General features: G+C 38.3%; 7 protein-coding genes and 1 long non-coding RNA gene across 17 annotated transcripts; 4 read left to right on the top strand and 4 right to left on the bottom strand.

Moving 5' to 3' along the window:
* Positions 1 to 12025: 12025 nt before the first annotated feature.
* On the bottom strand, positions 12026 to 24258 carry LOC103429377 (uncharacterized). 3 transcript variants are annotated; one of them, XM_008367530.4, is made up of 9 exons: positions 24067 to 24258; positions 23935 to 23971; positions 22087 to 22214; positions 21934 to 21991; positions 21699 to 21833; positions 21022 to 21624; positions 20797 to 20940; positions 20594 to 20725; positions 12026 to 13216 (listed from the first exon to the last, which is right to left on the bottom strand). In XM_008367530.4, the coding sequence occupies exons 2-9, from the start codon at positions 23956 to 23958 to the stop codon at positions 12590 to 12592; spliced, it is 1851 nt and encodes a 616-aa protein (XP_008365752.3). In that variant the 5' UTR covers positions 23959 to 23971; positions 24067 to 24258; the 3' UTR covers positions 12026 to 12589. The 3 variants fall into 3 exon arrangements, with proteins under 3 accessions (XP_008365752.3, XP_070660685.1, XP_070660686.1); XM_070804585.1 differs by lacking the exon at positions 12026 to 13216 and adding an exon at positions 19964 to 20033 and having other exon boundaries at positions 24067 to 24246; XM_070804584.1 differs by lacking the exon at positions 23935 to 23971 and having other exon boundaries at positions 24067 to 24254.
* A 3219-nt stretch (positions 24259 to 27477) lies between these two features.
* LOC103444341 (putative E3 ubiquitin-protein ligase SINA-like 6) lies at positions 27478 to 32835 on the bottom strand. The gene is made up of 2 exons (XM_029108574.2): positions 32116 to 32835; positions 27478 to 28619 (listed from the first exon to the last, which is right to left on the bottom strand). The coding sequence occupies exons 1-2, from the start codon at positions 32755 to 32757 to the stop codon at positions 27933 to 27935; spliced, it is 1329 nt and encodes a 442-aa protein (XP_028964407.2). The 5' UTR covers positions 32758 to 32835; the 3' UTR covers positions 27478 to 27932.
* An 18681-nt stretch (positions 32836 to 51516) lies between these two features.
* LOC103444165 (10 kDa chaperonin, mitochondrial-like) lies at positions 51517 to 54442 on the top strand. The gene is made up of 3 exons (XM_008383085.4): positions 51517 to 52065; positions 52767 to 52906; positions 54195 to 54442. Exons 1-3 carry the CDS (start codon positions 51961 to 51963, stop codon positions 54241 to 54243), a joined length of 294 nt encoding a protein of 97 aa, XP_008381307.1. The 5' UTR covers positions 51517 to 51960; the 3' UTR covers positions 54244 to 54442.
* A 555-nt stretch (positions 54443 to 54997) lies between these two features.
* On the bottom strand, positions 54998 to 58369 carry LOC103444164 (uncharacterized). The gene is made up of 5 exons (XM_008383084.4): positions 58266 to 58369; positions 58016 to 58149; positions 57304 to 57674; positions 56497 to 56539; positions 54998 to 56069 (listed from the first exon to the last, which is right to left on the bottom strand). Exons 2-5 carry the CDS (start codon positions 58146 to 58148, stop codon positions 55357 to 55359), a joined length of 1260 nt encoding a protein of 419 aa, XP_008381306.3. The 5' UTR covers position 58149; positions 58266 to 58369; the 3' UTR covers positions 54998 to 55356.
* A 1575-nt stretch (positions 58370 to 59944) lies between these two features.
* LOC103444163 (uncharacterized) lies at positions 59945 to 62485 on the top strand. Its single transcript, XM_008383081.4, has 2 exons — positions 59945 to 60292; positions 62063 to 62485. Exons 1-2 carry the CDS (start codon positions 60070 to 60072, stop codon positions 62215 to 62217), a joined length of 378 nt encoding a protein of 125 aa, XP_008381303.3. The 5' UTR covers positions 59945 to 60069; the 3' UTR covers positions 62218 to 62485.
* Positions 62486 to 75660: 13175 nt separating this feature from the next.
* On the top strand, positions 75661 to 80580 carry LOC103421890 (uncharacterized). 7 transcript variants are annotated; one of them, XM_070804568.1, is made up of 10 exons: positions 75997 to 76280; positions 76396 to 76472; positions 76735 to 76774; positions 77252 to 77501; positions 78797 to 78868; positions 78980 to 79047; positions 79158 to 79311; positions 79693 to 79773; positions 79867 to 79956; positions 80076 to 80580. In XM_070804568.1, exons 4-10 carry the CDS (start codon positions 77253 to 77255, stop codon positions 80151 to 80153), a joined length of 792 nt encoding a protein of 263 aa, XP_070660669.1. In that variant the 5' UTR covers positions 75997 to 76280; positions 76396 to 76472; positions 76735 to 76774; position 77252; the 3' UTR covers positions 80154 to 80580. The 7 variants fall into 7 exon arrangements, with proteins under 7 accessions (XP_008358156.3, XP_070660671.1, XP_008358159.3 ...); XM_070804567.1 differs by having other exon boundaries at positions 76735 to 76780; XM_008359934.4 differs by lacking the exons at positions 75997 to 76280; positions 76396 to 76472 and adding an exon at positions 75661 to 75945 and having other exon boundaries at positions 76735 to 76780.
* Positions 80581 to 82492: 1912 nt separating this feature from the next.
* On the bottom strand, positions 82493 to 85730 carry LOC103411743 (eukaryotic translation initiation factor 5-like). Of its 2 annotated transcripts, none has more exons than XM_017325880.3 (2): positions 85581 to 85730; positions 82493 to 84451 (listed from the first exon to the last, which is right to left on the bottom strand). In XM_017325880.3, exon 2 carries the CDS (start codon positions 84089 to 84091, stop codon positions 82775 to 82777), a length of 1317 nt encoding a protein of 438 aa, XP_017181369.3. In that variant the 5' UTR covers positions 84092 to 84451; positions 85581 to 85730; the 3' UTR covers positions 82493 to 82774. The 2 variants fall into 2 exon arrangements, with proteins under 2 accessions (XP_017181369.3, XP_028964404.2); XM_029108571.2 differs by having other exon boundaries at positions 82493 to 84422; positions 85581 to 85707.
* Positions 85731 to 99529: 13799 nt separating this feature from the next.
* LOC103444161 (uncharacterized) lies at positions 99530 to 101551 on the top strand. Its single transcript, XR_003776333.2, has 2 exons — positions 99530 to 99669; positions 101255 to 101551. It is a non-coding gene; the product is annotated as an uncharacterized lncRNA (long non-coding RNA).
* Positions 101552 to 123977: the final 22426 nt, after the last annotated feature.

Raw genomic sequence — 123977 nt, 5'->3', positions numbered from 1 at the left:
CTCGTAGACTCTATGGTCCAAGAAAATTATATCACTGGCTGTTCGATTTTAATTTAACAGTAGGTGGTCATTAATTTTTGTTGTTGTATTTTTTTCTCTGCCTTTGATCCGAACAGTGGGTGACTATAATTTTCTTAAATCATAGAATCTACGAGAATGAGACTCAGTGTAATGGTTCAAAGTAATATGATAGGACAATGAACAATGAGATAATATGATAGGACAATGAACAATGAGATAATTGAAGTAATTAACCCTACTTGTTTGGAATTAGTTATGTGAAACATGTTAGAGTGACAAAAACGTATGACGAGGCAAAGTCAAAAGCATAAAAATCCATGTACTCAAATCATATGCCACTTGAAACATAGAAGATTATAAACCAGGTAAAGAAAGTAGCATGCAAGAAACTAGCTACGTGGTATGTGTCAAGAAAGTTAAATATTTTGTCTCTAATGATTGTTTCATCTCATACTTTATTTCTTCATATTGAAACTATATACACATATAACAACTTAGTACTACGATTTAGTGGTATTCTTCTTCACTTATAAGTAAGAGGTCTTAAATTTGATTCTCCCGAAGACAAATTTGAACGTTATTATTACTGGTTTATTGTGAGGCTTAACTCATTCTCCCACTCATAAGAACACAAATTAACTTGACATTTATATATCCTCTCAAGGAATTTGAACTTGAAAAATCTACTAATGTTGAACAGAGACATATCACTAGATAAAAAATGAGTTATCTATCCATCTTCTTTCAACAATAGTAAGTCACCTACTTGTCTCAAATTTGGTAACTTTCTAATAATGTTACAATGATGTTTTCAATTATATACAGACGCACACAGGAACAATACAAAGCAATATCTTAAACTAAACAAAATTCTTCGTGTCTAATCAAATAAGAAGCTTTAATCAAAGGATAATACTAGGAAGACAAAAATTTTCAAATCAAATTTACAAATCAAATGATGTTGTTGTTAATATTTAAATTATTATTTAAATGTTGATTAACGTGTTTATTTTTTATTATCAATAAATCATGTGATTTGCGAATTTCGTTTAAAATTTTGGTATCCTTTAATCAAAACAACAAAAAGTGTTTGCTTGGCTTAATAATTAATGCGCCTCACAGTGTCCATTTTTCAACGACATATCCCTAAGTTTAGGCTTTTAGACGAATGGAGTGACATCATTGTTGTTATACTATGGTAAGGTGGTTGTTATAATCATTTTATCGCTATAAAATTTTGGATATTAATTCCCGTGACCCTCTTTTGAGAATGATTTATATAATATGGGTTCACTGCTGTTGTGATATCCTGGTCTAAAAATATTATGTCATATGTAAATTTTTTTCTCCATGACATAATATTATTGAACTAGGTCACATGATAGCAAATTTAAAGAGTTCGATTTCTAAACTCTCATACATATCGTATTGTGCAGGTGATATGGGTGCAAGTTAGGACGCAATATTATTATAGTTAGGAGTTGGCCACTAGCCCATCAGTCTAAAATCTTGACAAATAAGAAGAGAAGAGAATGTGTGGAAGAAACATGCGTGGGGTTAAACAGAGATATATATCATGAGAGTAATACTAGGGAGACTAAATTTGGAGACTAAAATTGCAAACTAAATGATGTGACACCAATAAAAATAAGCATATCCATCAACGTTTAACTAATAAAACAATCGTCAACTTCTATATCTTTTAGTTTTCAAAATTTAGCCTCCAAATCAAGTTTCCCTAGCATTATTCATATCATGGTGTTTCGCTTATCTTCGTTGCACGCCGCCCGCCGCTAAGTATGATTAAAATAATAGACAATGGAGACAGCATTCCAATATGTTTTATTCAAATGCAAGGGAGAATGATTATAAGAGCACCACCATTTGTTTACAATAAACCTTTTCATTATTTTAAACGAAGATTAGTACAAAAGAACTGAAGCTTCTGTTAGCGGAATCGAGATATTTTCCAGATTTCTGTGTCGGATGTCAATGGATTTAAAGATTTGAATTGTTTAAAAGAGAGATCTGAATCTTTGATCTTACGTGAGTAAACCAATGAAATTTGCTAATAGAGGCCGCAGAAATTTAAACGAGTGATCAGTGATTTGAATCTTCAAATCCGTTGGCTTTGAACATAATGTTCCATAAAGCATCTCAGTTCCTGTTGGGGAGGGGAGTCAATGTCATGATCCTGCTTTACCAATCAAACTGGCATCATAATAAGCACCACTAATCATGTCCTTGGAATCCTAAACCTAACCAATAAGTTTACATATTTGACTTTCTCTTTTGCCCACTTATCTCCTTCTTGTTTTCTTTTCTGTGCCAGTATATCGGGGAATTTCTTTGACCTAAAGTGGATAAAACAGAAGGTGAAATTCCATATATTCGGGAAATGACAAACTTCTACTAAAAACTGAGGAAATGACAAACTTCTAATAAAAAATAGAGTTAATAATTCTCAAAAATCATGCATTAATTTTAAAAATTGATAACCACACAGTACTGAAATTAATTTTTTGTGAATTCTGAGAGGCCGGAATCTCCGATTTCCAAATGCTTTAGGCCAACTCAACTGTGGTCTATATGTTCTCCACTCTCTTTTGGCCCCAGTAAAGTTTTATGCACTCGATTAGGATGAAAGTGGGGATGAATAATTGCCTTCTTTTCATAATATTCTACTATTTAATAAAAGGGTTTTAATTTGATGCATCCAACTATTATATGCACTGGGGGTTCACTCATCATGATGAAGAAAGACCCTTTTGTAACTTTTTTTTTGTTTTTAATTAAATTTACTTCGTACCGTGGAGATTTAAAAAAAAAAATTAGGAGATGGCACAAACCAAGTACTTGCCTGGTACTTGCCAACCACTTTATGCATCTTTAAGCTTTTTACCTCATAATTCTTTCAGTGGCACTGATAATCAGCATTCTAGTAGATAAAAAAGAATTCAACGGTAAATTTTTCTAAAGTATTGTTTTTTTCGGACTTTTGAATCAAAATGTTGGGAAATTAGAATTTTTGTGTAATTTATGTTAGAATGTTTCGGTATTTAAAATTTTTACGTTTGGTTTTTTATTTGTTCATGATCAGGTCTTTATAAGTATACCTTGTAATTTGTTCATAAAATGAAGATTAGTTGCGTTACGTGCATTACTTAAACCTTAATACATTCACCATGTAACTTTGCCAAGGCAAAAATGTAATCTTTTTGCATGATGTTGTAGGCTTAGCAATTTATAATTCTTTTCTCCTCCTTGTTTTGATCAATGTAATAAGACTAATGGTTTGAGTTTTACTTCTTCCTTGATTTTGATTTTTTTTTTAAATACTTCTTCCTACGAAGTGAATGACTGAATATGAACAGACCAAAATGGTCATGGACTCAGCACTCACTTTTTTATGTACCCCATCCATTTTGACAAATTATGAACTTTAATCAACTAGTGTATTATGAGGATGGATATATACATTAACTGTGAAGGATGTGAGCAGAAAGCTAAAAAACTCCTCCGGAAGATCCAAGGTTCTATATATCTTGAACATGCCCTAGTTTTTTTTTTTTTTTTCGTTAAACGATGTATCTTCTTGGATTAAATATTAGATTAGCCACCGATGGGATTAGGGCCACCTGCCCCTTGTTTTTGTTTTTCGGTATAGATTTTACTGGTATTTGTGTTTTCCCTTGTTTGTATGACTGTTGCAAACTAGCAGTTTTCTTGGTTGGTTTCTAACACTTCGTTTGGGTGGCATTTGGGATTCTAAAGTGTATAATGGTTTTCCAACTAACCCTAGCCCCCATATTAGATCTCAGCTGACTTTAGAATGTGGAAAAGAATAATTTTTTTGTTTGTTTCATAAACGATAAGATAATTTATATTAATTTATTTAAATTATGAGAATGGGGAATGTTTGAACCTTAGACACAATGTCTTGAAGAGAAGTTATATCCACCAAGGCAATCTACCATCATACTACTATATTGGGGATTGGGAAACAATCAAATATTAGATCTCAGATACAGAGTTAAATACTCTTAACCATTGAGACTAGTCCCTTGCTTTTAGGAAAAGGATGTTTCTGTTAGTAACTACTTGAGGGAAAACGCACATAGGAAGCCTTTAGTCAGCCCTAGCAGATGGAGTACGGTATGTGCAAATTTGTTAGAATCTTTAACTTCATGGTTTGTGACAAGGTGATATTCCGAATAAATTTAAGTTATGGGAAGTGGGATTCAAACTTCAATGCAAATAAACGATCACGTTGTCTTAGCCAATTCGTCTTACTCACATCTGGAGCATAAACATTTTATCAGATTCTTTTTTAGTTATAAACATTAATTGTGTACTTATCAGAATGCCCATCTCACATTTTGAATTTTGAAGTAAATTTAGGTGTTTAGAGTGTAAACATAGAGGCAGAAGAAGAGAAGATCGCAATGATAGGAAATGTAACAGTTTTCTACTTCAATTACAACGCTGGTGAAAGCTGGCAAACATCCAGAGACTTGGCCTCTATTAAAGTTTGAGAGAGACAGGTTACGGTCCACTGCTAATAGCATCAATATTGTCATCATTTAATTATTTGTGCAATCAATAGGTGTGAGGTTTTTATGCAAAAGACCTTCATACAATTAAAAGTAGAACCATTTAATAAAAGTTGTGATTTATTTTGTAAGAAGAACGATGTGGGACCTTTTGCTTTATTCAACATTGCCCCCTCACGTCGGATTGCTTTGGAGTTGGCCAAACGTGGAGCTACATCGATCATGTTTGTAAGTGAACCCAATAACTTAGGGCCAGATCTGAAAACCCATTCTGGTACCATGAAGAAAGTTGAAGTTCTAGTATTAGAGAAGGTTGTCCCTCATGTGAAGTCCAACAGCCACACTTGAGGGGGCGTGTGGAGAGTATCATCCTTCATCGGAGAAATGAGGGATCCTGGTTGAACTATTTTCCATATTACTAATTAGTTTTATTGAGGAACCCAACTTTCTTTTTTTTTTGGATAAAAAAAAAAAAAAGAAAGTTGGGTTCCTCAATAAAACTAATTAGTAATATGGAACCCAACTTTCTTTAGTCTCCAAGTTCCAACCAACAAATGATCCACACCAACGGAGATCGCAGAAGAGCAAGCACCACCACCACCAACCAAATATGATTGGCAGTGAAAGGACAAAATTTTGAATTCGATCACATATTTGTGGATAGAAATGGAAATGGAAATGCAATTGGAGCTGATGGCAAATTTTTTTCTATGATGGGCAATAATGCAAGTTTTCATGGCAATGGAGGACTTGGATTTGCAGGATTTCCCAACTCACACTCACACCACCGCACTAATTAAATAATGCAAGTTTTGGCTTTTTTTCACTCAAAACTGTGAAGAAAAAAAAGCTGAAGCTGAATGTTTACCAAACATAATTTTTTTTTATACCAACTTTTTTCAGAATTACATCAGTACCAAAACAGGCCTAAGTATGATTAAAATAATAGACAATGGAGACAGCATTCCAATATGTTTTATTCAAATGCAGGGGAAAATGATTATAAGAGCACCACCATTTGTTTACAATAAACCTTTTCATTATTTTAAACGAAGATTAGAACAAAAGAACTGAAGCTTCTGTTAGCAGAATCGAGATATTTTTCAGATTTCTGTGTCAGACGTCGATGGATTTAAAGATTTGAATTGTTTAAAAGAGAGAGATCTGAATCTTTGACCTTACGTGAGTAAACCAATGAAATTTGCTAATAGAGGCCGCAAAATTTAAACGAGTGATCAGTGATTTGAATCTTCAAATCCGTTGGCTTTGAACATAGTGTTCCATAAAGCATCTCAGTTCCTGTTAGAGCAACTCCACCCTTGGAGCCATTCCCCCAGGCAATTCACTATTAAATCCATCATGTGAACAGTAACTGCCATAATGAACAGTAATTGCCTTTTGCATCTCTACCCTTGCACTTGAATAGCTCTGGCAATAGGCAGTAAAATATTTATTATTTTTTTTTTACAAAATAATACTAAATAAATTTATTTGTAATTTCGGATAAGATATTTTAAATCGTTCTCGTTGCGTCACGTGTCAGTTACCCAAAATGACTATTATTGGTCATAAATTTATTCTCACTTTAAATAAAATACTAAATTCAATAAATTAGAAACAACATAAAATACTCAATTTAATAAATAATAAATTACAACCCAAGGTGATTGGAAAAGTATGGGGTCCGATTACAAAAAGTACTCTAATCATCATCACTTAACCAATTTATGATGCTAGGATGATCTTCTTTTGTCGTGCTAGGACCATCTCCTCTTGCTCTCGCTTCTCTTGCACGCCTCCTACGCACCACATCCTCCTTCTCCGAATTCCAAAAATATTTAGAATTTGGAGACTTCCCTTCTAAAGGCGTGTTCATAATCTCACGATCTCGTTGAGCCATTCTTTCTTCTCTAACAAGTTCCCTTTCTTGCCTAAGTAGCTCTCTTTCTCTCTGATTAGCTTGAAATTCTCTCTCAACAGCTGCAGCTTTTGCCTCATCTCTAGCCTTATCAGCCTTAAATTTTGCCATTTCCCGCGCCAAAGTCATTTCACTATGGCGAGTAAGTTCTTCCATATACTTTGCATAATCATGCTTGGAAGCCCTTCCTTTTCTCTTTGAAGCCTTCTTACCTTGAGGCCTAATTGGATAACGGGATGAACCCGACGCTTGTTCAGGGATGGGCGTTTCGGGCACTTCTTCTGCATCATCTTCTTGCGAGCCATTATCAGGTATAGAGTATAGCGGGGTGCTATTCATGACAACTTCTGGACCGACAAGCACAACTCTGAATTTATGACAATCTTTGACAATATTCCAACATTCCCACATGTTGAATGATTTATTTTTTGTTTTGGTTTTGGCACCATACCAAGCTTGTGCTTGAATTAGCTACACAATGGGGGAGAAGAAATAATTATAATCAAAGTAGGTAACAAATAAATAATACAAACAAGTAATTATAATTAAAGTAGGTAACAAATAAATAATACAAACAAATAATTATAGTTAAAGTAGGTAACAAATAAATAATACAAACAAATAATTACAATGTAAATTTGGGTATAATACAAACAAATAAATAATATATTATTACCTGATCCGTGTAATTTTCCCCACTTCGAATATTACTACTAGCTTGTGACAAGGCGTCTCTCCAAATAGTAAACGATTGGCTAAGTAATTTCCAACAACTAGACATCGATTCTTTGGTTCTACTCCCACCCATTTTCTCAAGATAATCAGTATGAATAAGACTCCACATTTCTCGCAACTGCATCTCATTACCCGTAAGCGAATTATGAGTAACTTTAACCCAGCTAGTACACAACGCAACATCTTCAAAAAGCGACCAATTCGTACCTGCAGTAGTAGTCATTTTGTTGAAAAAAAATAGATTGAAACTTTGAGAGAAAGATAGGAATTTGAGTAGTTGAGAAAATATGAAATTGTGGTGTAAGGTAGATAATAATGAGAAAGTATTTATAGAAAAGTAGAAACATTTTTTTTTTAATTTTCAGATTTTTTTTTCAGATTTTTTACAATTTTTAAATTTTTTTATTCAAATAATTAATCTCTGTCATTGGATTTAAAAAAAGTTGAAATCCAACACTTCAGATTGTGCCACGTGTCACAACGGTAACTTTTCTTAATTTTAAAACTATTTTTTCTTTTTTTTTTTAATTTATAAAACAGATTAACATCAACCGTTGATCTCAGATCGAACGGTTGATATTAAATCAACTTTTTTTTTATTACCGTTGGAAATCGGACGGCTAGTATTAAAGAGCCGTTGGGATCGAACGGACCGTGGGAAGCCACGTGGCTTCCCAACGGTCACCTGCATTTCCTGGCGCGCAGGCCTTGTGCCCTGTAAACTTGTTGGCTGACGTGCACCCACTCGCGAGTGGGGCACGCGCCTGACACAAAAAAAATTAAAAAATCATACACAACTCAGGCTGCAGGCCTGTCAACTCTCCACGGGCCTGGCCCTCGGGTTCTCACCTTCACTCGGGTTGTCCAAGGCTGGAGGCCTATCCACCGGCCCTCGGGCCCTTTCCCTTCACCTGTCCCCCGAGCAACCACCAAGAGTGGAGTTGCTCTTAGGGAAGGGAGTCAATGTCATGATCCTGCTTTACCAATCAAACTGGCATTATAATAAGCACCACTAATCATGTCCTTGGGATCCTAAACCTAACCAATAAGTTTACATATTTGACTTTCTCTTTTGCCCACTTTTCTCCTTCTTGTTTTCTTTTCTGTGCCAGTATATCGGGGAATTTCTTTGACCTAAAGTGGATAAAACAGAAGGTGAAATTCCATATATTCGGGAAATGACAAACTTCTACTAAAAACTGAGGAAATGACAAACTTCTAATAAAAAATAGAGTTAATAATTCTCAAAAAATCATGCATTAATTTTAAAAATTGATAACCACACAGTACTGAAATTAATTTTTTTTTAATTCTGAGAGGCCGGAATCTCCGACATCCAAATGCTTTAGGCCAACTCAACTGTGTTCTATATGTTCTCCACTCTCTTTTGGCCACAGTAAAGTTTTATGCACTCGATTAGGATGAAAGTGGGGATGAATAATTGCCTTCTTTTCATAATATTCTACTATTTAATAAAAGGGTTTTAATTTGATGCATCCAACTATTATATGCACTGGGGGTTCACTCATCATGATGAAGAAAGACCCTTTTGTAACTTTTTTTTTTCGTTTTTAATTAAATTTACTTCATACCGTGGAGGTTTAAAAAAAAAAAAAATTAGGAGAGGGCACAAACCAAGTACTTGCTTGGTACTTGCCAACCACTTTATGCATCTTTAAGCTTTTTACCTCTTAATTCTTTCAGTGGCACTGATAATCAGCACTCTAGTAGATAAAAAAGAATTCAACGGTAAATTTTTCTAAAGTATTGTATTTTTCGGACTTTTGAATTAAAATTGTTGGAAAATTAGAATTTTGGTGTAATTTATGTTAGGATGTTTCGGCATTTAAAATTTTTACGTTTGGTTTTTTATTTGTTCATGATCAAGTTTTTATAAGTATACCTTGTAATTTGTTCATAAAATAGAGATTAGCTGTGTTACGTGCATTACTTAAACCTTAATACATTCACCATGTAACTGCCAAGGCAAAATGTAATCTTTTTGCATGATGTTGTAGGCTTAGCAATTTATAATTCTTTTCTCCTCCTTGTTTTGATCAATGTAATAAGACTAATGGTTTGAGTTTTTCTTCTTCCTTGTTTTTGATTTTTTTTTTAAAATACTTCTTCCAACGAAGTGAATGACTGAATATGAACAGACCAAAATGGTCATGGACTCAGCACTCACTTTTTTATGTACCCCATCAATTTTGATAAATTATGAACTTTAATCAACTAGTGTATTATGAGGATGGATAAATACATTAACTGTGAAGGATGTGAGCAGAAAGCTAAAAAACTCCTCCGGAAGATCCAAGGTTCTATACATCTTGAACATGCCCTAACTTTTTTCTTTTTTTTTCGTCAAACGATGTATCTTATTGGATTGGATGTTATATTAGCCATTGATGAGGTTAGGACCACTTGCCCCTTGTTTTTGTTTTTCGATACAGATTTTACTGGTATTTGTGTTTTCCCTTGTTTGTATGACTGTTGCAAACTAGCAGTTTTCTTGGTTGGTTTCTAACACTTCGTTGGGGTGGCATTTGGGATTCTAATGTGTATAATGGTTTTCCAACTAACCCTAGCCCCCATATTAGATCTCAGCTGACTTTAGAATGTGTAAAAGAATAATTTTTTTTTTGTTTGTTTCATAAACGATAAGATAATTTATATTAATTTATTTAAATTATGAGAATGGAGAATGTTTGAACCTAAGACACAATATCTTGAAGAGAAGTTCTATACACCAAGGCAACCTACCATCTTACTACTATATTGGGGATTGGGAAACAATCAAATATTAGATCTCAGATCCAGAGTTAAATACTCTTAACCATTGAGACTAGCCCCTTGCGTTTAGAAAAATGATGTTTTGTTAGTAACTACGTGAGGGAAAACGCACATAGGAAGCCTTTAGTCAGCCCTAGCAGATGGAGTACGGTATGTGCAAATTTGTTAGAATCTTTAACTTCATGGTTTGTGACAAGGTGATATTCCAAATAAATTTAAGTTATGGGGAGTGTGATTCAAACTTCAATGCAAAGAAACGGTCACATTGCCTTAGTCAATTCGTCTTGCTCACATCTGGAGCATAAACATTTTATCAGATTCTTTGTTAGTTATAAACATTAATTGTGTACTTATCAGAATGCCCTTCTCACTTTTTGAATTTTGAAGTAAATTTAGGTCTTTAGAGTGGAAACATAGAGCTGGCAAACATCCAGAGCCTTGGCCTCTGTTAAAGTTTGAGAGAGAAGGGTTTTGGTCCACCACTAATAGCATTAGTATTGCCCCCTCACATCGGACTGCTTTGGAGTTGGCTAGATGTGGAGCTACATCGATTATGTTTGTAAGTGAACCCAATAATTCAGGCCTAGATCTGAAAACCCACTCAGGTACCATGAAGAAAGTTGAAGTTCTAGTATCAGAGTAGGTTGTCCCTCATGTGAAGCCCAACGGCCACACTTAAGGGGGCGTGTGGAGAGTATCATCCTTCATCGGAGAAACGAGGGATCTTGAATGTGCTTATAAGTAGTTGAACTATTTTCCATATTACTAATTAGTTTTATTGAGGAACCCAACTTTCTTTAGTCTCCAAGTTCCAACCAACAAATGATCCACACCAACGGAGATCGCAGAAGAGCAAGCACCACCACCACCAACCAAATATGATTGGCAGTGAAAGGACAAAATTTTGAATTCGATCACATTTTTGTGGACAGAAATGGAAATGGAAATGTAATTGGAGCTGATGGCAATTTTTTTTCTATGATGGGCAATAATGCAAGTTTTCATGGCAATGGAGGACTTGGATTTGCAGGATTTCCCAACTCACATTCACACCACCGCACTAATTAAGTAATTATTCATCTGATCCACCTTTATCGGCACCACCCAGCTCCTCTGTCTACTTTGATGGCACATATACGGAAGGGTAATTGGGATAAAAAAAAGTGAAATCGAATTCTGATCACGGAATATTCTGGTGTTTACTAAATATTGGGGAATTAAAAATTTGGAGGGACTCACGCAAATTTTGGGATCCAACACTAAAATTTAGAGAAATCGGATTTCCTACATTTTGGTGGGAATTAAATTCCAGATTATTGAGGGAATCGGAATGAATTTTTCCTTTCCATTATACCCTCACTTATTTCTAAATTAACCCGACACCAAATTTTGTTCTCTCAGCAAAAAAAAATCAAGTATTAAAAATAAAAAGAATTAAAGTTTTTCTAATAAAATAAAGTTTTACAAAAAAAATAAATAAAAAACAATTAGCATATGAAATAAATCACTAGAATAGGAGCATTTTAATAATCACATTAATTTTAATTTCAATTTATGTGAATTAGTAAACCGCTTATATGGTCCAGTACTATTCCTACTCCAACTTTTGATAATTTTAGTAAATTGTTTCATCAGGAATTTGATTTTGATTCCCCACCATTTTAGCTTCGGCTTAATTCAATTTCTCCAAATTTAATTACAATTACGTGAACAAGCCCTTAGCTAGTTAACTAAATTGACATTACAGGACTTTCTCACACAATGACACCGGAACCAGACGTAGATGTCCGTCCCACTTCGTGAGAGGAAGTCCGACGCGAATGTTACAAGTCCTGCATAACCATTTTGTTGTTGCAGAGAAGATTTCAACCCCAACACTCATGCCGGAAGGTTACGACGAATTAAGAAACAGAGAGAAGAGGAACGGGGGCTGCTGATTCTCAATTCCAGGGAGAATAGCACTGATAGAGTAATGTTTGTTGAGCAAAACAAATAGACAGAGAAATGGATCAAACATCTACACAATTTAATCTACAGCTCTGTCATCTGTTAAAAGTTAAAAAGTGTGACTACTTGATACGATGATCAACTTGGTCATCTAAAATTTGGACAAACATAACTTACCGTACAAGAAACAAGGCTCAAGATTTGTGCTACATGGTACAAATCGCATCGCCGTCATTTCCCAGTTGCATCTGTAACCTAAATCCTAATCTGCATATGTATTTCATCAGTTTCATGCTGGATTAGATCGTATATACAGATCAATGTGTCACCGATCAAACTTCATAACGATGCTCTGCAGAGGGTTTCCAGGAAGCAGGAAGAATTGCAAGCTCCATTTTAACTGTAGTTTATAGGCAGATCAACTCTTGGTCGCACCTTTCGCGAATTCTCAACACATGCCTTATATGGCTGGTGAACGGCATTTCCCTGCTGTTGTACATTTAGTCACTTTCGAGATCGCTATTTACAAAGTGACTTTCCAGGAAACCTAGCTTGGACATAATGAAAGCTGAGGTAACATTATTTGTCACGTCCTTCACTACAATTTTCACCAACGAATAACTCAATCAAGGACATATGCACCGAGCTCACTAGAATTCTGTATACACACATCTAGGTTCAGTTGCCCGGCTGCGGTGAGAAAACAAAATGGAACCAGAAGAAAGTCCATTGGGTGAAATCCTTCCACCCTGCCCGGAAAGTTTTCTGCCACTGATTTTAATCTGAGAGAACTGCTTCCACGTATTGATACAAGGTCATACGCAAACCTTTCCCCTGAAGAAATTGGTCTGATTGAAGTTATCATGATTGTGTTTCCAATACTTTCTGTACCCTTGTTGAGTAGAAAGAGAGCGCCATCCTCCTCTGCTTGAAGAACAAGAAATTGTTCGTTTATCCCCAGTGAGACAGCTAAAGGGGTGTTGTACCTGAAACGCCTTCCAGAATCCCAATGCTTACTGCTGAAATGCAGTGACAACTGTTCAAATGAGCTTACAAAGCTGCAGTCTGGAAGTGGGCATGGACATGGTGCATAGATGCATGTTTCTTCATGGTCAATATTCTTCATGTAATCCACTATTTCCTCACACCCATACTCTCTGTTGCGACACGGTGTTCTGACTGATTCAACTACTAGTTCAATGTCACCACACACACTGTCCTTATTCCCAACAAAGACTAGCATATTTTCCTGTAGAAACATATTAACGAAGATTATTTACAACAAGATGATGCGGGACAAAACAGTTAAAGATTCAAAATTGGTAACATAACTGTTACTGACGTATTGATTTACTTGTGTAACCAAGACATCCTAGTAAACAGAACTCTCATTATATTTTTTTCTGTCTTTTCTTCTCTCTTTAAAGCACATTGGGTTAGGACCCAAAATTTATCACTTTGATTACCAAACATTGCAAATATCACAACGGTTTCCTGTTACACTTACACTAACCTTGGGAAGAGAACTCTATCAAGGGATTCACCTTTATAGGAAATGACAGAGCAAGACAATGGACAGAAAATAAATTTAAATCTTCTATTTCTATTGTTGTTTCCTTTTTCGCTTCTTTTCCTCAAACTTTTCATAGCAGGATGATCTGTTATTGATTGCTTTTCTCACATTCAGGGTTATCTGCTAGTTCACTACTACGTACTTGAAACACATAAAGGGAAAATACTACAACAACAACAACAACAACAAAGCCTTTTCCCACTAAGTGGAGTCGGCTATATGAATCCTAGAACGCCATTGCGCTCGGTTTTGTGTCATGTCCTCCGTTAGATCCAAGTACTCAAGTCTTTTCCTGGGGTCTCTTCCAAAGGTTTCCTAGGTCTTCCTCTACCCCTTCGGCCCTGAACCTCTGTCCCGTAGTCACATTTTCGAACCGGAGCGTCAGTAGACCTTCTTTGCACATGTCCAAACCACCGGAACCGATTTTCTCTCATATTTCCTTCAATTTTGGCTACTCCTACTTTACCTCGGATATCCTCATTCCCAATCTTATCCTTTCTCGTGTGCCCATACATCCCACGAAGCATCCTAATCTCCGCTACACCCATTTTGTGTACGTGTTGATGCTTCACTGCCCAACATTCTGTGCCATACAACATCGCTGGCCTTATTGCCGTCCTATAAAATTTTCCCTTGAGCTTCAGTGGCCTACGACAGTCACACAACACGCCGGATGCACTTTTACACTTCATCCATCCAGCTTGTATTCTATGGTTGAGATCTTCATCTAAATCTCCGTTCTCTTGCAAGATAGATCCTAGGTAGCGAAAACAGTCACTTTTTGTGATCTTCGCTAGATTGCTCCGGTCATTAGTGTGGATAAGTATATAAATGGATAGAGATAGGAAAGCAAACACAAGATGTACGTGGTTCACCCAGATTGGCTACGTCCACGGAATAGAGGAGTTCTCATTAATTGTGAAGGGTTTACACAAGTACATAGGTTCAAGCTCTCCTTTAGTGAGTACAAGTGAATGATTTAGTACAAATTACATTAGGAAATATTGTGGGAGAATGATCTCGTAACCACGAAACTTCTAAGTACCGGAGTGTGGTATCGTCTTGACTTGCCTTATCTGTCTCATAGGTAGATGTGGCATCTTCTCTGGAAGTACTCTTCCTCCATCCAGGGGTGGTATCTGTAACTGGTGGAGATGCACAAGGTAATGTATCAATTTCACTTGAAGCTTACTTGTAGTTTCAGGCTTGGTCAAGCGCGATACAAACCATGTAGTAGGAGTCCCCCAAGTCGCCGAGCTAGGGGATCTGCTGAAAGAGGTGACAGACAAGGTAAGCAATCAGAGCTCCGGCTGATTGTTCACATTCTCCCTATCTTGCAGGCAGCATGAAGGATAAAGAGAAGAAAAATGAGAAGAGATGATATGGGATACTTTTGCTTTTGAAGAAGTAACTTTCCACAGGCTTATTCTTGAACTGGGCTGGAGGGTTTTCTGGTTTCCTCCAGAGTATAAGGCCGACTGAAGAATTTGAGGGTCAAAACAAGTCCATCAAATCTAGAGTACGTTCGACCCTGCTGATATGGGATACTTTTGCTTTTGACAGAGTAGTGGATGTATCGGCACGTGTGCTGTTACGCTTGTCTCCACATGCTTCCTTGTATCCTTCTCACTTGCCCTATCTGTTCCTCAGGCAGATGCGGTATCTTTCCTGGAAGCATAAGATGTTGAAGATGAGTACTCGAGAGCAATGCCAGGTAAGTAATCAGATAAGGGGTTCCAGGCAGTCAGTTCCTGGCTGGAAGCTTGATTCCAAGTGCTGACTGATTGCTCTTTCTCCTTGTCTTGCAGGTAAGAACAAGGCCAAAGGAAAAGACAGGGAAAAAGCATGATATGGGATACTCTTGCTTTTAACCCTGATGATATGAGATATTCTTGCTCTAGTATAGCTTGTTTACAGAGGTGTTATCGGGGGGAAAGAAAGCTGAATATTTCGAAAGGCTTCGTTGGGAGTGCCCTCTCAGATAAGAGGAAGGGTTGAGCATTTTTGCAGGTTTGTCTGTCCGTTGGGGATGGAGGTCGACATATATAGGTGTCTCCCTAACATCAAGTAATAATGCTATTCCTTTACCCTGCTTGGTCATAGCACGGTAGTGGGAACTGCCAGCTTCACATGTTTTAACTCTGTCATAGCACTTTGAAAAAGTGGTCTGTGGTATCTGGAAAGCTGATGTTGCGTGTGAAGATTACAGACAAGCTTTATCCAAGGAGATCCAGCTCTTGAAGTTGGGAAAGTGGTGCCTCTTCGGTTTTCGAACAAGCAATCCTGTCGGGGATCTGGCTCTCGAGATTCGGAGAACGATGCCTCTTCGATTTTTGAGAAAGCAATCCTGCTGGGGGTCTGGCTCTCGAGATTCGGCGAGCGGTGTCTCTTCGATTTTTGAGAAAGTAATCATGTTGGAAGTCTGGCTCTCGAGATTCGGAGGGCGGTGCCTCTTCGATTTTGGAGCAAGCAATCTTGTTGGGAGTGTTTTCTCGAATGTGAGTAAAGGTTGGGCATGTTTGCTAGTCTACCTTGCCACGAAGCACAGAGGTTGACACACCGGGACTTTCCAATTATCCAGCAGTGGTACTGTTCCTTTACCCTTGTGGGTAATAATATGGTAGCTAGACCTTCAAAATTTATGTGTCTAAACTTTGTTAGTGTTGTTTCTTTGCTATTCTTTTACCCTTCTTGGTCAGAGCGATGTAGTGGGAGCTGCAAGCTTCACGTGTCTCAACTTTGTCAGAGAACTTTGGCAAAGTTATCTGTGGTACCCATGAGCTACTGTTGCGTGTGGGAAGTGGGTGATTGAACAGTACGATTCATGTGCTTTCTACTTCGCCAGAAATCTTCGACAGAATGCCCATAATTTCCGCAAAGCTGAGTGTGCGTGTGACAGGTACTGACAAGGCTGGAAAAGTAGGTGCCTCTTCGATTTCTGAGATCGGCCCTCGTGGTCTCTGAGCAGCCCAGCTTTTGAGAAAGCAAGCCTCTTCGATTTCTGAGATCGGCCTTCGTGGTCTTTGAGCAGCCCAGCTTTTGAGAAAGCAAACGCCTCTTCGATTTCTGAGATCGACCCTCGTGGTCTCTGAGCAGCCCAGCTTTTGAGAAAGCAAACGCCTCTTCGATTTCTGAGCAGGCGCCTCTTCGATTTCTGAAGCTTCGTCGAGTGCAGATTTTTATAGGGGCTGACATTAAGTTCCAAAGCACACTTGAATATCCACCAGTAGAAGCTCCATTCTTGCACTTCTAAGATCTTGATTTGTCCGACCTCTTCTCTTTTCAACACCTTTGAAAATGTCTGGCCCCTCCGACCGTCGTTTTGACTTGAACCTTGTTGAAGAGGCAGCCCCGCCTTCTCCAGACAACATATGGCGCCCATCCTTCGTCTCCCCTACTGGTCCTCTTACCGTTGGGGATTCCGTGATGAAGAATGATATGACCGCTGCGGTAGTGGCCAGGAACCTTCTCACTCCCAAAGATAACAGACTACTTTCCAAACGGTCTGATGAGTTGGCTGTTAAGGATTCTCTGGCTCTCAGTGTTCAGTGTGCAGGTTCTGTGTCTAATATGGCCCAACGCCTATTTGCTCGAACCCGCCAAGTTGAATCATTGGCGGCTGAAGTGATGAGTCTCAAACAGGAGATTAGAGGGCTCAAGCATGAGAATAAACAGTTGCACCGGCTCGCACATGACTATGCTACAAACATGAAGAGGAAGCTTGACCAGATGAAGGAATCTGATGGTCAGGTTTTACTTGATCGTCAGAGATTTGTGGGTTTATTCCAAAGGCATTTATTGCCTTCGTCTTCTGGGGCTGTACCGCGTAATGAAGCTCCAAATGATCAACCTCTGATGTCTCCTCCTTCTAGGGTTCTGTCCAGTACTGAGGCTCCGAATGATCCCCCTCCGGTGCCTTCTCTTTCTGGGGCTCTACCGACTGCTGAGACTTCTCCTAAGCAACCTTTGTGAAGGCTCCCTCTTGTTTGTTTATTTTGACTCAAGTATATGTACATATTTGTAACTTATCGGGGATATCAATAAATAAGCTTTCCTTCATTTCAACGTATTGTGTTAAATACACCAAAGCCTTCTTCGCTAAGTTCTTTGAATTTTCTTTTGTTGAAGCTTGTATGTTGAAGTTTTGTGAGTGGAGCATGTAGGTTGAGGTAGTGTTCCCTTAATTTCCCGAGTGAGGAAAACTTCTCGGTTGGAGACTTGGAAAATCCAAGTCACTGAGTGGGATCGGCTATATGAATCTTAGAACGCCATTGTGTTCTGTCCTGTTTCATGTCCTTCGTTAGATCCAAGTACTCTAAGTCTTTTCTTAGGGTCTCTTCCAAAGTTTTCCTAGGTCTTCCTCTACCCCTTCGGCCCTGAACCTCTGTCCCATAGTCGCATCTTCTAATCGGAGCGTCAGTAGGCCTTCTTTGCACATGTCCAAACCACCGTAACCGATTTTCTCTCATCTTTCCTTCAATTTCGGCTACTCCTACTTTACCCCGGATATCCTCATTCCTAATCTTATCCTTTCTCGTGTGCCCACACATCCAACGAAGCATCCTCATCTCCGCTACACCCATTGTGTACGTGTTGATGCTTCACCGCCCAACATTCTGTGCCATACAGCATCGCCGGCCTTATTGCCGTCCTATAAAATTTTCCCTTGAGCTTCAATGGCATACGGCGGTCACACAACACGCCGGATGCACTCTTCCACTTCATCCATCCAGCTTGTATTCTATGGTTAAGATCTCCATCTAATTCTCCGTTCTTTTGCAAGATAGATCCTAGGTAACGAAAACGGTCGCTCTTTGGTATTTCTTGATCTCCGATCCTCACCCCTAACTCGTTTTGGCCTCCATTTGCACTGAACTTGCACTCCATATATTCTGTCTTTGATCGGCTTAGGCGAAGACCTTTAGATTCCAACACGTCTCTCCAAAGGTTAAGCTTTGCATTTACCCCTTCCTGAGTTTCATCTATCAACACTATATCGTCTGCGAAAAGCATACACCAAGGAATATCATCTTGAATATGTCCTGTTAACTCATCCATTACCAACGCAAAAAGGTAAGGACTTAAGGATGAGCCTTGATGTAATCCTACAGTTATGGGAAAGCTTTCGGTTTGTCCTTCATGAGTTCTTACGGCAGTCTTTGCTCCTTCATACATATCCTGTATAGCTTGGATATATGCTACTCGTACTCCTTTCTTCTCTAAAATCCTCCAAAGAATGTCTCTTGGGACCCTATCATACGCTTTTTCCAAATCTATAAAGACCATGTGTAAATCCTTTTTCTCATCTCTATATCTTTCCATCAATCTTCGTAAGAGATAGATTGCCTCCATGGTTGAGCGCCCTGGCATGAACCCGAATTGGTTGTCCGAAACCCGTGTCTCTTGATTGCCTCCATGGTTGAGCGCCCTAGCATGAACCCGAATTGGTTGTCCGAAACCCGTGTCTCTTGCCTCAATCTATGCTCAATGAGTCTCTCCCAGAGCTTCATTGTATGACTCATTAGCTTAATACCCCTATAGTTCATGCAATTTTGTACATCGCCCTTATTCTTGTAGATAGGCACCAAAGTGCTCGTTCGCCACTCATTTGGCATCTTCTTCGTTTTCAAAATCCTATTGAAAAGGTCAGTGAGCCATGTTATACCTATCTCTCCCAAAACTTTCCACACTTCGATTGGTATATCGTCTGGGCCTACTGCTTTTCTATGCTTCATCTTCTTCAAAGCTACAACCACTTCTTCCTTCCGGATTCTACGATAAAAAGAGTAGTTTCTACACTCTTCTGAGTTACTCAACTCCCCTAAAGAAGCACTCCTTTCATGTCCTTCATTGAAAAGATTATGAAAATAACCTTTCCATCTGTCTTTAACCGCGTTCTCTGTAGCAAGAACCTTTCCATCCTCATCCTTGATGCACCTCACTTGGTTTAGGTCCCTTGTCTTCTTTTCCCTTGCTCTAGCTAGTTTATAGATATCCAACTCTCCTTCTTTGGTATCTAGTCGCTTATACATATCGTCATAAGCCGCTAACTTAGCTTCTCTCACAGCTTTCTTCGCCTCTTGCTTCGCTTTTCTATACCTTTCACCATTTTCATCGGTCCTATCCTTGTATAAGGCTTTACAACATTCCTTCTTAGCCTTCACCTTTGTTTGTACCTCATTCCACCACCAAGATTCCTTTTGGTGTGGGGCAAAGCCCTTGGACTCTCCTAATACCTCTTTTGCTACTTTTCGAATACAACTAGCCATGGAATCCCACATTTGGTTAGCTTCCCCCTCTCTATCCCACACACACTGGGAAAATACTACAAAAGCTTAAAAATGACAAACAAACAAAATCATCATATCCAAGAGTAGACATGGAATATGTAAGGAATAAGTGAAAAAGCAGTGAATTTATGACCTCCTCTTAAGTAATTTCACCATTCTGCTCTACATAAGCACATTGTAAATATTTATGTCATTTTCTTTCCCTACAGTTAATAAGAGTATTAATTGAGCGCAGTGGCGTTCTAAGAGAAGACTTGGCGCAAAAACCAGCGCAGTGCCGTTCTAGGATTCATACAACCGACCACGCTTAGTGGGATTAAGGCTTTGTTGTTGTTGTACAGTTAATAAGTGAATTACCAGATGGTGCAACAACAAAATGAAAATGAGAAACCTCATTAAGAGGCAGTCCCAAAAACAAGTATGAGTTTTTGCGGGTTCATAATCTGTCGAGGGAAGATATGTTGGTAAACAATTACAACAGAAGAAAGAGTTTTTATTTTGGTAAGTACATGAATTCATTAAGAGACTCGGGGACAAGGCAAACCCAGGAAGCAAGAACAAAAGAACAACAACAAAGGGGTAGCAAAAAACAAACCTACCTGCTAGAGCAGCTAATGCAAAAAAGCCAAAAGACAGACATGAGAAAGGAGAAACCAATCACCACAGCTAACCAACCAACCAAACCAAGGAAAATAAGCCCAACAAGGAGAGCATCATGCCCAACCCCATTGTTGGACAACAAGCATAATCTATCCATCATTACCTTGTTCTCCTTATGCTCAAGGAGAGTATCATCCTCAACCCCATGAATTGTACTGCATGCTGGTGGTGGCCGATCCAATTGGCCCATAAACTCACAAGAATCCAGATCAAGACACCTCTCCTTACACACCACCTGCAAAGGAGCAACAAGCATTGAGAACTCAATATATGGCTTTGTATCAAACTTTCCAAATGTAAATGTACCTCCCCGCATCCATAGCCACCAAGCTCTCTTTCCCGCTTCTCCCTTTCAGTAATCTCGTCCTCACCCCATGAAGATAAGGATGGAACAAGGGCAGGGGCCAATGCACCATTCTCCTCAACAGAGATGCTTTCATAATAAAAGAGCTGAGAAAACATAAGATTTCAGAAAATACTGTTTGGTTTGTACCAATAACTAAGATGAATTCAATTTTAGGAGTATTTTACCTGGAGAAACAAAAGACAGCCACCCACCGCACGTTGCTTCCCTTGACGAAAACGAGATACCTCGCAAACTAGCCGGTCAAGTAAGAATTTCCCCCAATTGTACTGATGGACAACATCCATATTTGTCAAAAAGTGAAGGAATGAAGGGCTAACATCCAGCCTTGCTGTTGGGGACAAAAGCGTGCCCAGTGCATAGAGGACAAACGATCTCTTAAATTCCTCTCCTGCTTCAGGTTCTGCCAACCTCTCCTCTAGGAGTCTGACTGAAATACCATGATTTGTAGCATCATAACCGTGCCGCAAATCCGCAATCAAGTCATCAGACCCTGAGTTTACCACATCCTTCCCACTAGCTGCTAATCCCATCACAAGCTCCACATTTTTTGGTGTTATAGGAATACGCTCACCACAAATCTCCAAGCTACGTCGTGTAGTGTTAAACCTCTCCAGGAGCCAAAGACACAAGCTGCGGCGGAGAGTTCGGCATCTGAGGTCAAGAAGGCTCCCAAATCCCATGCTTTTCACTGCAGCCTTCTGTTCATTTGTCAGACGTTGTATCACATTGAATAAGCGGCCAGGAGAACATCTTGTGACTAGTGTAGCCTGCATTGTCAAAGCTAAAGATTCAGCCGGTCCAAAGAACAAATAAACAACTGTCACAAGAAAACAAAAGATACCTGTTTTCTTGGCTTAGGGGTGCGGGTTGGAGCTGCACTCAAGTAGTTATCCCACACTTCACGAGCACGCCTTGTGTATTTTTCTTTCTCATCAAGGCTCATAGACTTCCATGCATCTGAAGCTGCCTTCGTGGCCTGAAATAAAAGGTCATGATTTCTAAATATATTTTAATTGCACTATGAAAGTAGATTAGGCGCTGCCAAACATTTGGAGAGTAAAGAGAATGAGACTCACAGCTTTAAGGCCAGAGGATTCAGGATGGGAAGCGCTGTATTCCTTGATGAAATCCCGACTATAAAAGTTGGTTTCGACATTTGCCATCAATATGTGGAGAAGAAGGCATACAGTAATATGAAAGGAATTTAAGTTACAGAAACTGATTGTTACCTAAAATACACCCATGAGCATGCAGGACGAGGAGTGGTAACTTGCTTCTTCTTCTTCCATTTGGTCTTCCCTTGTAACACAACATTTTCTTCAGCACTTACCATCATAACATCTCCTTCACTTGGCACCTGGGGATTTGGATTTAGAAAAGAAGCATAAAATAAAATAAAACAAGCAAGCCAGCAATTTGAGCTAGTGAAGATCTTCTATATAGGAAAACTAATACAATAAGAACAAAAGAAAATGGTACAGCGGTAAATGTGTTTCTTTTATAGGCAAACCAATACACAGAAAATTTCAACTGAATACTAAGTTGCTTTCTTTTGTGGACAAAACAGTAGTTGCCACTTTTTTTTCAGTTGGACCATATGAAGCAGTGATTCATCACATCCGGGTACGGCGACATTTCCGATTCTCCACCGATTCGCGTCGACTCACGAATCATGAAACAGCTACTTCCAATACGCAGCGGGTTTGACCTGCTCTGCTTTCATTCTTGCCCTTGTCTTTCTTAGGAGCTCTGAAAGTCGAATCGTATTGTAGCGCCGTCCCTGTCCCTGTACCTGTATCTGTGCTTCATAGCTTGGACCACTTAAGTTTAATGTATTCATTTAGTTTAGGTCACAAACATTTAGATTAAGTCACAACTTTCATTCTAGATTTACGTTTTTGTCCATGCCTTTGTTAAAAAAATGTCCTGAATTTGCTACTACTATTAACCCTAAATATAAAAATGTTGAGTATTTAAATTTAAAAAAATGTTACATTTAGTAGGTAATCTCAGTTATCCCATATAACGGGTCACTTTCCACAAAGATTTGGATGCACCTTATAAAAAACTACATGCATGTATGTCTCTCTGTGTCTAAGTTTGTGAGTACCTGAGTTATTAGTTCTACTTCCAGAAGGTTTCATACATGGTAGGTAGTTGGCCAGAGACATCATACACTATGTGAAATAGGCTGCTTTTACAAGTATTGTGCTGTGTTTTAAGTTTAGGTGCAAGAATTGTGGGTCTTGAATATGCACAATAAAAAATTGTTCCTACATCATTTATGCATTACTCTGCTCCACCCCCACAACATGTTTCCATAAGCAGCAGCTCTACCAATCATTTCATAATTATGAATAAGCAAGACACGAAGCAAGGACCAATTGATTCCTGAGAACTACCACTACACTGCATTGCAGCCCAGCCAGACCCTAGGGCTATGCAAACGATAAGTTTGTTCGAAAATCTATCAACCCATTCTTTGCTGAATGGAATATATGTCTTTCTTATAAAGCACCATGATTCACCATACGATAAGCAGCCATTGTGCTTCAACAGACAGCAGTTCAACGCTAACTAAACAGCAAACTATAAGTAGCCATAACGCTCTTCAGTAATAAGTCCGAGGCTCTAGAAACAGTTCGATCAGCGAAAACTAAACAGCAACCTCAGCCACCGAGAATTAAACTCTTAAAAGGAAATAAACAAGATTCCTCAAGTGTTTAACATTATAAATATCAAACCTTTTTTTCTCTTTTTCTAGGCACCTTATGGTTTTCAAAGTTACGCATTGCGATATTGTTTTCCCTTTGTTTCTATAACGTAATCACAACTCTTAGATTTCTTTCAAAAATTCAAAATTGAAACTTTACAGAATATAGGATGCTTCAATTCAGAAATCAGTGGTATAGCAAGAGGTACGTAAACCCCATCAAAACCCATCGCTCAAAGTAATCAGATTTCAATCTCTAATCATTATAAATTCTCTTTCCGCTTAATCTAACTACATCAAACAATTGAATTCACATATCAATCAAACTATCCAAACAGTGCGTGCCCAAATGCATGAGGGTTACCAGAAGTGCTTTTCTGGGTCTCATTCCATTGCAAAAACTGCAATTATACATTCATCAATAAGTAACGAACCCAAAATCATCACACACACAATCAATACGTAATAAAATTTTGCGGAGTTTGAGAAGCCGTACTATTTTCGGAGATTTTCGGAGATTTGCAGCCTGCGGTTGAGGTCAAGGGGCGAACTGGGAAGGAGAATTCAAAAAAGCTAGGGTTTCGAGAAAGTAACGAGAGATTGCTGAATGCCAGTGGGAATCGAACGAGAAAGAAACAAACTGGATTTTCGCTATGGAGTTTCGTTTTCCTTTCACATTTAGCAGGTGAGTAACTAGTCTTCTTTTTATTCTTTTTTTTTTTCTTTCCTTTAACAGAATGATATTTGCTTTTTAGATTTTGTCTTTAAAATAAAAACTGGTTAATTTAGATCCTTGAATTGAATAAAAAGGTAGACAATTGGTTCTTACAGTTAACTACCGTATTATTTTTTGAGAGAAAATAGGGTATTCATTGATTCGATAATGATATAAGCGTACAAAAAGAGAATATAGTGTATTAAAGGATTTCAATAAAAATTTTGCTGGGAACTTCAATCCGGTCGAAAGAAAAAATAATGTCTCACACTAAGAAAATTACAAAGCTATGCTATCCTTGAACATAAGATCAGTGATTACATCAAGAGGTTCCTTAAACCACACCATTTGTTAATCCAAAAATAAACCCAATCTAGCCAATCCGTGTGCAATCTTGTTAGCCTCCCTTTTAGTAAAAGTCAGCCTTATGTGGGGAATCGAACGCAAGTTGTGTCGAGCATCATTCACCAAATATCCAAAGGAGACATATCATCCTCTGTATTACGTTGTAGCGCCGTAAGAACCAACTATGCATCTCCTTCGAACTCCACTGATGCGGCATGCACATCTCGTGCAAACATTACTGTTGAACGAGCTGCCATCATCTCAGCCATCAAAGGCGAAGAAACTCCAGCTTGCTTGAGTGCCATCGCTGCCACAAACTCTCCCATTTCATCTCTGAACACCACGCCCACTCCTCCTGTTTCGCCATTTTCCTCCAACGCCCCATCGAAATTGCATTTCAACCCCCCAACCTCAGGCTTCTTCCACTTCTTTGCAGTAACTTGCTTTATTGCCATTTTCTTTCCGTGCCATTTTTTGTATTTATGCGACCAAGCTTGAATGCTACGATGGATATCCATTGGCTGCTGTGAGACTCCACTCCAATAAAAGGAGTTGTGTTCCTACCAAATACTCCAAATGAGCATCAAAACCATATCAAAGCTCTCCCTAGCCATTGCGTGAGTCCGAAAATAGGGAAGGGGAAGGATCTTATCCCTCTTGTTCATGTCTTGTCTAGTCCCCTTCGTTTAAAAAGTTGTTTCTATTTCTACATCTGTTTCTTTCTCACTTTCCCCCATTTCTTCCGTATCTAAGGTTTCTAAGGTTTCTAAGGTTTCTAAGGTTTCTTTCAGTTTCTTGGTAATAATGGATGACAGTATTCTACCTAAATAGTAGACATAGGTAATAAATAAGATAATACTGAAGTTTCGAGCTATTAAACTTCTCAATTCTGACACAAGGTCTAATAAGTACATTAGATCTAATAGAATTATTTAGCTGTATCTAGCCTAATACCAACCCATTTCATGAATAAAATGTGACAAATTTCACAAAACATACATGAGGCATCCGTGATGAATCTCCATTTTAACAGATTCGCCCTTGTTGGTAATGCATCCATATAACTCCGTCATACACAAATTTTAACTTTTTCCTAGTACACAAGCCCTCCATGAAGCTTTCCACAAGAATTTTGTTTCAGGTCCCAAAGAAGACCCCCTCGGTTCATTTCCTGTTACCTCCTCACAAGTACGTGCCAAATGGAACCACTTCGTGTAGGGAACTTCCGTACTATTTTTCAAAAAAAAAAGTTTTATGTATGAAATTTCGTTAGTTTGATGATACGGCCACATGTGGGTCCCATATATCCAATTATACGAGCCATGTGGGATCCACATGTGCCATTATCTAACTAACAAATTTGTTTTACATAACCACCAAGACCAATTGTAAATGTTTTGTTATATTCAATGATCTAAATTAACAAATTTATAGGATCCAATCATACCAACTCACATGCATTGGATCCCATTAAAACTTTGAAATTAAGCGAGTTTAGGCAAATACTACTAGAATAAGTGACCTCCTGAAAGGCTGAAAGTCCTCGTGTTGCATCCCCACCCCTTTTGTTCAAAAAATAAAATAAAAATCAACAAAATTTTTAATTCAAAGACGAATATTGCCACTTTTTTTTTTTTTTTGTCAAACGATAGATTTTGTTAGATTAGCCACCAACGGGATTTGAACCCACGTCATCATGCAAGGGCTCAACACATTTCCACCACTATGGTAAATGGTCACTTGCGAATATTGCCACTGAGAGAGAACAATCTGCAAGCACATAGACCTTTATGTGCTAATCGGCTGCATGTGTTTTTAAGTGAAAATCATATTTTTCATGTTTTTTTTTTATTTGGCTTTGATTCGAAATCAACTACGGCCACTTAGTACTACTATCTAGTGGTTTTCTTTTTCACTTGAAAGTAAGAGGTCTTAGATTCGATTCTCACCAAAGACAATTTTTAACCTAATTATTGCTAACCTATTGTGAGGCTAAGTTATTCATCTCTCTTAGTGTAGACAATATCGTTTATTCAAAAAAAAAATTGAAATCAATTATGAAAATATGCCTTGTTATTAGTGTAATTGGTTGATTTTTGAAAATCATTACATTTCATATTATTCTTAATCGTGTTAGTATCTTAAAAAGCTCAACAAGAAAGTAATCGATGGCCATGTTAATTGTTGTACCACTTCCACTCGAAAATTGAAGAGAGATCAAGTAATAAAGTGCAAAGGCATAACCGCCTACTAGTATATGTGTCTAGTTGATGAGTTCTGTAAGTCTTCCTATACTCATTTCTCTTAGTGTTTGTCTTAGTTGGAAGCTCGAGGACTTTTCGAGCGGTGAGTTTTGCTTCACTAAATCCTACATCCGGTGTTCACATTTTATTTGTTTATATAAGTGCATGTGTAAGATATTTTTGTATGTTATATGAGTGAAAATTAAACTAGTACTCATCCCAAGACTTTCAGATTCCCTTTCTATTCCATTAATAAAGAATAAGAAATTAAAGGCACATAGTTTAATATCTTAATAGATAGCATGTCAGATTTTTACTCATGCATCTCGAGTTCGAAATTTGATAATGGTTACACAACACTGAAATCTAAGTGGTAATCAATGGAGCACATTACCAAATTAAACTAAAGGAACAAGAGGCTTTTATCCACCCGCATTTAAGGAATTTCAACCCATTTTTCCACTTTCAGGTAAAAAATCATAAGTTCGAATCTAGCAAATAACGCATTTGAAACTAATTTATTCCCCGGCCTTCTAATGTAAATATATCATTATATATCATTAGATGGGAATAAAAAGAATTTTTTTTACCCAAAAAATAAATAAAACATAACCAATTCTCAACCATATTTATCTTCAATCTTAATACAAACAATGGTGCTTTGTTTCTGTTGTCCGGATTTCTACTTCATCGGTTCTTTTTTACATGGGACATGGTTTTCAGGCATACTGCTGCTGGTCCTAATCACAGATTCACAGAACCGAAAAATAATACAGAAAAGAACCAACAACTCAGCGACTTATTGCATGCATGTACATATCGAGAGGCATAACCGGTGGGTGTGGGTGTGGGTGTGGGTGTGACCGCGGGCACAGTCAGTAACAAGAAATGAAGTCCATAAGAAGAAAAGGCCATCTTCAGTAACATTTAGAAACATTAAAAACAGCGGATCCAACAGTTCAGAGTGATATCGGTATTTTGAGGATACGCCCTTACGACCAATGGTTTAAGTAAAACCATGCTATTCATTTTATACGACAGCCTTTGGTATGGGGCGGATTAGGCCATAGTAAGTTTGAGGGGGGGCTTACCTTTATGCCATATGCGGAGATCCATCTTGAGGCTGCCACCATTTTCGAAAAAACCACATGGGATTATCAAGTGATCTGTCGAAGAAGGGTTGCTAACCTGGCCAGGAATGCTCTTTGCGAAAGACTGAAGTCTGAGACTACTTCCCTTTCCATTCTTGGTTCGAGCAAGAAGATCATAGTAGAAGCCTCCCATGAAGCTGGGTTGAATACAACTAATCGACACTATATTTCCAAGACTTTCTTCCACGTTGTCGAGGATAAATAATGTGCCATCGTTCTGTTCTTGAAGAGTATGGGATTTTTCCCTGTGAAATAACGTGATGGAAAAAACACAGTTGTACCGGAAGCGCGTTGCAGAGTTTACATGATTACTGCTGAAGTGTTGGTACAACTGCTTGCTTGGAGAGACAAAGTTGCATCCTGACTGGGGGCATGAACAAGGTGAAAATATACATGCCTTTTCATGTTCATTTTTCTTGTTGTAAGTCATCGACTCTTTGCAGCCATGCTTGATGTTTTGACATGAAACTCTTATTGCTTCCAGAACGTTCTCAATGGCTCGGCAACGATTATAACCAATGGGCCAGGAGCAGGTGGGACATTTATTTTTACTCTTGGTGCAGCAAGAGGAGCAAGCTATATGCCCGTTTTCACACTGAATTCCAGAAAAGCATTTAAAAGTTAGAGGTTTGATTAATTAACTTAAAAAGCCTCGTTTGGTATAAAGGATTGTATTGGACCAAGGTACTATTTTCAACGTTTGTTTAAGGAAGAAATGGAAGGTCCAACTTGGAGGTAGAAGATGGATTGCTTAGTAGAAAACTTATCCATTCCAATCCCCTCCAAAACGGTAGGATTAGAAGAGAGAAGCTTCCTGCATGCCTAATCCCCTCAAGGTGAAAATTCATTCTCCTCTACCTTCAAAATGCCTTGAATTTAGAGGATTCTCAATTCCAATCCAATACTAATGACCAAACGAGGCCTAAGGCATGAATTATGTGCCTGGAAGGGATATCAAGAGCGAAATAGATACAAATAAACTAAGCCTCTTTGGTTCAATTTTACATAAGCAAAGTAGCACTGTCACCCTATGATACTTATATTACTCAGTTTATGTACTCTTATATATCTTGCACTGGCAAATAGAGAGAGAGAGAGAGAGAGAGAGAGAGAGAGAGAGAGAGAGAGAGAGGAAGAAGAAGAAGAAGAAGAAGAATATTTAAGACAGAAAACCAGAACAAAGAACCCACAGAACAACTAACTAGCAATCTCTATAAAATTAAGAGTCACCGAAAACTAAAAATAACAGGCTACCACAACAAGAATCTAGGACACAACTTTCCAATTGGACAGTACAACAGAAAAGGATAGTCTATAGGTTCTGGAGAACCTAAGCCCATAAAGCTGCCCAAATTCAGACTCTCACACACAAATTATCCACCTCCTCCCCGCTAAACATGGTCAAAATATCACATATATGTCTTTCAACCCAAAGTACCACAACACACTTCCCTTGAAAAAAAAAAAAGAGATACCTCTCACACTAAAAGCAGCTGATGAACGTGGAATCATTCAACTAAAATCAGCCTCCCCGAACATCCTAGACTACAAAGACAATGAAACAGGACAAGGATGAAGCAAATGGTCCAAATCCAGACCCACTTTTACGCATAGCACACCAATAATTAGAGCTTGCTCAAGTAATTTAAGACAATACAGGCTATTAAGGAAGTTACCACTATTCCTAATGCTTTTGCGCTTACGACACCTTTCTTCTTCCTTTGCAGAAAAGCTTTCCTGTGTTTTCATGAATTTTTAAGCCGCATATAGCATAATTGAATGCATTTGGGTCATGTCATGCCCATCGTTAATTCAGGTTCCAGATCCAAAGTGGACCCCAAAGTTACTGTACTTGTGTCCTAAAGTTATGAAAACATGTAACTAATAACTGACCACAATAAAAGATTAGGGTCTTTTTTTATTACCAAAAACTTCAGAGGTCAGAAATCCATTTGTTTACAGCAACCCAAACAAAACAAGATCAAATAAAAACTAGCCATAGGAACAAAAGAAAAGAGAAGCACCAAATAAAATAGCTGTCTTCCAATCTAGCAACAAGGTAGGCAAACTCACACCCCTATAATCATTAGACACTGAGACCCGAAGAGGTGATAAAATTAACACCAATCAGATGCCCAAAGAGAGGAGTGCATCTAGATTCCAGAATGCTGCTTTTATTTTTACATCAAAATAGAGCAGTTTTATTAATGATGAGAATTATTATTCAGGCTCCAAGCTTTCTACTAACCAACTCGGAGAAAGAAGATTACTCTTTGCCAAGTCAACGGATCTTTAATGTGCAAAGACGCTACGAGTGTCTTTTAACCCCAGATGAAGCTTTAAGCAAAGTTATTAGTCAAAACCTTGGAATTGCTCAACTTCTAACCAAAACCACCCAACTCTCAGACATGCTAAGCCTCAAACCAAGGGCAACGTGTGGCATGGTGGTGTGGTTCAAGCCAAGGAGGAGTCTTTGTTTGTAAGGAGACCAGTTAGACTAATGAGGAGTCCCTGATGAAGTTTGGCTGTGTTGTACTTTTATGCGCAAACGGAATCGAATTCTAACAAAGTACCAATATCAATGTCATAGGTGAAAGCTAAAACAAACAATCTCAAACTAACACGAGATTTACGTGGTTCGGCGTAAAGCCTATGTCTACGGGCGAAGCACTGCAAGGAATTTCACTAAACAAACGGAGATTACAAAAGAGTATTTAAACTCTCACAACCCAAATCGCCCAAATTACAAACCCTAAACCAAACGCGTAGAGAACTCAAAACAAATGGAGAAGATTCTCCCAAATTGCTCTCTAACTCACAAACTCACAAATTGACTCTCACCAAATTGCCACACGAACGAGTCACACAAAATACACTAACCCTAAGGTCCTATTTATAGTGCATAGTACTTAGGTTACAATAGGAATCCTAATAGGAAATAAATCCAAATCCTAATCAAATAGGTAATTAACAAAATCTCTCCACCAAGGAAACTAACTAAGAAGTTAAAACCAAACCCAAATAGGACACCAAAACCAAATAGGTAACACAAACCTAATTTATCGCATCATTCTAATTTTGAGCCAAAAACCCAACAGGTTGCAGATCATAATCTTGGAGGAGTTTTAGAGAGGGTGCTGTTTTAGACCAAGTAGTGTCCTTTTACTAGGCAAACGTACATATTGACTAATAGACAACAAACAAGTATAAAAACAAGTTGCTTCAAAAAGGTACGTGATAAATTTATCGAAAAACACCTTGAAAATTACTACAACTTTATTGCATCACTAATCACCATGGGAGGTCCCATAATCAATTCACAATAAACCACGAATTTGGATGCAGTTAGTTGTCTTGAGACTAAGTTATTTGGATCTTTCCTTGGGGGGTAATCTTTGTCCCTTATCATTTTGGGATCCGTGTTAGCAAAAATTAGGTTCTCATTACAAAAACCAAAGGAGAATGGTCGGGCATAAAACTTGGAAACTTAGGGAAGAGAAATACAGCTTTACTGGGAAAGTGGCTGACTTTCCTTAAAGAGCAACACTCTTGTGCGCATCAGTCAATGACAGTAAATAAGGAGCTCATGCCAATGTCCTTTGAAGTACCCCTCTCAGGGGTATCCTTTTCTCTCTCTATTCTAAAGTTTGTGGTAGGTAGACTTTTATAAGCATTAACCCCCTAAACCATATTGCCGCAAGCACTTACCTAAGAACACTAAGAAACTACATCAATACAAATGACGATCCTAAATCAAATTCAATCAGGATTGAATTATAGGATGTTCTAAGTTTCAGCACATAAACAAGACATTTAAATTAGCCCCCAAACCATATCGCCGCAAGAGCTAACCTCAAAACAATGAAAAAACTACATCACTACATTCAAAATCCCCGATCGAATTCAACCGGAATTGAATTGTTGACGATTCTAAATCCTAGCAGACAAATCACGAGAATTTCCTAATCTGATACACGAATCAAAGCAAACAAACGAAGGGCTCATATAAAATCGCAGACAATAGATTCTCAGTGCAGACCCAACATGAGAAACGAAAAGGGCTACCAATTCAAATCTGGGAGAGAGCATACCTGGTAGACAGGGACCGTCAAGGGCTCACAGCAAATGAAACAATCAAGGACGTCTGAGTCGGTTAGGGTGAAGACAACAGAGGCATCGATGGCGGTGGCGGGGGCGGGGGCGGGGGCGGGGGCGGGGGCGGGTGAGATGGAAGGAGGAGCCTCTTGGACTCCGGCGGCGGTGGCGGTGGATGCAAGGCTGCCCGAAGCAGAACCTACTTGACGGTCGTTGTCTCTTGCGAGGTACTGGGCAAGAGAACGAACGAGAAGCCGCCGCGGAATGCGTGGTGGTGATTGGGGTGAGATGGTAATTTCAGCTGCTTCTTCCTCTTCATCACTTTCGTCGCTGTCTCCGGTGTCGGCGTCTTCATTTCCAGGACTTTCTTCGTCGTCGTCTTCTTCTACATCGTTTTCGCTCTCACTATCATCTTCTTCTGCGGATACTCGTTCATCTTCTTCCTCGACGATCTGTAGCTGTTGTGGTGGTTCTGGTGGCGGCGGCGGCGGTTGTACGATTCTGGTGGGGGTGCTGGCGGAGGTGGATGCGTTAAATCGACGAGAATTCAGACCGTTCAGACGAGGCCTTTTGTGCCTGGGGCTGCGGGATCCCTCGCCTTCTCCGTCGTCATCTCCGCCTAACGAGAATCTCGCCATTCCTCTCTCTCAGTCTCACTCTCCCCAATAAAATAAGAGAAATTTAGAAATATGCCAATTTGAGCAGCACTTATTAAAACTACCCCCCTTTCGGCACGCAACTTGAGTTCGAAAAATCTTTTTTACATCGTAGCGCGATACGCTACAGATTCTATTAATCGCAAGCGTCGCACCCTTTTAAAAATCTTTTAAATATACGACGTTTATTTACAATCTTGCTCTAAGTTCCTTTATCTTTTACTTTAGATTAATTCATAATGTTTAATTTTTTTTGCCGATTTCTTCTTTTGTTAGACCCTTTATTTCTCGCGGGCGCTATGCACCCCTAATTTTTTTTTTTAAATATACGATGTTTATTTGTAATCTTGCTTTAACTCATAATTTTTTGCTTTAGAATTCATAATGTGTAATTTCTCTACCGATTTCTTCTTTTGTTTTATACTGGTAGCATTCTTTCTCGTTCTTTTTCCTCCCAAATTATATTGTACATGTAAAAGCATAATTAAAATCACTGAAAAAATTGTTGAACTCTTATGCCTATTAAAACTAAGAATGATACAAACCTAATCAAAGGGTGTAAAGAAAATTAAAAATCCCACCAATTGAATAAAAAAAATAAAATACATCAACCAACGAAGATACAAACCTAATCAAAGTGTGCAAATCCCCGAGATGCTTTGGTGCATTCCTTATCCTATATTGTCGCTACAGTCCTTAGTGTCCTTGGTGAATTGACGGTCCCTCATCATCTTTTTTCTCGACATCCCTCTTCCCCTTTGTATCTTCCTTGAGCTAAAGATTAAAGCAGAAACTGAAACCCTGATCATTCCCAAACATGCAATTGGAAACTGAATACAAAGAAAACATGAAATTAGAGGACCATACAGAATTGGGCTGTGGATTGGACAACACTAACACCATAGTTAGGACTTCTGGACCTTGTAATTGTAATATAAGTATGTGCGTACCTTTCTGCATGGCAAGAAGATAGTGATGAAGCACTCTAATTCTGCAATTTAGCATCTTGATGACACTGTGAATTCCTGTAAGATGAGCAGCCACTGCACACAACCCAGGTTGTATTAGTTTGTATCACAAATATAAACCTTTCTTATAACTGGATGATCCGCTAAAATGATCGAAACTATCCTTCCCATTGAAAGTATAAACGATCTGCTAGCAACCTAAAATCCCAAAAACACGTCAATAAAAAACTCAAACTTTGAAGCGATTTCATAAATGGACGTGGGAGTTTGAAAACTGATTGGAACTGCTATGCAGTTTGAACAAACATGCTGGACGTCGTTATTCTTTCCCCCACGTAATTACTTTTTGTTCTTTTCTTTCCCCCACGTAATTACTTTTTGTTCTTTTTATTTTTAATCTTGTTTTGTTTCTAATTTTTGTTATTGCAATATTTTCAGCTAGTTTTAGGGGTGTATTCAATTAAGATTTTGAGAGAGTTTTAGGAAATTAATAATTTCAAGAGTATTCAATTATGAATTTAAAAGATTTTATAAAAATCTTGGTGTATTCAATTGAGATTCTTAAAGACTTCTTACAATTCTCTATAAATTTGGGTGTATTCAATCATAACTTTTTGAAAGCCTCTAAAAGCTTAGGTGTATTGAAAAAGGAACTGGATTTGAACGGATTTGTGATTTGGTGGATTTTGAAGGATTTCAAGGTGATATGTATAAATACCAAAGAGCTTGGCAAATCTCACCTTAACCCTAGAAACTTCGAGAGATTTTGAGCGTGCTGCTCTCTCCTCTAGAGAGCGTCTTCCCCGGTCTCTGTCCAACACCCTCTCTCTCTGCAATTTGGGTTTCTTGTCGTTTCGAATTCTTTGCGAAGGTACAATCTTTCTTCCTCTACAACTTTTCCCATTGTTTCGAATATTGTAAGCTCATACGCAGCGGCAGTCTTGTTGTTCTTCGTCTACTTCGACTCTAGGGTCTCCTTGTTGTGTAATATTGCTTTCGTGCTCGTTTATGGTATAGGATTATGGGTTTTGTTTCTATTTTTTTGGGGTTTTTTTTCAGCAATTTGTTTATTTTTAGGGGTTTATTTGGTTGGCATTGTTTATGTTCTACGGGTTTTTTTTTCAGCAATTTGTTTATCTTTTAGTCTTTTTTTATAGTCATTTATGCTTTTTAATAATATGTCAATATGTTGCTTAAAAAGCTTTTTTATAGTCATTTGTATATCTTCAAAAATTAACATTGTGAACTTCTTTGTGATAGGGTCCCAACCAAATCCAGAACTGTATCTAAAAAGCTGGCAAATTGATTGAAATCGACCCTTCAATGTTTTCTTACGTGTAACGACCCATCCCCAAATTTTAAGGTTTTAATAATTTTAATTTTTGAATTTATGAAAATGCCCTTCAAAACAAATACATTGACTTTTGTTGACTGCCTTGTTGTGTCATGTAAGATTCGTTTTCTTCGCGTATCCTCATAATACTTGTTGCTACGAGCGCGTGAGCGCAAACGAAACGTAATTTGGAGTTATAACGAAGGAGTTATTAACAAACGAAGTTGGGGACAAAATAGTAAATTGATTAATTTCTAGAAGGCTCCAGATTTTTGGAGCAAAATCTGGAAAGCCACTTGTGTGGCTCAGATTGAATAAATGAAGAAACAGATGGTTGGGAGAAGAAATAAAGGAGAGAAAGGAGGGGTAAGACACCCATTCAAAAGAGGAGAGAGAAGAGAGTGACCAATGGGAGAGGAGAGAGAGGAGAGAAATGAGAGAAATGAGAGAAGAGGAGAAGGAGAGGAACCCGTCGGGTTCCCTTAAGGGAAATTGTGAGATTTCATGTGTGATTTCTAGTGACTGGCATGCATATACAATTCAAAATTTATATACGAAAGCAACGGAAGCATGTTATCAAATAATATCAAAGCTATAGTCATGCAAATCCCCTTCAAGATGCATAGGTTTATGTAAGATGCATCAAAAACAATTTATTGAAGAACAAAGTGTAGGAGTAGTTTTATACCTCTTGATCTAGACTTTAGACCAAGGATGGACCACCTCCAAGCCCTTTGTTGTTGGAACTCCTTGAGCCTAGCCTCCCTCCTTGCCTCCTCCACTTTGTTAGAATGAGTGCTCCTTGGTTCTCCTAAAGTCTCCAAAGTTGAAGACCTCTAAAGATCCTCACCCACTAGAGTAGTGAGAAGGATGAAAGAATAACCAAAAGGGTGAGAAGATGATTAGCTAAACCCCCCTTTGGTGGCCGGCCCTTTGAGTGTTGAGAGAGATATTTTCTTTTTCTCTTTTGTTGTTTTAACACTTCAAAAAACCCTAATGAAACTTTGTGCTATAAAGTTCCTTTTATAACCAAAAAGAAACAAGTCAACATTTGACTCTCTCTCTCCCTCCTTTGGCCGGCCCCTTTAGTGTTGTTTGGGCTTTGGGCTTTTATTATTTCAAGTCATCCTATGCTTGAATAAAAGCCCAATGGGTTTAGGCCCAATTAGACCCGAACTTTTCTTTAAGCCCAAAATGATCTTTTATCGCTTTTATGATTTCTTTAGACATTCTAATTAATCACAACACTTAATTAATCCAATTAATTATTTCCATCATCCATTAGTTACTCACTACAAGAGTGTATTGGTGAACAATCATTTTAGGTTCTAATTAGCAAGGCAGTGAGGTAATTGGCACCAATCCAATTGATTATTTTTAATCTAATCACTTAGTGAATTAAAACTTACTTTTAATTCACCTTCTTCTTTGACGATTACATTTAATCATCTAGAAGAACTCACAAGTCATGAGTGACATCTAACCATATATCATGGCTACCCAATTTAATGTAGAATTTGTTCGGAGAACCTATTCAGTTGGAATTACAATGTAATTCGATCATTCTCTAAAACAATACTCTCAATCACATTACTAGGGTATGGATATATTATGTCAAACCCCTAATGTGATTATTCCTTCTTATATGATTCATTTGAGTCGTATAGGAACGCTTTCCTTTATTACGCTCGATACTTCGGCCGAAGATTCCCGAATCATATCTTAGAGTATTCATCCTCTCTTAACGAGGATTAGAGATTCCTTGTTGCGCATTCACTTGCCTCCATGACTAAGTGGCTTAACCCCAACTATGCCGTGGACACCCGCGGATGGAGTGACTTTGACATAATCAAGGATCAAGTACCTAACCACAAGACAATTATGATGCCTCAGGTCAAATGACTACTTACATTATTCCAACCATTAGAGTTACTTGCTTGACATGTGAGTAGACCTCCATGCAAGTACTTTCGTTCGATTGTGTTCAGTGAACTCATTCCCTTAATGAGCACCTACATACCTGTCTTAGTGTCACTACACAAATGGGACGAGACTTTCCATCCTTCCAATTGAAGCGGACATAGTATGTACCGGTCTATGCATTGTCAGTATCCCTCCGACAATCCTATGACCAGGAACCTTTTGGACATGATGGTTATGTGAAGAAGATCTCTGTAGTCTAACATCATTAGATTACTTCTTCCATCAATCCATTGTCCATGGATTCACTATTTAGGACATATATCGTGTGTTGAGATAGTCCTAATTAGTATCTTTGCCATTTGATGTACAAGAATCATCTATACATCCATTCATTGTCCTAAAAGGTTTCTTCCAAAGATTGACTTTCAGGGCATATTTCCAACATTCCCCTTGACTTGTACCCGACCCAGCGGCATCCATGCTTTCCGATGCCATTCAGGCGATTTTTCCGGTGAATCACGTCCTACCTCCACTACCAAACATCTACCTGACCTCCCCTCGTTCATTTCCACATAAAATCCACCTAGATTGACCACGTTTTGAGGAAGAACGAAACCCGTGGGTTCTGAAGGTGTCACGGCAGAGATCCGCCCGTCGTGAAAGCATCATCGACCATTACCACCATTAAACCACTCACTTTGAACCCAGAAACAAAGCCCAAAAATTTTTGGGGGCGTCGGAGTTTGAATTAAAGCACACCCTTTATAGGGTTTCTGACACGTTTGGGTGAAATTGAGGCTTTTTCTAGCCAAAGTGGCCTTAGTCACAGGTATAAAAGTTATTCCTCTCATTGAGGTCTTCATTTCTGTGAATTTTGAGAATTTTTAGAAATAGTTAATTTTTCCAGTGAGTCGGGCGGCCGACTGTCGTGTACGGCGACGCGTGGCAGCGGTGCGTGGATCGAGGCATCCCCTGACCTTTCTAGGCTAAATTTGATTCTCCAATTCCATACGTGAAGTCCGATCGACGAATTTCCGTCGTTTGATCCTAGTTCCATTAAGGTCCACCACTTGGTTATTATACCAATCGACGATCCGACCGTTGGATCGTCACCAAACTTTGATACGTTATAGTATGTAATATTTGAGGATATTAGAAACTTTCGGATTAGGAATTCGATTTATGGATCTTCCCGAATAGGATATGTAAGTTATGTGTTCTATTGATAAGAATTACAAGACGTGATTTGATAATTGTTTTAAGCACCAATGGTTCATGACGCCTTGATATTCGTGCTAGGGAGTTGTAGCATGGATCTCAGGTGAGTGGGTCTTTTTCCTTTTTATAGTATATATATATATATATATATATATATATACACACTTTACGATTTTCCAAAAATGTTTTAAACTGATTATGCATAGCATGCCATGATTTAAATGTGTTATGGTTAAATATTGTATTGTGATCAGATTTGTGGTTATGCCAAATGATCCTACAGAGGTGCATGTAAGTTCAGGTGAGTTATTATGTGATTGAAATGGTTGAATTATGTGAGCATGCATATATTCATTTAGAGTTCATCATTCCTGCACCCCGGTGTTAGTGTCTTCACCTCGAGCCAAGGCACAGCCTTCACGTGATTGTTCACCTCCCGCACTGCATGCTCGCCTTGGATCCAAGTTTGGTGCTAACCTGTTGTACATGTCACATTAGGCGACTCCGACTCGTAGGTGACCCGTGCATAGCACTAGTTTCACGTGATCGTACCACTTGAGCGTATATATTTACACCCAGCCTGTCGTATAGGTCACACTAGGTGACTCCGACTCATGTGCTAGCATAGACTGATGAGCAATAGGTCCAGTCATACAGGTCACATCAGGTGACTTCGACTGGCATGTTAATTTAGACTGATCTCACACCTGGCTTACATTTATTATTACTGAGATATTATGGCATGGCATGCTTCTATTTTTTACAACACCCGTGCATTCATTTTTCCTACCTATGTAGTATTATTTTTTTGAAACTATACGGGTTTTACGACGAGGGGTTATAACGCTTTCAAACTGTTTTTATTAAAACTTTATTTTCAGGCTCACTCACCCTTGTTTTTCGCCCCTCCAGGTTTTAGTAGCAGAGTTTTCATACCGACGAGGATTATTAGCAAATCTTGGGGTAGACGATTACCATCGATGGTATATTTCTCACCCTATTTTACTATACTATACTTATGCTCTGTCATCACGTGTGAAATGGGTTCATACCCGCTCACTGCGCACTCTTATACTTAGGCACTTTTAGGTTTAAATTTATTCACATTTTCCACATCAATACACTTTATGGCTTCGTCACCTTCTAGGTGTCCGGCCAACACAGCTCGATTCGGAGTCTTATTGGACATCTCGGGTCGGGGTATGTCAATTTGGTATCAGAGCATAAGTTGGGCAGTATTGCGTTCATCACACATGTGATGTAAGCATTCTTGGTTCTTGAGCCTAATATTCGAATCTTGCTACCTCGTCGAATATGAAAAATATGTTAGCTTTATTAAGGATGAAAGTGTAAATATCTCTTCAAGAGATAAAACTTAGAGACTAAGTAATTGTTATAGTTTGCTAGGACAGTGAGTAACTAGTATTTGTTAGGAGAATTTGTTAGGCTTGTCTTACATGTATATATACTCAAAATGTAATATTATTGAGGTCAAGTAAATGAAAATACATTTTCTAATATGGTATCACCGCCTTTTTTGGTCTAACGACCGCCTCTCTTTTTCGATCCCAACTGTTCCGCTTCCCGTTCTGATCTTCTTCCCCGATTTTCCTTCTTACTAATTACTAACCTTCAAGCCCTAGCCATGGCGACTAGTGCATCTTCGTCCTTTGATGCAGATTCTCATCACTCTTCTTCGGCTACTCTAAGCCCAAATTCCTCCGCCTCTTCTGCAATTACATCAATCACGATTCAGAATATTGGATCTCTGGTCCCGATTAAGCTCACTACTACGAATTATCTGACATGAAGTGCTCTTTTTACTCTGATCTTCCTTCGGTATAATCTCACTGGTTTGATCGATGGATCCATGGCGACACCACCTAAATTTCTTCTTGATGTCTCCGGAAATCGTACTACAACATTGAATCCGGACTTTGTGACTTGGTTCGAGAATGATCAGAACATTCTCATCTGGTTAAATTCAACACTCTCGGAGTCTCTCATTCCCTACACCGTTGCTCGTGAGCTTTGGGCTAAATTGGAATCACGTCTTGCCACCGCCTCTCAGTCGCATATTCATGAGCTCCGATCTCGTCTTCGCAATCTTTCCAAAGGTGAATCCACGGCTGCTCAATATCTTCAGAAAATTGAAGAGATTGTTGATGCACTTGCCAGTGCCGGCGCACCGGTTGATGATTCTAATCTAATCTTTATCACTCTGCATGGCCTACCTCCTGAATTTGATTCGTTTGTTGATGCGATACAATTCCACCTTGGATCTACAACGATTGATGAACTTCATGGCCTCTTGATCAGTAAAGAAATTCAACTTAATAGTCGTAAGAAATTGTCATATGCGACACCTTTTCAGGCTTATTCATCATCTGCTGGTATTCTACCTACACCGCCCAAGCATTCACTGCCCAGAATTTCTCCAATTCCACAACTAACAGCCGTGGTGTGGATCAAAATTCAAGGAATTACTCTTACAATCGAGGTAACTTTCGTTCAAGTAACAATAACAATCAGCGGCAGAATTCATATCGCACCAATCAGAGGTAAAACTATAATAATAATCGTGGAGGTCGACACAATTTTCAATTTTCTGGCAAGAAAGTTCCTTGTCAAATCTGTCGACAATTTGATCATGAAGCTTGGGACTGTCCTCATCGTATGAATGCAAATTATAGTGTGAAATCATCTCCCTCTGCAATGGTGGCGAACACTTCTACTTCTGCTCCTACTTGGATTGTAGACTCAGGGGCTACATCTCACATGACCAACTCTTATGGCAATCTTCAGAATCCAGAAGCCTATACCTGACCTGAACAAGTTTATATTGGCGATGGAAAAGGTTTATCCATATCTCATTCTGGCTCTTCTATTTTGCCTACTGCACATTATAATTTTCAATTACAAAATGTGCTTCATGTTCCTGATCTTAAGCATAATCTACTTTCTGCAAACAAATTTTTTATTGACAATTGGTGCTCAATGCATCTTTATCCTTTTCACTTCACTGTGAAGGATCTTTCTTTGGGGATGACGCTTTTTAAAGGTCCCTATTCATCTCATGCTTTGCATCCCAAGGCTTTGACTGCAACTGTTAAAGCTTCCAATAACGTGTGGCATCAACGGTTGGGCCACCCCTCTGTGAAGATTTTGCATAAATTGGCTACAAACTCTTGAATCTCAATTTCAAATAGTAGAAATAAATCTTTTTGCTCAGATTGTGCATTAGGCAAGTGTTCTAGACTTCCTTTTGTATCTACTCTTTGCACTACGAGTAAACCTCTAGAACTTGTTCACACAGATGTTTGGGGGCCAACACCTGTGTCTTCTCTTAATGGTTCTAGATACTATGTACTTTTTGTGGATGATTACACCAAGTACACTTGGTTTTTCCCTTTGAAATACAAATCTGAGGTATTCTCTGTGTTTGTTCAATTCAAGAATCTTGTTGAAAACTCTCTGTGTACTAAACTCATTGCTCTAAGATCTGATGCTGGAGGTGAATTCATGAGTACTTCTTTCTCTCAGTTTTTAGTTGATAATGGCATTCAACATCAACTCAGTTGTCCTCATACACCTGAGCAGAATGGGTGTGCAGAAAGGAAACATAGACACTTAGTTGAAACTGCAAGGACTTTGTTGGCAGCTTTTAGTGTTCCTCATTTCTATTGGGTTGATGCATTTGCAACTGCAATTTATCTAATCAATCGATTACCTACTGCATACAAATCTTCACCTTGGGAGTTATTATTTCACAAATTTCCCAATTACAATACTCTTCGAGTGTTTGGCTGTGCTTGTTTCCCTTGGTTACAACCATATTCTCCTTCAAAGCTACATCCAAAGAGCAAGTTATGTGTTTTCTTGGGTTATAGTCTGCATCATAAATGATATAAATGTCTTGACCCTGTGACCAAGAGAATTTACATATCTCGGCATGTTCTATTTGATGAAACTAGGTTCCCCTTTCAACATCCTTTAGTCCCTGCTCCTACCACATCTCATCCCTCTCATTCTCAACAAATCTCATCCTCTCTCACATTTACCACTTCCATTTCCCCTCCTTCTTCTTTATCCATTCCTGCTATACCACCACCTTCCCCTACACCCTCTGCCTTATCAAGATCTTAGCAACCTTCTTCCCTCTCCACAGAGTTACAAGTTTTCTCACCTCCTAATCCACCCTTACCACCTCCCTTACCTTCATCTAATCATCACCACATGCAAACACGGTCCAAGTCTGGGATATTCAAACCCAGGGCACTCACAGTCACAAAGCATCCACTTTCAGCTCATGTATCTTCTGATTATACTCCTCACACCTACCTGCAAGCATCAAAACATCATCACTGGCGCAAAGCAATGCAAGAAGAATACAATGCTCTTCTCAGCACAGGTACATGGTCTTTAGTCCCATCCATATCATCTCAAAATATTGTAGGCTGCAAGTGGGTATTCAGAATAAAAAGAAAACCAGATGGGTCTATTGATAGATACAAGGCCCGATTAGTTGCTAAAGGCTACAATCAACAAAAGGGCTTAGACTATTCTGAGACCTTTAGTCCAGTGGCCAAACTAGTTACCATCCGCACACTTCTCACTCTTGCTTGTCAATTTGATTGGTTTCTCAACCAACTTGATGTTAGCAATGCTTTTCTGCATGGTACACTTACAGAATTTGTGTTTATGCAACAACCTCATGGCTTTGAGGATGCAACCAAGCCAAATCATGTTTGTCACCTTCACAAGTCTCTCTATGGTTTGAAACAAGCTCCTCGAGCTTGGTATGACAAATTGCATGGTGCTCTGGTTTCCTTGGGGTTTACTGGTTCCCAAAATGATCATTCCTTGTTCATTAAAAAGGATAACCATTTGGTATTCGTACTAGTCTATGTGGATGACATTTTAGTCACTGGACCCTCTTCTGCAGCATGTCAAACAGTGATCACCAAATTGAGTAGTTTGTTCCCTGTTAAAGACCTTGGTCCTTTGCATTATTTCTTAGGTATTGAAGTCAAGAGGTCATTATCTGGGATCTTTATTAATCAAACCAAATACATTCTTGATCTTCTGCAAAAGTCTCATATGGATGGAGCAAAACCCTGTGCAACACCCTTGAGTACAGACAAGCTTGATCATGACTCTCCACTTCTTAACAATCTTACTTAATACAGGTATTTGGTAAGTGCATTATAGTATCTCACCTGGACTCGCCTCGATTTGAGTTTTGTTGTTAATTTGGTTTGTTAGTACATGCATAGTCCTCGAGTCTCTCATCTTCAAGCTGTCAAAAGAATCCTTCGATACTTAAAAGGTACAATTGATATGGGGTTATGGTTTTCTAAAACTTCAGCTCCTTTGGACATTCAAGCATTCTCTGATGCTGATTGGGCAAGTTATCCTTTAGACGGGAGATCAACTGGTGGCTTTTGTATTTTTCTTGGCAGTTCTATTATCAGATGGAGTGCTAAAAAGTAACCAACAGTGGCAAGATCATCCACTGAAGTTGAATACCGGTCTCTTGCTCATACTGCCGCATAACTGTCCTGGATTTCTAAACTTTTAGATGATATTGGCTATTCTCTTCCTTGTATTCCTTAGCTGTGGTGTGATAATATCTCTGCCATTTCTCTGGCCAAGAATCCTATTTTTCATGCTCGCACAAAGCATGTCGAAATAGATTATCATTACATACGGGAGAAAGTGTTAGCCAACCAAGTTGCTGTCCGATTTGTGTGTTCACAAGATCAGGTTGCTGATATTTGTACCAAGCCTCTGTCCAAATCCAGATTTACACTTCTCAGACACAAACTCTCTCTTCGGCTACCTCAGTTTCGTTTGAGGGGGGATATTAAGGATGAAAGTGTAAATATCTCTTCAAGAGATAAAACTTAGAGACTAAGTAATTGTTACAGTTTGCTAGGACAGTGAGTAACTGTTAGTATTTGTTAGGACAATTTGTTAGGCTTGTCTTACATGTATATATACTCAAAATGTAATATTATTGAGGTCAAGTAAATGAAAATACATTTTCTAATAAGCTTTTCCTAAGTTTTGGGCAGTTTTGTCGACTTGTCGGCATTTTAGAAGGTCACTTTGGCTAATGCAGGGCTAATGTATCGTTAACGATGTATCACCAGGGAACTATAAATCAATCCCATCATTATTTTCATGCCATCATTATCAACCTTTTCGAGATAGGAAACTAGAACTGATTTTGATTCCTTGGTAGTACCTGTTAGCATACCATTTATTAGGATTCCTACGAAGTTTACTTCATCAAGATTCCAAAATTGTCTTGAGCGACAACCTTTTGTTAAAGTGGTAACACTCGACGAAAGAAACATATGGGGGACAATCACTTTTGGTCCCCGATAGTACTAATCTTCTTAAACGCACTAATTATCATTTCGGATATTCAAGAGAAAGATCGACTTCCATTTAAGCCCGTTCTAAAGTAGATTATTAGTAAATTCCTCTTTCTGGTTTTGGAACATCCTAACGAATACGAGTTTCCAAATTTCTTTTGGTGATGTACTCGTCATTTCGATGAGTATAGGCACCAAAGTATGAGTTTTTATACCTATGATTAGTATAAAATCTTCAAAGTAGTGAGTATTTCCCCTAGAATTATGGAACCCCCTCACAGGACCAGTTCCTTATCAGTTGTCCAAAACCACCCACCCGAGCGAGCTCTAGTCTGTAATCAGCCTATGGTTGCACTACTAATTGACGATATTGTCTGATATCCAGGAACTGTTAACCAGTATTCAAGCGGTATGATTTCTGATACCGGACACAGGTGCTGGTATCTGGGAGTGATACCTTTATACCAGAACGTCGGTTCACAGTTTCAAGGTAACAAATAATATCAAAATGTCATAAATCCGTTAATTAGCGCGTGACTAATAAACTGATTAAAAGTGACTGCTGGAGCCAAAGAAACTAAATCTCGGAAAGTTAGGAGCAAGCTTTGTATTAGGACAGTAAGCTCATAGTTGCTTTTACATTATCACCTATCTAGATAAACATAACATCTTTGACTAGCCACCATTTCAATCACTTCCACAGACAGACAGTAAAATCGAAGTACGAGTTAATTTCTCACTGTTAGAGTGAATTAAGTATCGAGAAAGCGGTGAAGACCTATTAGCACGTGGTGTAGTGAAAAGAAGTATTATGGTAAGTTTTGAGGACGTACATTTAGGTGTCATATTCCAAAGTCTTACCTGAGATATTATCATCGATCCACCTTCTCATACTACACTAGTTTCTTTGCATCTTTTCGAGCAACTCTTATTGTTTGGAAGAACTTAGTTACTAAAGCTTACCGATTAGGAATTTATTCAACCAAGCCCCTTAGCTAGGGAACTTCGAACCTTAGGATCATACCCAGATTTTACCAACTTCCTCGGGTGACGACTAAAAACTATTATCCCCTACTTCGAGATGATGATCTAGCCGACCCACCCTTTGTAACTCGAGTTTTCTTCCATAACCTGACGACTGCGTATTAGTCTTTTCAACGACTTTCTCATCTGCTTTGGCAGTGAGACCAAATTTCTCAAACATTAGTTTTGTTTAGATGGTACTTATCTCGGGAGACGTGATCTTCGCAGGCGATATTCTTTCATTTTTCCAAAAAGAGTTTAGAGGAAGAAGGTTGAAATTCTCACAAAATGTTGTGAGATTTCAGATATCCTTAATCTTGTTGAGTTTATCGACAATTGGTTAGCGATTTTGCGTTATAGTGTTTTTCCTCACTTATCGACCAAGGAAAGTTAGTTAAGCTTGAGGTGTTTTATTAGATAAAGTTTCTGACAACCGAACTATTGTTCTTACCTCACCATCGCTTTACATTTTCCGATGACGTGTCCCTTGGATATTTCAACTGTGTAAAGGCAGTATGATGGAGTATCGTTTACATTTGCCAACGGTAGAACCATTCAAAATGAGCCATCATATATATGACCTAGAGTCAACAGTTGTCATTTTCATCTAAAAACCGAATGGTACTTCTCTGTGGAGAAATATGTCCAAAATCTTTATTAACCTTAGAACTTCCCAATTTCACTTACTTTTGGAAAGAGTTAAGTTTCTGACAGCAACATTAGAAAAACTAAATCAACGTCTATGATTGCACTATCGTGGATCATCCTGGTTGTGCAAACGTAATTATTAAGCACTGTAGTAAAAGTTGTTTCTACCCCTAAACATTTTCAGTCTTCCTTATCCTATTCCAGTTGAAGTTCACGAGTATCGATATAATGTTACCTCTAACCCATCAAGAAATTGTTTGAATGGTTATAATCACTTTTTGTATCCAAATGCAAATGGGAAATATCACCATAAGCTCATGGTACGAGGTATCTTGTACATGTGGATATTATGATGATGTTTCGATGTTTATAGATCGATTTGACAAGTCAACCCATTTTTCATTGGTCCAAAAGGACTACATTTTAGACCACTTGGTAAAATTACCCATTCTTGACTTTATCGAATTTTCTGGCATTTTGATCATCATCTTTTCTGACTATGACTCCATATTCACTCATTTGTGTTGGAAAGACATTCTAGTCAACTTTGGGTACGTGTTTACTCTACTGCGGTTCGTATTATTCCGAAGATAGGTAGACTGTTAAGAAGAATTGCTTGGATATTGAAATCTAATTGTGATCATTAATTCTTCAATCACCCGTCAAATACTTCGTCAAATAGATTGTTACCATTGGTGATTGAATATTCCGGAAGTTGTTTTTGTAGTGTGATGGCAGGCAATCAATCTAGATATCTTGAACTTTAAATTTGATGAACTTGTTTTGACTCTCAAATTCTTGAGTGTTCTTTTAACCTTTTCAACATGGTTTTTCGCTCAATCAGTGAGGAATTCACAATAAATCAACTCGGCGGATGCGTGCGCCAGTTTCATATCAATGCTAACAGGAACCATTGGAGTATAATCTTCTTGCGAGTTTACCAAACTTACCAAAAAGAATTCCAAGCGGCTTTGAGGATTGAGCAGTATTTCAACATGGTTTTGGTGAAGGTATGAGTGTAGGTTTGGAGTTTGGCGATTATAGCATAAATTTCTATATGGAGCTCAAGACTGCAACTGTCATTCGATTAATGTCGTCAGAGATATGATTTCTCTAATTCAAACTTTCATATTTTGTACCCTTTGATTTGGAGCACGACCCTAGTGGATAGGCATGAAGGAAATGTTTTACGATATGTGTTCGTCTCTACGCATCTTTCTGCTACTTCATTCCAGGATCTTATTGTTGTAGGAACGTGGACATCGAAACACTTCTAGCAGCTAGATTGGTGTGCTCGGGGATAGTACGCCATCGCTATTGAGGCATGAATTGGACGATCTAGGCATATTCGCACATGAGGAGCAAAACGATATTTTGGCATCCTCGGGAACTTCTCACTAGTTTATTGAGCCATCACAAAATTTGGGCGAATTATTTTCATTTTCGATTTTCAACTCTGTACAACTATTTGAATCTTACGTTAGTGTGTGTGTGTGTGTGTGTGTGTGTATCTATTTTTGTCATATAGTCATTATCTTATTATACGCATATATTTTTGATCTTATGTTATTACTAAATTATTTGTAATTTTCAACTTTATGTTTTATATGAGTGTTATACTACTTTATTATCGAGGAAGGAATAAGGTATGAGCTTGGAGGCATGAAATATGAATAATTACAATCCGATCGCGACGGAATGACATTCTCTTTTATGCAGCCGCTAACTTGATTTCTTCCTTATAATTATATAAATATTTTCCTCCCTATTTTCAAGTATCTTACTTATAACAAGTTATTTTAAATTTCGGGGACGAAATTTTAGAAGGGGCGTAGATTGTAACGACCCGTCCCAAATTTTAAGGTTTTAATAATTTTAATTTTTGAATTTATGAAAATGCCCTTCGAAATAAATATGTTGACTTTTGTTGACTACCTTGTCGTGTCACGTAAGATTTGTTTTCTTGGCGTATCCTTGTAGTACTCGTCGTTACGAGAGCGTGAGCGCAAACGGAACGTAATTTGGAGTTATAATGAAGGAGTTATTAACAAACGAAGTTAGGGACAAAATAGTAAATTGATTAATTTGTAAAAGGCTCCAGATTTTTAGAGCAAAATTTGGAAAGCCACATGTGTGGTCCAGATTGAATAAATGAAGAAACAAACGGTTGGGAGAATAAATAAATGAGAGAAAGGAGGGGCGGGACGCCCATCCAGAATAGGAGTGAGAAGAGAGTGACCAATGGGAGAGGAAAGAGATGAGAGAAGGGGGAATGAGTGGAACTCGCCGAGTTCCCATTGACCTGTACCTGACCCAACGGCATCCATGCTTTCTGATGCCATTCAAGCAATTTTTTCAGTGAATCACGTCCTACCCCCACTACCAAACATCTACCCGACCTCCCTTCGTTCATTTCCACCTAAAATCCACCTAGATTGACCACGTTTTGAGGAAGAACGGAACTCATGGGTTCCGAAGGTGTCGCATCGGAGATCCACCCATCATGAAAGCATCGTCAACCATTACCACCATCAAACCACTCACTTTGAACCCAGGAACAAAGCCTAAACAATTTTGGGGGCGTCGAAGTTCGAATCAAAGCACACCCTTTATAGGGTTTCCGACGGGTTTGGGTGAAATTGAGGTTTTTTTTCGGCCAAATTGGCCTTAGTCACAGATATGAAAGTTATTCCTCTCACTGAGATCTTCATTTCTGTGAAGTTTGAGAATTTTTAGAAATGGTTGATGTTTCCGTCGAGTCGGGACGGCCTACCATCGTGTACGGCGGCTCGTGGGCCGAGGCATCCCCTGACCTTTCTAGGCTAAATTTGATTCTTCAATTTCGTACGTGAAGTCCGATTGACGATTTTCTATTGTTTGAACCTAGTTCCATTAAGGTCCACCACTTGATTATTATAGCAATCGACGATCCGACCATTGGATCGTCACCAAACTTTGATACTTTATAGTATGTAATATTTGAGGATATTAGAAACTTACGGATTAAGAATCCGACGTATGGATCTTCCCGAATATGATATGTAAGTTACGTGTTCTATTGATAATAATTTTGAGACGTGATTTGATAATTGTTCTAAGCGCCGATCGTTCGTGATGCCTCGATATTCGTGCTAGGAAGTTGTAGTGCGGACCTCAGGTGAGTAGGTCTTTTTCCTTTTTATAGTGTGTGTGTGTGTGTATACCTTACGGTTTTCCAGAAATGTTTTAAATTGATTATGCATAGCATGACATGATTTAAATGTGTTATATTTAAATATTGCATTGTGATGATATTTGTGGTTATGCCAAATGATCCTATGGAGGCGCATGTAAGTTCAGGTGAGTTATTATGTGATTGAAATGGTTGAATTATATGAGCATGCATATATTCATTTAGAGCTTATCATTGCTGCACCCCGGTGTTAGTGTTCCCGCCCCAAGCCAAGGCATAGCCTTCATGTGATTGTTCACCTCCCGCACTGCACGCTGGACTTGGATCCAAGTTAGGTGCTAGCCTGTCGTACAGGTTGCATTAGGCGACTTCGACTCATAGGTGACCCGTGCATAGCGCTAGCTTTCACGTGATCGTAGCACTTGAATGTACATGTTTACACCTAGCCTGTCGTACAGGTCACACTAGATGACTGAGACTCTAACTCGTGTGCTAGCATAGACTAATGAGCAATAGGTCCAGTCGTATAGGTCACATCAGTTGACTCCGACTGGCATGTTAGTTTAGATTGATCTCACACCTGACTTACATTTATTATTGTTGAGATATTGTGGCATGGCATGCTTTTGTTTTTTACAACACCCGTGCATTCATTTTTCGTACCTCTGTAGTATTATTTTCTAGAAACTATACGGGTTTTACGGCGATGGGTTATAACGCTTTCAGAAGGTTTTTATTAAAACTTTATTTTCAAGCCTACTCACCCTTATTTTTCGCCCCTCCAGGTTCTAGTAGCAGAGTTTTCATACCGACGAGGATTATCGGTAAATCTTGGGGTAGACGATTACCATCGATGGTATAATTCTTACCCTATTTTATTGTACTGTACTTATGCTCTATCATCATGTGTGCAATGGGTTCATACCCACTCACTGCACACTCTTGTACTTAGGTACTTTTAGGTTTAAATTTATTCACATTTTCCACATCAATATACTTTATGGCTTCGTCACCTTCCTGGTGTCGGCCAACACAGCTCGATTCGAAGTCCTAGTGGACATCCCTGGTCAGGGTGTGTCAATACGGTTCTTAACATGACCTTCAGTTTTTTTACACCCAAGTTTTTCATTGAGCACAGGAACAATTTTGGCTTCTATGGTCTGCTTACTTATTATGTCATTAGCATCACGCCATCCATTGTTTACGGCATCAACAAGTTGTTGTAACAACATGTTGTTCTCTTGCACAAACCATTGATTATAGTTTTCTTTTGTCTTTTCTTGTTGTGAATCTCCCGTTTATAATCTTACTAGATGATGCATTATAATAAAACAATGAGACATGACAATAAAAGCATAATATGATAATAGGAATTACAAGTATAAATGACTATAAAAAGGATTGGGAAAACAGATTGACATACTATTAATAGGGATTACAAGTGTAAATGACGCAACAAGTATAATTAGGCATAACATGATAATAACAGATTGATTAATAGGGATTACAAGCATAAATCCTATACCACCCACAAACAAGCACGAAAGACATAGCATAAACAACAGATTGACATATTATTAAAAAGCATAAATGGCTATAAAAAAAGACTGAAAGATAAACAAATCGTTGAAGAAAAAAAACCCGCACATAACATAAACAATGCCAACCAAATAAACCCCTAAAAATAAACAAATCGCTGGAAAAAAAACCCAAAAAAAATAGAAACAAAACCCATAATCCTATACCACAAACGAGCACGAAAGCAATATTACACAACAAGGAGACCCTAGAGTCAAAGCAGACGAAGAACAAGATTGTCGTTGCGTACGGGCTTACAATATTTGAAACAATGGGAAGAAGTTGCAAAGGAAGAAATGATGTACCTTCGCAAAGAATTCGAAACGACGAGAAACCCAAATCGCAGAAAGAGAGGGCATCGGAAGGAGACCAGAGAAGACACTCTCTGGAGGAGAGAGCAACATGCTCAAAATCTCTCCAAGTTTCTAAGGTTGAGGTGAGATTTGCCAAACTCTTTGGTATTTATACATATCACCTTGAAATCCTCCAAAATCCACCAAATCACAAATCCGTTCAAATCCAATTCCAAATACACCTAAACTTTTAGAGACTTTCAAAAAGTTATCATTGAATACACCTAAATTTATAGGGAATTGTAAGAAGTCTTTAAGAATCTCAAATGAATATACCAAGATTTTTATAAAATCTTTTAAATTCCTAATTTAATACCCCTAGAATTATTAATTCCCTGAAACTCTTTCAAAATCCTAATTGAATACACCCCCTTAAACTTTCTATATTTGAAAAAAAATGTTATGCAAAATGAAATTTTGAGACTATTAATATCAGTTTTTATTTTTTTTTAAATTTATTTATTCAATGTTTTTGCGTGGAACCCTTTAAAGACCTAAACCCTACACAAAAACGAAAGAGTTAAGGGGTTTAGCTGCTTACGATTCTTTCTCTGCGCGTGCGTTGCCGTTACTTTCCAGTTTTGTGATGGCGAAGCGTCTGGTTCCACTCTTGAATCGCGTTCTCGTTGAGAGAATCGTCCCTCCGTCGAAAACCGCCACCGGAATCTTACTTCCGGAGAAGTCCGCCAAGGTATATACTTTTATCATTTTACCCATACTCTCTCCCCACTTTCTCATTTTGTGTATTTGTTTCCTGAGAAACTCGAGATAATGCAATATAGTTTAAATGTAAGCAGGATTTGGTTTCTGGGTTTTGGTGTTCTTTGATTTTTGGTAGTGGAAATTGTGGAATGTTTGATAATTCGGGTTTTCGATTTTTCGCTCTCTTTACGAATTATGAGTGTTTTCTGTATCTGGGTACTTTTTGGAATCAGAAATTGGACAGGTATTATCATTTTTGGACCACTAAATCAAAGCAATGATGAATATATGTAGGGCTTACTTGGAGCTGCTTCTTTGAAGAGCACCTATGCTCATAACTCACAAGCACTTCCAGTAAAAGGGCTTCTATTAGAGGCACATTGAATGAAAATGAAAGTGCTTCTTCCAAACATGATTAGTAGAGCTTTAGTAATTTGAAGCGCTTTTAGTTAATTTAGAAGCATGTGCAAACAGGTTTCCGTTTTACTATTATGCTTGCAAACAAGGGTCTTGTTTTAAATCTAATTCGCCTCATTTTTCGTTCAAATGGGGGTTTGCTTAATTAAAATTTTCCCTTTTACAGAAACTTTTTGTGGTAAAGAATATATGCAATATAATATGAAAGTCAGGCTTTGCTCTCTGGATAAAAATTAATTTCTAAATTGAAATCTTGGTGCATTACGCTTTTAGCTGAACTCTGGAAAAGTTGTTGCTGTGGGTCCTGGCACTCGCAATAAGGAGGGGCAGTTTATCCCCGCCACTGTGAAGGAAGGAGACACTGTTCTGCTGCCAGAGTATGGAGGAACTGAAGTGAAGCTCGGTGACAAAGAGTACGTATCTCACAAGGCCTTATTGCTAGTATTCTTAGATGTGCGATACTTTAAGCTTCTTTTAATTATGTATAAACTTCTGAAAGATTTCTGTCATGATTCTAATAGTTTTTGGGGCATATTTACTAAACCATTGCTGACCTTAATTCAATCGAGCGATACAATGGAAGCTGAAACTTGATTTGGAAACACTTACTTAAGCACATGGACTTTTGTTTTATAAATTGCCTTCACATCACGTAGATAAAATATTCTTATGGAAGAACTGTGAAGAAAACTAGATCTTAGATTTTGTGCGGATGATTTCCCTTCCATACGTGATTCAGTGACTTGAAGTATTCTGAATAATAAGGCTGGCATGGTTTCCATTTCATGATTTTGCGCATGTATGTTTTATGAATTTTTCCGTGATATATGGATACAATACATGGTAAAATGTTACTTGTTTCTCATACACGAATGACTGTCTATGTGGTATGTATGTATGTGTCTTATTTGTATCGCTCTCTGTAAACAGGTGTGCTTTTATCCATTGTAAGTATCTTATTACTAAGATTACAATTTGGCGAATTGACTCAAGTAGGCATCTTTGCTGTAAGGCAGAGGTGTGCTTTAGTTAGCATGTGTTTTTGCTTTATAATTCTCATCTCATATTCATTCTAGTCCAGAGAAGGATTTAAGTTTTTTAACTGAGAAATTTTAGGTAACTTGAGCCGAGAATGTTGTATGGCATGCCAGCTTGTTTAGTACTTTTCAGGCAAGTTTGAGCCAATCTTGGCTTAGTTTGATTAGTGCAGACGAATTAGTGATAATGATATCTCTAATGTTATAATCACCTTATAGTCTTATAATTTTTCTAATTTTTTCTTAATAATTAGCTAATCAGATTTACTGCAAGGCCCTTAAACTTATCCTTAGGTTACATTAGCAAATGTCAAGTCTCAAGTGTGAGTTTGCTTAAGGCCTCCGTCTTACCCACGTGGCCTTTATTAGGATGTCTTTTCCATAGGTATATTTGGTATATCTCGTCTTTAGGTTTTTGTGCATAGGCTTTTAAATGCTTTCAGCGTGATGCCTGAAAATTTTCCAGTTTTGGATTTCCGTATGTGACACTGAACAACATTTGAGAATGCATGCCATGTTACGTATGTTACAAGAACTTGCGAAACTAGTCAGGATTGAGAAATAGATGCAGTTTTGAGAACATATACTTCTGTATTATTTCTTTCGACATTCACTTCCTTTGTCCGATCAGATGCTCATTAAATTATTTTTTTTGCTGTTTTAGGTACCATCTATATCGAGATGAGGATATACTGGGAACACTGCACGACTGATGTATTGTTTGACCCATGATCGTGTTAATTTTGTTCATGATTTATCCTAGTGGATTTAAGTTCCGTAGCATGGAGTCAATCTTCGTCGATGCCCTACTGTTTAACTTTGTTATGTGCTTATAAATTAGATGAAGGAAAACGTGTAAAACTGTTCCGTTTTTGGGCAAATAATTTGAATGCAACTAAGACGTTTTTAATATGCACCAAGTTTATCCGAATCCCTCTAGCCGAATGTCTGCTCCAGTTATTCAATGTTAATTCATCGCTTATTTATGAATTCGCTCAGTCAGCGAGGACCAGAGATGCTTGCAGACCAGAGGTCGCGGCTGCTTGCTTTCTGAGGTTTGGGTGTGTGAATTTGCTCAGTCACCGAGTGCTTCTGCCAATTCGCTCACCAGTGTTCTTGCTCCAAGTTCGCCGGATAACAGAATCTCGACTTTTGCCTAGTGTTGGGCGTGCATGCGGGCAAAATATGACCGTTGATACATTGTGAGCTCTCAATAGCAAGAATTGAGCTTTGCCTGTATCAGCATTCAAGAATGGGCCTTACGTGCATCAGTTGTCAAAATTTTCAATGCGCGCGTGAGCAACTAAACCACAGCATATATTCTTCGATATTTAATTCATGTTCTGATGCGTAAACAGGTCAACTAAACCATAGCATATATTCTTCCAAATTTAATTCAATCTAGTCAGAAGGCAAACAATTGTCACAGCTGATATGACTTGTGCAAATCCGAAGGAAGTAGAAACATTTAAAAGGTCGGACAAATCAATTTCACCTGCATAATAGTTTACATAAATAGTGCAGTATGCATAACAATTTACAAATAGTAGTGCAACTATACATAATAACTTCCTACCACATTTTGGTTAATCTCCTACCAAATTGTAAGATCTAGTACCATGCCAACTACATTACACCTCACATCACTTTTTCGAGTTTAGCGGTAAAGAGTAAGAGAAGTTCCTTAATCAGTTTGTTGGTCCTAAGATCTGCATCCGCACTTCCGAGGAGCATTGGTTTGTGGATGATCGCATTAATGCTAGGCTAGGTTATGTACTAACTACTTAGCTATGAAACCTCTATATGCAATGCATTCTTTCATTTACCTAGATAGAATTTACTGAGTCGCCACCTTCACTGCTTTCATTATCACTGCTGCTACTCTCACTCTCGCTTTCACTTTCGCTTCCGCTTCCGCTTCCACTGCTACTCTCACTCTCACTAGTATCGTTTGAGCTTGACGTCTCTTTCTCTCCCACCTCGGCATTCACCTGAGCTCTGAGGGCTTCAGCAGCATTTGGGCCATTATCCATCACATCATCACTTACATCCACAATCTCATCATCCAGATAAGTCTGCTTCTCTCCCACCTCGGCATTCACCTGAGCTTTGAGGGCTTCTGCAGCATTTGGGCCGTTATCCATCATATCATCACTTACATCCACAACCTCATCATCCATATCAGTGTGCTTCTCTCCCACCTCAGCATTAACCTGACCTCTGAGCGCTTTGGCAGCATTTGGGCCATTATACATCACATCATCACTTACATCCGCATCAGCAATCTCATCATCCATAACTCCTGGATGAGGTAAGTTAATGTCAATGCCGGTGTGAAATTCCTTTCCAGGAGATCTTCCCTTCTCAGATATATCATCATCATTATCACCGTCATCTTCATTGTCATCATCATCAATGACAACATCCACTTCTTCCTCCATTTCATCGCTTCTTTGTGCATCAGGAGATGCAGTTGGTGGATTTGGTAAGGAAGGTGGACAGTCAAAATTCTCGCCGGTTTCAGGTTTTGGCCCTGGGTCTGGAAAGAAGATTGTAAAATGTATCAATACCATGATAAAAAACCAAAAGCTAGGCGGTAATATAGCTGCAATTACTAAGGAACATAATGTAATTACAATTGTTTAGCCATCAAAATGAAATTCAGAAAAAATGTTTGAACATCAAAATACCAACGAAAAATGCATGGTTTTTTTGCACAACAAAGGTTTAAGCATATAAGAACAAATTCATCGTTATAAAAGAGTTGATAATCATCATACACCTGTTACTTAATTTATCATCTTATTTTGTGAAAAACTAGTATCACTAAGACATTATGATCAATTGGAACATGAAGAAATGTAGTCCTGAAGCTCAAACATTACACAATTGTATCTATAATGGGAGAGAACAAAATTTCCATCAAACAACTCAACATCGTAACAGTAGGGTTTAAGATCATATACCTAAGCACGCTGAGCTGTTGTTATCAATTTCTTTCATCTCCACCTGTACAATTAAATTTTAAGCAATTAGTTTCAACCATCACATAATTACTGGAATTCCTGAAAGAAATGTGTACTAAAAAAAGATGCTCATGCTATTCAACAAATCCAGTTTTCACAAATTCAATTTAACAAAAGGGAAAAGATTGCAGTATTAAATAGTATTGGTTATAAGTTAAGTAGTTCGAAAAGATATATCTTCTCTAGATACCATAATAGCAATTAGCACATCAAGAAGATGATTTCAACCCCGTACGAAATCAAATAAAATACAAAAATATTTATTTAATAAAGAAGCAAGATTGCATTTGACGCCATGATTTTTGCACAATGATAGAAGTGAGGGGTATGATTGTTCAGTGTTGCCACTACCGTTCACTAGAAGGTGATTGCAACTGGTCAGTACAAGCAACAAAGAACTAGCTCACAAGCCACATGTTCCAGCATAGAAAGATTTCTCATATTCTGTATTCCAGTCGTGGTGTTCAAATTTATATATTAAATGAAGCAAGTTCCACAAAATTGGTTTAAATCCCAGATATTGCTGACTCCTCGACTTTAATTGTACTCAATCTGTGAAATCTAACTCTAATGTGGGAGAATTCAGATTACATAGCTTGAGTCACAAGATGCAATACTCTGCAAAGTCCCCCTAGATATGCAATGCGTATGCAAGTGCATATACAATTACCCCCTTTTGAGATGGATCACACTTCACCCTTCTTATCATTCAACAGATATGACGACCATAAAATCAAAGAAGCTTACCGGCGGCATATTAGGAAGAATGTCCTTGTTCAAAGACTGAAGCTTTGGTCCTTTGCCACCGGTTGGTGGAGAATAAGATTCCACCGCTGAAACTAATGTACTCGTGACTGCGGCCACTGGAGCTGTAGATTCACCGGGCAGCCTGACATGCCTCAACCGCTTCACTGCTCGGTGCAACCTCTCCAATCGAAAACCCTCACCGTCAAAGAACAAAACGGCCTCGTCTTTCTTGTGATCCTCACTCACACCTTCAAAAGTCACTTTGGGTTTTCCGTGTTGGTTGTTGTGAAATTCTAATGCAACTCTATTGTCCTTGCTCTTGTGTAACAACCCTGGTTGGTTCTTGTCAATTGAAGCCGGTTTAAATTCATCTGAAAAATAAAAATATATCACCAAACTTCGAACAAATTTTGACAATATGGATCCATTACGAACAACAAACTGATAACAGAAGTTTCTAACTTCACAAGTTTTGAATGGTGCAAAAGTGTAAACAAAACAAACTAGTTTGTCAGGTGGTAGATTGCCCTGGTGGTTACCGTCTTTTGAATTCAGCTTAGAATAGTAATATCGCTTTAAATAAAATTTAAAAAATAAAAAATAAAAAACTAGTTTCACACAAGGCTAGTATACTCCCAAAGCTTTAATTTTACTCAATTTTCTCGGGAAACAAACAGAAAGTATAGTAAGCTACTGAGCTACTAAAACTTACAGCGTAAGGTGCAGAACTTGGGGGAGGGACGGTGGTCCACGAAGGAAGAACCTAGGGTTAGGCTGTACCACCGGTCGGTCTCCGGAGCACCGTTTGGCTCGTCGTCTTCGTTGCTCTTCCGATTCGTCGCCATTCTGCAAAGCTCAATTTCTACGCAATTTTAGTATTCAAATCAAAACTGAATTTTGGTACCAAATCGAAAGTTGAAATTGGGAACCCTAGAACCCTAGGGATTGCAAACGACAAGTACCTGCAGAAGAAAAGAGGGCAGTTCAGTCTTTTCCCTGCAGTTCTTGATTATATCCTTGTATATTCAGGTCGAACTCGGACCGTTTCAGTGTGTGGCGAATTGTGACGTTAACAAACCGAAACCGGTTGAAATGAATAACAGTAATACTACGTAAACCAAATTTATGAATCAAGTAATGTATTATTAATAAAAAATAAATACGTTAATCAATATTTAATATTTTAATAATCAACAACCATCTTATATGATTTACAAAATTTAGTTCAAATTATTGATCTCCTAACATTGCTCACTGAATAAACCGCAGTTAATTGTTTGATTTAAACAATAGTTAAATAGTCGAAAACTAAATCGGATCGTAATTGTTCGGTTTGTGGTTTTGAATTCTTGTGAATGTTGATGTAAAGAGACCGAACCAAAATTGATTCGGATGTCACATGCGATTACTAATAAGAGTGGACATCAATTCGGCTGACTATAATGGTCGATTTGATTTTTTTATTTTTTTGTCGAAGTTTTTATTTTATTTAAACAAAGAAAATAGATGAATAATGTAAAACTAAATAGGGTACCTAAGCTCGTTTAATCATGTAGATAGAATATTTTTATCGTCTTGTAAAAAAAAATAAAAATAACACAGGTGAACCTAACCATGTTATATCTGATAATTTTAGGACAATCTCACAAAACGTGTTGATTCATGAACTATCCATCTACGAAAATTTCCACTTTCTTAACTCTTTCCACAAATTTCCAAAAATCTTATTTCCCAGCCAGTTTCTAATTCTATCCAACAGATTTGAGTAATGCAAAATATCGTCTTAAAAAAGCGAGCCAAATAGGAATGGTAGCGGTTTGGTTTGGGGACGGAAATGTTATATTTATCCCGGTAACTATGAAAATTAATTATATCTATAACTGCAAATTAACCATCAAGAATTATCTATAACCATACCCACCAGATAATGGATTCCCCATCTGTTAACGATTATATCAATCTTCGTCTAAACAAAAAGTATATTCGTTCAGTTGGTGAATTATAATTTAGTAGATATTAATTTCATTATTAAAAATTTGATGTATAAAATGATTCAATGAATGAATCTTGTCATGTTTTAAAATTAAGGGTTAAGCTATGAAGATCAAAATTTTAAACAAATTTAAAAACTATATAATGTGTCACAAATAGGAAACGAGCACATTAATTAACGCTCAAATAATAATTCAATTATCAACAACCACATCATTTGAGTTTCAAATTTAGTTTAAAAAATTTGATCTCCCTAGATTATCCAAAAATTAAAGCATTAAATATAAAACATTGAGGACGTTGACTACCACTTGATATCTGTCATAAACACCATTGAATTATTATTGATTTTGATTCTAAACTTTTGAACTTTTTCACAAAATACAGCTCAAGCAATGCAACTTTTGTATTCTCAAAATAATGGTTCGATGAATAATTAATGTACACACATATATATATATATATATATATATATATTTAAACTATTATACTCTATATAAATTATATTATATATTATTTTGTCGAATTCAGCTACGAATATAGATCAGGAACCTTATAACTATATCTAAAATCATAAATGAATGATCTTCATGATTTTTTCCTATATACAAAATATACCCGAGAGTTCGTACTCAAATTCATTCCATTCAGATGATTATTCATGGTTATTCATTCACACGGATGAAATGCCCGGTTCTACCCCCCGACCGTTTTTAAACGATTCTTAAAGTGGAGACACCAGCTAGTTTTGTTTTGCGGGTTGTGAGCTTTGTGATGGCTCTGCTGGGTTTGGGTTATGGTTTTCCTCAGTCACCGGGTCCTCTGCTTCCTCTTCATCGGAAGCCGAAACCCACATTGAAATTCGCCGCCTTTCGATGCTCTGCGGCAGAACCCAGCAACCAAATAACCTTCAGGACCTGCAAGAATTGCAAAACCCAGTTCGACCCCTCCCTCAATAACCCCCGGGCTTGCCGCTTTCACACCGCTCATTTCGGAGGTACCTGCTTATTTCTTCCATTATCTTCTTTCCAATATAATTTTACATGGATTTAATCACAATTTACGAGGGATATTACCAATCTAAGCTAGACTAGGGGAGCGGGAGGGTTTGAACCCGGGACGTGGTGGGATGAAAAGGAAAGCTTGAGTTTAGCTTTCATACTTGCCATCAATTTTTGTATCTTCTTGTTGAATTAAATTTACACACAGATTGTAGTTGTATTTTGAAACCATACCGGCATTCGAATCCAACTTGTTGTGAATTCCTTGTTGAATTTGTGATTATGCATTAGCAGTTGGGCAGTTTTGTGAGGTATGAAACTGTTGATGAATGCATTACTGATTTTGCAGTCATAAGTAATTTATAATGGATCTTCCTCAATAAGTTAACCTGCCCGGCTATTGGGCTCAATAATCAGAGAACTTTTTTCGTTCGTTTTGCCATAAGATGGATAGGAAATGGCATCTATTCATAAATGTTTCGAGCCATTGGAAATTCTTAAGCATGATCTATTTGCAAGAAGGCGTCGCGTCTTTGTGTGGGTGGAAATGGATAGTTGGAAGAGAATACAAGACTCTGAAACATTTACGAATAGGTTCTGCTGAACCCGCAAGTATGAGATAATGGTTGTGCTAAAGTTGGTTAGCAAAAGGCGGTTGAATGCAGGAAGAAAGAATCTCGATGTCTTGTCCTTACTTAAGATGTTGCTCAATGTGACTGACTGAAGAGTTTAGCAAATTAAAGTGCTTTAGGCTCTGTTGATGTATTTTTTTTATCTTTTCCATGAATCGGTAGTTCTTCCACCTCTAAAAGATTGTTCATAAGGTCGTACCCAGTGTACAAGGCTCCCGCTTTACGCAGGGTCTGGGAGAGGTGAATGTCGGCTAGCCTTATCCCCATTTATGAAGAGGCTGCTCCCAAGTCTCGAACCCGAGACCTACCGCTCATGGGCGAAGGCACTTGCCATCGCACCAAGTGCGACCTCTCTAAAAGATTGTTCATGAGAGTAGAAAATGAGTTCATATCAAAAGCAATTCAAATTAGGTTTTGGTTGTTGGCTTGAACTTCAGATTCCGACAGAACTGAAGAGGTTTCAGTACTGTCCGCATATTGCTCAAAGAGAAATGCTTACAGCACTTGCTCAAAAGAGAGTCCCTAGGTGGACTTCCTGTAAAGTGGGGGTCAAGCTTAATTCTTGATCCAAAACCCTGAGGAGGCAGCAAGTCCGTTAGCATTCCTCTTGTTCAGAATTTACTCTCTGGAACCGTGTATCAGTTGCAACTAAAGAACCGTAATTTAAACAGGATAGACAACTTACTTTATACTGCGTTGATGCCAAAAGATGTAATTACTAGTCCAATGTGAAAGGCTAAGTTTGTAGTCTTTTTTTGCTTCCTAGTTGTTAGTTTGCTTTAGTACATAAGTTATTGCAATTTTTCAGAGAAAGAGCTATGGGATCAAACCCATGTACATTTTAAGACATCCTAGGTTTTCCACGAGTACTTAATGAAATTGCATAGGGTTGTTCATGTTCAAGTTAATACAAAGAGTGCCAGGTCAAATTTGAACAAATCGCGATGGTGTTCAACTTGTTCGCTAAATAAATACCTTGACAGTAATAATGTCATGTTTTGGGTGAGAATGATTGGTAAAGTTTGTATATTTAGTTTCATTTTATCATCATCACTTCTTCGATTTTGTGTAATATACTTTGGTTTTAACGCAACTTCAATTCTGGTCATGCTTGTAACATCTGCAATCAAACAGGCGAAACAAAGAGAAAGTTTGAGAGTGTACACACTGGGGGGACCATGAATACTCCTGACTCTGGCAAAGTTGTTCAATACTGGCATTGCTGTGGGTCTGAAGATCCCTTTGACCCTGGATGCACTGCTGCTCCTCACTCATCCTACGATGACTGATGTTTTTTCTGTCCTCTGCAACAACACACGATCAACGTCACCTGGATACTCGATTGTTTGCTAGCATGAATTCCCTCCATCATTTTTCTACCGAAAAAATGGTGTAGTTCTTGTTCTTTTTCCTTTTGTGTTCAACCTATCGGATTGAAGCTTCGAATTGTTTCTAGGCCAAAACTCTAATCGTTCTTCAATATTGTGATCATTGTGTACAAAGTAATGACATGTTGAAATTGTTAATATTTGGCAATGAAGTGATAGTATACACTGATATTATATACTAAAGGGCGACCTTAAGCTAACAAGATTTCCCGCTTTGGTTCGGGAAATGAACGTTTACTGTACAAAGGGACTGTTTCCACGACTCGAACCCGTGACCTTTTGGTCACAAGGGAGCAACCTTTTGTTGCCCCAAGGCTGCTTAAATTATATACAATACAAATTGAATACAAATTTCTCATTACCCTTCTTGGTAAATGATTTTTGCACACCTTGCTTCTCTTTCTGCACGCATATATTCATCCGCACAAGAACTGAGATTCGCCTGCAGTCAATTCTCAACACCTTGCTCACACATGTAAGCAACTTGTCTATATTCCTCCGCACTTCCTCCTTTTTCCATTTTTGCCTGCAGGCGAATCTCAGTGCACAAGAACTGGATTACCGCACAGGAGAACAATGCCAAAGAGATCATCAAGTGCTAGTACCGGCACTATCGTTGTAGTAGCTGCGAGGGACTACCGCGATCCGTGGTCGATGAGAACTTGACCGTTCCGAGAAAACGCATTCACGAGATGAAAATGGTGGAGAGCAACCCCCCAGGGCAACTGCTTATGGAATCCCCTCCAGTGAACAGTAATTATCTTTAATGAATAATAATTGTCTTTTGCATCTCCACCCTAAACTGAATAGCCATGACAATATGCAATAAAACATTAGTATTTTTTATTTTATAAAATAATAAAAAATATTTTTATTTCAAATTTCGGATATGATTTTTTATCGATCTCGTTGTACCACTGTTTGGACCCAAAATGTTATTTTGGGTCGAGCTTAGAAATATTCTCGGCCCAATGGTGTATTTAGAATCTTGTCATGGGCTGGCCCTGTCGAGATTGGGCGAATCCTGCTATGAAGAAGATTATTTCGGATAAAGGTGAAGTAGTCGAATCTTGGTTTGTTTGAAGGTTTGGTTCAAAGTCCTATGGAGATTAAGATTAGTCGAAGTTTAATCAGATTGGGTTGAAGAGTTCTAATCCTAATATATCTCTAGTTCAGCCATAGGGGTTTTTGCTGCTATAAATAGAGGAGGGAGAGCATCATTCAAGTCTCTCCAATTCAACACACAAATTGCCCTGCGCAAACTCTCGCTCTATGTGAAACCTCTTAACAACCTTGAGATTTTTATTTTCTTTTTCTTGCCGACACATCTTCAGTTTGGATAAACATCATTGTGAAGTCAATCAGTGGCATCTTCAGTTTGGATAAACAACACTGTTGCCGTAGAATCAGCCTACCGCGGAGCACATTTAGTTTGGATAAACAGCACTGCATCAAGGCCGACTGGTTATCTATCCAAGTTTCGATCAAGAAGGATTTTTGAGTCCTTATTGGTAGAGGTCATCTCACTAGCCTTCTTGGCAAAGTGAGGTTTTACAGATTATTGGGCTCGTTGTATTGAATGCCGAGTTGTTTTACGATTGGATATTCACAAGTAAGTTTAGAGTTCGGCATTCTAACGGCCGAACCACATTCACCATCAAGACATACATCTCTTTTGAGTACTTGTGTCCATTCAATTTGGTGCCAATTCGGCATGCTTATACTCTTACGAATATAATCACCGTGACTGAACTCGGCACCTACGATTCGTGAACTTTGCAAGACTAGCAGCCATGTCTTCAGGCTCTAGAACCTGAAGGTTGAGACGTGTTCCTTCCTTGGCCGTAGTTGCAAGATCGATAAGTCAGCAGCGCGCTCAATGCAACATCAACATATTTTACTCCCCGGCCGAGCCGACGAGTTGGTACACCCCTCACACACAACCGAAGGACGTAGTTAGCTTATTAATTACTCGGCCTGTGCGCCATGTAGGCTTGGTAGTTTTTATGATCAATAACCACGTTTCATTAAATAAGAAATTACAATCCAAAGTATTTGAGAAAATATAAAATTATGGTGTAAGGTAGAAGATAATGATAAGATATTTATAGAAAAATTAAATCTTTTTTTTCGGATTTTTTATTAATTGTTTACATTTTTATTGCTTTTTACATTTTTTTATTAATTTTTTACATTTTTAATTAATTTTATAATATGGCTTACGTTAGGATGACGTCAGCCTTGCATCAACTTGCCCTAAGGCACTTGAGCCTGCGATTCGAGCCCAGCCTCTCACTCGGACCCTCCTCAACCCAATCGCGCACATGGGCTGGAGTAAGGAGGGAAGGCAATTGGATTGAAAACCTCCTCGGTCCACCAGGCTATCCACAACGATGAAGCTGCTCTTATGATGAGCATGTTTGTAACATGGTGATTTGTCTTCAATCGTGTCTCATAAACACCAGGCCTATTGTATCCCCTTCTGTGCTACTTCTCGTCGCCGTTAGCGTCCCGGCCTCGATGACCATGATCTTGCTATGGTTCATGGAGGTGGCTAATGGGGCTCTGTCTATCGTTCATCATTTTGGTTGATATGGTTATAGCAATTAGCTTTGTAAATGTAAATATACAATGTGTTTAATAGTCTTTTTGTATATTTATTTCTTCAATTGAACTTTTCTATAATAACCCCGAATTTTTATTATTTTTAAGTATAATGCCCATTAGAGTTGATCTCATAAGGTCCTTATTTGAAGATTTATGAGGTCCTTTTTTATGTGAACCTTTAGATTAATTTTACGATAGATTACGCTATCAAGTTAAATAATTGTTTTTACACAGAAACACAATAATTATGTGAAGTGATTAAATATAAAAAAACTTTCTCGCGTGAAAACCTTCATTCTTCTTCCTGTACTGTCTCTCTCCTCCATATCCCCTTCCTCTTTCCTCTCGATCTCTCTCTCTCTCTCTCGATCGTTCACTCCCCTTCTCTCTTCTTGAGTTATTGTTTTTTTTCCTTTTCACGAATAAAAAAGGGAGAAGGACATGTTTCAAATTTTTTACCGGTGTCAAAAAATTTCATATGATAAAAGGGTTCACGCCTTCAAAAAGAAGGGGATCTCAATTTTTTTTGGTGTTTTGTAACTAATTGGGTTTGAATATTATTTATAAAAGATTGAATGTGTAAATTTATTAGGGTTTTATGAAATTGGATTTGCTGAGTTTAGATATTTAATAAAGAGATTAGGTATTGCAGATATAAGAGATTCGACATGACGTGAAACCTTTTTCTTTCTTTTTATTTATTTTGTTTTATCAATTAGGATTGGGCCAACGTGTAAGTCCCGTTGATGATTCCCTTGAATCCCTTCATTGGCATAAATCTTCATCTGCACAAAATTAGTAATTGACCATTGGTATATAACTAATTAGTAATATTCGTGTTTAACTTTATTATTAATTAGATGATAAAAAGGGGATCGGAAATCAATTGGTGACTTCATTACGGTAGTCCATCTTTTAAGAGCATTTCAGGGCTACGATCATGTGGTTTATCAGTGCCAGAAATCGAACATAGGACTTCTTGTTGTTTTTTTCAATATTATTTACACTAAGAAAGTGGAAGAGTGGACTAAACCTTACAATAAATTAGTAATATGGTTCAAATTCACCTTGACACTTGACACTTCATGTCACATGTCCCGGAAATTTTATACGGAAGCTAACTATGGTGATAGGCCTAAAAATGTCATAGTTACCCTTTATATTAACCATACTAACATTTCTCTCTTTGACGATTTTCCACCAATATTTAATCTTGTTTATATTATGGCTGCATCTAACTTTTCATTAGACTGCCTACGTACCCCTCGGAGGGATCAAGCCAATCGTAATTCACAACTAAATAAGAAAAGTAACAATTTGAAATCTTCTTTCTTACCCGTAAGGTAGAGCACTAGCTAAGAGCTTTCCTTCAATTTTAAATAAAACTAATTAGGCCATTAGAACTACATGCTTGTTGTACCGATGGTGCCATTAGTACAGTATCTCCCTTTTCCATCTTAATTGGACTTGCCACTCCTCACCATCACCAGCGGACTGTAAGTTCTATATGAGAGCAAACACTTTGTGATTTGATTAAAGACATTTGGAATGATAAGGAGATTAGGATTGACACTTGTGGTAGACTTATCAGGAATTGTATTTCTTTGGAGATTCAAGTCAGATACATTCTCGGTAAGACTAGAACTCTTCTAGCTGATATAATGCATGAGTGTTTCACGGTGATAAGGCTACTCTTTGATAAGGATCACTTAATGGGAGGGATCCTGATTGAATTCCATCGTATGAAGTATAAAACTGAGGTCCCTGCTCTCTCACAGGACACGCAAGTTTACAGAAAACTCAAGCCCCATTGAGCGAGCCTTGCTTTCGGTTGTGTAGAGTTGCAGAAGAACTTCAGTTATTAATCCTAGTTCTCTGAGACGATGTCTTCTACAGGTAAGTGGTTAAGTTGATAATTGTGAATAAGTTTTTCCGTTGCATAATTTACTTACATTTGGTATCAGAGCCCTTCACATATCATTTAACCCTATGTCGAAGGCATCAAGAAATTTTTCCTTGTCTCGCAGGTTACAGAACTGGTAGTATATCATTAGGGAAATATATATGAACACGATCAAGTGATAGCTAAAGCTATCCTTGATCATAAAGACATATATTTTCATTCAGATATACATACCAGTGATGGTGCTTAAATTCAAGACATGATCACTGGTCATCTAAAGAAGATCATTCTTTCATGCTTAGAATTTAAGTAGTATATCACTTTATATACGAATGTTTGAATCGAATTACTATTGTCAAACCACAAAGGTTTATAATTTTGATTACAAAAATTCGAATGTTGGTTATAAAGGTGATATGATTAAAGAAAGTCTTCACATGTTCATCAATCCAAAGAGGTTGAAAAGGTGATTTATAGTCTGGGGATTTAAAGATTAATACTTGAACTATGTGCTTTGACAGTTATGAATCCTAGCTCCATGCACCTTAATACAGTTGAACCACTCACTGGTGTCAACTATAAGAAATGGAAGCAAGATCTTGAGATCGTGCTAGGTGTCATGGATTGGGACTTAGCACTTAGAACTGAAGAGCCCCCTACACGAACAGATGGAAGCACCTCAAGTCAGAAGTCTAAATATGAAAAGTGGCACAAATCAAACAGAATTTCCTTATTGATTATCAAAAGAAGCATGATTGATGTGGTTCGAGGAGCCTTCACAGATGCTACCAATGCAAAGGATTTCTCAAGTCCATTGAGCAGAAGTACCAAGAGTCACCAAAAACTGAGACGGATGCTACCAATGCAAACAATTTCCTTAAGTCCATTGAAGAAAAGTACCAGGAGTCACCAAAAATTGAAACAGGTAATCTCATGAATTCACTGACAACCATGAGACATGATGGCATAGAGAGTGTGTGTGAGTACATTTTAAAAATGGTGGACATCGCTGGAAAACTCAAAGTTCTCGAGGTACTAATCCCTGAAACTTTCTTGGTACATGTGATATTGAGTTCCCTGCCTGATAGTTATACACATCTCAAATTGTCCTACAATGCATTGCGTGAAAAGTGGGATGTGAATGAGTTAATTTCAGTATGTGTGAGTGAGGAGGAAAGGATGAAAAAGTTTGAAAATGAGAAGATTAAGTCTTTGAACTATGTACGAAGTACCACCGAGGCACATACACCCTTAACCACCGATACTAGAAAGAATTCTACCAAAAGGGTTCCCTCTCCTAAAAGAAACACCAAACCTAACAAGCCATCGATTCTCAAACATTATTTTTGTATAAGGCTTGGCTTGCCATATGAAGAAAGGTAAAAACTTTTTTGCTTGTGTTGAGTCTAATTTAATTATTATACCTAGCACTAAATGGTGGCTTGACTCTAGCTTTTCTATTCATGTTACGAATTCATTGCAGAACTTCATAACAAGGAGAACATCAAATAAAACTCAACAAAGTCGAATTTATTTTAACATTCAAATGAACATACTAAGACTCGACAATCATCAAACTTATAGCAAAAGAGGCTAGGTCATATGTCAAAACAAAGGATGAGTTACTTGTCAATAATGATATTTTGCCTCCCGTAATTTTAATGGTTTTGAGTTCTGTGTGGATTATGCTAAGGGAAAAATGACAAGTAGTAGAAAGAAAGGATCAACAAGAAGCAAAGAAACTTTAGAAATCATCCATACGGACGTTTGTGGTCTTTTTTCCCACACAAACTATAGAGGGACATAAATATTTCATAAACTACTTTTTCTTGATTTTGTTTCATCTATCTAATTCAAAATAATCAAATGCACTTGAAACTCTAAGATTTCAAAATTGACATCGAAAACCAATTGGAAGGAAAAAAAAAAAAAAAAAAAATTTAAGGAGGTTAGGTCTGATAGGAGAGGTGAATACAATGGTAGATACACTCTAACTGGCAGACATCTTAGTCCATTTGCCCTTTTTTCTTTTTCTACAAGAAAATGGAATTGTAGCTCAATACACCACACTAGAAATCTCGAGCAAAACGAAGTGGCTAAGAAAAGAAGGAGAACCCTAATGGACATAGTAAGGAGTACGATTTGTAAGACTAATCTACCAAGTTGTTTATGGAGTTAGAGATGGACAATGACAATCTTATATTTGAAGAAGATGATTAAATGGGGAATGATGCTGAACATTCACCGATTGCAGCAGCCTTGGTTGAAATTACAGATCAATTATAAGAAATTAAGTATGTGTAATGATGATGGTCTGTTACACCAAAGCACCGATAATGTGCTGTTGCTCAATGAGAAACATACTTATGATCATGCAAGCCATGATGAGTCAGTAACTGTGAGTGGCAGCTGCGATCACCGACAACCAGCAAACAAACGTGGCCAGCAGCAGTGAGCACCGACTACACCGATTGCAACAACATGCAAACACTCATGCGGGGTACGTGGAATTGACACCTGACAAACGTGGCAAGAAGATGGTCAAATGGAGATTAAAACTGAAATGGCCAAATAGGGATTAATACTGAGCCAACACCGACTGTAGCAATAGTGGTTGAACTTCCAAGTCAAGTGGAAGAAGATGAGGGCTATGATGATTGCTATTTTCAGCATGGCAAAAATGATGTGTTGTTGCATGGTGAGCAGCAAATTCGTCATCATACAAGGCACGTGGAGGAAAGAGTTTCAAGTGGCAATGAACTGAAGCATGACACTGAAATTGAGGTGTTGTTAGACGGTGAACCGCATGCAGGAAATCAGCAAGGACACGTGGATGAAGATGAAGCAGCCGTGAATGGCAGTAACCACCGACTGGAGTCAACAGTTTTGGCAGTCGGTAATGTTCCACTGTTTTGAGGAAATCAGATAGGGTAAGAAAGTCAACATTCTCATCATATTTTGTGTATTTGGTAGAGACAGATTTTAATTTATCAGAGTTTTGTGATCCTGGGATTTTCAAACAAGTCATCTCGAGTCCAAAAATAGACAATTGGATTACAGCAGACATCAAGACAATGGTACCTAAAATTTCATCGAGTTGTAAAAGAAGGTTTCATAGAGAACCCATCAGATAAATTGTGTTTATTTGAGATTCTGTGGGAGCAATTTTATCATTCTAGTTCTTTATGTGGATGATATATTGCTCACCACAAATAGTCATAGTTTGTTGGATGAAACTAAAGTTTTCTTGCAAAGACACTTCGAGATGAAAGACCTGAGAGATGACACTTATGTCCAAGGGATTCAGATCAAAAGTGAGAGAATAAGAGGGCTGTTGGGTTTTCCACAAAGAGCATACATAAAAAGGTTTAATATGTCTTCATGTGAGACTACAGAAATGCCCATATCAAAGGGTGATATATTGATCGAACTGTAGTGTCCCAAAACAGACTTGGAGAGGAAGATGATGGAAGATAAGCAATATGCATCCTGGGTTGGGAGTTTGATGTATGCACAAGTGTGCACAAGGCCTGATTTAGCCTTCACCATTTCGGTGCTTGGTAGGTTCCAATCCAGTGCTGGAGAGGCTTACTAGAATGCAGCAAAGAGTGTAGAGATATCTTTAGAGAACTAAAAGATCATACGTTAGTCTACAGAATGACATAGGACCAAAGATCATATGTTAGTCTACATAAGGACATAAAACATCGTTTTAGAAGGTTACAATGACTTAGATTTTGCGGGTTGTCCAGATGATATGAAATCAACATGGGGTTGTGTGATCTTAATGGCATGTGGAGCAGTATCTTGGAAGAGTGTAAAATAACAGAATGTGGTTGCTTCAAACTATGTTTGCAGAATACTTGTCCTATTGTGAAACTGTGAATCTAGCCATTTGGTTGAAGAATTTCATAACAGGACTACAAGAGGTAGACTCAATCTTGAGACCTATACAGATTTATTTGACGACAGAGTAGCTATATTTTTCACTTAGAATAATAAAAGGTAAAATGCAACAAGGAACTTGGATATGAAGTATCTCATTTCTCGAGAAAAGGTGGTAGCTAGTTTGGTCAAGATTGAGTAATTGGAGACTAATTCAATGATTGTTCATCCATTGAATAAGGCTGTTATCATAGCGGTTTTCAAGAAGCATGTCAGCAAAGCATAGGGGTAATGGGTGATTTTGATGCAGCAAACTCATGCAGGAAACCAGTGGGAGCAAACTGATGCAGGAAATCAGTGGGAGCTGCATATCAGGTTCATTTTAAATGTTAGTTTTCTTCAGTTGCAGTTCATGTTCTGGAAGTTGTATTCGAGTATTAATAATAAAGGCTTCTTAGCTAATAAAGAAAAATGTTGTAAGGTTGTTAAAGTTCCCAAAAAGTATACAGCATATAGTTATGATAATGCATGAATGTTTTTATGCATGATGATTAATGATCTTGAATTATCATGAAGGAAAAACAACCTAAGGGCTTCGTTCAGAAGCATTGGGATTGCTTTCAATCCTGAAGGGGACCAAATGTTTGACATATTACAAATACATATCCAGTCATGTCTTACATTGTTTTTATATCTTGTTGGAGTCTCATGTGTTGGTTAGTTTCATTGTAAGTAATTATGGGGACGGTACTCTTTGAAAGTTGAGTGTGTTGCCCTATAGTTCTCATGAATACTTGTTAATGACAGAGACTGGTAAATCGAGAAAATGTCAAAGACTAATCTCATGGCCAATTCAGATTCATTCCATATTAAGTATAAACTATACAAGTTGACAAAGTATTTGCTCTAGTGGGAGAATGTAAGTTCTATATGAGAGCAAACACTTTGTGATTTGATTAAAGACATTTGGAATGATAAGGAGATTAGAATTGACACTTGTGGTAGACTTATCAGGAATTGTATTTCTTTGGAGATTCAAGTCAGATACATTCTCGGTAAGACTAGAACTCTTCTAGCTGATATAATGCATGAGTGTTTCACGGTGATAAGGCTACTCTTTGATAAGGATCACTTAATGGGAGGGATCCTGATTGAATTCCATCGTATGAAGTATAAAATTGAGGTCCCTGCTCTCTCACAGGACACGCAAGTTTACAGAAAACTCAAGCCCCATTGAGCGAGCCTTGCTTTCGGTTGTGTAGAGTTGCAGAAGAACTTCAGTTATTAATCCTAGTTCTCTGAGACGATGTCTTCTACAGGTAAGTGGTTAAGTTGATAATTGTGAATAAGTTTTTCCGTTGCATAATTTACTTACACGGACAACATCCAAATATCAACTATCTTCTTAACTCTCATATGTCGTTTTTCATCATCTTTTTCGTATCCCCTTTCTTTCCAGTATTCTCTCCATCTTTGCATAATCCAAACTTCAGACTCCAAACAGCAGTTCTCTTCCCCTGCAATTGTAAGTAGCCCAACTCCCGTGTTAGCAACGGCAGCGTTACACATCTTCAAACCTTTAGCTTTCTGCAAAGAACAGGGAAATCTCTCTCTTCTGCACCGTCGTGACCCGTTTTTCTTTCTCCAGTTTCCCCTACACTTATGGTGCATGTTGCTCCTGTTCAATATATCAGAATGACAGCAAAACAACACATCTTATTGGATGAATTGGTAGCCATCACACCTGTCATCTCGATGTGGATAAATGGTTGCCTGATCTCTACAACTCATGCCACGACTTACCTACATATCCCATTTTGCATGTAACTTTATTGACACCTCTTAACTTAATCGACCAGCAAGCTAAGCATATAGCTTAGTCATCTCCAATTCCACAATGACGGCCCGGGGCTCCACTCCGTCGTAGCACGATATTGTTTGCTTTGGGCCCCGACCACGTCCTCATGGTTTTGTTTCTGGGAACTCACATGAGAACTTCCTAATGGGTCACCCATCATGGGATTGCTCTCATGCGAACTCGCTTAACTTCGGAGTTCCGATGGAACCCGAAGTCAGTGAGTTACCAAAAAGCCTTGTGCTAGGTAGATATGAGAATATACATATAAGGCTTAGAAGATCCTCACCCCTGGGCGATGTGGGATCTTACAATCCACCTCCCTTAGGGGCCCGACTTTCTCGTCGGCACACTTCCGGCCAGGGATTGGCTCGGATACCAAACTGACACATCCCGGCCCGGGCCCCCACCACATCCTGGGCTCTGCTCAGCCGTAGCATGATATTGTCAGCTTTGGGCCCCGACCACACCCTCATGGTTTTGTTTTTGGGAACTCACACGAGAACTTCTCAGTGGGTCATCCATCATGGGATTGCTCTAGTGTGAACTCACTTAACTACTTAACTTCAGAGTTCCGATAGAACCCAAAGCCAGTGAGTTCCCAAAATGCCTCGTGCTAGGTAGAGATGAGAATATACATATAAGACTTACAAGATCCTCACCCCTGGGCAATGTGGGATCTCACACTTCAAATTTCTCGTCTCATCCCATAATTTTTTAGAATGTCACCTATTTTTGTTGTACGGAACATTAGTTATCAAATGTGGTAACTCGTAAACTTGAGTGCTTAAGAGAATTTATCCACTACTATGCTCGAATCCTCGTCTCCAAATATCAAATATATTATTTTAATAGGAATACACATGGCTCCCATAAATGATACAATACGGCCTATATATTATAATGCTTGCATACCTTGGAATGTACGTACACTTCAAACTTCAATTCGTATGAATTAATCTAGAGCGCCGTCGACCCAAAAACAAATATATTTAAGTGCCGACCCATCATGTGGCCGGCTTGCCTTCCCAAGTCACAAAGAAAGAACTGTCCATGTATCGACAAGTGGTGCCATAATTTCTAATCTAAAATTGAAAAATGCGGAAAACAAACCATTCTCTAAGTTTGCATCTATAAATACAGACAGGCCCGATAGTCAATTCTCAACATCGAATTGGTTCATTGCATTCGCATCCAATTTTAATTTCATTTTCTTTCACTCAGACATGGAAGCAACTTGTCTATGTTCCTCATCACTTCTTCCTTTGCCATTTTTGCCTGCAGGCAAATCTCAATGCACAAGAACTGGATTACTGCACAGGAGAACAATGCCAAAGAGATCATCAAGTGCTAGTGCCGGCACTACCGGTCTTGTCATTGTAGCAGCTGCGAGAGACAACCGCGAAGAGCCATGGCGATCTATGGTCGATGAGAGCTTGATCGTTCTGAGAAAACGCATTCACGAGATGAAAATGGTGGAGAGGAACTACGAGCCTCCTCAGGAATGGATGCATTGGGAGAAGCAGTGTTACGCAAGTTATGATGACCATGTTTGTAACATGGTGGGTTGTCTTCAATCGTGCCTTATGAACACCAGGCCTAGTGTAGCCCTTTCTGTGCTACTTCTATTCGCCGTCAGCGTCCCGGCATCAACGGCCATGATCTTGCTACGGTTCATGGAGGTGGCTAATGGGGTTCTGTCTACCATTCATCATTTTTGTTGATATGGTTATAGCAATTAGCTTTGTAACTGTAAAAATACAATGTGACTGATAGGGATTTTGTATATTTATTTCTTCAATTGGACTTTTCTATAATAACCCCGAGTTTTTATTATTTATAGTGCGAGCCGAGGTGCTCTCCTAAGGTCTTTTTTTTTATTTTAAGATTTTGTGAGGTCTCTTTTATATGATCTTTCAGATTAATCTTACGATAGATTAAGCTATCAATTTAAATAATCTTTCTTACATGGAAACACAATAATTATGCGAACTGATCAAATTTAAAAAACTTTCTCGCATGAAACCTTCTTGCTTCTTCCCCTACTGTATCTCTCTTCCACATCCCCTTCTTATCTCCTCTAGATCTCTCTCTCCTCCACGTCTCCTTCCTCTCTCCATCTCTCCATAATTCACTCCCATTCTCTCCTGAGTTTTTGTTTTTTTCCTTTTTGCGAATGAAAAAGAGAGAGGACATGTTTCAAATTTTTTACCAACATCAAAAAATTTCATAGGATAAAAGGGTTCATGCTTTCAAAAAGAAGGGGATCCCAATTTTTGAAACCAATCTCAATTTTTTTGGGTGTTTTGTATCTAATTGAGTTTGAATATTATTTATAAAAGATTGGATGTGTAAAGTTATTAGGGTTTTATGAAATTGGATATGTTGAGTTTAGATATTTAATGAGGAAATTAGGTATTGCAGATATAAGAGATTCAACATGACTTGAACCCTTCTTCTTTCTTTTTAATTATTTATTTTTTTGTTTTATCAATTATGATTGGGCCAACGTGTAAGTCCCGTTGATTATTCCCTTGAACCCCTTCATTGGTAGAAATCTTCATCTGCACAACATTAGTAATTGACCCTTTGATCTATAACTAATTAGTAAATCAATAATTATTCGTATTTAACTTTATTGTTAATTAGACGATAAAAAGAGGACTGAAAATTAACTGGTGATTTTGTCACGGTCGTTCATTTTTTTGAGGCATTTCAGGATCATCATCATATGGTTCACCAGTATCAGAAATCGAACCTAAGACTTGCCATTACTTTTTTTATATTATCTACACTAAATGAATAAAAAAGTTGACTAAACCTTACAATGAATTAACAATATGATTCAACTTCGCCTTGCATCGAATTTAAGACCTCTATTATTTGATTAGAACAAAACATCAGAATAACAATAAAACGCGTACAAGATAATTCCTACCCCCACTTGACTTGACCCAACCGAAGTCACGGTAAATCGAGCAAAGCGGCGTAAAAATATGGAGGGAAATTGAATGTCAAAAGAGTAAAAAGAAAAACGGGGAAAGCGGGGAAACAAGGAAAGAGGATGTCGATTGGTTGGGCGACGTGGGTTATTTGCGGTTAGAATCCCCTTTTCCTTTTCACCTTTCCCTCGATAAAATGCTTCCTCTCTTTTCTCCTCCTCCTTCTCTCCCACCCAAACTGTAAAAATGGTTGCTTTCTTTCTGATGGGTTTTCTTTTCTGTTAATATTATGAATTCACAGCACTCCATTGTTTCTGTAAATTTGTAGTAAAAGTGTGTGCAACGACAACACTCCATCTCTTGCTTCCATCGTTTCAAGCAAAAAGATTGCTGCTTTCTTCCTTTCTTCCATTGCAGAGAATCCCATTCCCATTCCTGTAAGTCTCCCCCTCTCTCCATGATTTAATCTTTCCCACTTTCCATTCATCAGCTTCATTAATTCATCTGGGCAACGTCATTCTCTCTCTCTCATTGGCATTTCTGGCGTATTTTGATTTGGGGCAATTCTTTCGAGTTTTTGGATTCTGGGTTTTCTTTTTGTTTTCCATATTATCAAAAGAACTAATCTTTTTTCCTTGGATGGTTTTAGTTTTGCATTTTCAAAATTGGGTTTTCTTTGTGCCATTTCAATGCTGTTAATTCTTTGTTTTTAACTAATATTCTGTAAAAGTTGCTAGAGTTGCATTTTCTGCTTCTGATTTTTCACAAAAAGGTACATTCACTTTTGATATTTTCCCCCTTTTGTGTTTTTTGCTCAGCTTTTTCTCCCCTATTTACCTTTTTTTTTCCCTCTCCTGCCTGATGGTCCTTTATTGATCTTGATGCAGCTTGATTGCTTGTTCTTTTGCCCACACCTCCTTTTTTGGGATTCTTCTTCTCACCACTTTTATTTTGTTTTGAAAATGTATGGATATTATCTGTTGCATTGATAATTAGATTTCATTGTACTGTGTTAATTGCTGCTCAATGTTTCCAGAACATCCCTTTCATCCGTGAGAAAATTTGAGTGAAATGGAGGAAAATAGGAATTTGGGTTTTTCTGTTAGATCTTGTTTTACTTTTGTAATGTAAGAAATTTGCCTTCTTTCTAGAATTTAGAAGATCGTTAGGGTTTCATTATTGTCCCACAATTATATACGTCTCACATCTTTTCTTTTGATGAATAGGGTTCATTTTTATTGTGATGCGTACATCCGTTTGACTGAGGTACAGGTGATGTTCACAAACCTTTGTTGGTTCTTAGTTGTTGTACTTTGACAATTTTTTGGTCTTTATATGATAATTGCTTTTTACCTGCTAGCAGGGTTTTCATGTTCTGATAATTGCATTCTCTCACAAATGGGAGTTCCTCTTCTTTTGCTCTGAGAAAATTATCCGCTTGATAGATTAATTTATTAAATGACCTAATTGTATGAACTTTAAGGTTGATTGTTTTGTTGACCCTTGATGTCCTAATTTGTGCTATCAATTAGAACAGAGCATTTGGCTTTTCAATTTCACCATTTTTTGACAATGTTTGATTCATATACTTCATTAATGGATCTTTTGAGTGGTTGTCATTTTGAAATTATGCAATGTTATGGTGTATTTTAGTTGCTATTATTCGGTGGAGATTAAATTTGAAATCCAAGTTAGGCTGCGTAGAAGATTTTTAACTGAACTTTTCGTTTTTATCATTTAAAGGATGGGGGATCATTTTGTGTTGTTCGTGGATCGGTTGATCACTGAATCTACCCTGGAAGCTGTTATAGAGAGCACATATCAGTTGCAGCACCCAACACCCATAACAACCCAAGATATCATGGAATCTTCCCATCAAATAGATATGAATACCCTGTCATCTCCTAGTAAATTTGTACAGTGTAGGATTTGCCACGATGAGGACGATGATTCAAACATGGAAGCACCATGTTCTTGCTGTGGCAGCTTGAAGGTACGCTGCACTTTAGTTTGTGCATTGTCTTTTCTTTTTGAAACTTTTGCTATTTGATGTTCAAAGTTTCAGTCTTGTGTCTTCTTTTTCAGTAAGTTCTTATGTTTTCAGTTCAATCAAACTCATAAATATTCCTTTCTATTGCATCCAATGCTACAAAACTGAAATGCCTATGTCCCACTTTATTGATGATGTCGACGTTGTATGCCAAAATTCATTAGTTGTGCTCCTACTTCAGAATTACAGTTCCCTCACTACAAATACCTGTCTTAAATTAGTGGTTAATGTTACAAAATTAGAAGTTGGGAACACGGAAAATGGGAAATGGAAAATTTTGAGAAGGTGATGTTTCTACGAGTTGAATGGAACAATTGGCTATATCATTCCTTATGGATATTGTAGTATAGTTTAACAAAAAAAAAAAAAAAAATCAAGTTTGAAGCAGAACATCACTTTTAATGAGAGTTAAATAGTCAGTTCGATATTTCATAGTAGCAGGTAAAACTGCATTCTGAGCTTTAGTGGAGTTTATTATTCATGATTTCCTAACACTTAGAATCTTAAAGCCATTGGATAAATTTCTCAATAATATGTTTACTCCAGATCAAAAAAGGTTGAAAGTCTTTTGCGTAAGTAAAGACTGTAGACCAAATCTGGACTCCTAATTGTGGCCATCAGTCCCTGACTTTGTTACCAATGATCATGTCAAGTTGTCTTAGTAGCTTATTTATTCATTCCATATGGTACAATTACGTATCATATGGCAAAAACAACTATTGTCCTTGTCAGAGGAGCATAAGTTATCAGGGAAGGGGAAGAAAGCTAAGACTTAAGGGGAAGTACAGTTTTGGCTGTGTAATGAGAAACCTGGACAGAAGGAACAGGATGATACCTTTGAGGATTGTGTAGGTAGCAGCGGTGGGGATTTGTGGGAGAAAGTTTGTTTCTGGTCTTCACTATGGGCTTCGGTGTCGTCAGATTTTAAAATTTGCCCCCTTCGTATATTTGGCTTGATTGGAAAGCTGCTATTAGTTAGCTCTTTGAGATATCTTAGCTTGTTGGGTTTTCTGTTTGTTTCATTGTTTGCTTTTGAATTTTTGTGGACTTCTTGTCCACTTTGTGTATGTTTATTGTCTTCTGCAGTAAAATGTTGCTTCTTTCTCAAAATAAGATGACAACAACAACCATTGTCTTTGGCTTTCCCTTTCTCTGTCCCCTGCTTTCTGTCCATGTCAAGTAATTCCACTGGCTTTAGAATGGAGTTATTTATTTATTTAATCTTCACATATTTGTAGTACGCTCACCGCAAATGTGTTCAGAAGTGGTGCAATGAGAAGGGTAATACAATTTGTGAAATTTGCCACCAGGTATGCCATTCCTTTACAGAACATGTTTCTGACTTTAGTTGTGTTTTATGATCATTATTAATTTGGGAGAATTAAGAATTTTCATTTTCCCTGTTGAATGTGAAATTGCAGCAATTCAAGCCAGATTATACAGCACCGCCTCCTCTATATCATTATAGTGGTATCCCAATGAACTTCCGGTACTTTCTACCTATCCATATTCTCATGGTTTTCTGTTTTCAACAAAAGATCTAGTTTCACTTTTCAGAACCAAAAACATTATATACTCAATTTGGTGTTACCATATTAGGGGGAACTGGGAGATTTCCAGAAGGGACCTGCAGAATCCTGGATTTATAGCAATGGTTACTACTGATCACGGATACCTGAATACAGACTTTGCTGATGAATACTCAGCTCCCTCTTCAAGAAGCTTGCTATGTTGTCGTATAGTTGCTATCATCGTACTCTCTCTCTCTCTCTTTCTCTCTCTCTCACACACACACACACACACACACACAAAACAAGTGGAGACTTGTGAATACCCATTAAGCAAGAGTTTTAACAAGAAAAAATATGCCATGATGGCAGAGAAAGAACTGGAAGAAGGGGTGACGTAAGAAAAGAAAAAACTACAAAACCTAGTAACATGCAGATGTTCACATGATGAAGTGGTTTAGTTGTTGAATTTTTTCAACCTATGGGGGAATTATTCTGTTTTAAGTTATAAATGAAATTGAATACAAATGTTTTCGAATATGTCAATCCTGTCTAGCAAGAATTAATTGGTCTTGTGGACATTACTACTTCAGTCATATTTTACAGCATTTTTTGTTTGTTTTCAGTTCATGGTTCTTCTGGTTTTACGCCATACTCTTCCAATCTTAATAAGTGGAGCAGGAGAGTACTCATTGACGTTATTCACAGTGAGTTTTGCTAACCCCATTTTTTATTTAAAGGATGAAATGCTCTTCAGGCAAATGTAAAAAGAACGTACTAATATTTTCATTATGCTGTAGCTAATGGTGTTGAGAACGATTGGAATTCTTTTTCCAATCTATATCATGGTTAGAGTATTCACTGTCATCCAACGTCGGCGGCATCACCAGGTCAGTCATATAAGAAATTCATTGACCATGTATTTGGTACATAGTTGAGCTGTGAATGCCTTGCTTTTGCTCTTACTGAAACAGTAGAACTTGTTCTGTTTCATGTGTCTATGCATTAGGATCCTCAGATTTCCCCTGCCACATCAGACGAAGAGAATGACTTTGCATATCCATCACGTTTTATTCAAATTCGATAACTGATTCAGCCACTAGTCTTGGCCGGAGAATCCTTTGCTGTTGCTGCAATATCCTGAAAAAGGGCTCGAGAATCAAGTTCTCCAGTTGTTTGTAATGCAGATGAAAGTTGTGGCCGAAGGCAATGTTCTTACATCGTCAGTTCAGGACAATGTGCCAGAAGCATACGCAAACCCCTTGCTTGCCGTGATTCGTAAACCTGTGTATATGACAGCATTGGGTATTAGCCTTTATTTTTTCAAGTACTTTCATGTGAAAACTAGGAACCTATACTTTAAGTGTACATGTAAATGTTAATACCGTAATTCGATGTATTTCCATCCAAAAAGGGGACCCAGAACATGATTCAATGATCCTATGAAGGAGAGCAGTTTGCACTTGGCAGTGCAAGCAACAAAACATGCTTTATGCAACTCAATTTCTACCTCATCCTTCTCACCTGCTTTCACCGTTAATATACAAATTACCCCCAAAAAAAGGTGTAACTTGCTATTTTCTCATGAGCTTGTGGAGGCGATGCTCTTCTTTGCAATGACAAGAAACCAAATGATTTGGAATTGGCCGACCAAGGGCCAATCCAAACCCCATTCGCCTTGGAATATTTAAATATAACTTAATACTACAGGGTTGAAGATTTAAACTTGAGTCTAGAGAATATTGTTCTAGCCAACTTGGCTAACTGTGGTTTGGCCGTTTGCGCCAGTTTGTTTATGGTTTTTGTTGTTTCTTATGCCAATGCTCATATAAAACAAGGGAAGATGCAGTCTCTTAGGCCATCTTTAGCAGTGGAGAGACAAAAGTGGTGAGTTATATTTTAGGGAGTTTTAACGAAACACTTATGGTATTGTTTACTTTTAACGAAAATGATATTTTTACTCTAAAAAGTCACTTCTGGTACTATTCACTTACAACACCTTTTTGTCATTTTGATTAAAACTCAAAGTTTTCAAATTATTTTCATTAGTTTTCATTATATTTTAATCCTCCATTCCTTTTTGATAAAAAAAAAACTAATAATTTAACCCTCTAGAATATTATATTTTAATGTGTAGTCTCTGACTATATTTTTTCCATCTCCAACGATACACTGCACACTAATACTTTATTGTGTTCAGACTTCAGAGAGAAAAAGCTATGAAACAAACGCGGGGTACACAAAAAACTTGTTGGAGGGATCAATGCAATGTTCCACGGGCATTCTGAAATCTCGAAGTGTCAAAGTGTTGGGCATTCGAACGGAAAATCTTTAGTTGTGATCGGAACACGGATGGTACACCACGTGTTTTTATGTAAGTGGTGAAATTTTTTAATTTTTAAGCTATTAACCTTTTAACACACATATCCAACTATTTACATAGAGACACGTGGTGTACCGCCTTGTATGACGGTTACACTGAAAAATCTCTCAATTCGAACACGCTGTTACATCTCAAATATGCCTCGAAACGGTTTAAACACAGTCAAGACACAATTTGCGGCAATTTTGTAAATATTGAAACTTCTAAAACCTAAAAGTTTGCCAACCTCCTCTTCAGTCATCTTTCTCTCCATTTAGAGGCCGTGATCTTTACTGACGACAATGGAGTTCAGAAGGAAATAGAAAGAGAGACTTGAAGATCATTAAGACTTGAATCTTGTGTTATATTAATTATTATATTTGTGATTTAATTATTATGTATAACGAATAATTTGATAAGCACGAATTCTTTGTGATACTACTAATTTGAAGTATATGTAATATTTGTTATAAATTATTATATTTTAATCGTCATGTTTTATCTGTGTCTGTGTTCTTTTTTATTTTTTGAAAGATTTGCTGCATCGTCATGTCTCTCAATTCCTATCCGCGTCTGTACAGAGGCTAAATGTGGTCAGCTCGAGAGCTACAAGTAGCCCATAGCCCGTGACTAGAGATAGCCCAATCCCTTTCTGAGATATTCAATTCAATGGGCTCTTCCTTTCTTTTGACATTCAAGTCGATGGCTAAGAAAAAAGGGAGTTTGAAGGTGAAAATGTTGCAAGAACAACCGAAGCATAGGTTTAGAATAACCGGCTCGAAAGAGGGATTAAAGTTAAGAAACTTTAACGAAAAGTTCATAATACTATTCACTTTAACTAAAATTCATATTTTTACACTAAAAAATCAATCTTGATACTATTCACTTTACTCTTTGTTTTGTCCTTATCGTTAAAGCTCAAAGTTTTGAAACATTGTTCATTAATTTTCCTTTAGAGTTAACCCTTCAATGAAACATCCTGGAAAATAACAACATAGGCACACATCAGATCAATTAAGGATCGCGAGGCATAATCATCTCATCAGTAAATGGAAATTTAGATGGTAAAACAAACAATATCCCTTAAAATTTTGAAACTATCCAGGGGCAAAAATATGCCGAAAATAATACTCAATACTAAAATCAATCCCGGATAACACACAGATACAGACATTTCTAGGTAATGCAGGACAAAGTTGAAAATCTTGACACTAGTGGACTACGCGAGAGGCCTCAGAAAACCCGTTTATTCCCTTCAGCGGCTGCACGACGTTGGCAACGACAGCAAAACGAACAACGAACTAAAAACACATGCGATGATGACAATAAATAAAGAGTAGAAAACCTTATTCCTCCTCAGTTTCAGACTCAGCACTCTGGAGCCAGTCAATGAAGGGTTTAGTGTTCTTCCAAATCTGAGAGCCCCTGCCGGCTCCCTTCAGTCCACCTTGATACCACTGCACTATAGTTTCTTCTTCCAAGATATCAGCGTCGTAGAGAGCTTTTAAAACCAGGGCAACCTCCTTCAATGCACTTGAGCTTGACTTCCCACAGAAGCCTTCAATTGCTTGAAGCACGAGCAACTGGGATCCCTCATCCTGTGCAGCAGCTACAGCAAGGTATTTTATCTTCTTCGACACCTCCTTTGCAAACCCTTTCTCTATGCCCCCAAATAGCGCTTCAAAAAGAGCAGTCATCTTTTCCTTAGCAGACCCTGAAAGTGACGGCAGAAGGGATTGTAACTGTTTGGCTGAGATACCTTTATCTAGATTCTTTTTCAACTCATCAGTAAGTGTTACTTGAGCAGTGGAGTTTCCATTCTCCACAGCCTTTGTTGCTTCCTTGGGCTTCTCTGGTTCATTGGTTGAAAGCATTACCATATCAGCTGTCGCAGCACTCAATTGTTCTTGAATCCGTTGACGAGCTGCCTCTAGTGATGTATCAGTTTGCCACTGAACATCATCATCATCATCATCATCATTGGCCTCCTCCTCATCAGCCTGGCTGTGAGTAGGTGATGTGCGGTCCTCATCAGATCCGCTTGTTTTTTTTTTCGAAGAGCTGGCTTTCACAGGGCCCTCCTTAGCAGAGGAAGAAGTGCCCTTCTTCTTTGCCTCTTTCTTTTGTTTCTTCAGCTCCTCATCAGCAGCTTCACCTTCTTTCAACCGTTCCTTTTCAGCCCTCCTCATTGCTTTCTTGTCTTTGGATCCCTTTTTCTGCTCGGGTGGGTTCTTAATAATGAAGGTAGTGAGCTTGTCTCTCATGTCGACATCAGACACAAAACCACACGCAGCACATTTCAGTTGAATCATTTGAGTCTTCGTAATCAAGATCTCTGTTTCTGGATTGCCACATCCATAACACTGGACGTATTTCTTAATAAAATTTTCAAGAAGGCCAGCTAGCTTAGCGGTGTCATGGGACCCATTAACAATAGAAGTCCCAGTTTTCTCATCAAATTTGGATTGGGCTCCAAGTTCACAACCAAAATACTTCGTAGTATATGCAGGGGGCCTTGCCAAGGCCTTTGCGATGTCCACCATGTTGACTATATTTGTCTTGATGCCATTTCCACGGCCCTCAATTTTGGTAACCATCCTGGGCATCTTATACCTGTAGAAGGCATCGTCGCTGTTCCCAGCACCAATGTTCAGTAAAGCCATCTTGTCTTGAACAAAGAAATCAGAAAGCAAATATCAAAGGTATCTCGAGAAGGAAATGCCGGAAGTCAAAGTGTACACAGCTGCGATATCGTCCTCTAACTCGAGAGAAGATTGATGTTCTGCAGTTATGGAAGGCTGCACCCAGTAGCAACCATGAAACTCAGAATATTCCTGATATGGCAACTGATGCATACAGCTATTTCCTTTTAACAAGGGTCTGTTCTTCTTCCTTGACCAAGGAAAGTACTCTCCAAGCAACCCAATTGATCCCAAATGGAAAATGGCCTTCTCGGACATAAAAGAAGCTTCACCGTTGAACTTCCTTGAAAATCTGAAAGTAGCAGATAATGTGCAGTGTTCCTGAATCAAGAATACTGAAAATTTAAATTCTAAAGATTTAAGAGTGTCATTGTCAGCATGTCACATAATTTTCCACATCTCAAACAACATGACTTGATGATTTATGCCAATGGAGATCATAAATAATTACAAAGAATAACATAAACCAGTCAGTTCACCAAACTTTGTCACTCACTCCTATTGTCAACTCACTGTTCACAAAAATATATAAAAAAGTTCATTGGTTCGGTATAACCATATAACTATGCAGAGTAATGCGCTCTTGCAACTTTCACACGTTGAGAGATGTTCAAATATGTAAGGGAATATACTTCCATGCATCAACTTCAAAGTAACAAACTTTCTACGAAAATTTGAAATTACTATTGATAAATCCACCAAAGTTTCTCAATCACTTTGATTGTCAACTCACTGTTTGCAGAAGATATAAAAAATAGCACTTTAGCTGGTTATAGCTACACTAAGTAATGCACTCTTACTGCGATTCTTACATGTTAAAAGACCGACAATCGGATTGGCACACGATTATACGAATCATATACAAGAGAAAGTACTCTATACGTATACTTCAAAGCAACAAACTTTATACGAAAACCCAAAAGTATCATCGGGTAAATATCATCAGTTGGTTCGGACCTCCACTTAGTTTCACCCAAGCTTCATCCTGGTCATGGATAGATCACCCAGGTTCAGTGACAATTGCCCTATCAAGACTTGCTTTCGCTAAGGCTCCAGTGGGTTCCCTTAACCAAACCACTGCCTATGAGTCGCCGGCTCATTCTTCAACAGGCACGCGGTCAGAGCCCTGGGCTCCTCCCACTGCCTTGGGAGCTTACGGTTTATATAATCATCTTTGAAGTAAATATCCATCGGTAAATTTTTAACATTAATAATCACCGCAGCTCAACAAAACCGGAATAATAATTAAAAATCCATAATCCAATACAAAAATATCAATCAATCCAATATCTTTCCACTAACCCTAAAACACAAATAACTGAGATTTCTTAAATATATGAACAATCGAAAATAAATAAGATGCAAAACACTTGGAATCGTAAATAAAATGTACAAAAAAAAAAAAATTCAAAATCAAACGAAAAATACAATCGAAGATGAATGCTCGTACCTGAAATCCAATCGAGATCGATGCTTTCTGAGTGGAGAAAACGAAGAGGTTTGCGAGGTAGAAGATTTGGGGATTTAGGGTTTCAACGCGGAGGGAGTGTGGCTCAAAAGAGGTGGGCTTTTGTTATCTCTTGTGGTTTGTGTGTTATATATATACGGTTGAGGGCGACCGAGAGGAATTATCACGTGTTGCATTGACCAGTTTTAGTTTGGTGGTAATCCAATTTTGTTTGTGTTCTTAGGAGCGTTGGATTCTTATTAATCGACGGCAGCTGTTGATTCTGTTGAATGATCGTGAATCAAATAGAAACCTCCTCCTACTCTCAATTGTATTGTGCCTATTTTAATACTTACATTGGGCCTATTGAAATTGGACTTCGTAATATTTCCATTGGGCTTATTAGGCCCAACAACAACACTTTCGTTTATCCATTTTAGTTAAAACTTAAGATTTTAGACTGCATTCAATATTTATATGTATTTATACAATCACGGTTATATATAATTCATGTGATTAGATTTATTTAATACAATCATCATCTGACTGTCGAGATGGTAATTATATCAAATATATGTAAGTATTGTTGCCAAATCTTAAAATTTCAACAACAAAAACACATGACCTTAATATATTTAGCCCAGAACACAATGATCGTATAACATTTAAGAAAAAAAAAATGTTGATCTCATTGTCTGGGCTCTTTTGATATATTGGATGGATTGGAGTGGAATGAATAACTCCATAATTTTTTTTCCTGCTAGATTAGCCAAAGTTTGATGTTAAAGTACTAAAACGCCCTTGATGACCTTAAAATGTGGCGTGGGTGGATTATGGTTTTCATTATTGTGGTGCTTGTGCTAGCCAGGTGAGCGTTGTGCTTAAGAGAAAAAAAGTGAAAAGAGTACTCAAAGAAGAGAAGAGGGCCTAACAATAACATAAATGTTCGGAGGGCATTGTGGGATTGTAATACTACAATCCCCTTTCTAGGAAGGAAACTTATAAATTTCAATCCTTCTCAAGATGGTAGGATTAGAAGAGATGAGTTTTCATGACTTTTTTCATTTTGAGGGGATTAGATTGGAAGAAAACTCATCCCTTCTAATCCGACCATCTTGAGAAGGATTGAAATTGATGAGTTTCCTTCATAGAGAGCCTACCTTTAAGGGAATGGATCCCAATTTTTATTTTTCAAAAATATGAGGATTAGTTGTGGGTCCCAGACCATATCGAATTTCAATGATCCAAATCACCTATGTTTTAAGTTGCATCTCATAGATCATTCTTGCAAAATATTAGCTAAATCGGAAATATTTGAGGCATGTACTTGAGTTCAAAGAAATTGACAAACACTATGTTCTAATAAACATTGAAATTTCATCATGATAATTAAATGGTCAAATGGTTCCGGATTGAGTTGAATTTTTACAAGGATGATCTATGAACCGAAGCTTACAAAATAGACGGTTCAGATCGTTGAAATTTGATGTGGAATGGGTTCTATTGGTGTGAGTCAATATTTAGGAGAAAATGAATGTAAATATTGTGTAAATATTAGAGTCATATTTTAGGAAGAATATATTTGTGTCCTTTATTGTTTCCTTATGGAACAAGTATGGATGCAAATTTCTTCCTCCTTGATCTTGGACAAAATGACACCTACAAAACAATTAACACCTTAGGTCAAGGCCAAGAGTCTCACGTGCCCATGATGAATGGGGGGGGGTTTGGCCGAAGAACCTTTGATGCCAAAGTTAGAATTTAGAGAGAAAAAGTGTTTGAGAATTCTAGAGAATTTTAGCAAGGGTTGGAAGTCTCCTTTTGGGAGAGAATGAAGAGCTTTTTATAGAGATATGGCCGGTCCCCTTTGGAGAAAAGGTGGCCGGCCTTTGGGTTGTTTTTTTTGGTGTTATTTGGTGATTTAATTAGCCATTAACATATTGATTAGGAATAAATATATTAATTGGCTAATTAACATAATAAAAGGAATGTTTTTGGGAGGTTATGGAATGAATGAAATAAATAGCTAATTGATTAGCTAAAAAAGGGAAAGTGAGGTAAAAAATATATGGAATGGAATAGGTTTTGGGAGTTACCTTGTAGAAGGGATTTGATGAGATAGGTTTTGAATTGTTACCTATTTTGGACACTTTTGATTTAGTTGAAGGATGATTGCCCGCTGCTCGTGCATAGAAATCCCGTTGTACCTCAAGGGTATTTTTGTCCTCTTTTGTCCAAAGATCCACGTGTCGCCTTGTGATTATTTTTGGCTCTATAAATGCCCCCACACCTGTTGGGCTGCTCATAGAAATGAGCAACAGGTGTAGAGATTTTCTTGCATTAGGAAACTTTGAATTGTTTCATATTTTGATGTAGATTCACTCTTTAATAGGAAATTAGGTCATTCTAGGAAAGGGAAATAAATTTCTCTCAAGGCGTATTTAAGTCCACCTTAAGTGGGTTATTAAATCAACTTTGGAGAGCAATTTATTCTACCCTATAAGAGAGAGAGCTTCGAGGATATTTGTTCCCCCTCCTCTAGTAATCTTTTACATCTTGCCCGTGCAAAGAACCGTCTTTCATTGATTTCTTCGTCTTTTCCGTGTCACACCGATGTATGAAAAATTTAATTTTTTCTTGTCTTTTTCTTGGATAGTGCTATTGCGGGGCAGCCGTCGGGATGGTGTGGCACGTCGACTGGCAGGGGCCAGGAGCCAGCTCGGCATGGACCGAGGATGTGTCGTGGCAGGAACCACTGCTTGGGCTGCTCGGCTTGCCTAGAGCCAAGGGTAGCTTGTGCGGTGGGGGCCATGGATTATGGCGCTGAGGTGCAGTGCTAGGCGAGCCGTATGGCTCATGTCCTTTAGCTTTTGGACCTGACTCGGGCCAAGTTAGCGACTGAGAGAAATAAGGAGGTCGTGGGCCTCATGGGCTGCTGGAATGCTAGGTATGTATGCCTCCTGCTTGCTAGAATGCTAGGTTGAGCTCATCTGCTGAGTACCGTGAATGATGTTGGCTCGTCTAATCGCTGTTGTGAAGCCTACTATGAATGAAGGTGGAAAGAAGAGATCTTCCCTGCCTGCTCAAGAGATGCCGGTTGAGAAAAATTGAAGACTTCTTCCATTGTTCATGAGGGTCTACCTGCTACCGAGATGCCAGTGATTAACATAACTTCTTCCAATGGGAAGAAAAAATAAGGCTACTAGATCTGAGCCTGTTGCGCCTGCCATGTCGAGAATGGCTAGTACGATTGCTGATAGGATTGCTCAGCGTAAAGGTTTTGTCATGCCCCTAGTGCCGAAGTCTGTACTAAGATGTCTGTTAGAAGCTAAGTCCGGTTCACCTTTGGAGAGGCTTGCTACTATGAATAGCGATAAGGTGGACTTTGTTGCTAAAGTGGCGCAAAGGCCCACTCCCTTTGCTGCTGAAACTGATTCGCCTGCTAGGAAGGAGGAGACTGCTCGCGTGGTCAGCTATGAGAAATCCACTGAGCCTGCTTCTGGGGAGGTTGTTGAGATCTATGTGCTTTTGAAACTAGATCTGCTTGAAGACATGAATGCTTATGCCTGAAGACATGAATGCTTATGCCAAGTTTGTTGATGACAGTAGAAAGGTTGTTTGCCTAAGTTCCTTTGCTAAGCATACGACCCAATATAGAAGGACTGCTATGCTTGCTATGATGCATATATAACAAGGCTGCCAAGGAGGTGGCGAAGACTATGGCAGCTGAAGCTTATTTCTCAACGAGAAAATCAAGAGGTTGGATTCTGAGCTTGTTGCTTTGAAGAGGTCTAATATTTCTGCCTCCACTTCTCTGTAACTTGAGACCGCTTACCACGAGATCATTGACTTGAAGACTAGGCTTGATGCAATCCAAGTTAAGTATGAAAGTGCAGAGAAGGAGATTGGATGTTACATACCTCAGATTCAAGATCTTGAGTTTGCAGTTTCTGAGATTCATTTCACTGCTTATGCAAAGGATGAAGAGTTGATTGCTGCTTATAATCAAATGATCCACTTTAAGAGAATCGTTGATAGGCTTGAAACTCAAGTGTTAGAACTTCAAGATGTACTGAAGATCAACGAAAGTTTGAAGAAGGAAATGGATGAGCTGCAGCGTGTCCGTGTTGGTCTGCTTGAGAAGAAGGAGTAGCTGAAGGGTGAGAATGATGGGCTAACCTTTAGATGCCCTAACCTTCAGATTTAATAGACCAGTGGCAGGCATGCTACTTTTTTATAAACAGACAAGTTCGCGTAGCCTATGCAGCCGTAGGTGTTTGTGTTGAACTTTGCAAAGTTGTTAGCCATAGGGTTTGCAGCCGGATACCTTACTTACAGAAGCAGACAAGTCCGTGTAACCATTAGGCTGTTAACCTTGACTTTCTCCAATTCCGTAGGTTGCGTAGCAAGTATCACAACACTTTAGGACTTGGAGTAGGTTGTTCCGTGCTTGGCAGAGGTGAAGCTTATCGACTACGTAGCATGTCAGCAGTGGATAAAGCTTCGTATATGTGCACTAGCTTGTTTAACCTTTCACAAGAATGTGCGGTTGTATAAGGCTAGCGCAGCTTTATTGCTCTAGGGGCAAGCTGTAGGCAGTCTTCTGGATACCGTAGGCTACCTTAGTGCACTTGGTAACAGCTTTAGGGTTCCACAGCAGCCGTCTGCAGGGCGTACTGCATAGTCTGCAGGGCGTACTGCATAATGCAGCCGTCTCTAGGGCCTGGTTCCTTACGGATTAGGCCAAGGGACCCAAAATCCTTCAGTTAGCTAAGCCTTGAAAAAGACCATTGTGGCTACTACTAGGAATCTCGGCGTAAGCCATCGTGCATCTAGTTATACTAGAGCAGCCAGGCTCATCCACGTCTAGATATTCGGAGTGTAAAGTTTATCCTCCCGTCTTAAAGAGCTGACCCATATGGGTGTCGGGAAATTGGTTTACCCTCTCGCACTTGAGATCAATTAGTTTACCCTATCGCACTGGAGAGCATGGTTAGTCACTCAGAGGGCGCAATTCTTGCCATGAGTCCCTAAGAAGGGCACATACTTTTTTTGAAGTGCATGAGTGATCAGTTGTTGTAAGCATGCAGCCGAGCCAAGTTGTGATTACTTCTGAATTTCCCATTGAAAAACGAGTGAAACGAACGAGAACTTTGCTATAAAGTAGGAACTGCATAACAATTGGATAGTCCTCGGGTTGTGAGGTGGTGCCCGTCGAGCTTCTTGAGTCTTCGGGCTTTGATGTAGCGGGAGGTCACACATGGTACTTCTTCAGATTGTAGGTGCTCTATTACTTTTCGATCTTTTTATCGTTTCATGGTGGCGAGGGTGTAATTACTCTTGCCGTCTACTCTGCTGATCTTGTACGGACCTTCCCAGATGAGATCCATCTTTTTGGAGCCTTCTCTGCAAGCAGTGATGAAGGCTTTTCTTAAGACTAGATCTTCGGGCTGGAACTGCCGGATCTTGGCCTTTTTATTGTAGTTGGAAATAAGTTGTTGCTGGTAGGCTGTGATGCAAGTGATGGTCTACTCGCGCTTGTTCTTTACCAGATCTAAGCTTGTGGTCACCTCCTTACTGTTTTACTCAATGCTTAGTAGTAGTGTGGTGATACTTGGCTTGATGACATTGAGATTAATGATTGCTTCTAAGCCAAATGCCAAAGAGAAAGGAGTTTCACCGGCTGCTCATCTTTTGGTGGTATGATATGCCCATAGACATCTGGGGAGTTCATCTGGCCATTTTCCCTTCTTGTTGGTAAGGGATTTCTTGAAGCAGTTGAGGATCATCTTGTTCGATGTTTCGGCCCGCCACTGCCTTGAGGCTATCTTGGCATGGACATGTGCTGCTTGATGCTATACTTTTGAAAGAACTTCGCCACATTTTGGCCCACGAATTGTGGGCTGTTGTCGGTGTTGATGGACTGAGGGATGCCAAATTGGCAAATGATGTTCCTCCATATGAAGTGCTCTATGTCCGTCTGAATCGTGGTCATCTTGGGCTCTACTTCTACCCATTTAGTGAAGTAGTCGGTTGCCATAATCATCATGCCTCTGCCCCCAGTAGCAAGCGGCAAAGGTTCTACCAGGTTGATTGCCCACTACATGAACGGCTAAGGACTCGTCTACCGGTGTAACTCGCTGACAGGCAGTGCTAGTACTGGCTTGTAGCGTTGGCAACGGTCGTACTTTTGTACTAACTCCTTAGCGTCTTGGTGCATGGTAGGCCAGTAGTAGCCTGCATTATGAGTCTTTTGTGCTAAGGATCGACCTTCGAAGTGATTTCCATAAACGCATTCGTGGATTAAGCTTAGGACATTCAAGTCATCGGGAGGCGCTAGGCAGCAGAGATATGGTCCGGTGTAGGATTTTTCGGATGAGAATGCCATTCCACTTGTAGTAGCGTGTTGCCTTGATTTGGAGCTTCCTAGACTCCAATCTTTTCATGGGGAATGTGCCATTAATCAGGCAGTCTACGATGGAATCTTGTTAGTTTGGAGTTATACTAACCTGTGACACCTCGGCTGCTGGCTTCGCCTTTATGCTCGGCTCGTCTAGATACTCTACCGAAATAGAGCGTTTGAGTTGGTGGTCAAGGGTAGAGCCTAGGCCGGCTAGTGCGTCCACGTGAGCATTGTCTGCTTATGGAACTTGAGTGATGGTGTAAGTCTAAAATGCCTCAAGTAATCTGGCTAGTGATTAGTTGGGAATCAGAATGAATTGCGAGCTTTTTCACAGCCAAGTCTTTTTGTTATTAAGAGGATTGCTAGTAGGGTTTCGTACTCTGCTCTGTTGTTGGATGCTTTGAAGCCTAGAGTGATCGCCTGTTCGGGTATTGAATCGTTTGGGGTGACAAGAACTACGCCTGCTTTTGAACCTTTGTAGTTGGATGCCCCGTCAACATGCAAATGCTAGAAGTCTCCGTCGGGTGGAGTAGGCGCGTCTAGGGCGTGCTCAGCTACTTTCGAGGTGTCGTTGGGCCGCTCTGTTGCATCGTGAATGCTTGGTAGGGAGTTGTGGAGCTAGGACCATGTTACACGTAGCAGGAGATGCTCAACTGCCGGTACATGTTGCTCCTATGTAGAATCTTTTGGGACGACGAAGATAAAACTTGCTTTCGAATGTGTTATTCCAGTGTTCGTCTGCCCTTGGCGTGTCTTTTGGGCTGAGTTGTTACGTTCGTCAGAAAACTTTGCATCCGCCAGGGTCTACACCTTTATCGTCGCGCGTTTGGATTGGGTGGCATAGTGCGTCATGAGAATTACTGCGTGTGTTTGAAGGTAAAACTTGAGCTTTCGGGTTGTAACAACTATTGCCAAAGTTAGCTTTTGAATTTTTGATAGCATCGATGAGAGCTTTTGAACTGTGGAATATAGGTAGTCGAACCCTCAGCTCTTCTCGTATGATGGTAGAGCTTATTGTTGCTTTAGATACCGTCAAACATACGACTAAGTCCTCTGCTGCTTCCGGTTTGGATAGTAGGAATGTGATGTTGGATACTTCTTCAAGTCATTGAATGTGCATTAATGAACCTTGTCCCAAAGTGAACGCTTTTCTGTCAGAGCGAAAGAGTTTTCCAGAGTTAGATCTTCCTTTATGATCAATTTTCCGAATAATGGGTGGTCTGCTAGAAGTCCTTTGTGGAAGGCTGCTCTAGATATCGAGTCGTTGCATCCGACTATCCTTGCCTTTTTTGCTATGAACCTCTTCATATAATTGCAAAGCGACTCATTTGGGTTCTTCTTGACGTTGAACAAATGGTTGTACTTCTTCTTAATCGAGCGATAGGATGAATATTCTTTGGTGAAAATCAAAGAAAGTTCGTCGAAACTCTGGATGGATTATGGCAGCAGGGTGTAAAACCAATCTTGTGCCTCGCCTTGTAAAGTAGTGGCGAATATCTTGCACATGAGATAGTCGTTGTTTCGATAGAAGATCATTGTGCTTCGGTAGTGCTTTAAGTGTCTCTTCGGGTCTTCATCACTTTTGAAAGATATGAAATGGGCATGCTGAACTCGTGTGGAGGCTCTGCCTGCTCGATCTCATCCGTGAAGGGTGACCTGCTTATGTTGGTCATGTTCCATCGTAGTGTCTCGTCAGTGACCTCGTTGCTTTGGAAATTACACAATCGTTTGGTCAAAAGTCTCTCTACTTCTTCTTAAATTTGCCTTTGTTAAGGTAGTGGAGCTCTCGGCTGCCCCCAATCCTGACTTGCTGGTCTAGGCTGCTTTTCCATGTGTTTGGCCTTTGGCTCGTCTATGTCGCGGATGCGGTGCGTGTAGTGCGTTCCTAGTAGGCGAACGAGTTATTCGCAGGCTGTTGGTTGAACTTGAGCTAGATTGAGTGACAACTTTTCTCCGTTCGTCGTGCTGCCTACTTCGGTGTGAGGTGGATGATGCTTCTTGCGGGCATAGCCGCGAATGAACACTTCTCCTGGAAGGTTGCTCATGTTGACTATCAGAGAGTGACCCCAACCGTGAATGTATACTCGTCTGTGGGCCTAGTTGAGAGTGCATGCTTCTCTGCGCTCTAAGACGAGAGTATACGTTATCTCGGGGGCTCAATTGGGAGTGTACACTGCCTGAATACTAGGTTCGTGGCTGCTTGCTGAAATGTTGCTTGAGAGGTTCTTTGTCTGCCATTGTCTTACTTCAGGACACCTCATTTAGGGTACGTTGCATCTCGGTGCGCTGCAAGAGCTGGTTCACCAAGGTCGTTTGCTGTGCGGGGGCGCTCGTCAACTCTATGACTTGTCGAGACAAGTGTTGTTCTCCATTTAGGTTGGAATAACTTGGAAGGAATGCGTCTTCTTGAGCAGTGGAAGTGTAGTAGACTCTGGGTGTGAGATTTGAGTTGGGAAATCCCAAATCTGCAGAAAAATGTGGTGAAAATGCTCATGGTTTGATCGTTAGTCTGGAAATTTGGAGCTTGGATAGTTGAACTAATCTTAGATTGATTTGGGTTGCTTGGAATGCCACGGGAGCAGGCTGGGCCACGAGAGTGGGCTGCTCGGCGGGAGCAGGCTGGACCACGAGAGTAGGCTGCTCGGCTGGAGCAGGTTGGGCTACGAGAGTGGGTTGCTCGAATGGGGCAGGCTGGGCCACGGGAGCACGCTGTGCCACGAGAGTGGACTACTCGGCTGGAGCAGGCTAGGCCATGAGAGTGGGCTACTTAGCGGAGCAGGCTGGGCCACCAGAGTGGGTTGCTCGGCTGGAGCAGCCTGCTTGGTGGGAGCAGGCTAGACCACGAGAGTGGGCTACTCAGTGCGTGATGCATGCAATAGTGAAGCTTGGGTCGTGGCCTTAGTACAGTGAGCCGTCTTGGATGGCACAGCTCGAGCTGTGGTGAAGGCACCATGGACCTCGCCACAGGTGACTACCGAAGTAGCCACTGCGGTGGTTCCCATGGTGGAAACTCGTGGTGGTGGTGCTGCTCCATTTATTGTCGCATTTGGCCTCGTGGATCGTCGTGGTCCCATTCCTTGGATATTGGAATTTTCACTCGTGGAATTTTCTAAATTTCTAGCCATTGTATTCTTCTTTTATGTTTTATCAAAGAATCTTTGCAAATAAAATATTCTAATAATAAGAACGTACGAAAAAAATACAAGTAGACTAGAAAATAGAGAAAAACCTTTTTTATGTGAGAGTCTTCTACGAGTATGGATTTCTTCTCTCAATGAAAGCACCAATTTGTGGATGCAAATTTCTTCCTTCTTGATCTTGGACAAAATTGCACCTACAAAACAATTAACACCTTAGGTCAAGGCCAAGAGCCTAACGCGCCCATGATGAATGGGGGGGCTTTAGCCGAAGAACCTTCGATGCCAAAGTTAGAATTTAGAGAGAAACAGTGTTTGAGAATTCTAGAGAATTTTAGCAAGAGTTGGAAGTCCCTTTTGGGAGAGAATGGAGAGCTTTTTATAGAGATATGGCCGGTCCCCTTTGGAGAAAAGGTGGCCGGCCTTTGGGTTGTTTTTTGGGTGTTATTTGGTGATTTAATTAGCCATTAACATATTGATTAGGAGTAAATATATTAATTGACTAATTAACATAATAAAAGGAATGTTTTTGGGAGGTTATGGAATGAATGAAATAAATAGCTAATTGATTAAAAAAGGGAAGGTGAGGTAAAAAATATATGGAATGAAATAGGTTTTGGGAGTTACTTTGTAGAAGGGATTTGATGAGATAGGTTTTGAATTGTTACCTATTTTGGGCACTTTTGATTTAGTTGAAGGATGATTGCCCGCTGTTCGCGCGTAGAAATCCCGTTGTACCTCAAGGGTATTTTTGTCCTCTTTTGTCCAAAGATCCACGTGTCGCCTTGTGATTATTTTTGGCTCCACAACAAGGATTGTATGTACTTATATTCAGAATTATGGAAAACATGAAAATTAAGCTGTATATTTCTATTTGGCATCCGAACCGAGTTGTAACCCTATGAAAAAAATGGCTAAATAGCCAAAATGGTCCCTGAGATTTGCATAACTCATCACTTTGGTCCCTAACATTTCAAATCAATCAAAGTGGTCCCTGAGAGTGTCCACCATCCATCATTTTGGTCATTCCGTTAAAAATTCCGTTAAGTGTCCCGGAGCTCTTAGCCGGAAGTTTGGGCAATTTTCAAAGCTTCGTAACTCAATTGTTTCTTAACCAAATTCGACCCATAATATATCGAAATGAAGATAGGAAAGTGTAGAATAAGATTATACCTATTTGGAAGCCTAATGGTTGCCAGAAATGGTCGGAAAATAGCCTCAAAGTTGACTGGTCCGAGAGAAAACTGGAAAACTCGCCGAAAACTGGGTAAACTTTAAACGTTCATAACTTCTTCAATACTCAATGAAATCAAGTGATTCAAAAACAAAAATCATACTTCTCAACGAGATGAAGAGAATGGTACCTTTTAGATGTCTAACCCACCATGCTACTACTGTCATGCAAAAATCAACAAGTCTTGTGTTCTTTGCTGCATCCCTGCAGCAAGCCGAGATTGCAGTTGTGTTTTCTGATGTTTGTGTGTGATGTCGCGATGGCTATTGTCAAAGAAAACTCACAGCTAAAGTTGGAGGGTGGTTCACATACAACCACTAACAATTCAGTTGTGAGCCATGTAGTGATACAGAATGATGCTTCAAACGTATCGAATACCGTAAAACTCAATGGATCAAATTATCCTCTTTGCTCCAAAGTATTGGAGATGCATATCGCTGGGCGTGGTAAGAAAGTGTTTGTGAAAGGGAGTATCAAGGAACCCAAGGAAAAAAATGCCGAGTATGAAACTTGGGAAACTAGGAGTGCAATTGTGAAATGGTGGTTGATTAATTCCATGGATCCTACCATCGTGGATTTTTTCATCCATTTTCCGTACCGTTAAAGAAGTATGGGAAGAAGTTGCTTAGACATATTATGATGGTTATGATATTTCTCAGATTTATGAGTTGAAGGTAAAGTCATTTCTACTTCGTCAGAAGGGGCATTTTATTGGCGTGTACTATGCCGATCTCAAAGAAGTATGGCAATAATTGGATTAAAGAAGACCGATTAAGATAGAGTGTGTTATTGACTTGAAAACGCTTCAAGAAGAGATCCAATTGGACTGGGTTTACGCCTTCCTGTTAGGACTTGATGACGTATTTGATAAAGTACGTAGTGATATTTTAAGAACTCAACCCCCACCATCTGTTGATGGGGTGTTTTTTGTTGTTAGGCATGAAGCCCAACGTCATGCTACCATGATGGAAGGAAGTAGTGTCAGCATCCAAGGAGGAATCCCGACACCGTTCGTGGCCATGATGTCACAACCACTCTCTGTTGGCCGACCGTATGTCTCACCTTTGTCGACAACTTCTCATCCTTTTACTCGGGAAAATAAAGATGATTTAAAGTGTACTTTCTACGGTCATAACTGTCATACTAAGGATACTTGTTTTCAAAAGCATGGAGTCCTTGAATGGTTCCCTGAATTGAAGAACAAGTTATGTGTAAATGAGCAAGCTGCTAATGGAGCATGTGAGAGCCGTGCATCCATTGCCACTGCCGCACCTAGTACCAAGGAGGTCGTGCCTACCCTTGGAGATCCAAGTCAAAGCTTGTTGACTAGGACTAATCCTAGTGAATCACCATCCAATACAGGTATTATGGGGCGTGTTCTTTTAGCCTCCGATATTGAACATCATACAGGTTGGATTCTGGACTCTGGTGCAACAGACCATATGACCTTTGATAAAAATTTGTTTACTTGAACGACAATGACTCATCGAAAGTGTGTAGTAATGGCGAATGTCACCACTGCACCGGTTATTGGGGTCAGTACCATGGACCTCACACCGGCCCTCTCCCTTCATCATTGCTTGCTTGTTTCGTCATTGTCTTATAATTTGTTATCTATTCCTCAAGTTACTAAGCAATTACATTGTGTTGTACATATGTATCCACTCTTTTGTTTACTTCAGGATATTCAGACCAAGGAGATAATTGGGCGTGGCACTAAGAGAGAGGGGTTGTATTATGTGGATGACGTCATTCCTGGCAGACCTAATGCAGTTCGACCATCTCGTACCAATAATTTGCAAGAAGTTTGGTTATTGCATCGTCGGTTAGGACATGTTTCGTTTGGTTATTTAAGGGGTATGGTGTTTCGGTCCTTCTCTCAAATCATTACAACATAATATTCTTATGTTATTAAAGCTCTCCACTCTGATAATGGAGGTGGATATATTAGTTCCGAATTGTCTGTTTTTCTTCGGGATCAAGGAACTACTTGTCCCCATATTGCGCAACAAAATGGGGTTGTTGAGAGAAAGAATTGTCATATCTTGGAAACTGCTCATGCCTTGCTTATTGGTGCGTCCATGCCTAAACGATTTTGGCCTGAAGCCGTTACTTATGCCATATATGTGATTAACCGTATGCCACCTTGGGTTGTGGAATTTCGTACACCTCTTCAAGTATTGACGAAACATGTTCCCATAGTATCTATCAATACCCTTACTCCTTGTGTGTTTGGATGTGTAGCGTATGTTCATATTCACAATATTCATCGTAGTAAACTGGATCTATGTGCCCGTTGATGTGCCTTTGTTGGGTTTGCCTCCCAACAGAAAGGTTATAAGTGGTATCATCTTGAAACTCGACATATGTATGTGACCATGGATGTTACTTATTCTGAATCAGAGTATTTTTATTCTCCGATCCCATTACCTTTAGATCACCAGGGGAAGAACACTAGTGGTAATCAGGGTGATCTTAGGTGGTTAGAGATACCATAAGATGTGATATGTACTTAAGGGGGAGCACGTGTTGACGAAAATAATAAAAATGGGGCAATAGTGTCTCTGCAAGAAACTGCAGTTGTGTTAAAGAGCCTGTTCCTTCTTAAGCAATCAATCTTCCACACTCACTTTTTTATCAAAGATGTTCCACCTTCTAGTTGGACATAATTTTTACATTTCTCTCCTCAACATACTTTTAAATTAGAGACTTGTATTTATCAATCTAATCCTACAGACCAAACTAGTTCTGGGCTCATACGGTACTTCCTGACCTTCAAAATGTGGGATCCCATTTTGAGAAATATCATCAAACTTTACACGGCTAATAAAGTTTAGTGATGATATGTACATTTATCTGCCTGCATGCAGCACTCTCCATTTTAATGGACCACGTACACAACTCCATGTTAGTATGATTTACTAAAATGGACCACGTACACAACTCCATGTTAGTATGATATACTACTTTATCAATTCTAGCTAGCATGATATCATGATATCACTAATATTTGTTGTTCTTTTTCTGTTGGTTCACAAAACCTTCATGGACCACGTGCAGTCTCCTTTTTTGTTGTTCTTTTAATATTTGTTTGTATAAAAATTTCATTCCAAAAGAGAGAAAGTTCGAAAGAATTGGATTAAATCCCCCAATCAGGCACGATCATGAGATGATAGATAAACAGAAGCAGCATGGCGAAGGCTTCTTCTTCTCTACCTTCTCTGTGTAACCTTGTACAGCCATCTACCATAAAGATCCGTTGTAGTACTCGTCTTCGTAGGATCATGCAAGTAAGAGCTCAGAGCTTAGATGAAGAAGGTAACTCTCAAATTCTCAGTCCCCAGTTTTGTTAATGATTTCGGGATGCATGCATGCGCAGGATGGACTTTCATTGCCTTAATTTAGTTTCCTATTTCCAGTTTGCTTCTGGAATATATTTGCTTCAAGTAGTTTTAGCTATAGTCTACACAAGAACGCATCAATCAAAGTATTCCTTTGTTTATAATTTATTATTGGGGAAACTTGATATAAGTCAATTTTTTTGAGTCAATAGTAGGAATAGTCCAGTTTATTAAAATAAGTCTAATTCCTTAAATTTAATTATCTCTTCAATGATAAGATTTATTATAAAAATCAAATTTTGTCCTAATTATCTCTTTGGTTTTTTTTTTTTTGGTTATTTCTTGTTCTTCCTCCTGCTTTAAACCCCATTTATAGATTTTATTTTTAATTTTTATAATCAACGTGTATCATAGCTTAATTTTATTTATCTACCTATATGATAGATTCTTTTTTTATAATCAACATGTCATAAATTAATGTGTCTTACTTGTGGGTATATTATGTTTTTTTCTACCTTTTAGTTAGGTTTCATATCTTGCTTATAGGTATAACATACATTCTAATATTTGTTACTTAAGTTAGGGTAGAATGTTTTGCAGATAGATTTATGTTAGAATTCTGTTGTAAGATATTAATTAGATTTTTTGGAGTTGGAAAATGCATAATATTAGAAGATTTTAATTGATTTTTAATATTTTTAGAAAATATACAATGAGTATAAAAGAAATAAAAACATATAATTAGATAACTGGACTCACTCCTAAAAGCAATATATGTTTTTGGATCTGGATCTAAAATCCCCTTTATCATTTTAGTTTTTGACGCATGCAGTGTATACATATAATTAATTAGTTTCAATGTTTATTATAATATCCACTTATATATTATTTATTTTTCTCCTTACGTTATAAATTCAAGTAATTTAACTCGATAGTATATGTTTGACGTTGTTAATTTGGATCAAGAAATATTGTACATGAAGATAATATATAGTATTATATTCTAGTACACTTTTAACAAATCTAAATAAGAACACACCAAAATTATTATTTTTAATTATACGTATGTGTATATATACATATTTGTGAATGAAGAAAATGAATAACTTGAGGTTTCAACATAAATTCAATTCGCAATATGGGGTGTAGCACAACTTATTTAATAAGCACATGCAAGATCCTTCATTTTCTGATTTGGGATTCACTCTCAACACGTCACGTGTGGTGAATTTTCAAGCCTAACACATGGATAACACAAATCGGGTGAGGTGGAGCATGTGTTGCCGTTGGGCTTCACACATGCGAAAATCTGCTCTGATACCATGAAAAAGTTGAGATTCCCATAAATCCAATTGACAATATGGGTAGTAGTCCAACTTCCTTATAAGCACATGCAGATCCTTCTTCTCCCCATTGTTGAATTCACTCTTAACATAATACACTACTAACTAGTTTCCAATAATGCTTATAAACGTGTTATAGTGATACACTACAGTAACTAGCTTCCTATATCAAAAAAGTTAACTTGCATGTTATATGTTTGATTCTTTTTTTGTCCTCAGGTAGATCAAGGAATATTGTGGATGCAAATTTGAGTGTTTTAAGAGAGAAGATGGAAGTCGTGAAGATGAGGGAGAGACTTGAGAAATATTGCTGCAAACGTCAACAAAATGGTTGGAATTATTCACCGGGATATAAATACAAACTCGGAAGAGCAAGAGATGTATCGACGTTCTTTGAGCTCATACGTTTAGTGGGCGTGACTCTTGGTTTTACCTGTTTTAGTGCCACATTCCTCCTTGTCCTTGTATCAATCTTGGTTCACTTGAATCCATGGTAATGCTACATGTATGGATGAACGACGTCTGTGTTTGGATAAGAAAAGGGGTAAATTATGTTTTACCACCTCAATTTTGGATCACACAACAAACCCATACCTCATCTTTTGAACATGGCAATGTCATACATCAACTTATGAATTCGTTGCAATGACATTGCAATGTTCAAAAGATGAGATATGAGTTTGTTATGTGACCCAAAGTTGAGGTGGTAACATGTAATTTACCCTAAAATTTACTTAGAAAGCAGAAGTATCAACAACAGCACCGCATGCATGCACTAACTTTTAAAAATTAGGTGTCTTCTCTGTTCCAATGTTACATCTTGAAAATCACATGATCCACTATTAATGCAGTTTGTATCAATACAACTTTCATTAACCATAACTAAGTAAAAAATTAATTTTTTAAAGCACTCTTTTATTAGGTAATAACCTTATAAACACTACATCAGAATTAGTCTTTTACGGCGCACAATGCATAGAAAAATGGCAGAACGTATGTATGTATGTATGTGCAAAGAGATTATATTCCAATATTGAATATCAAATATGAAGATAGTACAACCCTAATATACAAACTAGCAACAACCTTTACAAGGCAAGTTTGACAAATTACAACAGCAGACAAGATCCTATAATCAAGTCCTACAATCAAGGTCCTATACTAGGAAAATAATCATAACATCAATCAATGAATATTTACAATTAATACAAGAATTTCAACACTCTCCCTCAAGTTGAAGCATGTATGTTGTGAATGCTCAACTTGCTGAGAAGAGAATGAAATGTTGCATTCCCCAATGCTTTTGTAAATATGTCAGCCAATTGGTGCCTTGAAGGTGTAAACCTTGTTGCGATCATTCCTGATTGTAGCTTTTCTCGAACCAAATGACAATCCAATTCAATGTGTTTGGTTCGCTCGTGAAATACCGGATTGGCTGCAATATGTAAAGCAGCCTTATTGTCACAGTAAACATGAGCTGGAGCTGCATGAGGCACTTTTAAGTCTTGTAACAAATAACAAAGCCATGTAAGTTCACAAGTGATTGCAGCCATTGATCTATACTTCGCCTCTGCAGACGAACGTGAAACCGTATGTTGCTTTTTAGTCTTCCAAGAGATGAGTGATTTTCCCAAAAAAACACAATAACCTGTCACAGATCTTCTAGTTGTCAAACATGATGCCCATGAAGCATCATAGTAACCCCTCAATTGCAATGCATCTTCAGATGAAAAAAACAACCCTTGTCCTAGAGTCCATTTGAGGTATTTTAAGACTCGTATAGCAGCTGCAAGATGAGGCTTGCGAGGTTGGTTCATGAACTGACTAAGAGTTTGAATAGAAAATGTGATATCTGGCCTTGTTATGGTGAGATAAATAAGTCGTCCCACGATCCTTCTATATCGTGTTGGATCCTTCAACAATTCACCATCCGTTGGCCTTAATTTCAAATCTTGCTCCATGGGAAAATCAACCGGACATGCCCCTAACAATCCAACATCATCCAGTATGTCTAAAATATATTTCCTTTGTGAGATAGAAATACCTCGTTATGAGCGAGCCACCTCGATTCCAAGGAAATATTTGAGAGGTCCAAGGTCCTTAATGCGGAACTGATGATGAAGAAAATGTTTCAATCGTTGTATAACCTCATGATCATTCCCTGTAATGATCATGTCATCAACATATATAAGCACAACTGTAATAAAATGCCCAGTTATGCATGTAAACAATGAGTAATCTGCTCTCGACTGTTTGAAACCTATAAGTTGAATGGCCTGAGAAAACTTAGAGAACCATTGGCGAGAAGCCTGCTTCAGGCCATAAAGTGATTTATGGAGTCGACAAACCAAGTTCTCCCCCTGTCAACTAAGACCGGGAGGAGGTGACATGTAAACCACTTCCTCCAAATCACCATGGAGGAATGCATTTTGTACATCAAGCTGGTGGAGAGGCTAGTTGCGTTGTGCAGACACGACTAATAAGCACCGAACAGTAGTAAGTTTAGCCACAGGTGCAAACGTTTCATAATAGTTCAGACCCTCAATCTGCGTGTAACCTTTGGCAACCAATCGTGCTTTATAGCGCTCGATGGAACCGTTAGAGTGATGCTTGATCTTGTAAACCCATTTACTGCCAATGGCATGTTTTCCAGGCAGTAGAGGAGTGAGCGTCCATGTGTTGTTGTGTTCAAGTGCAGCAAGTTCAGACTTCATTGCTTCCTGCCAATGAGAATCAAGATTGGCCTGTGCAAAGGAAGTAGGTTTTACACAACGGGTTATGTTGTTCACAAATATTTGGTGAGACTGTGATAAATGAGAAGATGAGAGGTAAGTGGATAGTGGATATCTAGTACCTGATCGCGAAGAAGAAGTGGATTTGGAAGTTGACATGGTGACCTGTGAGTAGTCATAATCCTTCAATAAGACAGAAGGTTGCTTGGGGCGTAAACCGCGACCAAAAATAGGTGGTGGTGTGACGTTGTCTGCTGGGCTAGGGAGATCAAAAGAATTCGGTTGGGACACGGTCGACGATGGAAAAGATATTTCAGGTGGAATGTTTTGTGGTTGATCATGGGAGACCGTGAGTGGATAATGGTCAAGTAAGGTGTTTGATGGTTGTTGGAGGGTAAAGGGAGAAGTAGGAGACTCACTGGGGCTAGGTAAATTTGTTTGTGGTGGATTTGGATGAAATATAGGCAGGTTTGGGCCTAATGAAGTGGTTTCGGATGTGGTTAGTGGCAAGACAGGCACAAGTTCATCAGGTTGGGTGTCTTGAGTAAGGTGAGAGAAAGGTAAAAACTTGGTTATGTTGAAGGTTGTAAAGACGATACCCCTTTTGACTAGAAGGATATCCAACAAAAAGACATCTACGAGCCCGAGCATCAAATTTATGTTTAGGTGATGTTTGTGTTGCATAGCAAAGACACCCAAAGACCCGTAAGTGCATATATGTTGGTGTACGTTTGTAGAGCATTTCATAGGGAGTTTTTTTTGGATAAAACTATGGTGGGTGTGCGATTTATTAGGTAAGTGGCAGTGAGAATGCTTTCTCCCCAAAATTTGAGTGGAAGATTTGCCTGGAAACGAAGTGCTCGACCAACATTAAGGAGGTGACGATGTTTACGCTCCACCACCCCATTTTGTTGTGGTGTGTGTGTGCAAGTATGTTGAAAAAGTGTCCCTGATTTGTCAAAGAAGGGGCGCATGGATAGAAATTCTGCGCCATTGTCGGTTCAAATTTGCTTGACTTGACACTGGGTGTTGACATATGCAAAAAATAGTTTTATTTTCTCTTGTGTTTCAGATTTTAAATGCATGAGAAATAGCCAAGTGAATCGGGAGTAATCATCAACAATGGTTAAGAAATATCGTGCACCTGAGGAAGAGGGAAAACGGTGCAGACCCCAAATGTATCAACTCAAATGGTTTTGAACTAGAAGTAGAACTTAAGGAAAATGGTAACCTTGTTTGCTTGGCTATTGGACAGACATCACAATGAGAATCAAAATTAAAAGAAATTGAAGGAATTGAACTAGATAAAAAATGGGCTGGACCATTGGAAAGGTGCCCGAGTCGTTGGTGCCATATGTTGGCTGATGTGGATGCAGAAGCAGCAGCTACCCTAAGCTTATTCTGTCGAAATATAACGTCTTCATTGACTGGTACAAGGTAATACAGGCCATCACGCTCCTTCCCCAATCCAATCATCTTATTCGTTGCCAAATCCTGTAGGATACAAAAGGTGGGAAAGAAAATGATCAAACAATTCAAACCCCGAGTAACTTTGCTAACTGACATCAAGTTCACTCGAAAACCAGGAACACAAAGCACATCTTTTAGTTCTAAATTGGGAGTGATCTTGATTGACCCAAGACAAGAAATTGTTGCTTGTGACCCATTTGGCATATTGACGGAGGAATAATGTGGGTTCCTTTTTTCATTTAAATTGGAAGAGAAAGAAATGTGGTCTGTAGCACCACTATCAATAATCCAAGAATTTGGATTATTTGTGGAAAAAGAATAACACCGGGCATTAGGAATACCTGCTGCATTTGCAAAAACCTGATTTTTACCATCACCTCAGAGAATGGCTTTGATTTGGTTGATTTCGTCCGCTGTGAATTTCAAATCATTAGGGACTTTGGTGGTGGTCGACTTTGCTTCTTCTTTGTTGATATTATTGGCCGCTGCACGCCTATTTTTGTTTGGAGGCTTTACGTCATTCCCATGGAATTTGTGTCCAAGAGGAAAGCCATGAAGGTAGAAGCAATAATCAACTGTATAAGTATTGCCATCACAATAAGTGCAATGAAAATCTTTACCTCCACCGTTATTTGTCTTGCGAGGCTTGTTCCTAGTGGTCTTAGATACGTTCATGGCATGTGCAGTGCTGCTCTCACCACCTTTAACCACTTCTCTTTGTTTCTCTTCTTGTAAAAGCAAAGAGTATGCCTTACGAATGCTTGGTAGTGGTTGCATCAAGATGATCTGTCCTCGAATCGCCGAATAAGAATCATTCAACCCCATGAGAAACTGAATGACCTGTTCTTGCTGTTCCTTTTCATTAACCGCTTTCATTGTCCCACATATGCAAGCTGAAATTGTGTTGTAGGATGCTAGTTCGTCCCAAAGTCCTTTGAGTTTGGTATAATATACCGATATGGACTGTTGGCGTTGTCGATGTTCGATGATCTCTCTTTTGATTTGAAATATGCGAGAAACATTTCCTTGCGAGAAACGTTCCTTCAAATCCTCCCATATCTCAGCGGGAGAATTTGTATATAGGACGCTGCTCATCAAAATGTTGCCGACGGAGCTAACCATCCATGAGAGGACCATGTCGTTGCATCGTTTCCAAAGGGAATATTTGGCGTCAGTTTCTGGTGGAGCTTCGATCGAACCATCCATAAAACCAAGATTGTTCTTGGCGCTTAGACTGATTGTCATTGCACGGCTCCATGTGGAATAATTGTCACCATCCAGTGGTTTGGAGACAAGGTGTAGACCCGGATGATCCGAGTGATGGATGTAGAATGGATCAGTGATGTCCATTGTTGTTGTGGGTTGTGACTTGTTTGGTTTTTGTTTAGGAGTTTCTTCGTCACTCATGTTGAACGACGAGATTGAGCGGAAGCGTTTCAGGCACTAGGAGGTGCTCTGATGCCAAGAAAAATGGCAGAACGTATGTACGTATATATGTGCAAAGAGATTATACTCCAATATTGAATATCAAATATGAAGATAGTACAACCCTAATATACAAACTAGCAACAACCTTTACAAGGCAAGTTTGACAAATTACAACAGCAGACAAGATCCTATAATCAAGTCCTACAATCAACGTCCTATACTAGGAAAATAATCATAACATCAATCAATGAATATTTACAATTAATACAATAATTTCAACACAATGCATGCCTTAATAGCCATTTACAGCATACAGAGAGCAAACCGTGCTTTCATGAGAGGATGAAGGTGCATGTGCATTGTTCGTTTGTCAGCGTGATGGTGAACAAACCGTGCTTTCATGAGAGGATGAAGGTGCATGTGCATTGTTCTTTTTCGTTTGCAAACACATGTTTACTATGCACAACCTAATCATCAATAACCACCGATTAATAACCTAATTAAACAATGATTGGAAGGGATTAGCCAGGGAGAAAATTTGTCCCCTCTAATCCTACTGAGGATTGTTTTGACTTGAGTCTTGAATTGTAAATATTCTAGGAGTCCTATATTTGGTAGGATTATGACTTGTAATTGATTGTAATTGTTTGAGTTAATATTTGAACATTAGACTTAGATGAAGGAAAGCCAGGGGTGCCAAATTAAAGAAGATTTGCCTGAAGCCTAGTATCAAGCCCAGAGGCAAATTGAAGCATTCTCAACCAAAATGCAAGCCACGTGCTTACTATTGAAGTGACAAGTGATGAAGACCAACCTACTGCCAGCCAAAGAACACTTTTTAGTGGCATTCCAAGTAAAAAGCTAATGACTCACAACCCCCCAATTGCTTTCGGGCAAGAACAAAGTTACAACAGTCGAGTAATTTGCCTATAAAAGGAGGAAGAGGCCCCATAGACAAGGACACTCAACCAATCAAACAAACAAACATACAAACTATGCTCCCAAGCCAGTTTTGCATCCAAAAGCTGTAATCAACCTAGATCCCATTTCTTTTTAGCAACAAGCTATCTCTTGTCTAGTTTAAAAGCTCTGCTATCTCCCTCAGTGGTGTAGTATCGATTCCCTCATGTAAAATTGTTTACCATCCATCCCTTTTTAGCATATAAACCCTGTAATTTCACAGAAAAGTAACTGCAAGAAGTTCAACCTTGCCATACAAGGTGCAATCTTGCCCGAAGCTCTTTGTTTGTTTTCTAAGTTAATAGATCTATTACTTAATGCACTTTCCAGTATGTATTCAAGTCATATCCACATGTTTTCCTACTTTACTTTAATTACCAGCGGTAGAGACACATCACAACTATTGGACTCTAACAACATATAACAAAAAAAGAACATATTCAACAGTAGTGATGAAAAGGACAAACCATGCATTAAAGATAAAGGTGAAACACTGCAGAAATAACCATACTAACAGATGCATTCTATTGCATAAGAACTCAAACATTTAGCTTTTTCAGAATGGCCTTCCTGCTACTCTACCATGCATAAGTTGAAATACAAACACAAATTATACCTGATGAAAAGGCATGAGAAAACCACAGCTGAGAAATGTTCCAAACAATCTATAAAGAACCGATGACAGCCACCACCCATTTTATGTCCTGAAACATGTCTCTCGCTCATTGCTAAACCAAAAGGGCTAAATCACACAGTCAACTGCCAAATAATTCATCTAAAATCATAACAATACCTTAACCAAATACTTTTCTAACTAAGGAATTGCGGATGATATCTTGGAGCAGTCGCCTCAAAACTAATAATCGTCACTAGGTAATTCTTACCAATTTGCAATGTCATTCGGCAACCAAATTCTTATCATATTTCATATTTGGTATTCTTTATAAGGTTTGTACTTTGCCAACATCTTGTGCACTGTTACAAAATCTAAATACAATCCAACTTCGCGATTTGCATAAGTAAAGAACAATTACTTTCAGTTCATGCAAGCATATGCATTTCAAAAGCACAATGATACGTCTGCTTTACACATTTTTTTCTACTCACCTAATTAACTAAAGATCGAACTTAGAGCAGCTGCAACTTAAATTTTGAACAAAATTAAACAAGTAGAACTTAGAATTAAGCAGAAAAATCGAACAAACATTTTTAGAGACACGTTGTTCCCTACAAAGAACTAATGACCACCCTCCTAGCATCATTAGGCAATCCAATATCACGTAGGACAATGTATATGGAGAAATCACCGAAGCACTATAGAAAAAAAAAAGTTATCAATATGCGGGGTGTTATTAAACTTTACCTTGTTGTGACCTCGAGGCATCAGTAGTCATGGTCTGAAATGCCGATAATATCGGCGAAATATCGCCGATATTATCGGTTTTTAAGGGAACCGATTTTTTTTTCAATATCCAAATGATTTTCGTCAAAATATCGCGATATTTCCGAAACTATCGCGCTATTTTGGCCTGGTTTCGACGGCAAGAAGACGCCGGAGCTTACAAGCTCCGGTCAACCCCAAAACGTGACCAACACATGTCAAATAAACTACCAAACTGAAGCCCAAGGGAAGATGAAGAGATCTATACCATTTTCAAGGCATGCCGTGGTCGGAGCTCGACGGAGTTTCACCTTGGAACCCACGGTCCACACCGGAAACTGGGTTTTGGTTCCTTGTCTGCACCAGCAGAGGGAGAAGAAGAACGAGGGAGATGAGGGAGTGCTGGTGTGTGTGTGTGTGAGTTCGGGGAAGAACCGAAGAAATAGAAGGAATGATGAGAGTTGCAGAGAAAGGGAGGAATGATGAGAGTTGCAGAGAGAGGGAGAGCATGGGAAAATGGAGAGAAAGAGAGGACTAAGAGAGATGAGAGATGAGAGCCTCGGGACAAAAATAAGGGGGTGGACCCCTTGGCTCACTAATTAAGATCCAAAAACAATAATTTAAAAAAAAAAATAAAAATAAAAACCTACAAAGTAAAATTATAAACTAAAGGGAAGGGTTTTACATTAAGGCCTTATTCGAAGATGTGACATTTCTAAACTAGAAATATACCAACTGATGGATTGCTTTATGAAAAATTGGTAGAAAGAGACATAAAGATAAAGTCATCTAACTTGTAAGGCAACTTTCTTGACATAGTATTTTACGTCAATATATAATTTTGAACCTCATAGGAACTCTATGTGGTACTGAGTCACTAATATATCTTACCATGCAATGTATAAAGTGTAAAATATTGTACTAATTCATTATATATAAATGATTATGGTGTGTTTAGACTTCTTTCATTAATTACTACATATTTTCTACATTCACAATGTTTGTCAGCTCGCTATATAATCAACTTGATAATGTTAAGTCCATTATGCAATGCATTTCCTTCCAATTTTTTGTGATAAACTAATAGATAATTGACTAAATAAACATCCTGCAAAGTTTCAATAAAAATTTCCAAGTTTTTCTTACAATTTCCGTGGTTTCCATGTAATTTTTATCGATATCGATATTATCCCGATATTTCCATCGATATTTCCGTGTTTTCGGACTACCGATATTTCCGATATTACCGATATTTAATACCTTGTCAGTAGTGGATGCCGATGGCGTGTCGAGTGTGTGGGGGCGGCGGTGACCACGCCTGGCGCTAACATGTAGAGCCACTGATGAGGCTGGTGCCTAGGAAACCCCAAGACGAACTGGATCAATCGGCATGTGGTCCATTTCTACTGGAGCAGTAGCAGTTGACGGAGAAGCAGGGGGAATCAAACGGGGTGCAGTCGTCACCGCCTTATGACTTCTAATAAGGTTTGACATCTGCACAATTAGAAAAGAAAAAAAAAATTCATTACGTATACATAAATCTCATCACATGCCTAATTATGTGACATATCACTCACACCAACCCCACGCATAACTAAATTAAGCATTTGAACCATATATATACTGTTAAACATAAAATCGACAATTAAACCATAAAAGCATGTTGACCTATATGCATTTCCCCATTCAATTAAACAATAAGAAAACAAAAATATATACGGTACTTAGAGCCAATTGGCTTGGGCAGCAGCTGCCTTATGTAGGCCTCAAAACATAAACACAAACATATCCTTCACTAGTTTTTCTTAAATTCATATGAGTTCCCCTCCTTTCAACTGAGATTACAACAACAACAAAAAAAAAAAAAAAAAAAAAAAGAAACTATGTCTCTATTAACTGCTTCTTAAAACATGATCTTTCACAGTTTAAGTGGAATTGTCCAAATGATGCAGCAAAATATTCAAAAAACACACTGCAAGGCCCCAGGGCTCAAACACAACATTACACCCTAGAATAACAAATTATGTCATTACATGGAAAGGACGATAAACAAACCTAAAGAAAGCCTAGTTCAAAAGGGTTGGAATCACAATGCGAGACCCCATTAGAGGAACTATCAAGATGTATTATACATGACATATTTATCTCTAATCACACATAAACATGTAACTAGTTCACTCCTTTTGGTTCATTTGTAAGTACAAAGCAAATTTTTTGAACTTGTTTCCTACAGAGAACACTTGCAAGTTGCAACACGAATGAATAGGAAAATGAATCATCATTGCATACATATACCGTTACTACAAAACAAATTTGGTTTATATGACATGTGAACAATTTTTATTCTTTTAGACACGATGTTGTTTGCATATCCTTCTGATTAAAAAAAAAAAAAAACAGCATGTTATGCCAATAACTTGGCATCAAAGTGAAGCACACAAAATATCAATTAACTCAAGCAATGTTATAACATGTGGTGTTATCAAATTCCATAAAATATGAATTATGTTGTTCACTCAGGCAAAGTTGAACCACTAATTCATGTTTTGAGGATTGGAAATCATGAACCCTAAAACACTCTTGGGCGTTTTAATAACTTTAAAAATAACATGTTTCAGAATCCCAACCATTTTGATCTACTATTCTGCCACAAATATAGGTTTTGGGATTTGAACTTTTTTCTTATAAAGCTTGAGATCATAAAAATCAGTCAAATAAGGCTTTGTGTTCTCCACTTCTAATACCACTTAAGAGAAATCAAGTTAATAAGAATATTAAATCGAATTTGAAGCAAATTTCCTATTCTTCCTACTACGATGAAAACTGAACCTAAAAATAGCCTCTATTACATGACAACACAAGCTCTAACACTAACCGAACGAAAGAGAACAAGAAAAACTGACAAATGTGCATGCAGATATTGCATTATTGCAATCTGCATTCCACACAATATAAGAAATCACAACATCGTAAATTTATGAAATATTTTCCAAAAGACCCGAAATTGTAAACACCTAAATGATTACATGTATACAGATCTGTTTGTAACTAAGAACACGCACCAAAAAACTGCCATGGCATACATACATTCAATTATACACAGAGGTTTAATCATATACAATTATCATGTGTATCTTTCTAATATCAATGTTATTGTTTGGAATTAGGTGTCCTGAAGTTAGGGTTTTATGATTGGAATTGAGGGTTTTTAATTTTTTTTTTAAATTGGAGTTTTAAACTTCACTTTGTGTTTGCATATGCGTTGTAGATGTGAATTTTAGAACCCATTCTTTCTCCCGAAAGCAGATTAGAACCCTAATTCAAAGCAATTATCAAATCAAAGCAATTAGTCAAAACATTAGAACCCTAATTGTAGAACCCTAATTCCTAATTTTACTAGAGTTAAGTCAATTGAAATTTAGCTCAGAGAGAGAGCGTTGTCGAATGAGGAAGAGAGAGGGCTGTCAGAGGAGGAAGAGAGAGGGCTGTCAGAGGAGGAAGAGAGAGGGTTGCCGGAGGAGGAAGAAAGAGTGCGAGGGAAAGCTGAGGGAGATGGATGTCGGAGGGAGAGTTTACAAAGAGGAGAGGTGAGGGGAAAGTGTTTGCGATTTCAGTTTAATCCCAAGATTATTACGCGACGAACAGAAGATATTCATCAAGCAATAAATTCAAAATTTCACGAAATTATTTTCATATGCGCCCAGAAAGTCAAATTTTCAGCTCATTGCGCGACAAAGAGTAATTAATTGTCGCGCAAATGCCATTCATGTGATGAATAATATTTTGTTCGTCGTGCAATGAGCTAAAAATTTAATTTACCCAGGTAATTTTTTTTAAATTTATATTTATTCAAATAAAAACAATTTATTTATAACATAATAAAATTAAATTACAAAAAATTTCATTTACTATGTTTTACATGGCAAGTCACAAATAAATTGCATTATTCATCATCCGAACTATAATAACTTTCGCTATCATCACCTTTGGTCTCCCAATCCTCCTTTTTGATATGTATGTCACTGTCGTCGTTCGAGCCCACTGCACCATTGTATCATGGAATATTACCGTGGTCAATTGTAATTGACTGAATCGGTATTTCGATTGAAACCACTCTTTGTATCTGAAACGGTTCTTAAATAAGATTTGTATCTCGAAGTGTTTCTGCATCATTTTCTATTGAAGATTCTAAACGTTGGTCAGTGACGTTATCGACGTCATCGTCAGTAGGGTCTTGTTTTGTATAGCATACACATTCTTCTGATCCATCTTCTGAACAATCTGTTTTGCCATGTTTGCCAAAATGTAAGGGTCGTCATCGTACCAAGTTCTATTAGCGTTCATAGATAGTAAGCTATAGTCAATTTTAACACTTCCCTACCTATTTGGGTTTGTATCAAACCATCAACACTTAAACATGATCACTTGGTATCGATCTTTGAAAAGCAATTGCACGACAGTTGTTAGTTTGCCATAGAAATCAATGTCCGTACTTTCGCCTTCATCGGGGACATAGACACCGCTGTTTTGCACACACAACTTGTCATCTCGTGCAATCCCCAAAAACTTGACGTTGTTAACATGGCAACCTAAGAACAATTCAGCGTGAATCAGGCCGAACACCAAGTTATATAACTCTTCACTATAAGTGGGGGAATTCGATGCTTTCAATTTATTCACCTAATATTATACAAAAACATACATTGCATATAGGGCATTTATCCAATGCTTTATTCTCTTGGTAGAATAAAATACAATTGTTTTTGCAAGAGTGAATTTTTTCATAACGCAATCCAAGACCATTCAACACCTTCTACGCATGTCTATGATCTTCGGCAAACAATTGTCCTTTGGAAGCATTCTCTTGAAAACCCCCAAAAAGTAATCAAAACATTTGTTCGACATACGATACTTTATTTTTCCGTGCATTAGTTCCACAATGGCCGTGAGAACCGAAAAGCTCTCGCACCCCAGGTATAACTCTTGGTTGGTATTTTTTAATAGTTTTTCATATTGTTCGAACGCTACACTGTCCATTGGTGTAGGCACGTCATCTTCCCTTTCCTAGTTGGTGTTTGTCAATGCAAATGGAAAAGCATCATTTATAATATCCATGACTTGTTCATTAGGATCCACAATAGGTTCAACATTGTCCACTCTTGTGGTGTTGGAAGATGAAGCATTGTCTAATTGTTTCCCATGATGGTTCCAAGTATTATAGGTCTCAACCATTCCATTCCTTACTAAATGAAATCAAACATTTTCAAAAGTCTCCCCTAACGTGTTTGTTGGAGCGAAAAATTTCAAGTATTTCAATTCTCCACCAACAAGTAATTTTGAACACGTTGAGAAACTTTAGACACCATCTTCACTTGCCATCAATGAGGGAGGAGGGGGACCTACAATAAAACACCCTAACCATCAAGTTAGTGTTTATTTAGGATACTTGTAAAATATAGAGCGATCTCCCACCACCCTCTCCCATGTTCTTGTTGTTTATTAGCCTTTTTATAGGCATAAAATGGTTGGACTCCAAGTTTCACCCTCCTTGTATTTCTCCATGTTCACATTCATGCTTCTTTATTTTAGCTCCAATCCCCCAAATTTAGGATTCATGGGAACTGACTCATTGCTTGAGCCTTAATTTTTGCACCCACAAATGCCCCCTTTTTTCTCTGCAAACTCATATCATCTTAGTTTGTAGAGGAAAAATATTTCTTTTACAAAAATTCATGTGACGTCATTGGTATGATACCACCAAACACGAGTTTAGCCTTCGCTACAATATAGTTTAGCCTTTGGCTATGCTTATATGATAATTTAACATTCGGCCACAATTCAATCTAGGGTCTTCGCAGTCAGTCTTGGGCTTTGGCCATAATTTGGCCTAGGGACTTGAACCTTCAGTCTTCGGCCTTTTTGATCTTTGGGTTTTGCAACCTATATTTATGTTCTGTTTCAAGCCTTTTGACCTCATTTTTTCTTGGAGTTCGATTTTAATTCGGTCTTAACCCATTTGATCTTGGTTTCTCGATCTTGATCCACTCGATCTTGGGCTCGATCTTAATTCAATCTTAATCCATTTGATCTTGGGTTTTCGATCTTAATTCGGTCTTAACCCATTTGATATTGGGTTTTCGATCTTAACTCAGTCTTAACCCATTCGATCTTGGGTTCTCGATCTTAATTCAGTCTTAACCCATTGGATCTTGGGTTCTCGATCTTAATTCGGTCTGAACCCATTGGATCTTGGGTTCTCAATCTTAATTTAGTCTTAACTCATTCGATCATGAGTTTTCGATCTTAATTCATAAACCTTAGCTTAATTTAATTCGGTCTTGACCCATTGATCATAGGTTTTCGATCTTAATTCAGTCTTAACTCATTCGATCATGAGTTTTCGATCTTAATTCATAAACCTTAGCTTAATTTTATATTTTCAATGTTTGGTCTCAAATTAATAAACATCAGTTCATAATAAATCATGCAATTCATAAGCAAGCATTCTAATAATAGTAGAAAAAAATGGGCCGTAGTATATACGCAGGTTGGTGCGGCATTCGTAGTTGTCGTGCCTTGAACATTTGCATGCTGAATTCTCTTAATTAATCCAACATCCTAAGTAAATTGTGGCTTGTCACACCATTCAAACTTTCCTTGTAGAATTGCCCCTGGTCCAAGCTTGTCATGGTCCGCACATGTTGCTCAACGTTCTCTTTTTGCGATAGTGTTTCTTCCTCTGTTTGGTTCCTTATAGTAGGATAAAGGGACGATTCAGGATGGTCCTAGGTTGCAACTTCACCCAATGTAGTTTAACCACTGTAAATCTATCCCATTTGAATGCAAAGTCTCATCGCCAATTATGGTTTGAGGATAGGGGTTTCCAGACCCAACTATCCGTGTGCGTACTCCACACGATTCACTGATCGTGAAACTCATCTCCAAATAAAAGCACCTGAAAAGATTGAGATCTTATAACATTCAAGTATGGAAAGATAGTCCAGTTAACGTAAGCTAGATATTCAATCCTTTGACAAGTTCCAAAGAATCTGATTCAAGAGTGACTGACATGTAATTTATTTCCTGACCAATTCAAGAAATAGAAAGAGTTTTGAAGCTCTGTCATAACATGGACTACACACATCTAGTATGAGCCCACATAAGATTAATCTTCATGCAGAATTTAAACCCAATAAAAGATTTTGCTTTGAAAAATTGTAAAGCGATAGAGGATTGGTACGCAAATCCTTTAACATGTTATGACGAAAATATGTAATGATAGAATTCGTATTTTCATGGAAAATCGTAAAAGAGCTAGAGGAAAGAAATTCTTCTCTATGTTTGGGATATAAATTCGTGCCCCCATTGTTGCTTGGAGGGCATTGATGTCTTCTCAAGGCGACTTTTTGTATGTTCCCACAGTCCTAATTTGTTCTTGGTCTACAACCGACGGTCTTATGATCTTCGATTAAGAATTTATGTAGTATTAGCGTGCCCCAGGCCAAAATTGCTTGCCAAACAATTTCCTTTTCAATATGCAACCAAACGATGTGTAATATAAGCATTTCTACTTTCTCTCCATATTCTCATAAATTGGAACGATTCACTGCCAATACAATTTCAAGAAATCCTCATTAGCCTTGTCAACATGAGGCCACAACATTAATAGTGAAATACTCATATTATTCATTGACATAAGTGATATATAAAGTAAATGATAAATAAGTTGAGATACAATGTTAGTGATTCAGTGTTCTCAGCTTTCTTTGCCAAACAAAAACCATGAATTGGACGAATATGAAACTGATTATAAATCAATGTGATAGTTCTTATTTGTTAGGCAATTTCATTGCCATTCGTGTCGCAAGAGTGAACCTTAAGCATGTTTCCTTGCTTTGCAACCTTGAACACATGTTGTATACGTAGGTTTTCGATCTTCTTCATGTACAATCCCTATTTTAATGACGTGGGAAGATGTCTCCAACGAATTTCTCTAAAACATGATCTTTGTGCTCATTCTATAAAATATCATTTCAAGATGTTATCTTAATTATTAGGATATACTTGCCCTCTATAAATAAGACTTTTCTTTCCAAGTTACTGATCCAAAATCCTTGCAGGGGGATTATTCATTGTCTATAATAAAAGAATCTTCAGAAGAAATGTAATTTAATTTAAAAACCAACTTATCTTTGATTGTAGTAATCAGCATCATGCATGTTAAGTGAGCAAAGAGCATAATTCATCTTATCCCCGACTTTAATAATTCAATCTGCTAGGAGTTGCTTCCGTGCCCCCACTCCACAATGGATCTCCCATAGGTACTTGCTTGGTTGTCCTGTTTGGCTTTGTAGGAACTTATTGTCACTTCATGCAATTGTCTTTCTCAAGATAGGATTGAATGCAGTGTTCTTTCCTTTATTCCCCACTCTTGGGCTTTCCTTTTTTCATCCATGCCTCATTTTTAGCAACTATATCTTTTTTTGTCCTCAACTGGCTTCAAAGCAAGCTCTTGATATTCACAAGGCGTTATCCTTCCATTATCCTGTTTCTGTCCTATCAAAAGCATCATTATCCAATAGTAATAGATTGTATTCAGTCTCATCCAGTGCAATTCTCTTAAATGGTGCATTCCAACACCATAACCCTTTTGTACATGGGCGATGTGTAAATGCCACTTGAAATCCGAAAAGCTGGTTAAGAATAAAGCTCTTTCCCTGGAAGGCATGACCAACGATACCAATGAAGACAACCTCTTGATCCCTCTGGAACTTCCCATTCTTGTCGCAGTAGACGAGCCGTATCAACTTCAGGGGACCCGTCATCGATCGCAAGGGCAAGGAAGAGAACAACGACAACGATGATGGAGGTTAAGAGTCGTCTTCGCCTCTGAAAAATTTCCCATGTTTTACCTTCTGAAGAATTTTCCATGTTTTACCGTTGCTCTCGGTTACGACGACGTACGGTGATTATGCTTTCCTTCATCCAGTCCAATGAGAACAGGGGATAGAGACAGTTGATGGTTTTGAATTGGGCAAAGAGAAGAATAGAAAAACTTATTCAAGTTTTTGGCCTGTGCCCCCTTGTGGCGTGGGTGAAACCATGACTTCTCAAATATGGCTTTTGTACGAATTCCCATAGACGATGCCAACTGTTGGAGCGGAAAATTTCAAGTACTTTAATTCTCCACCAACAAGTAATTTTGAACACGTTGAGAAACTTTAGACACTATCTTCGCTCACCATCATTGAGAGAGGAGGGGGACCTGCAATAAAACACTTTGACGCTCAATTAGTGTTTGTTCAGGATACTTGTAAAATATAGAGTGATCTCTCACCACCCTCTTTCCTGTTCTTGTTGTTTATTAGCCTTTTTATAGGCATAAAATGCTTGGACTCCAAGTTCCACTCTCCTTGTATTTCTCCATGTTCACATTCATGCTCCTTTATTTTAGCTCCACTCCCCCAAATTTAGGATTCATGGGAACTGGCTCATTGCTTGAGCCTTAATTTTTGCACCCATAGTGTTGTTACACCTCCTACAAGGACACTGGATTCTAGATATGAAATACCTATGAGCCACCCGAAGAACGTACATAGATGACATAGAAATCTCCACAACGGAAACCTAATCCTTCAACCATAAACTATGAGAGATAACTGTGCATTCCCAAACTGTCCAAATAATGAGACAATTCAAGAATCAATTGGACCACAGTCATGCTTTCACATCCATGTGCGAAATCCAACTAATCCTCGAATGGGAAACTAAGTTTTACTTAAAAGAAAAAACAAGTACGAAGTTAATTACAATTAACTCTGTATGTCACAACACATATTTGTACTTCACGTACAAATTTAACAACATAATATAAATATAATTTCACAACACAATATAAACATAACAACGTACGTTCAACATAATTTAATTAATTAAATTAATTTTTTTAAATAAAACGAAGAAAATACCTTCTCAATCGTTCTCCAGCAATCGCTAATCACACATAATATCCCTATAAACAACGAAATTCATGGCGTTAGTATGAATTGACATTAATACTTTTACCTAGAAAAGAAAAAAAAAAACTTACTAGACACACCGAGACAACTCGATCAACCTAGACAAGATGGAGGGAGCATTAGATGATGAAATTGAGAGAAAATGAAAATAACGGATGTCAGAGTGAAGAAAAACGAAAGGGATGAGTGCAGAGGCTAAATCTACAGTTTTACTGCAGTTTGCCTCTACACACTTGAATCCAGATTATAAAGTTAAATTTTGGAAGATTGATTTTGTGTGACGAACAACCGTCTTCGTTGCTCAAATACAATTTTTACAACCAAAAACGTGTTTGTCGCGCACATACCCTTTGAGCGACAAAAACAATGTATCGTTGCGCAAGGTTACAACTTTTTTCATTTACTTTATAATTTATTATTTTAAACAAAGTGCGCTATGACACAAACATTCGTCACGCAAAATGCATATTTTTTAATTTTTTTATTATGTTTTTCCATTTTATTTGTATGTAATGTAAAATTTTATTTTATTATAAATAAAAAAATCAAACATAATTAAACATTAAATTAATTAACAAAACTAATTTATTATCCCAAATACAAATTATAATTAATGTAAATATTAATACTCATCCACATAACATAAATTTATTAATTAAATTAAATATAAAGTCCACAAAATCTTATTTCAAAAAAAAAAAAAAAGCAACCCTCCTTAACTTCAATCATCCCTCGCCCACAACACATCAAACTTCCATTATCGAAAACTCTGCTTGAAAAGTCCATCCACATAAATCTGTTGCTTCTCATCGATCAACATCCTAATGAACCTACATTAATGCCAATAACAATAAATTAGTAATTTAAAAAATATTATGTTTTAACAAAAATAATTGTTCATTATTTACTACAAACTTACCGATAACTCCCCCAGCATGGACTTCTTCAACTCCTCAGGGGCCTTTTTCCAAGACTCAAACTAGGCAGAACAATCCCTCCACACTAAATTCCCAATGTCATACCTAAATTTGGCATACGCCTCAACCATATTTTTGCCTTCAAAGTACGACACTTGCTTCCGTCGATACCTCTCTGATCGCACCACAAGTTTTATGCCATAACCTTTTTTAGAATCGGTCATTCTTTTTGAAACAATTTTTTTTTGAAAATGAGGGCTTTGAAATTGTGTTTATATAGCACTAGGATACCTTTGCGCGACGAACATGTTCGTCTCGCAAAAAGCGTCATAAATGCGCAATAAATAGGAAGGTTTGAACGTATTCTGACTGTGCTTTGCACGACAAACATCTGTTATTCGTCACGCAAAGTCATCTTATGCGACGAACATATCCTCACGCAATATATTTAGCGACGAATGGAATGATTGTAATTATAAAGTTTACGTAAACATATATATCTATGTTTATGTAAACTTTATAATTACAAACAAATATTCAGTTAACTATTTTTCTAAAAATATTTAATACCTTAAATATTTATTCTATAAATAATTAATGCCTTAATCCATACAATTATTTTGAGCATAAGTAGGATATTCATTGAAGATTGAAAACACATACAAACCGAGGATAGAGTGCTTACATTAGGCCTCAATAAAAAAAACAAACATGAATTAAAGCCTAATTAAGTCCAAATACATAACTTACAAAAAAACCTTCAATTTAAATATTGTCCTCACAAACATAAATTTAAAACTACTATTTCAATGGTCCTCCATTCCGTTGTACGTCATAACGCCACCGATTGTAACCTACCTCCAACACATCCTCCATCAACTTCATCAACTGTTCGTTCTTATCATCATCAAGAGTATACTTACACTGTTACACATATATGAAAATAATTAATTCCAACATATAACTAAAAATTTCACAAACTTAGTTATTGATCCATCAATAGTATACTTACTAATAGTTCATGACACACCCCAACCTAGATCAAGGCATGTTGGCCGTCATGTGAGGGTGACGTAGCCATGTGCATAGTGCGGAAGCAATAATAATATAAGGAATGCGAATAAACAAAAGACCAAACCAACTAGAGCACTAGATAAGATAAGGTGCAAGTGCGATATTAAGTGTGATTGCACAACCAGAGCATAAGTAGACTAAGTGCATTCCAACAAGACAAATACTAATTATACAACACCCAAAGGTGATCCTACATTGGTGATAATCAGTCAGAGCTGCCGTGAATTCCTCGTAAGCCACCAACAAGCAATCCTAACTAGAACCTGGAGGGGTTCAAAACAAAAAGTGTGAGTGGGCAAAAACAAAGCTTTTCAAAACCATTTCATTTATCAAAAGTTTTAACCCCTTGCCGTAAAACCTGTATAATTTCCCAGAAAATAGAATCTATTCATATTTAAATCAAAACCATGCTCAAAATAGCGATAATCATAACTATGTCATGCCAAATATCTCAAAATAACTAAATAAGTAACTCAGGTGAATTAACTCATGAGAAGTAACATATCAGCCGGATCCACCTAAAGTGGCATGTACGGCTGAATCTATAGCTCAACAAGTATGCATGCACACGACTTGGAACCACCTATAATGGTCTGTAAGACAGGACTGGGTGTAAATAAATACGCTCTAGTGCTACGATCACGTGAATGACTGTGCCCTAACCACGGGCGGGAGCACTAACACCGGGGTGCAGGTTTATGAGCTCTAAACACATCTCACATAATCATCAATTCACATAAACAATCTACAACTCACCTGGTACTTAGCTGAGTGTCCACAACGTCAAATCACATTTATGCATACTATACTAATTCATAGTCTAAGCATAATTCAATAGGCATGGCATTTCAAAACATAATTTCATTTAAACACATTTTCTAGGAAAAATATCAAGTATATACTGAAAACCAAAAACCCACTCACTGATATGTGGAAGGGTCGTAGCCCCCGAGTCTCGCTTGATTACGTTTGTCCTCTGGATATGCCTCACCTATATGCGAAACAACTATATAAACGTTATTTTAAAGCACAAAACTGAAACTAGGTAATAACTTATCATACATTGCTCAATTAGGGTGTTTGAATATACCAACGTGATCTACTCAACCTCACAAACATCCCCATATTTTTAGAAAAAATTTTCGATCACCCACGCGCTAGCAATGGCACGACCAAACGCGCCCCCACACATAGGCTAGTGCCGTCAGGAATATTCCGTTAAATAAAAGCATATGTCGTTATAGATACCTGACGCCGTTAAGTATATTCCATCAAAATTGTCAGAATATTCTTTTTCTTCTCCGGTGAGTCGTCGGATTTTGTCGCTGGCCGCCGTCTATCACTGGAAACTGGAAATTTTTTTAAACTTCATATCTTCTTCGTTTTTCAACCAAATTCCATGAAATTTGTACCAAAATGAAGCTTAGGACAAGAAGAACACATCACATTCTTACCACTTTGGGGACCTAAAACCAACGGAATCTCGTCGGAAAAATCTCGATAATCCGGCCATTCCCTGCAACTTACTTAACCCGAGTATTTCTACGTCAAAACTCTTCCAAAATTAATCCAAAGTGCTAGAAAAGCAAGAATAGAACCTTCTTAAGTCTCAAAACTACCTGAAACCTTCGTGATCACGTCGAGTAAATAGTGCACCTCACCAGAGCTCGCAAGTTTCTAGGGTTTTCGAAGTCTTCATGTCCAACCAAAGCTATAGCTCGACTCCTAAGCTTGCAAGAAGCATGAAAAAGACTTCCACAACTTCGATCCGTGAGTGATGAAGCTGATTGAGAGGTTGTCCGTACAGTTGTACGGAAATGGAAGAAAAATCCAAGAAAGAAAGAGAGGTCAACATGTTTGTTTGGGTTTGTGTGGGTGTGTGTGTGGTCCAGGTTTGGCCACTCAAACAAAACAAATAAAAAATTTAAGTTCCAATTGGGTCCAAAAAGTTAGGAATAAAATGAATTGGTCCAAAACCTTAGCCCATTCACACACACATAACTCAACGCTCAAGGGTATAAAAGTCATTTCACATCATCATTAAAATATTTCGAGACAGGCTGTCACAGTTCATCCATCGCCGCCTTCTTCACATTCTCGAGCACATATTTCCAAGAACGCCACTCAGTAGTAGGATAATTATTCCCCATGGCTACAGTAATAGCATGCGCGAACTCAAAACGTTGCCTCAAATCATTCGGGTTGGCGACAGGCACGCTCTGATCCTTATTTTTATACTCCATCTATTCTTGAAGAATAAGGAGAACATAATTGTGAATAATAAGGACATCAAAAGGGCATATTTATAGGAAGGTTAGGGCCTTTCCGCGACGAAGGCTTTGTCACGCAAACATCTATACTAAATGAAATATTGATTCCTCTGATTCACCTGCAGTGAATGGTCTGAGTGAAAATTGACAGTAACTTGCACGATGAACCCTTTGTAGCGTAAAGGTCTTCTTTTCGTCGTGCAAGTTTTTTGCGTAAAAAAAAATTACCCCATATTTTCTTGCTGACTTTACATGATGACAACAAATATTCATCGCGTGATGAACATTTTTTTCTACTTGACGAAACATTTTTTCTACTAGTGACTATCAAAAATCACTATTTGCCTCACAAAATTTTGGCCGACAAAAATTTTAGTTGGTCAGGCAAAAGTGGTTAGTGTTTTGGTTTTTTAACATAGGATTTAGTCGACGAATGAAATTTGGGTGCTTCGAATATCTTTCTGGGTCTGCATGAATCGCACTTCTGCTGGGTTACATATCTCACAGGTTAAATAGGCCTTTTGTTGTAAGATTAGTCATAATACACAACTGAATCACTTAAACCTGTTAACCACTAACCTGAAGAAACCATGACTGTTAGGAATTCAGAATAGGTATCTTCTGCAACTTCTCAATCTCAGAATGGTGTGAGGCACTTTTGTTCTGTATCAATTGAGAGTGCAGGGACCCT

The sequence above is a fragment of the Malus domestica genome, chromosome 09 (assembly GCF_042453785.1).
Source record: "Malus domestica chromosome 09, GDT2T_hap1".
In the NCBI taxonomy this organism is placed as follows: Eukaryota; Viridiplantae; Streptophyta; class Magnoliopsida; order Rosales; family Rosaceae; genus Malus; species Malus domestica.
This window is presented reverse-complemented; position numbering and strand designations above follow the sequence as displayed.

Bases quoted from the DNA above. Each gene is read 5' to 3' on its own strand.
- LOC103429377 (XM_008367530.4), bottom strand. From the start codon at position 23,958: ATGAGACCCAGAAAAGCACTTCTG. The intron at 21,992-22,086 runs GTAACAATCAGT...CAACTTTTATAG, and splicing joins TGCTCATGGGTGTATTTTAG to TCGGGATTTCATCAAGGAAT. The intron at 21,834-21,933 runs GTGAGTCTCATT...CTTTTATTTCAG, and splicing joins AATCCTCTGGCCTTAAAGCT to GCCACGAAGGCAGCTTCAGA.
- LOC103444341 (XM_029108574.2), bottom strand. From the start codon at position 32,757: ATGGCGAGATTCTCGTTAGGCGGAGATGACGACGGAGAAGGCGAGGGA. The intron at 28,620-32,115 runs GTATGCTCTCTC...TCTGGAATTCAG, and splicing joins TGACGGTCCCTGTCTACCAG to TGTGAAAACGGGCATATAGC.
- LOC103444165 (XM_008383085.4), top strand. From the start codon at position 51,961: ATGGCGAAGCGTCTGGTTCCACTCTTGAATCGCGTTCTCGTTGAGAGA. The intron at 52,066-52,766 runs GTATATACTTTT...TTACGCTTTTAG, and splicing joins TTCCGGAGAAGTCCGCCAAG to CTGAACTCTGGAAAAGTTGT. The intron at 52,907-54,194 runs GTACGTATCTCA...TTGCTGTTTTAG, and splicing joins GTGAAGCTCGGTGACAAAGA to GTACCATCTATATCGAGATG.
- LOC103444164 (XM_008383084.4), bottom strand. From the start codon at position 58,148: ATGGCGACGAATCGGAAGAGCAACGAAGACGACGAGCCAAACGGTGCT. The intron at 57,675-58,015 runs GTAAGTTTTAGT...TTTATTTTTCAG, and splicing joins CAAGTTCTGCACCTTACGCT to ATGAATTTAAACCGGCTTCA. The intron at 56,070-56,496 runs GTATATGATCTT...TCTTCTTTCCAG, and splicing joins CAACAGCTCAGCGTGCTTAG to ACCCAGGGCCAAAACCTGAA.
- LOC103444163 (XM_008383081.4), top strand. From the start codon at position 60,070: ATGGCTCTGCTGGGTTTGGGTTATGGTTTTCCTCAGTCACCGGGTCCT. The intron at 60,293-62,062 runs GTACCTGCTTAT...GCAATCAAACAG, and splicing joins TCACACCGCTCATTTCGGAG to GCGAAACAAAGAGAAAGTTT.
- LOC103421890 (XM_008359934.4), top strand. From the start codon at position 77,253: ATGGGGGATCATTTTGTGTTGTTCGTGGATCGGTTGATCACTGAATCT. The intron at 77,502-78,796 runs GTACGCTGCACT...ACATATTTGTAG, and splicing joins CTTGCTGTGGCAGCTTGAAG to TACGCTCACCGCAAATGTGT. The intron at 79,774-79,866 runs GTGAGTTTTGCT...ATTATGCTGTAG, and splicing joins ACTCATTGACGTTATTCACA to CTAATGGTGTTGAGAACGAT.
- LOC103411743 (XM_017325880.3), bottom strand. From the start codon at position 84,091: ATGGCTTTACTGAACATTGGTGCTGGGAACAGCGACGATGCCTTCTAC.